This window comes from Gobio gobio, assembly GCF_949357685.1.
Source record: "Gobio gobio genome assembly, chromosome: 3".
Classification (NCBI taxonomy): Eukaryota; Metazoa; Chordata; class Actinopteri; order Cypriniformes; family Gobionidae; genus Gobio; species Gobio gobio.
Window position 1 is genome coordinate 66,293,693 of NC_137099.1, and position 144,179 is coordinate 66,437,871.

The following is a 144,179-nucleotide window of genomic DNA, read 5'->3' on the forward strand; positions in this document are numbered from 1 at the left end:
TGCCTATAAAAAACCATGAACAGCTCCCTTAGTCAGACTTGACGTCTACAGCAAACAAACAGCAACTTCTCAATAAAGAATCCTGCTGAAGAAAATATCCAAGTCCCCTGGGGCCTCATTTATAAATGTTGAATACGCACAAAAGAAGGCGTACGCAGCTCTCTACGCAATAATTGGTATTTATAAAAAGCAAACTTGACTGGAAAATGTGCGGTCCTTCATGCAAGCTCTGACCCAGGCGTACGCACAAAAACGGGTGAAATGAGAAATGGCGACACCGTCGGCAGATGGAAGAAACACGTAAAAGTGTGTGAAAATGTAGAGCATTGTGTAAAAGAAATGGCAATACTGCCTCTCATAAATAACATGAAGACTTCACAAAGCAAGTCTCCGGTGTCCCCTTTCCCCCACCCGTGGCACTCTGGCGATGAAGCGCTAGACGCTTTTTTGCCTTGACTTTAATGTCCGACCATTTCTTTTTTATTTCGGCCATGGTCCGAGGTTGTGGGGCTACAGCATTTACGGCGTCTGCAACCTTTTGCCACTCAAGTGCCTTTTTGGCATTAGTAATGCCCACACTGCACAGCAAAACCCCCAGTGTTAAATTAACACTACTCAGTGTACATATGTGTCCACACTACAGGGTGTTAAAAGTAACACTTAAGAAGTGTTAAAGTTAATGAGATAATTAAGTGATTAATTAAGTTATGATTGACCATTAGTGATGAGAAACACAAGAACTACAACTGACTTCAGCCACAGCTTTAGATGAAATCAACTGAAGATAAAAGAAGACATTAAATCTCTGAAGATCTCAGCAGAGGAGGATTAAACAACTCCACAAACAACATTACCAGCTTCACACATTACTAACCAGACTGACTTTATTTCTGTCAGACGACTACAGAAGCTCTTACTGAGGTTTAGATGTTGATGATTTTTTGAAAATAATTGTTTTGTTTGACGCCACCATTATGGTGATCAGTGTTGCTTTAGTTGGGGTCTTGACCCTTGACTTGTCAGCACTTTCTCTCTGGCTGCTGTAACTGTTTGTTGCAGTGAGAACAGCAAGAGAAAATTGATGATGACAAGTTGATGACAGAGGATGTTGGCTTGTTGTTGGTGATACAGTTGTTATCATATACTGGCCTTATTTGCAGATATCCTGAGAGTCATTGATTATAGTAGCATTGTGAGTCTACAGCAGGTAGTGATGTGTCGTTCATGAACGATTCTTTAATTTTGAACGAATCTTTAATATGACTCGGGACTACCGAGTTGTCTCAGAGAGTGATTCGTTCATTTTGTGTTGACCGCGCATTAGAGGTGTGCGATACCGCTAGATTTGGTATCGATCCGATACCAAGTAAATACAGGGCCAGTATCGCCGTTACCAATATCGATACTTTTTAATAATTAAGGTGGATGCGTCTTCAACCTAAATCTAAATGAATTTTCATGACTTTTAATTACTTTTTGTGATTTGCATTTTGGGTTATTAATCAGTACTACAAAAGCTTTTGTTCAGAAACAACTTTTGGTTACTTCTGTTTTATTTAAATAAACAAAGTTACAAAATGATTACTTCACAAATATAAAAAATGTAAAAACAAATTCTCTTTTCAAGTAGCATGTTAACAAAAAATGTTTCTCCTCTTTAGTGCACTTCTTTTCAGGATTTCTTTCTTAAATAAACAAAGTCACAAAGTTTTACATACAACGCTCCTCTTTCTCTCTGCTGCCATTCTCCGCCTCTGACTGACTACTGTTACGCCCGTTTCACACATACTCCGTTTGCAGTGCGTATGCGGTGCGTATTTTTTTCCGTCCCCATGTTAACGGATTACAGCTTTCACACTGCGCGCGGATGCTGTCCGTCAGTCCGTTCCAGGTGCGGTGCGTCTGCAGCAGTCCGGCGATCGTTTCCGTACCGAGTCTATTTTTTGCTGTGCTGCACTGCGGAATTAAAGTGACAGCACATTGTTCGCTTTAAAATAAACATGTACTGACACGAAAATCTAGTAATTTTACCACAGATGTATGTAATTTAAAATATACCTACTCTGTTTCAAAGTCAACACATGGCTTTTTTTTTCTCGGGTAAAGCAAGGAAACGACACCTTACCTGGCATTTAGGTTAAAAAAATTGAAATAAGGAAGAGCACGTACATTCCTGGAGGTGGAAAAACCAAGGTCTGTATGACCTGCTTTTAAAAGGATTTAAAAACGAAAGAGAAGACGAGAGTCGGCTGTTTCTATTGTAAGTTTCTAATTTAAAATGTTTATAGGCTATAAGTTATATTTCAATGTTTTGCCACTTGTGTGAGCTAAAGTATAGGCTATATAAAGTTATATAGGCTATATAAATATAAAGTAATGAATTGAATAAAACGTTGTTTAAATGTACTACGTTAAAACGTGACATCTATGAAAGTGTAAACAAAGAGAATTGCAATTCTGACAAGCCATGTTCAGTAACAACTTTTGGATTTGAAATGAAAATAATAATGAATAAATGCTGTGTTTGTGGTATACAACCGCGGATCAGTTGCGCGCTGCAAACGCAGCATATATGAAAGCACAACAGCGCGTGCTGCTCCTGCACCGCATACGCACCGCAACACGCACCGCAAACGCACTGCAGACGGAGTTTGTGTGAAACGGGCGTTAGAAATGCGTGGCTGAGCGGCGCGCGCGCCTGACTGCTGGTGGTAGCGCTAGTGGTGAGTCACGTGACGGTACAACACAGGAGAGGGGGAGGAGAGCAGTGTCGAGCACGAGCAGCACTCTTGAGAGCTTGCTCTGCTCTGTGACAGCAGCAGCATTTTGACAAACACGGACAGGTCGCAAAACGAGAGAAACTGAAACTTAAGTATCGATATTTTCACGTTGGTATCAATCAATACCGATACCAACGTTGGTATCGATATTATCGATATTAGTATCGATCTGCCCACCTCTACCGCGCATGCGCATTACGCTGAATCTGTACTGGAAAGAACAAAAATGATTAGTTCATCTTTCGAGTCTCAAGTCTCGAGTTCGGGTTTGAGTCTTTCGTTCTTCCTGTCAGTCCCATAGACTCTATGCTGTCAGTAGCGGAAACAGAAAAGATTCGTTCTTTCGAGTTCGGGTTTGAGTCTTTCGTTCTTCCTGTCAGTCCCGTAGAGTCTATGCTGTCAGTAACGGAAACAGAAAAGATTAGTTCTTACGAGTCTTTCGGGTTTGACGTTTGAGTCATTCCACGTGACTTGTCACCGTATTGAACACTAGTTCACAACCTTTTTACTAACAAGCACGTAGTTATTTTTTTTTTTTTTTTTTTTTTTAATATATATAATTCTCAGTTAATATCAGACATAAACAAATATGGGAAATATATTGACTATTCAAGTCTAACATCACAAATTCAAGTCAATTAGACTATTACTCGTTTTGAATCAACTGTATTTTATTTTTCTCTATTGAGTTATATATTTTTTTTTTGTTCTTGTGTTATTAATGAATAAAAATCAGTTAAAAAATTTTACCTAAACCTTGTAACATAGCTTATAGGCCTTATATATATAAAAAAAAAAAAAAAAAAAAAAAAAACTACGTGCTTGTTAGTGAAAAGGTAGATAACTAGTGTTCAAGACGAGAAGTCACACGTGACAAAAGAACGAATGGCTCAACGTCAAACCCGAAAGACTCGAAAGAACTAATCTTTTCTGTTTCCGCTACTGACAGCATAGACTCTATGGGACTGACAGGAAGAACGAAAGACTCAAACCCTAACTCGAAAGAACGAATCTTTTCTGTTTCCGCTACTGACAGCATAGAGTCTATGGGACTGACAGGAAGAACGAAAGACTCAAACCCGAACTCGAGACTCGAAAGATGAACTAATCATTCTGTTCCCGGACCTGTGTCACATGGCCCGGCCCAGCCCCAGATCAGAGTCAGACACAGACGAGTCGACAACTAACATCTCGAGGAGTTCGAAGACACGAGAGGCGGAGAACAAACGTGATAAATATGAAGTTGCAAAAGAAAGAATGTCTTGGATCAGGAGGTGAGGTGAACTAACAGAGTTAGACTGCAATAGCCTGAACCAACAACTAATCAATTAATTAAACGTTTCAGTTTCTTATCATTTGGCTTTGGTTGCAGTACCCTATAGTTTAGTTTTATTTAGTTTTACAAATGTAATCAACATTTTCATAAGTACTAGATGGGTTGGGCTATTTAACATGTCATTTTAATTATATTTTTCTGAAATGAACGAAATGACTCGAAATGACTCGAAAAAAGATTCGTTCATTTTGCTGAACGATAGAGGTGGGCAGATCGATACTAATATCGATAATATCGATACCAACGTTGGTATCGGTATTGATCGATACCAACGTGAAAATATCGATACTTAAGTTTCAGTTTCTCTCGTTTTGCGACCTGGCCGTGTTTGTCAAAATGCTGCTGCTGTCGTCGAGCAGAGGAAGCTCTCAACAGTGCTGCTCGTGCTCGACACTGCTCTCCTCCCCCTCTCCTGTGTTGTACCGTCACGTGACTCACCACTAGCGCTACCACCAGCAGTCAGCCGCGCATTTCTAACAGCAGTCAGTCAGAGGCGGAGAATGGCAACAGAGAGAAAGAGGAGCGTTGTATGTAAAACTGTGTGACTTTGTTTATTTAAGAAAAAAATCCTGAAAAGAAGTGCACTAAAGAGGAGAAACATTTTTTGTTAACATGCTACTTGAAAAGAGATTTTGTTTTTACATTTTTTATATTTGTGAAGTAATCATTTTGTAACTTTGTTTATTTAAATAAAACAGAAGTAACCAAAAGTTGTTTCTGAACAAAAGCTTTTGTAGTACTGATTAATAACCCAAAATGCAAATCACAAAAACAAATTAAAAGTCATGAAAATTCATTTAGATTTAGGTTGAAGATGCATCCACCTTAATTATTAAAAAGTATCGATATTGGTATCGGTATCGGCGATACTGGCCCTGTATTTACTTGGTATCGGATCGATACCAAATCTAGCGGTATCGCACACCTCTACTGAACAAGACTCAAAGATCCGAGTCAGTAAAATGATCTGAACTTCCCACTACTAACAGCAGGAGATCCAGCAGCATTTTCATCAGATAAACTGATCAATGTTTAAAACATGTACATAAGTCTTGTTTTCCGGTTTAATAACACATCACACAATAAGCACTTCTAACTCCTGCAAGATTTACTCACACACAGACATCAAGAATCAGCCTATGAATCTCAACAATGGTGACATGCTTCATGCCGCAATGCATTCTGGGTGCATCATGCAAAACTCATCCATGGCTCCCAGAATGCATTGCGGCATGAAGCATGTCACCATTGTTGAGATTCATAGGCTGATTCTTTATGTCTGTGTGTGAGTTAATCTTGCAGGAGTTAGAAGTGATTAGTGTAGAATCTGCTTTAAAACCTATTCAGCTTTACTGATTAAAACCAATCTGGATCTTTCCTGGAATCACAGTAAAAACAGAGTTAATCAGTGATTTAAATCACTATACAATGATCATATTCTTATCACTAAGCAGCCGACAGCATCTGATTGTGTTTACTCTAGCTTTTCTTGCCATTGCAAACTCAGTTACAGCAGCCAGAGAAACACTAACATTAAAATGTCATCAAACTGCTCAACTAAAGAAAACACTGATCACAATGATGGTTGAAAAAAAGTTTCAACACAAAATCAACAAAAATGTAATTCTCACTTCTGTAGACGTCTGACAGAAATAAAGTCAGTCTGGTTAGTAATGTGTGAAGCTGGTAATGCTGTTTGTGGAGTTGTTTAATCCTCCTCTGCTGAGATCTTCAGAGATTTAATGTCTTCTTTTATCTTCAGTTGATTTCATCTAAAGCTGTGGCTGAAGTCAATTGTAGTTCTTGTGTTTCTCATCACTAATGGTCAATCATAACTTAATTATTCACTTAATTATCTCATTAACTTTAACACTTCTTAAGTGTTACTTTTAACACCCTGTAGTGTGGACACATATGTACACTGAGGAGTGTTAATTTAACACTGGGGATTTTGCTGTGTGGGCCCTCCAAACAACATTTTTCTCCCCTTTTCCACCTCGCCAACGATAACTTCTACTTCACATTGAGTGAAGTTAAATTTTTTTTAAATTTCCTCTCTGTATTTGCCATGATTTCGCAATCGATGAATATTAACTTGTGGGCATTTCAAAGACTATTTATGGGCAACTATGGGCGTGACATGAAGCCGCAAAAGCTGCGCTACATTTAGAATTGATTGTGATTTATTAAATGAAAACTGCGTAGGATGTGCGTGCGCACGGTTTAATAAATCCAAATATTTCTGTGCGTACGCACGTCCTACACAGCAAAATCCCCAGTGTTAAATTAACACTCCTCAGTGTACATATGTGTCCACACTACAGGGTGTTTAAAGTAACACTTAAGAAGTGTTAAAGTTAATGAGATAATTAAGTGATTAATTAAGTGATGATTGACCATTAGTGATGAGAAACACAAGAACTACAACTGACTTCAGCCACAGCTTTAGATGAAATCAACTGAAGATAAAAGAAGACATTAAATCTCTGAAGATCTCAGCAGAGGAGGATTCAACAACTCCACAAACAACATTACCAGCTTCACACATTACTAACCAGACTGACTTTATTTCTGTCAGACGTCTACAGAAGTGAGAATTACATTTTTGTTGATTTTTTGTTGAAACTTTTTTTCAACCATCATTGTGATCAGTGTTTTCTTTAGTTGGGCAGTTTGATGACATTTTAATGTTAGTGTTTCTCTGGCTGCTGTAACTGTGTTTGCAATGGCAAGAAAAGCCAGAGTAAACACAATCAGATGCTGTTGACTGCTCAGTGATAAGAATATGATCATTGTATAGTGATTTAAATCACTGATTAACTTTGTTTTTACTGTGATTCCAGGAAAGGTTCAGATTGGTTTGAATCAGTAAAGATGAGTAGGTTTTAAAGCAGATTCTACACTAATCACTTCTAACTCCTGCGAGTTTAACTCACACACAGACATCAAGAATCAGCCTATGAATCTCAACAATGGTGACATGCTTCATGCCTCAATGCATTCTGGGAGCCATGGATGAGTTTTGCATGGTGCACCCAGAATGCATTGTGGCATGAAGCATGTCACCATTGTTGAGATTCATAGGCTGATTCTTGATGTCTGTGTGTGAGAATAATTTGCAGGAGTTAAAAGTGCTTATTGTGTGTTGTGTTAGTAAACCGGAAAACAAGACTGTACACATGCTAAACATTGATCAGTTTATCTGATGAAAACACTGCTGGATCTTCTGCTGTAGAGTCACAATGCTACTATAATCAATGACTTTCAGGTGATCAGAAAATAAGGCACCAAATGATAATAACAACTGTATCACCAACAACAAGCCAACATCATCTGTCATCAACTTTGTCATCATCAATTTTCTCTTGCTGTTCTCACTGTAACAAACAATTACAGCAGCCAGAGAGAAAAATTACTAACAAGTCAAGGGTCAAGAACCCAACTAAAGCAACACTAATCACCATAATGGTGGCGTCAAACAAAACTATTATTTTCAATAAATCATCAACATCTAAACCTCAGTAAGAGCTTCTGTAGACGTCTGACAGAAATAAAGTCAGTCTGGTTAGTAATGTGTGAAGCTGGTAATGCTGTTTGTGGAGTTGTTTAATCCTCCTCTGCTGAGATCTTCAGAGATTTAATGTCTTCTTTTATCTTCAGTGGATTGCATCTAAAGCTCTGGCTGAAGTCAGTTGATGTTCTTGTGTTTCTCATCACTAATGGTCAATCATCACTTAATTAATCACTTAATTATCTCATTAACTTTAACACTTCTTAAGTGTTACTTTTAACACCCTGTAGTGTGGACACATATGCACACTGAGGCCTAGTCCACACGTACACGGGTATTTTTATAACCAGAGTTTTTCCTCCTCCGTTTTAAAAAACAATCGCGTCCACACAAGCACAGTTTTAAAAAAATCTCCGTCCACATGAAAACGCAAAACCGCGCTATGATTGGCTGCTTGATTTCCACATGGGTCCCATCCACGGCACCGATGCACTGAGGGATGCCATGGGCTCAGTGAAACCCTTCTACAAGTTTACTTTGGAATCAGTGACACTGACAACTGTAGGGGCAGGGCTCAAGTGGACTGAAGCTTCACGCACTTGCCTTACTATGTTGTATTTTTGTATTCTGGCGCCTCTGTTCTGCAATACAATGAGATAACTGCGCATGTATCTGTATGTAATAAGCGCTGTTAGCAGAGTTATTAAAAGTTACGTCCACCATTGCATAGACTCCACTCATGTATAAACAAAAGCGATAACGGCGCACAATCTGATGTCAAACAAAGGAGAGAACTGCGCACATTTCGACTTAACAAGCCGAAATCTCCGGTTTCACCGTCTACACGACAACGCTGTAACTGGAGTTTCTAAAAAACTTCACCCTGGCCGGAGTTTTCAAAAAAGTCCGGTTTCAGTAACCGGATACTGCGTTTGCGTGTGGACGAACAGCCAAACCGCGTAGAAAAAGCTGCGGTTTTGAAAATACCCGTGTTCGTGTGGACAGGGCCTGAGTAGTGTTAATTTAACACTGGGGATTTTGCTGTGTATGTTTCATCCGTACGCCACTTCTGACGCAAATCCTACACAAAGTTTTATAAATGAGGTCCCAGTCTTCTTTGAGGAGGAAAAGAGTTCACAACACATGCTGCACTGCATGCTGGGTACCTTCATAATACATATGCAATATAGAAATACAGTATGATATTCAGAGAGTGCAGTTAGATAGGAGAAATCCTACTGTGAAATTACTGTGAAAGTCATGCAATTATTAACATGGAATATACTGTCATTTCACAGTAACATTTTTAACAGTGCAAAAATGTTAGTGTGTAAGTCATGTCTTTTAAATACACTGTAAAAACTTACAGTTGTATGTACTAAAAAAAAAATGAGTTCACTGCACTCAAATATTACCGAATGTTGTGTGGACACAATGACTGAAACATAACTCAAACTGAATGAGTTATAGAACATTTCTAGTTCTCAGCATGATAAGTGTATAATAATTGTATTGTTAAGTGATTAAATAAGTGATAATTGCGTATTGGTGGTGACACCTTATGATGGTAATGAGCAGAATCACTGAAGGAAAGAGAAACAGAAGAACTACAACTGACTTCAGCCACAGCTTTAGATGAAATCAACTGAAGATAAAAGAAGACATTAAATCTCTGAAGATCTCAGCGGAGGAGGATTAAACAACTCCACAAACAGCATTACCAGCTTCACACATTATTAACCAGACTAACTTTATTTCTGTAATTTCTGATATATTGAAAATAATAGTTTTGTTTGAGTTCACCATGATGGTGTTCAGTGTTTGCTTTTGTTGGGATCTTGACCCTTGACAAAACATGCCTTGCTCTGGCTGCATTAACTGTGTTTACGAAACACATTTGTTATGGTAAGAAAAGCCCAGAGAAAATGTGGTCAGCTGGTGTTGGTTGTTTTGTGCTGATGATGTTATCGTTATGAACAAACACAGCAAAAGTAAAAGCAAATAGTAAGAATCAAAGAAAATTAGTCAATTCAGATGCATAATTTATTCATGCTGCAATGCATGCTGGGACCCATGAGGGAGTTTTGATTGGTGGTTTCCAGCATGCACTGCAGCAAGAAGCTTTTCATTGATTGTCACCATTGTTGAGATTCATATGCAGATTCTTGATGTCTGTGTGTGTCTAAGTAATGCCATAGATCATAACCTTATGAGCACTACGTGATTTCAAAATTTTGCATATTATTCAATTACTACAACTGTGCTGGATCTCGTGCTGCTGAATCACGTAGGCACCATTATGAATAATACAAATATCAAGAACACAATACCGTTATTATGCTGCGTTCACACCAAACGCGAATTGAGCGTCAGGCGCGAGTGATTTCAATGTTAAGTCAATGGAAAGGCGCGTTGACGCGCGTCTGGAGGTCCCGCGGCGCGGAAGGCGCGTTACGCGCGGCGCGAAGGACGCGAATCCGCTTCATTCGCGCGTCCAGTTCGCGCGAATGGCGCGAATTGGACGCGAATTGAGCGTCTTGCGCGATACGCGCGTTACACGCGAATGGTGCTTTTGTGCATTCACGCGTTTGAAGCGAATTCGCGTCTGACGCCCGAGTTGAAAAATTTGAACTTTGGCGTCAATTCGCGCCGCGTTAACCAATCAGGAGCCTGCTCGCTGCTGTCACGTGGTAAAGTGACGTGTATGAGAAACCCTGCATAAATTAAAAACAGTACTATTGTGTCACAAAATGTAGTTTTAAGACGTTTTCAGGTGGGAATTCAGTTGTTTAAAGCTCAAATCTGTTGTTTATTTATAAAGAGAGCGCCTATTTTAAAAAAATAATCTTGTGTTTTTGGAGTTGTGAGATCCAGGCGATCACCGGGCAATCACTGCTCATAACCCCGGCGAAGGCAGCCTTTCCTCGGCCAGTCTTTCTGGCGTCTGCCGCTGGCTCTGATGTCCTGTAGTGGTTCGTTTTGTGTAGATCTAACGGCCGAGCTTTGCTCTCATGAATCTATAATTTGTTGTCTGCCAAATCGTTTTGACTGAGGGCAAAGAGAAGTTTAATAACTTTATATTTTTAGGATATTTAAATATACATGTACTGAAGATGATGTAGGAGTTGCCTGGACCACATTTGTGTGGCTATTAATGCTTAATATATATGTTTAATGAAAATGAAAAGAGGCAGAGTGGTGTTTTATGACATATTTCTCCTGGAGTGCCTTGAACGCGCGTCAATTTCGCTTCAAACGCTCGATTTCTACGCGCGTCCAATTCTCTGCTGACGCGCGAATGCATTCAAAATGTACGCGCGTGAAACTAGACGCGGTAGACGCGATTTTGACGCTCAATTCGCGTTTGGTGTGAACGCAGCATTACCAGAGCATGAGACTCTGAATGAGATCAGTGACTTAAGCCACTACATGATGATTATACCATTCCTGTATAGCCAACATCACCTAATCACATTTTCTATTGGCATTCCTTAATATATTAAATGTGCTTTCTAAACACACAGTCACAGCAGCCAGTAAAAGAAAAAAAAACTAATGTTAAATGTTTACGGGTCAAGAGCCCAACTAAAGAAAAGACTAATCTCCATCATGGTGACTTAAATTAAACTATTATTTTCATTAAAACAGAAATGACAGAAATAAAGTCAGTCTGGTTAGTAATGTGTGAGGCTGGTAGTGCTGTTTGTGGAGTTGTTTAATCCTCCTCTGCTGAGATCTTCAGAGATTTAATGTCTTCTTTTATCTTCTGTTATTTCATCTTTCAAGCTGTGGCTTAAGTCAGTTGTACTTCTTGTGTTTCTCTTTCCTTCTGTGATTCTGCTCATTATCATCAGGTGTTCATAATTAATGCTCAATCATCACTTAATTAATCACTTAATTACTCAACTGCAACATATTTTAAGAATCATTTAAAATAATGTCTATTAGTGAACTCAACTGAAACGAGCTTAGAGTACTCATAACTGTTGGTTTTTAAACTCCTCAAATGTAATGAGTTTGCTTAACTCATTGGATTTGACTTTGTGTGTGCTATTGTGAGCTATATGTGAGGCGACGACCTGCTTTCAGATAAAGGAATTAGTTAAATACCATCTGGAAATCACACAGGTCAGAGAACAAAACAGCAACACGCCACTAAAATACTCACATGAGGAAGATTAAAAATTAATCACTAGAGCTATATATCATAGAGTTATGAAACAGTTATTGTTCTTGGCAGTCACAGTTACAGAAAATACTGCTTAAAATCATGCTAAGGACAGATTGTATATGACAGAAACAATGACAAACAATGAAGCAGTAATTCAATCATTCTCATTTTACATCTGAGCCGCAGTTGGAGAATAGACTCTCTGTATTAATAACTTACATGTTTTAGTTTAACTTATTTGAGAAATATAAGCCAGTCAGGGTTTGCCCCTATTCTTCTGTAGTTCTGTGCTGTTGATTTATAACTTTAATCATTGAGTGTCAACTTAAAGTGAGAAAACTATAGGAAAGTTTTTTAAACATATACAAATGCAGAGGTTACCTATACAATGTTGCACTTTGCTTCCTTTAAGTTGTATAAGTAAACAGTTTAGTACAGTCTGTACAAGACATGGGTTATTTTGGCCATGAATAATAGAAAAACATTGTTTTTGTATGTGGTAATATAAGGGAATCCAGTGAAGCAGGATAAATGAGTATTGTTTGTTTGTACAAACTGTTGAATTGATTATTGACGGCCTATAAAATGAAGTGAAATTACCTGTTGTAATGAGCGCTGAATTACAGCAGAGGGCAGCACAACATCATTATACTGTTCCATCCATATAAATATATATACTCAGATCAGGCATAACATTAACATTAACTTCTTAATATCGTGTTGGTCCCCCTTTTGCTGCCAAAACGAGTTGGGTATAAACGGAGGTGGGAGCAAAGGATTCACAAACAGAAACAGTTTTAATTGCTTTCTGATTGCGGGAATGAAGGATAGTATTGATATATGTCTGCATTTCTTTTTCAAGAACCAAAAACAAAGGTTGGGTTTTATTGTACTTACATTTATGTATATGGAATTTAGCAAAAATTAAATTTAAATGTATAATATAGGATTCTTTCCTTTTACTTGAGGGGATATTATATTTTATATATATATATATCATCCAGGTGGATGCTGCACATTGGTGGTGGTTGAGGAGATTCCCCCCTTCTATGTAAAAGCGCTTTGAGTGAGTGCCTAGAAAAGCGCTATATAAATGTAATTAACTACTATATTATTAAAACCCTGCCATACTCATTCACTGCGGCACTCGGCATCAATGACGCTTGTGAAATCCCTTAGCCTGGATGCCAGCCGAATTTAGCCCCGCCCACAATTTTTTTTGCTCGGGCAATTCGGTCTGGACTCGCTCCATAGAGGAGTAATTATGCCCGAACAGAAACTGTTCGGACCAATGAAATTGTCAGGGCGGGCTTTAGACGATGATGGACAGATGATAAACAGTAACGTAATCATCTACGTCATCGAAGGCTCTTGGGTTGAATTTGCTCTTATCCTAAACGGAGAACTTGTTCGTATATGCATTCACCTTCACTATTTCTCTCAGAAACGATGATCGTGTTGGTAAGTAGGCCACTCTGTGTATCCTTAAATAATTTTATTACTGGCAAAGATCGTTTACACTCATCTTTTTCTTGTAACGTTACTTAATCCAGCGTGCGTGCAGACAGGGTTTCCAAGTGTTTTTGCAATGTCGTGCACAATTGCTACTCAAAACTATAGCCCAAAACAGTAACTTTCCGGGGTGTTCTCCGGAAAAAAATGGCGTTTGGTTGGCAAAATATGTTATTTTGGCAAGGTTGCCTGCTAAAATTCGCATTCCTGGGTTTATATAATCACATAATTGGGGTCGCTTCAACCCGCGGACATGGAGAAAAACCATAGATCGTAAAAAAAGAAAAACACGGACTTGGTAACACAGTGCAGTTGAGTTCTGTTGACATTTGACAACTAACATTACGCGTCGCTCCGTTGCTCTGATTGGTTGTGGGTCTATCCAATTGAGGTCTTTCCTGGCTCGGTTGAAACACGCCCCATAATCAAAGCTCAATGGAGCGGTACCAGACTCAAATTCTGACTAGAATTGAGTATGGCCACGCCAGGCTAGAAATCCCTCCTACTCGCGGCATAAGCTCGATTGGATTGAGATCTGGGGAATTTGGAGGCCAAGTCAACGCCTCAAACTCGTTGTTGTGCTTCTCAAAGCATTCCTGAAGCATTTGTGCTTTGTGGCGGCGCATTATCTGCTGAAAGAGCTACAGCCACCAGGGAATACAGTTTCCATGAAAGGCTGGACATGGGCTCAACAATGCTTAGGTAGGTGGTGTGTGTCAAAGTCACATCCACATGGATGGAGGACCCAAGGTTTCCCAGCAGAACATTGCCCAAAGCATCACTGCCTCCACCACCACGTCTCCTTCCCATAGTGCACCTGGTGCCATGTGTTCCCCAGGTAAGTCACGCGCACACATCCATCCATCCATCCACGTGATGTACTCAGTGACATCATCCCCACCCCTCTGGTCTTTCTTCAATGGAGGTAAAAAAAACATCTTCAGCAAGTTCACTAAGTATCTACGCTTATATTTCCTAATTTCCATCATATTGTTTGTAGTTGGATGTTGTCAAGCTTAGCATGTCCACTCCGTCATCGTAAAATATTAATTCTAGGGCTGTCAAAAGATTAATCGCGATTAATCGCATCCAAAATAAAAGTTTGTTTTTACATAATATATGTGTGTGTACTCTATATGTGTGTTAATTATTATTTATATATAAATACACACACAAGCATGTATATATTTAAGAAAAAAATATTATTTTTATAAATAAAACATTTATATTTATATATATTATAGATTATATAAATGTATATACAGTATATACATGCAAATATTTCTTAAATATATACATGAATGTGTGTGTATTTATATATAAATAATAATTAACAGAGTACACACACATATATTATGTAAACACAAACTTATATTTTGGATGTGATTAATTGCGATTAATCTTTTGACAGCCCTAATTAATTCATATAAAAACTTTTCAAAAATTCAAAATATATATTTTAAACAGAACACAGTCAGCATCAACAATAACCAAAATATAGCAAAAAATGTTCATGGTCCACCCTGTCACCAAGCCTTCCATGACAGAGAGGACATGTGCGTAGTTTTTGCCACATTCTGATCGTGTTTTCACTAGGGCTGTCGATTTAACACGTATGGGAAAAAACACATTGAAATGATTAATGCATTCAACGCACCCCTGGCCCAGTCCTGTACACCATCTGTGTTACTAGCCTGACGTTGTCATACTCAATTCTAGTCAGAATATGAGTCTGGTCCTGCTCTGTTGGGCTGTGATTATGGGGCGTGTTTCCACCGAATCAGGAAAGACCTCAATTGGATAGACCTACAACCAATCAGAGCAACGGAGCGACGCATAACGTTAGTTGTCAAATGTCAACAGAACTCAACTGCCCTCTGTTGCCAAGTCCGCGGGTTGAAGCGACCCCAAATATGTTATATATAGACCCAGGAATGTGAATCTTAGCAGGCAAACCTTCCAAAATAACACATATTCTACCCCCCCAAACGCGATTTTTTTTCCGGAGAACCCCCCCGAGAAGCTATTGAGCTAGTTTTGAGTAGCGATTGGGTGGATTTTGTTGTAAAAACTTGGCAACCCTGTCTGCACGCACACTGGAATAAGTAACGTTAGAAGAAAAAGACGAGTGTAAACGATCTTTTGCCGGTGTTGTAAAAAAAGAATTTAAGGATACACAGAGTACTTACCAACACGATCATCACTTCTGAGAGAAATAGTAAAGGTGAACGCATATACGAACAAGTTCTCCGTTTAGGACATTCAACCCAAGCGCTCTTTGGTGACGTGGATGATTACGTTACTGTTGATCATCTGTCCATCATCGTCTAAAGCCTGCCCTGACAATTTGATTGGTCCGAACAGTTTCTGTTCAGGCATAATTACTTCTCTACGGATCAAGTCCAGACCGAACTGCCCAAGCTCAAATGTTGTGGGCTAAGTTCGTCTGGCATCCAGGCTAAAACATTACAATATGTTTCTTGCTGTTCTTGTTGTTTCTCTGATGTTCCCGTTCTCTTCACCCATTAAAGCCTTTGTCCACCTGTCATCTTCATCTTTTATGAAAATAAGCAGTGTGCAAACCCTTTTGTGTAATTTCTTTATAAATAAATGAGGCCAGTTAGTATTGTTTGAAAAAATATTTGTTTTTAGATGTTACTATCACATATTTTATAGGGAAACAAATAAGTTGCTGTAATTTCATTATTATCAAAAGACTTTTCCCATGAACTGAAATGCGTTGTTGAGAAAGGGACCAAATAACTTTCTGAAAATCTACATTTTATAATCACTATATGCAATGAAAATGTATTTACGCTATACTTTCTATTTGTCCATGGCAGGTTGGACATATTTTGTGGTTTGCTCGTATATTGTCTGCTTGCAGTTAATTTATAAAAAGTGCTGGAGCTTGTGTAGCCAAGTCAACAGGGGGCGCTGCTGTGCCTATTTGTAGAAGGGACGCTTGGCCTTTAAATACAGCACTTCCTTTGAAGGCTTGTAGTGCCTGAATTGTTTGGAGTGCAGGTGGTTGTTGGTCCCTTGAAGAACAAGTTGTGGTTGGTCTCTTTTAATGAAAGTTATGACTTTGAGTAGATTTTTAGTGCTTGTTTATGGTGTTTGCCATGTTGATGTGATGCTAACTTTGAAGCAAACAGCACAGGATAATTCCAGCTGTAATTTAATTTTTGTCTCACCCAGTTGATTTTTAGATGTGTGCTGTAAATATCCTTGTGCTGAATAACGATTGTAGTTTACGATTGTATTAAAATCGAATGAAATGATTAGCAGCAAACCTTGTGTATGTACCAAGACAAATGATTCTCTTTTTTAGAGAAGTGTACTTTAAACTCCCTCACATGTTTGAGTCGGATGAGCAGTGGATACTGAAAACAGCGTTTCAGACGCCTGTGGCACACAACAAAGGTATTCCTTTCATGTAATGCTAGGATAGCTGGGACATTTCAACATGTGTTTCTTGTATTGCAATGTATATGGATGAGGGTTTCTATTTTAAATTGTTATATGATTTAATGTTAGTAGTTTGTGTATTCTCTGTGTTATTTGTTTAGGGAAAACAATCCGTTTTTTATGAATGATTTTGTTTCATGGGTTGACTTATTGTGTATTTTTGGTTTATTTATTGTCTTTTCTTTTCTAGAGTTCAGTCCTGTGCGGTTGATCATTGTTTTCCCTACGTTTTTTAATATTTTAAGGTAACATATCACCTGTTTAGTTTTGTATTTTCTTTGTATTGTTTGGTGGGCCCAGTATTAGTCTATTGTGTTTTTTTTAACCTGGTTTATTTTGTGTTTTTGCAGCTAGGCCATTTTAGCTTGGAGTAACTAAGAGAGGAGATACTCACTTCCACCTAGACAAGTGTGGTGTGGAAATGGTGTGTGGTTGAGTTTGTGTATTAGTGTGGTGTATAGGAAATTGTATTTCCTTTTGGGGTTGATCATTTATTTATTTAGTTTTGTGGGTGTTTCTTTTGAAGTGTTATGTCACACACTCAAGTTACTGTTACCGTGTAACATCTAGGCCAGCTTTTGAGTGAAACAAAATGAGACCAGAATTCATGTATTTAATTAAGATGTTATGTTTATAGTAATTCAGTATATTAATTGAATCGAATAGCCGTGCAGGGAAACTTTTAAGTGATCCGGGATCTCCTACCCAAATAAAATCGGAGTGGCGTAGTCAAGAGCAGTTTAAAACAAATAAACATTACTTAGACCCATTACACTTGACCAATATGCATTTCTAACATCCCTAATCCAACAAATATGAAGTTAAATGAGAAAAATCTCAGCTTTTGATTTTTGAAATTGTGAAGACTTAAAGGTACTTTATGGTGATATTGACAGATCTACAGGGAGTGCAGAATTATTAGGCACGTTGATTTTCTGATCATATTTTTTTTCCAGGCACATTTGACCAATTCCAAACCACAGTAATCCTAATAACTACTATTGATTTAGTATTTAATAATGTATAAGTGATATATAATTGTTCATGAAGGCTGGAAATGAAAAACACCTTATATTCAGGTGTGCAGAATTATTAGGCATGTTTTCTGTTACAGATAAATTGAGCCAAAAAAGAGATTTAACTCCGACTGAAAAGTCAAAAAGTATTAAATGCCCATGAGAAGGATGCAATACTAATGCAATACTAGACATTGCAGTTAAGGCGTGACCATTGGACCGTGAAATGCTCGTTGGGTCAGCAGGATCTGACAAAAACAGGTGGTGAAGAAAAGACACCTGTTAACTGCAAAAGAATGAAGAATTAAGGTGAAGAATTAAGGGTGAAACCATCAGGAACCCTTTAGTCTCCAGCGCCACCATTTTCCAGAGCTGCAACCTACCTGGAGTCTCCAGAAGTGCAAGGTGTCAGGATCTCAGAGACTTCAGTTAGGTAAAGAATTCTAAAAAATGACCCCCACTAGATAAGAATCACAAGCTGAAGTGTTGTAAAATACATGAAGAAGTGTTGCGAATACAGAAGACTGTTTTTTTTTTTTATAGGTTGAGAGTGACTCTTGAAGGACCAGCACCACATCCTCTAGTACCACTGTTTGAAGAATTCATCTTCCAGAATCTGGCAGTACGTTTTGGGAGTTCATTTTAGTCCATCCTGAAGTCCGTTTTGCAGAGATGGACTAAAAATGAACTCCCAAAACGTACTGCCAGATTCTGGAAGATGAATTCTTCAAACAGTGGTACTAGAGGATGTGGTGCTGGTCCTTCAAGAGTCACTCTCAACCTATCTGTCCATAAAGCCTATTAAAAAAAACCTTCATGTATTTTACAACACTTCAGCTTGTGATTCTTATCTAGTGGGGGTCATTTTTTAGGATTCTTTACCTAACTGAAGTCTCTGAGATCCTGACACCTTCACTTCTGGAGACTCCAGGTAGGTTGCAGCTTTGGAAAATGGTGGCGCTGGAGACTAAAGGGTTCCTGATGGTTTCACCCTTAATTCTTCACCTTAATTCTTCATTCTTTTGCAGTTAACAGGTGTCTTTTCTTCACCACCTGTTTTTGTCAGATCCTGCTGACCCAACGAGCATTTCACTGTCCAATGGTCATGCCTTAAACTGCAATGTCTAGTATTGCATCCTTCTCATGGGCATTTAATACTTTTTGACTTTTCAGTCGGAGTTAAATCTCTTTTTGAATATAAGGTGATTTTTCATTTCCAGCCTTCATGAACAATTATATATCACTAATACATTATTAAATACTAAATCAATAGTAGTTATTAGGATTACTGTGGTTTGGAATTGGTCAAATGTGCCTGGAAAAAAAATATGATCAGAAAATCAACGTGCCTAATAATTCTGCACTCCCTGTATGTATACACATCTATGATTCTATTGCTGCGTTCCAGATGAGGCTGGGTGTGGGAAAATCCCAAATGAAATGTCTCACTTCAGTGAGTTCACAGGACACGTTGACTACATGATGTCGCCATGACTCAACGAGAGCATATCGTGTTTTAATGTACATTATGGCAAAAATAAAACAACATAATCACTTTGAAAACAGTGACAAAAAGCAAAAACGAAGGTATTACATAAACTTAATGTCTAATGTTAAAAGGGTCATATAATGCCATTTTTGTACAAGTTAATATGATTTTTTTGGTGTCTAAATGAAAAGTTTGTGATAAACTTTTAATTAAAAATTCTCATTAGTATTGTAAGAAAACACTAATTTTACCTGGTCAAAAAGAGCTCTGTTTTCAGCAAGTCATATCAGTGCATGTGACTTTAAATGATAATGAGCTTTGCTCACCCCGCCCCTCTGCTCTGTAGGGTTCGAAACCACACACGTGGAGTGTTGCCTTGACAACAGTTGAGGGTATGTTTTGGAGAAAGAATGACAGCAGGAGTCTCTGAGGACACATCTGAGCAACCTTATCAATTTGAACCGGAGTCGGACCTGGAACAAGATGACGACCCTAACGAAGTTCGACAATTAAGGCTTGAACAGGACGTTTCTGAATGGTTGGTTAACGTAATATCACTTTGATCTATCTTTGTACTGGCAGAGTAGCGTAGTGAGATACGAATGCTATGTGTTTACTGATGTATACGTTAGTTCATTGTTAACTTTATCACCAGCGTACACAGTTTGTAATAACACATTAACCATAACGTGTTGTGCATTATAAACGTGGGATTATGAATTATATTGAGAACGTCATACATAGAAAGCATGTCGTAATGTAACTTACCCTGCCTGTAAATTTTAGCCGCATTCATCGTGAAGCGTGCAAAGATTAATATAAAGGTTAATAAAATGTTACACTCACTTCTTCTGAAGGTGCAGCAGGAACATGAATAGTTGGTAGTGATCCTTTTTGCAGGAGCAGCTTCTTAGCAAAACCTGCTTTATACTGACCCTGGTTTATAAAGCAGTCTGCTGAGAAATGATTCATGCACACATGAAAGCATTGCTGTTGATCGGGGTGAATATTCCCTTTGAAAACAACTCCGCCACTGCGTCTTCAGCGGTTCGGATTTGGGAACAACAAAATGACTGCTGTGTTCGTTATTACACCCAAGAACAGAACACCACAATCGCTTGGGGCACTTTCACACCTACCTTGTTTGATCTGGATTTTCAGACTTTTCAGTTTGGTCCGAATAAAAATTACAGGTGTGAAACCTCCCCCGTACCAAGGTCCGGACCAAACAGACGAAATTTGGTCCGACAAAAAGAGGTCATCTCGGTCCGGAAAACATCGAAAGCATTTTCTGTATGGTTCGTACTTTCAGACCATTTACAGGAAGTTCCTGTTTGTTTAAATATTATAATGTTATTTAAAAATTTAATCTAGGCTACATTGATTATGAAAAGTGAAAAGATGAGCAATATGTCAGTAGACAGAAGGTCAGAAATTATTTTGAAATAAATTTTGTATAATTTTGCTTAGAAAGCGTTTCTTTAATGTGAATTTTGTTTTGTATAAATTGTATCTTAATTTTAATCAACATTTCATCAAAGAATTGCCTGGATTTAATAAATAAGAAGCAAATAGTCTATAGCAGACAATAATTGGGAGCGATCACATGCTTTGCACATAAACTGGAGCGGGTCTCAAATAAACCAAAACTCAGCAGCTACTTGTCTCACAAACATGAGAAATATGTGTATATAAAGCTTGAAATGTCCACTTTTAAACGTAAACGAAAAGAAAATAGTCAAGCAATGCGCACTGCTCAATAGTGGCAACAATATGCGTCCGTTCATTCACTCTTGTCAAAGACGCTGACGTCAGACGCATGTCCGTTTACAAACCAATCAATGTCCAGATGCCGCCCACATAGATGAAGACGAGTGGACGCAAGTGTGTCATGTAAAGTTCTTTAGTGCGCTCACATAATTGCAATGTGAAACCAAACCAAAACTAACCGAATGTATAAAATGTATCAACATGAACTTTGGTTCGGACCTTGGTGCGGATTTTCAGGTGTGAAAACGCCCTTAGACGCCATTCTGCTCAAGCGTATCAACAATGTAAATATAATGTAAACAATGTGAACAACAATGTAAACAAAAAAAAAACTATGATGACAGCTCGCTCAGGGCGGGTCTTTGTTGAAACGCTGCTGTCAATTAACAATCGTGGGAGGGGTGTACACCGTGTGACATCACGTGGTCAGACGGCTTGATTTGAGACGGGGGAAAACGTATAAGGAGATTTAAAAAAAAAAAAAACATTGGATGGATTTTTAGCATTATAGGATTGTTGTGTACAGGCACTGCCAACACACATTTCCGTACAATCAACTTGTAAAAGTGCATGTTCCATTATATGACCCCTTTAAAGCTTGTTTTTACATATATGTTCATTGACTGGACCGTGTCAACTAGACTCTCCATCACGACATCCAGTGACACTGATCCTCAACAAACCCGTCTCTGGCGTGATGACTCCGGTCTTCAACCGGATGGAACTGAACAAATATTCAGAATATTCCAATCTAATGACTTCTGACTTGTAATGTTTGCCTGAACCAATCCCACACTGTTTGTTTGTTGGCCAGAGGAGAACTGAGCGACTGAGCCTGGGTTCTCCCAAGGTTTATTTCTCCATTCTGTCACTGATGGAGTTTGGGTTCCTTGTTCCTTGTCCACCTCTGTTGCCTTTGGTTTTGGCTTGCTCAGTTGGGGACACTAAGGCCCAATCCCAATACTATTGTATACCCCTTGCCCCTTGAAACAGAGTGCCAAGGCGTAGGGGTGAAAATATTCCCCAAAGAAATGGGACCCCCCCTACTATACCATTACACGTCATCATACCCCGTTTCTTTTATTAGTGTCCTGTGACATTTAACCAGTATGAACAGCAATGAAGTGCGTAGGCTATATCTAACAAAAATCAGGCGCGAGCACGTTTAACAAATTACTCACTCCCAACAGAGTTTAGCGCAGTATTTGGACTTAATAAAATGGAGATCGTTTTCAGTTCAAAAACATATGAGCCAGAGTTTCCTAAGATGATACAGAATGATACAGCTTTTCCATCGGGCCAAACTGTTCTCTTTGTTTATTAACCAGTCCATTCCGTGCTGATCCGAGCCGCCCGGTACAGATATGGTTTCGTTTTCTACTGTGGTGCTGCGATAATGTTCATACATTATTATACGTCAAGTCAGTCGTTGCCTTTTGTAACGCAAGAGTTTACAGGCGATATTTATTGTAAATATTGACTGCGTTATGAAGAATGACCAGATATATATTTACTAACTATTAATAACTATTATTAATATGTGTTCAATCACCCAAATAGTGTGTTCAGCAAGCTACGGAGAAACTGGCATCCAGGGGTAGGGGAAAGAGATGGGCTAAGGGGTAGAAATGGGATTGGGCCTAAATATTCAACTACATTACTGATCCGCCCGCATTGACACTATATGAGAACTGAAATGAGCTGATATCATCACCGTTTTCTCCAGAGCGGCTGTACAGCCGAATCAGAATCTGTTGCGTTATTTTCCTGTTTAACACTGTGAAGCTGCTTTGAAACAATGAGCGCTATGTAAATAAAGTTGACTTGACTTGAAAGCAGAACTTGCCAACATCTTGGAAGTGACGTCAAATGACGCGTCTGTCTGAGGTCGGGGTTGATCGATGTTCACAGGTCGAATGTCCGACTTTGAGTGGCGTTCTAGACGTTATTTCCAAGAAAGAGATGGGGGGGGGGGGAATCGGAGTTGTCGGGAATGTAGCATTGCAATTTTATTTTTAAGAGCAGCGTGGCCATTTCTAACTTCTCATTCGCTTCCAGTTATTTTAGCTCTACAAAGATATCATGGCATAATCATAAACACATTGGTGTGTAACGCAAATAGCCGCACTTTGTTATTCTTCTAGTTATTTACCAATAGTGGCTAATGTGAATCAAATGTCTCGCACATTGAAAGAAAATGGTGGTTCCCGTTGGAAAAAAACTTGTTTTATGTTGACCAAACAACTCAGATTCTCAGAAAGAAACAGGAGAGATCCGTTTATCTATCTTTTTTAATAGATATGGATACATGAGAACACCAAATCAGAAATCCTTCTTAAATGGTTGCGAGATTGTGGACAATTTGATTTCCTCTGAAAGCAGAAGTGAAATGATGTGTGATCCACAAATGGGTCTTAAATTACGTGCAAATGACAAACACTAAGAGCCTTATTCTCTTAGATCACAGGGTGCGTCTCAATCCATTTCTAGGTCTTTTTAGGTAATTAATCCTCCTCTGCTGAGATCTTCAGAGATTTAATATCTTTTATCTTCAGTTGATTTCATCTAAGGCTGTGGCTGAAGTCTTTCTTCTATCTTTTGGGTGATGGTGGTGATGAAGAAAAATGTCACGTCCCATAGAATATAGAATATTTTACCCAAAAGTTGAGCCATTGGGTATGTAATTTGCAAACTTTGCACAAGAGAAACGCCGGTGAAGGAGTCTCAAATTACTGTCAAAGTGAAAGCAAAATATTTTGTCATCAGATGCAGCATTAATCCTCGATGTGGTGATGTTATGAAATTTCTGTATCGCAACACTTACCGCCCTGTTGCAGATGGGTGGAACCGTTATAGAGAATAAGGAAGAGAGACGTGAGAAAGTCAGACAGAGGATGTGTGCACTTCTAATGATAGTGACTTACATCGCATTCAAGGAACACATTTGATCAGTTCTTGCTTTCACTGGATTGAGATCGGATCTGGTTTTTCTCTGGATGTCTGTGAGACTGAAGTCAATCAGGAATGAGGGCTGCCATCATCATCTTCATCTTCATCACTCTCTGCCTGATCTCAGGTCAGTTCTGTGCTGGTCAGGCTGGGTCAAATAATATATGACATGATCTAGATTGATAATATATAATAACCCAGAGCAAATTAACTTGTGTTTGGCAGGTCAGGTGCTTTGTTTCAGTGTGTTTGGATGCACTGGAGGGAGTTTAATGTTCAAGTGCATGTACAAGAACCAGAGCGAGACTGATAAACAGCATAAAGGGAAGTATTTCTGCAGAGATGAGAGCTGTAAGACAGGCATCAGTACTGAGATTCAGAACCGCTGGGTTTATAACGAGAGATTGGCTCTGTATGATGATGAAAACAGCAGATTCTTCACAGTGTTTATCAGCAACCTCAGCAGAGAGGATGATGGGAAATATACATGTGGAAACAGTCAGACATGGAGTCGTGATGTTGAGCTAGTGGTGAACAACGGTACGTGTGAGACTTTATAACTCACTGGAATAATTATTTGTTATAGTGCTTTTAAAAGAGCACTACGGAAGATTTTGAGTAAAAATCTACAAAAATGAATTACTGAGCACATAAACGTTCAAAAAAGTTTCCATTCCTCACACTGATCCACAACGGTCAGCATTTTCAGGAGATATTTCTAGTACAATGTACATTTTTCTGTCAGTATGTTTTGATGTTGATGACACATCTGCTCTGATCACAGGCAACTATAAATATACCTAAAAACAACCAGAGCACACCTAAAATAATAAATGCAAGGAACAATATATTTTATTTCAAACAGAGATACCAAAGTTCATGACTTAAATAATAGTAATATTTATTTTAAAGCTGCAGTCTGTAAGTTTTGCCTCTTGGTCGCCATCTCTGTTTGAAACATGCAACTGCAGTTACTTGTTGAATTATCATCTTTACGTGAGTTGTGCTCCGGCGGCTCCTCAGCGCAGATGAATCTAATGTTTTGAGGAGTATGTCACCGCACCGGTGTGGATCCTGTTCTTCAGAATTAAAGATACTACATCTTGGAAGTACAACTAAAATAATCACCAGAAAATGTCATCTGAACAAGTAATGTCTGCCACTTTTGATCTGACCGACTAAATAAATAGAGTTCTACAATAAATCTAATGGTGATTAAATCTAACGATCGCAAAGTTAACACATAAATGCCAAACCGTGCAAATTATTGTTATACTTTGTTCTCAAATCGTTAATGTTAACAACATCAACACTGCATGACTACGTGTATTTAGTGTGTATTAGTGTAATCTAATTAGCATTGTCTACCCAATAAACCATAAAAAAAATTTACCTGTCCAGTCTAAAAAAGCAACCTCCGCGTCCATTTTAAACCAGTTCAAAACATAGCATCATTCACGCCATCTTTTTAAAAGACCTGCCAAAATGTGTATTATTGTTTTCACAAGGGCCCTGGTAGCATAGTCCCTTTTTTACTACTGGTGATTCACCAGTTGTCGATAAGGATGGTTGTCTTTACCGTTCTTGATTACAATCCGCCATCAAAATGGCAAGCTTAATTATTACAGCTGCTTTAAAAGAGTCTTATATGATCCACCACCCGCAGACTCCTTCATGTATACAGACGTGACGCAAAGGCAAACACGTATTTCCCGTGGAAACCTACCAGTACTACTCAAAGTAAAAAAAAATACATTATTATAAGCTTACCGTTGTGAATCGGGCTACAGTAAGGAGATACAGTAGTATTGAACACTGGCTTGTTATGTACTTGCTCAATAATTGCACTCAAAATAAAAAAAAGAGGCCGTCACTGGGGTGGGACCCTTAATGGCACATTTTTGTGCCACTAAGTCAGAGGTAGGCAAGTTCGGTCCTAGAGAGCTGATGTCCTGCAGAGTTTAGCTCCAACCCTATTCAAACACACCTGAACAAGCTCATCAAGGTCTTCAAAAGGCTACAGGCAGGTGAGTGTTTCTTTCAGGGTTGGAGGACAGGGGCTCTCTAGGACTGAACTTGTCTACTCCTGCTCTAAGTAGAGGAACACAATGGTATAATTGTATTGGTAAAACCAATTGTGTACCTTTTAAAGTTACCGTTATATGTTTTGTTCACCAAGGAAGAAAATTGTACCTCTACTGTACCTTTTATTCTAAGAGTGTGACTTTGGATCATGTTTTTTTTTTTTTAAGTAATGGACCGCAGCTTTAAGATTTCATGTGACAAGGTTTTGCTGAAATCATTTTCAGAGCCTCATTGTGGGACGTTTGCTGTCCAGGACGAGTATATTGGACAAACAATCAAGGTCCACTGTGAATATGATCATAAGTTTAAAACACACACCAAAGTCTTCTACAGACTGAACAAAGATCCTGTCCATGTGATGAACAGCTCAGGATCATCAGTGGAGAAGTTAATTCTGTCTGACAGTGATAAAGATGATTTTACTGTGACCATTAGAGACATTTCTGCAGCGGACAATGGAGTTTATTTATGTGGAGTGGAGAGATACAGATCAGATGATCGACCTTCAGAAACATCAATTACTCACATGACCTTCTTTAAAGAGATTCATCTGAATGTTTACAGTGAGTTTAGTTTCTTTTTAATTCAAGAATCCTTACAGATCTAAATAAGAAATGTAAATCCCTCCTGAGTTTTAATAATGTAATGAATGTTGTTTTGCAGGTCAAATGACTTCTGTCCAGGTTCAGGCCTACTCCAGTAAATCAGTCTTCATCACCTGTACATTTCCACAAGAATTCAAAGGAAATGAGAAATTCATCCAGAAAGATTCTCAACAGAAGATCCTGGTTAATAGACAGAATCAATGGGAGTATCGTGGTAATATGCACATGTTTGATGATTCCAGTGAAGGACTTTTGAAGGTTTTTCTCACTGATTTAACCACGGCTGATGAAGGGACGTACAGGTGTGGAGTGAATAGCAATGACAATGGTCTGTTCACTGAGGTCAAACTGACAGTCAATTCAGGTAAAGTGAGGAGCGAAGAGCATCCTGGACACTTACAATTATATATAACAAAAACAAAAATGTTGCGTTTATAATTTTATTCAGTGTGTATATATATATATATATATATATATATATATATATATATATATATATATATTTATATTTATATTTATATTTATATTTATATTTATATTTATATTTATATTTATATTTATATTTATATTTATATATATATATATATATATATATATATATATATATATATATATATATATATATATATATATATATATACACATATATATATATATATATATATACACATATATATACACATATATATATATATATATATATATATATATATATATATATATATATATATATATATATATATATACATATATATATATATATACATATATACATATATACATATATATACATATATACGTATATATGTATATATAATTATATATTACACATACACTGAATAAAATTATAAACGCAACATTTTTGTTTTTGCCCCCATTTATCATGAGCTGAACTCACAGATCTAAGACTTTTTCTATGTACACAATAGGCCCATTTCTCTCAAATATTGTTCACAAATCTGTGTAAATCTGTGTTAGTGAGCACTTCTCCTTTGCAAAGATAATACTCTATTGGGGGGTCCCGGGGGTCCAAAAAAAAGTAAATATCTGGTGTGACCACCATTTGCCTCATCAGTGCAACACATCAACTTCACATAGAGTTGATCAGGTTGGAACTGGAACATGCTGTCGTATACGCCGATCCAGAGCATCCCAAACATGCTCACTGAGTGACATGTCCGGTGAATATGCTGGGCATGCAAGAACTGGGATGTTTTCAGCTTCCAGGAATTGTGTACAGATCTGTACACAAATCCTGGAAGCTGAAAACATCCCAGTTTTCAGCTTTGACCTTGAGTTTGGGATGCTCTGGATCAACGTATACGACAGCTAGTTCCAATATCCAGCAACTTCACACAGCCATTAAAGAGGAGTGGACCAACATTCCACACACAACATTGGACACACATTCACAGAAGCCAAAAGAGGAAGACACTTAATAAGAGTAAAGAGCCCAACTAATGGAAACACTGATCACTGTCATGGTGACTTCAGATGAAACACATTATCGTTAAACCTCTGTTAATTCTCAATAAGAGCTTCTGTAGTCGTCTGACAGAAATAAAGTCAGTCTGGTTAGTAATGTGTCAGCTGGTAATGCTGTTTGTGGAGTTGTTTAATCCTCCTCTGCTGAGATCTTCAGAGATTTAATGTCTTCTTTTATCTTCAGTTGATTTCATCTATGGCTGTGGCTGAAGTCAGTTGTAGTTCTTGTCTTTCTGCTCGTCTCTTTTTCTGTTCTCTTCTCTCTTCAGTGATTCTGCTTGTTAACAGGTTTATTAAGGCTGAGCTGACTCCATGTCTAATATACACAGATTTTGTGGCTCAGATAAGGTCTCAGTTCTGGTTTATTTCTTTGCTCTTGGCTGACCAGTGGCATTGCTCTGGCCTGCTTGTGGCCCAGATCTGGCAAACAGGAGTGGTCCACTCAAGGGCCGTCATTCCACGCAGCATGTGGGCTAGATCAGTATGCCACAAGTGCCAGATCTGGGCCGACACAATGTTGCTATCTGGGATATATATGATATTACATGTTTTTCATTTTTTGTGTGAATAGATGATAATTTTCGAGCATTAAGCTACACATCTGCTATTATTGGTGAAAGTGTGAAACTCACCTGCGATTTCCCTGAGAAACACAACGAGACCTTCAAACACTTCTGCAAAGTGAACAAGAAGAAGATATGTGAAGGCATCAGTTCATCAGAGAAGAAGCGCTTTGAGTTTTCTGTCAGTTCAGCAGGAGTTTTTACAGTGAACATCAGAGACGTGAGCCTGAGAGATGCTGGAGTTTACTGGTGTGGAGCAGAAACCAGACACACACATCTGACTTCTGTCTCTCTCACCAATCAACACAAACTCACACCAACTAGTACGTACAGTCACCATACATCAAATAACAGACGCATAGATTACAGCATATAAACACTTAAAGGGATAGATAGTTCACCCAAAAATGAAAATTCTGTCATCATTTACTTACCCTTGAGTTGTTTTAAACCTGTATGAGTTTCTTTGTTCTGCTGAACACAAAAGAAGATATTTTTTGAAGAATGTTTGTAACAAAGCAGATAGAGCAACCATTGACTACCATAGTATTTTTTTCCCTACTATGGTAGTCAATGGTTGCTCTATCTGCTTGGCTACAAACATTCTTTAAAATATCTTCTTTTGTGTTCAGCAGAACATAGAAACTCATACAGGTTTGAAACAACTTGAGGGTGAGTAAATTATGACAGAATTTTAATTTTACTGAACTATCCCTTTAACCCTTTCTTTGACTGTTATTGCCTCCAGTGGTGGGACGTGAAGGAGGTTCGTCTGAGATCAGATGCCCTTATGATGAGAAATATTCAACAGAAGTAAAGCATCTTTGCAAAGGAATGTGTTTCGCTCCAAATGCCCAAAAAATTATTCAATCAGATGAAGCCCACGTTAATAAACCAAAGATTTCAGTAACGGATGAGACTGAACTCAATGTCTTCACTGTGACCTTGAGTGACCTGAGAGCAGAGGATGCTGGGATATACTGGTGTGCAGTGAAACATGCGTTTAACCTTCCCACTGAGCTCATAATCGTCATGAAAGATGGTGAGGGTGTTTTCTGGGAACATCTCAGTGTTTCTGATCATTCTGTTATCATATTTAATGTTCTTCTCTCCAGTGATCACTCGTGAAGCGTCTGTCGGAGGATCGGCGTCCATCAGCTGTAAGTCCGTCAGGAATCTCTCGAGTCTCCAGAGGTCGTTCTGTAGAGGAGATCAGCCGAATATCTGTGTCCGAGACGGAGTTCGTGTTTCATCGTATATGAGAACAAATAGCCGATTCTCTCTGACTGACCAAACCTCAGCTGGAGTTTTCACAGTGAACATCAACAATCTGACAGAAGAGGATTCTGGGAAATACTGGTGCGCAGAGGAGAGTTCTGGGTCGTTCGTATTCACTGAAGTTCATCTGAATGTGACTGAAGGTAACAAACACAGTTACAGCAGCCAGAGAAAAACGAATGTTAAGTTCAAGTCAAACTGATTAAATAAATCAAACACTGATCAAACGAAACATTTCCAACAAAACATCAACATCTAAACCACAGTTAATTCTCAATAAGAACTTCTTTAACCCTCTGAACCCTGAGCTGTTTTCTGGGCCCTGAATGCACTTTAAGAAAAGTCTGTAAAAATACTGTAGGAATTGAGGTTTAAATGAAATGTCTGTAAACCAGAGGTGGACAAAGTACACAACTCTATTACTTGAGTAAAAGTAAAAGTACTACTGGTCAAATATTACTCGGTTACAAGTGAAAGCTCTAAAAACAGATTTTTACTTAAGTAAAAGTACAGAAGTATTTGTTTTTAAAAGTACTTAAGTATCAAAAGTAAAAAAAAATTTTTTGTCAATGCATTATTTTATTATTATTGCATTGTTGTATAAATGCACATTATGCCACCATGGTGGTTTAAGCCAGTCAGTGATGCTCCATCCGATATGCTAGCATACAACTACCTTAAACTAATTTCAATACTTGTATAAAAGTTACAAAGCTCTTTACAAAGCTGCTGTCACTTTAAGGCCAAATGCAGGGATCCAATAAATGCAGGGATCCAATACACTGATACACATCCGATGTTCTCCCAACTGTTTACTCTTCTCTTTCTCCCGTTTACATTTTTGAGCATTTTATGAGACATGCGTCAAGTGTATGCCAACTAAACTAATCTTTAATCTTTTCAGAAAACTGAAACATACTTTTTAAGTATGGCCATGGGTGCACACACTGCGCAGAGGAACCGCCTTCTTCCATTTTGCTATAAACTGATATTTTTGGGAAACTTCACATGACCCTACAAGAGTGATTACTGATAGGCTGTCTGCAAAAAAACAACAACAAAAAACCTTTTAAAGACGAAAAAAATCATTCACAATCATTGACTTTCAAAGCTGCTACAGAAACGACTTTCGACTTTGAGGACCTTGATAGAAATGTAGTGGAGTAAAAAGTATGATATTTGTCTTTCAAATGTAGTGAAGTTAAAGTCAAAGTTTCCCGAAAAAAATAATACTCAAGTAAAGTACAGATACAAGTAAATTGTACTTAAGTACAGTACTCAAGTAAATGTACTTAGTTACTGTCCACCTCTGCTGTAAACTTAATGGATAGTGTTCTGGCAGAAAATTACAGCACCTTTTTCAGTGTCCTACAGCTTTTTTTATTACAGTGTGATCATTTTTGTATGTACTGTCTCTTTAAAGCAACATGCTGTGGTAAAGTCTGATGAACAGAGTCATTTTCACACCAGCTGAACCACAGACAGCAGGAAGCAACAAAAACCCTTGTGTTTAACTAAAACTATCTGCTGCTTTTGTGTTTTAGTTTTTAGTTTAGTACGGTGCAGATAAGGTTTCTATTAACCATTTTTACTGAGGACATGCTGTTGAACATTCATCTGACATCCCACCCTGGAACAACACATTTCTGGGAGAGTGATTGTCTCAAGAAGGCAGGACTTATTCTGCCATATTGTGCATTGCACTTTCTCCCATTAGTAATATGTCTTGGCATATCTAAAGACTTTGGCTCTTGTCCATACAATGGAAACACATCATTGATCTAAACTCAAATCGTTATGCATGGAAAAGCTCTTCAGTACACTGTAAAATTCAACAGTTGTTCCAACTAATACTTTTTAGTTAACTTAATGTCCTAACTTAACTGTAAAAATCTAGAAATCTGTACTCACATACTATGCCTTTACTCAGAAAACCAAGTTTGGATTAATTGATTGGTTTGAATGCCATTTTGTTGCGGGGCAATCCTTAATGGACCTTTCACTCCCCAGTCAACACGTGAGCTCATGCGATGATCACAGTGACATCACACCTTTCTCATACAGTGACACTCTCAGTGAGTGATCTGTAAACTCATTATGAACTCAAAATGTTGAGCAGGTTGAGAGGAGGTGGTTCAAATATCGGTCACCGGGGGGACATTCTACTTCCTGTTTCTCAACACTATCTCAGTGATATCACAGTGGTCTTCATTTCAAATCTGTGGATGATATTAATAAATTCTAAAACCTGTGGTATTGAGGAGGGCGCTGGTTATTCACTCCCCCCACCGACAATTACTGCCGGACCTGAGATTCAAACCCACAACCTACCGGTTACAAGTCCGACTCTCTAACCATTAGGCCACGACTGCCTCCAAGCAAGCTAAAAATCATATTCCCGGGACCTTATGTGAATTATTGTAACAAAACAGATCATAAAATAGATATAGCTGGCACAACAGGTGCAATATAGCTACAGTTAGCATCAAGCTACATAACACAATTTAACAGATTAAGATTTCACTCAAAACTCACTTTAGACCACCATCGAGTGTTTGTATTACCTTCCAGTCGCAATCTAATGTGGATTTCATTCATATGATGATATATTTAACATTTTATATGGAGCTAATTACTACACCTGCTTAGCATTTATAATGTAAACATCCATTATTGATATATAAATAGCCGGAATCGCATTAAATCACACACAAAACATATGCCATAGTTATCTGTGTTTATTAGCTTCTTATTTCACGTGTAGAAATGTAGAATTGGTTCGTTCTTCACAGAGACAGGATGAGGAAGTAAACACACAAAAGAGCGTCATGCAGGAGGGCAGTATTGAGTCACGTAAGGTGATTGAGCTCCAGACATCGAATGAATGTGCAATGACTCATATCTGACACAGGAAGTGGAGAGAGAGAGAGCTGTGAACACTCTTTCAGCTCTTCAGATCAGTGGGAAATGAATAGAAATGCTATTATTACAGATGGATTATTTTTCACTCCTCACATAAATTAGTTATTTTTTAGTCACTAGAACTCTCGTGGAAGTGAACTATACTAATTAAACATTTGTCAGCACAACATACTATTCCAATTTCACTTTAGTTCTCTTTGAGGCAATCGTTTGCATGCTTTAAGTAAGTCTAACTCCATAAGTCTTCCATCCATTTTTATCTCCATAAGTCTTCCATCCATTTTTCCTCTATTCCCTCCCTATTCTAGCTAATGCTACTCTAAGCAATGTCCAGACCTTAGTATTTCAGGCACTTTTTGTGATTATTCGCCTCTTCATGACAGATTGCTTCATGCATTCCTCAGTTGTATGTCGCTTTGGATAAAAGCGTCTGCTAACTGAATAAATGTAAATGTAAACTAATTAGATTTTACAGTGTTTCTCTGTGACAATCCCTTTGTGTGATTTCTTGACAGGATTTGTTGCTCTTTTTAATTTAACCAATACACTCTATGATTGTGTGTTTTCAGAAACAAAGTCACCTAACACTGAAGGAGAAATATCCCAGGATAAAGAAAAGTCCGGTAAGATCCGTTTCTCATTTTGAACACAAAGTGATCTTCTGAAATAAAGTGTTTGATATACAGAATGTGTGTGAATGCTTGTAGATCTCTTTGTGTGATTTCAGGCTTTCCTGTGATAGTTGCTGTTTCTGTGGGTTTGATCCTGCTGGCTGTGTGTTTAGTGCTCGTGTTGCTCAAAATAAAATATAACCGCAAACAAGGTGAGACACACACACACACACACACACACACACACACACACACACACACACACACACACACACACTACTGCACGTTTAGTAAATCTGAGTTGGTCGCCCTCTGCTGTTCAGAAATACACATACAGTTAAAATCATCCCTCATTTTTTCAATCTGAGATGTTGCTCTTGTTCACACAGGCATCATTTCATCATCAGACAGAAGAAGAGAGGCAGGAGATCATGAAGTGGTGAGTTTCAGAACTGATCTGTTCTTCATATTGGAGAATTTAGTGTGCTCTACATTCCAACAGAGGCGGCTTTTGCAAATCAGAGCCCCTGTCCCCTTAAACAGACAAGACAAATATTAAAATACGTTTGGAGTACGAACGTTTGGTCTTTCCTTAAAGACTTAAGATTCCAGCATCGATATCTGAACAATGCTTTACAATAAAAAAAAGTGACAGTGACAGTAATCAGATCACACACCTATTCGGTAGCACCTGCTTCCATTTATTTATGACAGGATCAAAACAACTCCAATAAAGTCCAAAGGCATACACATTTAGAACAATATTGATAAAACCTCATGTTTCCATCATACTTCTTTAGAAAGAGTGAGTATTTCTGTTAATTGTCCATGAAGTGATGCGACCTGTGGAGATTTGAGCGATCTCTACTGTCTCTCTATACTGTTATCCCTTCAGCCAGAGCAACAGAGGGAGCTCACGAGCAGAAAACAGGAGTTATGAGTTACACCAGTTAAGCGGAGGGGATGCATTAGTGCAGGGGTCTCCACACTGATTAGCTGGTTCAGGTGTGTTTATTTGAAGTTGGAGCTAAACTCTGCAGGACAGCGGCCCTCCAGGACCGAGTGTGGAGATCCCTGCATTAGTGAATGCATTAGTCCGGTCTCAACAAAGGCACAGGGAAGACCAATGATGAACATGACACCAAATAAATACTCGATTATGAGCATATATGAAGTTCTTTAAGCAGTATTTTTCATAAACATATGTGTATTTATTATCACAGCGGTTAGCATTCGTAGCATTTAGCGTCACATATAAATATATTTCTGCCTCATACGGTGATCAGAATACCCATCGGATTACAAGGAGGTTCTTTCAAACACTCGCTGGTGTCTGAAAGTGAGTTTTGAGCTGAAAATTGTTCAAATGTCTTAAATGTTGAGCAGGTAGCCTGATCTAATATGATGGGAAAGAGCAGCGGTGTTGACCATCTCCTGACTCTGTTCATCACCGCTCCTCAAGCCCCAGTTGGCCCGCTTTGGTCATAACTCAACAAATATTTAATTGCTACAATAGTAATTTCTCACTAGAAATAACATCAAAAGTGGAAGAGTTTGGTCAAAAATTTACATTTACACTCAACATATATGTATATATACTTAGCTCTGCACAGTGTGTGAAATCAATAGGCGTCACATTTGTAATAGAGCTGATGTTCGCAAAAACAGCACTCTATATCCTTAGTTATCGGCTGTTTTAAATATTAATAACAAATCTTGAATTTTGTGAGCATTTTATTAATTTTGGTGGTATTCTGTTCCAAGTTAATTTCCGGCCCTGGTGTGTGTGTGGTGTGATGGCGGGGGCCGGGGCTCTTCGAGCACAAGTGGAGACCCCTACTGTTGGGAAACAGCAAAGGCCGCTACTGTCTCAGAACTAACACTTCATGGGAGATTTTGCTTCTTACAGGCTCAAGGAGAGATTCAAGACTCAGATCCTGCATCAACTCCTCTCGATTCGACAGTCCAGTTACCCACAAACCCCTCTGACGGGCTCCTGTACGCGTCTGTCAGTTTCCAGAAGCATGAAGAGTCTCTCAGCGACGCTACAGCCGTCTTCAGTAAAGACGAGATTCACTCTGATTACGCATCTGTCAAACACAGCAGCACGCCAAACTAATATTACCATTGGGATTGTTGTTTATTCACAGCTAGAATCGTGTCAGTCTCTGAGAATAATGACAGAGCCACCATCATTGAGTTTCACTGAACAGGTTATTGAGCAGTCGGCGACACCTACAGGTCACTAATGGGAAAGAAGCTGAAATGTGTCTATCAATGACTGAAGGAAATAGTCTTCTATTGACAAATTTTCACATGACCCGTTTTAAAATGCTAAACTGAAATGTGAACTGAAGAAAAAACTTTATTCTTTACAAAAACAAATCTATAGTCTTTAATTTTTGTAAGCATCAGTTCAAGAAAATATTCATAATAACAGAGTTTATCATTATAAATGTACTTGTTATACATGTCAGTGTGTTTTATTGGGATGTGAAATCTATCATGCAGAGCAAAATAAACCTCATTTACAAGCCTCATTCACCATGTTTTAAATGTGAAACTCAAGTGAAGTGCCTGAAAGGCAGTAATAGACATTTAATTTAAAGTAATCCGACATTTAAAGTAATCCGACTTTTTAACAAAAATAATTAACTAATTTCATTATAAATTGGCAATACTGAGCAGCAGAACACACTTTAATCTACAAAAGAACAAGTGAAAACACTGTGCTACAGTTCCTGATGTTTAAGATGGTGTTTGTGTTCTGCTTTGAATGAATAATATATGTGTGTATGTAATGGACAGCTGGTGTTGACAGAGAATGCTCATTTTTAATGGAGGACAAAACCTGCAAAAACAAATAAATACGCAAATAAATAAATAAACCCACACAATTCTACATAAATAAATATATAAATACTTAAATAATTAATAAAATAAAATAAAATAAAAAATAAAATAAAAAAGTCAAAGGAAATGCTAAACTGAAAGTCTTTTTCTTTTAACTGTTTATTCTTTTTTTTTTTGCTAATGCTAATGAGGTGTCAATCAAACATCAGCCAATGGTGGCATACAGACCGCCTTCTGATGTTTGATTGACACCTCCTCTTTAGCATGTTAAGGGGACAAGGGGATATAAACACAGATTATTTCCTCGCACATTTAATTATTTATTTATATATATATTTATGCAGTGGTATAGTAATATGTGGTGCAGTAATATGTGGATTATGCATTTATTTGCACATTTATTTGTTTATCTATTTATTTATCTTTAGTTTTGTGGGTTTATTTCTATATTTGTTTATTACTGTGCATATTTTTTTATTATTGTTTTTGCAGGGTTCCGTCCAAACATTGTAACCAATTTAGGAAATATCAAGTGTGCAAATGACCATATTTACAGAATATTGATTGTTTTTTAAAGGGGGGTGGGGGAAATGCTTTCATGCATAGCAAGATTTTTACACTGTTAAAGACTTGGATTCCCATGCTAAACAAGTAAAAAAAAACTTTGCATGGACAAAGTAAAAAAAAAAAAGTTGCGCGTTTGATGGAGTATTTCTGTGCCAAAAATACTCCTTCCGGTTTGTCATAAGTTTCGGAAAGTTTTTTTTTGAGTATGGGCCAAAGAGACGTCAACAAGGGTGGAATGTCCTTGTACGGGCCGTACGGGCTCTTCTGAAATTAAAATATTCATAGGTGAATAAAATAAAACAAAAAAATATATATAGTATAACCCGTATCTGGAGTGGAAGAAAATGGAGAGTCAAATTTACGTTAAAAATATTTGTCAGGTAACTGTGCATTTAAACATTACCCTTACAGACAAATCTTCCTGGACTGAAGCACCAGGGCTATCTCAGATCTATCCGTCAGAGCAGATCTAAACGGATCGTCCTCACGCTGGAGGGATTTCGATTTATCAACCTCTTCCACCTAGACAGCCTTAACAAAATAATAAAAAAATAAAAATGAAAAGTATAATTAAAAATAAAAACAGGGTTAAATTGAAAATTAAACTGCAAGCAGTTCGGACGAAGCACAGTGCTCATTCAGTAAATGCACAGCTAAATGCACAGATGTGTTCTGAGTCTGGATTTGAAAGTGGCTACTCATGGGGCACATCTGATCTGTTCTGGAAGCTGGTTCAGCTACGGCTGGCATAATAGCTAAAAGCAGACTCTCCTTGCTTTGAGTGAACCCTTGGTATTTCTAACTGACTTGATCCTGATGATCTGAGTGATCTGTTGGGTTTGTATTCTATCAGCATATCTGCAATGTATTGAGGTCCTAGGCCATTGAGTGATTTATATACCAGTAACAGTACTTTAAAATCTATTCTAAATGTAACTGGAAGCCAGTGTAAAGACCTGAGGACTGGTGTGATATGGTCATATGTTTTGGTTCTGCTGGTTCTGTATGAGCTGCAGCTGTCTAATGGTCTTTTTGGGAAGGTGAGGAGACCATTACAATAGTCCACCCTGCTGGTGATAAAAGCATGAACGAGTTTCTCTAAGGCTTGTCTGGAAACAAAGCATCTAATTCTTGATATATTTTTGAGATGATAGTAAGATATATTTTCGAGATGATAGTAAGCTGGTTTAGTTATTGCCTTGACATGACTACTGAAACTCAGGTCTGACTCCAGAATCACATCAAGATTCCTGACTTGATCTTTAGTTGTTTTACCCTCAGCTTCAAGGTATGCGTTCACCTTGAGAATTTCACATTTGTTTCCAAATGCAATAAGTTCGGTTTTGTCTTTGTTTAACTGAAGAAAGTTTTGGCACATCCAGTTGTTAAATTCATCAAAGCATTTGCACAGGGAGTCAATGGGGCTGTAGTCATTAGGTGATAGGGCTAAGTAGATCTGGGTGTCGTCTGCATAGCTGTGGGAAGCAATTTGGTTCTCTCTCATTATTTAGCTCAGTGGGAGCATGTACATGTTGAATAGGAGTGGTGCAAGAATTGACCCTTGTGGGACTCCGCATGTCATGGATGTCCACTCAGACTTATGGTCACCTATACTCACATAATAACCTCTCCCTTCTAAGTATGACCTGAACCATTTAAGGACCATCCCAGAAAGCCGATCCAGTTTTCCAGCCTGTCAAGAAGTGTGTTGGGGTCAACAGTGTCGAATTCAGCACTGAGGTCAAGTAGTACCAGCACTGATAATTTACCTGTATCAGTATTTAAAGCTACATTATGTAATTTTTCTGTCCACTAGAGGTCGCCTGTTCAAAACAAAGGCGTAGTTTGATGACGCCATGTTTGAGCGCAGAATCTTGGGACATGTGGTCTTCACCTCACAGCCGGTGGAAAGAGTCAGGATAGGACTCGGGCAGAAATCATGTTCATTGATGTGATTATTAACATTACTGTAGTGAAGCAGAGCAGCACCGAGTGTTGTGGAGCTGAGCAAGGCCGCTGGAGCGATTGAAGAGCGGGACTTTTATTATGGCATAGTCGCCGGGGGGACTTTTATTATGACACGGTCGTCAGCGCCACTTCCTCTTTTCCAGTCATGAGTATGAGGTAACGCAACTCTGTTTATCGTTTAAGATATATCTGAGTGTGTTGATGATGTTATGACATTACTCTGCCGTTCTCTCGGCAGCTGCTATGACACTTGTTCACACTGCAGTGAGAGTACAGCGTTTCTGCTAAATAAAACTGGTAACCGAGGGTGACGCAGATATGACGCAATCGACAGGCGACTCCCTCACACGCATAGCTCACACGTCCCGGTTCCTTGGTTAAAACAGCAATTTCTCACGATTTACAAATAGTTGGAAACATTTGGGATATTCAAAGTATTCAACTGAACAAAATATATAACACTGGCCTAGTGGTTTTTGGATATTTTACTGCAAAAAATCTTACATAGTTCATCTTTAAGTGAATATAATTTATTATCTTTATGAGCGCTGTCTCTGTGCTGTGATGTGGTCGGAAACCAGATTGAAAATTTTCAAAGTATCCGTTTGAGCTTAAGAATTTGTTCAGCTGATTGAAAACAACTTTTTCAATGATCTTGCCTATGAAGGGGAGATTTGAGATTGATCTGTAGTTGCTCAGTATGGAGTTATCCAGATTTCTCTTTTTCAGGAGAGGCTTTACTACTGCGGTTTTAAGGGAGTTTGGAAAAGTCCCAGAAAGAAGTGAGGAGTTTACCACTTCTAGGAGATCTGCTTCTAAACAGTTAAACACACTTTTGAAAAAAGAAGTGGGGAGTGTGTCAAGGGCGCAGGTTGATGTTTTAAGGTGCTGTACCGTATCTTATAAAATTTTACAGTTGATTTCTTCAAAATAAAACATAATGACTAATTTCTGAAATTGTGACGAGTCTGTCTGACCTCAGCATAGCATGAAGATATACTGATTGCCTTTCTGATATTATTGATCTTCTCAGAAAAAAAGGAGGAAAACTCATTGCATTTGCTGTCTGAGAGCAATTCACTGGGGATGTGACTCGGGGGGTTTGTTAGTCTCTCGACAGTAGCAAAAAGAGTGCGCGTGTTGTTTATGTTTCTGTTTATAATATTTGAGAAGAAGGTCTGTCTAGCTTTGCCTAGTTCCACATTGAAATCATCAAGGCTGTCTTTATAGATGTTATAATGGACTACAAGTTTTGTCTTTCGCCACATGCGTTCAGATTTTCTGCATTGTCTTTTCATTAATTGCACTGCCGTTGAGTTTCTCCAAGGTGCTTTAGGTTAACCATTCTTTTTCCTGACTTTCTCAGGAGCAATCTCATCAATTACATGTTTTATTTTTGAGTTAAAGGAGTCAAGGAGAAAATCAACAGAGTCTGCAGATATGCTTGGTGTTAGAGATATAGCCTTCATAAACAGCACACTAGTGTTCTCATTTAAGCATCTCTTTTTGACAGAGACAGATCTAGTTTCAATGGCAGGAGAGATTGATATATCAAAGAAAATACAGAAATGATCAGTGCTACATCCTTAATAACTATTGATGAAATATTTAGACCCTTACTGATAAGTAAATCTAGAGTGTGTCCACGATCATGTGTGATCAAAAGTGTTAAGAACAGTCATGAGATCTTTTGTTGTACATGATTCAGCATTGTAAAATCTTAAAATCCCTAGCAATAGCAAAGCAGTCAACCTCAGAGGAGATTGTTGATAACAGCTCAGTAAAGTCATCAATAAAGGCTGGAGAGTATTTTGGAGGCCTGTAAACAATGATAAGCAGGATGTGTGGAGCACCTTTTAACACAATACCCAGATATTCGAAAGACGGATAATCACAAATGACACTTGCTTACACTGATAGACATCTTTAAATAGAACAGCTACACCTCCTTTAGGGAGGCTTTAGGGAAGCCGACTGCGCTGCAGTCACAGGACTTCACGAAATCAACAATGTCACCAAAGAAGTGTGTTTTTGGTTGTCAGGGCAAGACAACCCTGTACAGCTTTCCAAAGAACCCAGCATTAATGGGACATTGGATGGAGTTTGTTTTTCCGGAGCAGCAACGGAGTTGTGCAAGTGTTTTTGTTTGTTCCCTGAATTTCGGCGACGATGGTTTATGAACAAGCCCCGGTTCAACTCCGGATTTGTAGCTTGTCTAATGCTGAAAGATGGAGCAGTCCCAGCGATTAAGGTTCACGGTCATATTTTGGAAGCAGGCGGTGAGTAAAACTGCTTCAAATGTCTTTGTGTTGTTGGCTATCGACTCGTTCATTCAAATGCGCACTAGTATGACGTGCAAAACTGTTCCGCTTGCTACTGCTAACATTAAATCGCATACAATAGTCCATAAACCAAATCATGTCCTCATAAACCACGAGTAAACACACACAAATGTTGTAAAACTCGCGCATGACAAGCTGTTAAGCAAGTATATAAGTTACAGTTACTGTACACACCATAGAGACGTCCTGCTGTAGTCGTCGTTGCTGCTTCTCCTGTTCAATTTCAGCCTCTAGATCTGATTCTGGATCATATATGTATGGCTAAATCTGATTGATCTCCATGGTTTATTTGGGATAAAGTTTTTTTTCCCACATTTAAGGATGTCACAGCTTTCAGATGCTCTCAACGCAATAGCTGCACGCGCTCTTGAGTCTTTAGCTCCGCCCACACAATACGCCTCCAGCCGCTCTGTTTTTTTTTCGGAAAAACTCGGTACAGCCTATCTTTCTTTTATAAATATAATAAAACTAAAGACTTTTCAGAGATATGAAGGATGCAATACTACTCTATAAGTACTCAAGATTGACATGAGATTGACAATCAGTTTCAGTCAATCTCATTGATGATGAACACCTGATGCTAATGAGCAGAATCACTGAAGGAAAGAGAAACACAAGAACTACAACTGATTTCAGCCATAGCTTTAGATGAAATCAACTGAAGATAAAAGAAGACATTAAATCTCTGAAGATCTCAGCAGAGGAGGATTCAACAACTCCACAAACGGCATTACCAGCTGACACATTACTAACCAGACTGACTTTATTTCTGTCATGATTTATTGAAAATGTTTAATTTGGCGATCCATTATGGTGATCAGTGTTTGCTTTATTTGGGCTCTTGACTTTTGTAAAAAAAAAAAAACATTCAGCAATTTCAAGTGTTTTCACTCAGACCAACATGTCTGCTTTAAAGCTACACTGTGTAACTTTTTTAGTTTATTCTTAGCAAAAAACACATAGTTCATTAAAAAATATATGTGCTCATTAATATATATTTACTTCTTTCAAGTAATAAAGTATTCTCGTAAGTTTATAATATGTCAATGAAAACACATACAGGTGAGGGGTTCGAATGCGGGTCGCCATGTTGCCCCTCCATCTTGAAAGTACATTAGCCAAAGAGGGACATACCCGTAAATTCAAGCTTCGCCTTTCGCGTTTTAACACTCAATGGCACCGTGTCGAATGTGGACGAGGTCGAACTGGAAGCCATGTTCATCTTGGACTAAATCGGCCACGGTAGGAATCAGTATTGAGAGGAACAGAAACTAATATTCACTGGATGGTCATATAACTTTTCACCGCTAGATGGGGGAAAATATCACACAGTGTAGCTTTAATGATCAAATGGCTGTGTTAAAGTGGTTTAAACAATTGCTTTTTCTGTAACTGGACTTTTTTTACGTTCCCTGAACCAACACGAAATTGTCCAAAATGTCTTGGTGAAGCATTAAGAATTCCTCTCACTGGAACTAAGGGGCCAAGCCCAACCCCTAAAAAACACCACATAATCCCCCCTTCACCAAACTTTACACTTGGCACAATGCAGTCAGGCAAGTCCTGTTCTCCTGGCACCGCCAAACCCAGACTCGTCCATGGGATTGTAAGACAGAGAAGCGTGATTGGTCACTCCAGAGAACACGTCTCCACTGCTCTAGAGTCCAGTGGCGGCACGCTTTACCCCACTGCATCCCACGCTTTGCATTGCACTTGGTGATGTAAGGCTTGGATGAGCTGCTCGGCCATGGAAACCCATTCCATGAAGCTCTCTATGCACTGTGGCCATGACGTGATTGAACACCTGAATTCAATGATTTGGAGGGGTGTCCCATGCATACACTGATCAGGCATAAAATTATGACCACTGACAGGTGAATAACACTGATTATCTCTTCATCACAGCAACTGTTAGTGGGTGGGATATATAAGGCAGCAAGTGAACATTTTGTCCTTGTTGATGTGTGGACTCCAAGGAAGGAACAGTGGAGAACCGGCCAAAGGGTCATGGGCGGCCAAGGCTCATTGATGCATGTGGGGAGCGAAGGCTGGCCTCTGTGGTCCGATCAAACAGACGAGCTACTGGAGCTCAAACTGCAAAGTTAATGCTGATTCTGATAGAAAGGTGTCAGAATGCAATGGCCTTAAACCCTCAATGTGTGTCAAGAGAAAGTGGTTGATTTTGATTTCCTCTGAAAGCAGAAGTGAAGTAATGTGGGGTCCACAGAGAGATTGTAGTAAATTAGATGCAAAGGACAAACACTACGCCTGGTTTCACAGACAAGGCCTCAGACTGAAAGCAACTTGCTCTGATATATCTTCAAATATGTCAGCGACATTGTTTTGTCACAAGGCACACCAGTAATTTCTAAGGCATGTTTATAAAAGTCTTAAAGCTACTTAAACGTCCTAATTTAACCAAGGCCTAATCGTGGCGTAATCTAAGCCCTGTCAGTAAAACCAGGCCTATAAGTGCCTGGTAATCTCTTAGATCAGAGATTGCGTCTCAATCCATTTTTAGCTCTTTCAGAACAACCAAAGCACATAAGATTCTCACAGTGCGACGATGTGCTCTCTTACCAGAAATGTTGGCATTTTTTAAGATGATTGACCTCTAATAAAACAGTTTTTCATGATGAATGCAGGAAGTCTTTACACCCTTCAGTCACTCTTTCTGCATATGTGTTTATATTAATATACTGATGTGTCATCTGCCTTCTGTGTATACAGTTTGTTTCTCTGCATGTCTTTCACACATTCTGCATCTCAACACTTGCCGCCCTGTTGCAGATGGGTGGAACCGTTATAGAGAATAAGGAAGAGAGAAGTGAGAAAGTCAGACAGAGGATATGTGCACTTCTAATGATAGTGACTTACATCGCATTCAAGGAACACATTTGATCAGTTCTTGCTTTCACTGGATTGAGATCGGATCTGGTTTTTCTCTGGATGTCTGTGAGACTGAAGTCGATCTGGAATGAGGGCTGCCATCATCATCTTCATCTTCATCACTCTCTGCCTGATCTCAGGTCAGTTCTGTGCTGGTCAGGCTGGGTCAAATAATATATGACGTGATCTAGATTAATAATATATAATAACCCAGAGCAAATGAACTTGTGTTTGGCAGGTCAGGTGCTTTGTTTCAGTGTGTTTGGATGCACTGGAGGGAGTTTAATGTTCAAATGCATGTACAATAACCAGAGCGAGACTGATAAACAGCATAAAGGGAAGTATTTCTGCAGAGATGAGAGCTGTAAGACAGGCATCAGTACTGAGATTCAGAACCGCTGGGATTATAACGGGAGATTGGCTCTGTATGATGATGAAAACAGCAGATTCTTCACAGTGTTTATCAGCAACCTCAGCAGAGAGGATGATGGGAAATATACATGTGGAAACAGTCAGACATGGAGTCGTGATGTTGAGCTAGTGGTGAACAACGGTACGTGTGAGACTTTATAACTCACTGCAGTAATTATTTATTACAGTGCTATTAAAGGAGCACTACGGAAGATTTTGAGTAAAAATTTACAAAAATTAACTTCTGAACAAGTATATAAAGCAATGTTTAAAACAGTTCCCAATGCCTTGCACTGATCCACAACGGTCAGCTTATAATACTAATAATTCATAATTTGAGCTGTCAGGTTGGACAATGCAGGGGAAATGTCAGTTTTATGTGTTTATGTCATTCATCTTTGCATGTACATGTCAGAATAAATGTAACACTTGTTCAGATGACTCTTTCAGATGTACATTTTTATGTCAGTATTTTTAGACATAGGATTTCACATATATACCTAAAAACAACCACATAAAAAACTGCAAAGAACATGACATAATATGTTTCAAACAGAGATGGCGACAGAGTTCATTACTAGGATTAGTTCACTTCAAAATTAAACTTTCCTGATAATTTCACCTCACCCTCATCTCATGTTCATGTCTTTCTTTCTTCACACAGCAAAATCCCCAGTGTTAAATTAACACTCCTCAGTGTACATATGTGTCCACACTACAGGGTGTTAAAAGTAACACTTAAGAAGTGTTAAAGTTAATGAGATAATTAAGTGATTCATTAAGTCATGATTGACCATTAGTGATGAGAAACACAAGAACTACAATTGACTTCAGCCACAGTTTTAGATGAAATCAACTGAAGATAAAAGAAGACATTAAATATCTGAAGATCTCAGCAGAGGAGGATTAAACAACTCCACAAACAGCATTACCAGCTTCACACATTACTAACCAGACTGACTTTATTTCTGTCAGATGTCTACAGAAGCTCTTATTGAGAATTACTTTCTTGTTTATTTTGTGTTGAAACTGTTTTAATGTCACCATCATGGTGATCAGTGTTTTCTTTAGTTGGGCAGTTTGATGACATTTTAATGTTAGTGTTTCTCTGGCTGCTGTAACTGAGTTTGCAATGGCAAGAAAAGCTAGAGTAAACACAATCAGATGCTGTTGACTGCTCAGTGATAAGAATATGATCATTGTATAGTGATTTAAATCACTGATTAACTTTGTTTTTACTGTGATTCCAGGAAAGATCCAGATCGGTTTTAATCAATAAAGCTGAATATGTTTTTAGGCAGATTGTACACAAATCACTTCTAACTCCTGCGAGAGTAACTCACACTTAGACATAAAGAATCAGCCTATGAATCTCAACAATGGTGACATGCTTTATGCCGCAATGCATTCTGGGAGCCATGGATGAGTTTTGCATGATGCATCCAGAATGCATTGCGGCATGAAGCATGTCACCATTGTTGAGATTCATAGGCTGATTCTTGATCTCTGTGTGTGAGTTAATCTCGCAGGAGTTAGAAGTGCTTATTGTGTGATGTGTTATTAAACCGGAAAACAAGACTTATGTACATGTTTTAAACATTGATCAGTTTCTCTGATGAAAACGCTGCTGGATCTCCTGCTGTAGAGTCACAATGCTACTATAATCAATGACTCTCAGGAGATCAGCAAATAAGGCACCATATGATGATAACAACTGTATCACCAACAACAAGCCAACAACAAGCCAACATCATCTGTCATCAACTTGTCATCATCAATTTTCTCTTGCTGTTCTCACTGTAACAATCAGTTACAGCAGCCAGAGAGAAAAAATACTAACAAGTCAAGGGTCAAGAGCCCAACTAAAGCAACACTGATCACCATAATGGTGGCGTCAAACAAAACTATTATTTTCAATAAATCATCAACATCTGAATCTCAGTAAGAGCTTCTGTAGACGTCTGACAGAAATAAAGTCAGTCTGGTTAGTATTATGTGAAGCTGGTAATGTTGTTTGTGGAGTTGTTTAATCCTCCTTTGCTGAGATTTTCAGAGATTTAATGTCTTCTTTTATCTTCAGTGGATTTCATCTAAAGCTGTGGCTGAAGTCAGTTGTAGTTCTTGTGTTTCTCATCACTAATGGTCAATCATAACTTAATTAATCACTTAATTATCTCATTAACTTTAACACTTCTTAAGTGTTACTTTTAACACCCTGTAGTGTGGACACATATGTACACTGAGGAGTGTTAATTTAACACTGGGGATTTTGCTGTGCAGTGGAAAAGAAATGAAGTTTTTTGAGGAAAACATTCCAGGATTTTTCTGCACATAATGGACTTTAATGGGAACCAACGGTTGAAGGTCTAAATCAATGCAGTTTCAGAGGAAGGGCTTCAGAGACTCTGACCGATCCCAGATGAGGAATAGGGGCTGATCTAGACAAACCATCGGCCACATTTTCAAGAATTTTTTTTTTTTACCTAAATTGCTCATCTTGCTCTTCGACGGCCATGGATTACGCACTCATGTGGGAAAAGTCACGCTAGACATAGGTGTAAGTGCGACTGAATGTGAATGTGCGAGGACCAATACAAACGCCCTTTAATAAAAAAGGTTAAACAACGATGTCAGACAATTTTGAAGTTGGAGATATTTTTGGTAAAGGGCGTTTGTATCAGTCTTCACACGTTCTCTTGGGGCGGTACTTCCGCCTACGTCTAGCGTGAGCTTTCTTATGTGATTACGCAATCCATGGATGTGTCGCAGAGCAGCGCAAGATGGGCAATTTAGGTTAAAAATATATAAATGTTTATTTTTTGTTGAAAATATGGCCGATGGTTTGTCTAGATCAGACCCTATTCCTCGTCTGGGATCAGAGTCTCTGAAGCTCTTCCTCTGAAACTGCATTGATTTGGACCTTCAACCATTGGTTCCCATTGAAATCCATTATGTGCAGAAAAATCCTGAATGTTTTCCTCAATAACTTAATTTCTATTCCACTGAAGAAAGAAACACATGAACATCTTGGATAAGATGGGGGTGAGGAAATTATTAGGACATTTTCATTTTGAAGTGAACCAATCCTTTATTAATACAAATAATATTTTAAGATTTCATGTCACAAGATTTTGTTGAAATCATTTTCAGAGCCTCATTGTGGGACGTCTGTTATCCAGGACGAGTATATTGGACAAACGATCACTGTCCACTGTGAATATGATCATAAGTTTAAAACACACACCAAAGTCTTCTACAGAATGAACGAAGATCCTGTCCATGTGATGAACAGCTCAAGATCATCAGGATCATCACAATCATCAGGATCATCACAATCATCAGGATCATCTGGGGAGAAGTTCATTCTGTCTGACAGTGATAAAGATGATTTTACTGTGACCATTAGAGACATTTCTGCAGCGGACGGTGGAGTTTATTTATGTGGAGTGGAGAGAGACAGATCAGATGATCGACCTTCAGAAACATCAATTACTCACATGACCTTCTTTAAAGAGATTCAACTGAATGTTTATAGTGAGTTTAGTTTCTTTTTAATTCAAGAATCCTTACAGATCTAAATAAGAAATGTAAATCCCTCCTGAGTTTTAATAATGTAATGAATGTTGTTTTGCAGGTCAAATGACTTCTGTCCAGGTTCAGGCCTACTCCAGTAAATCAGTCTTCATCACCTGTACATTTCCACAAGAATTCAAAGGAAACAAGAAATTCATCCAGAAAGATTCTCAACAGAAGATCCTGGTTAATAGACAGAATCAATGGGATGATCGTGATAATCTGCACATGTTTGATGATTCCAGTGAAGGACTTTTGAAGGTTTTTCTCAGTGATTTAACCGCGAATGATGAAGCGACGTACAGGTGTGGAGTGAATATCAATGACAATGATCTGTTCACTGAGGTCAAACTGACAGTAAATCCAGGTAAAGTGAGGAGTGAAGAGCATCCTGGACACTTAACATATGTATATATTTGATATGACATGTTTTTCATTGTTTTGTGAATAGGTGATCATTTTCGAGCATTAAGCTACACATCTGCTATTATTGGTGAAAGTGTGAAACTCACCTGTGATTTCCCTGAGAAACACAACGAGACCTTCAAACACTTCTGCAAAGAGAACAAGAAGAAGATGTGTGAAGGCATCAGTTCATCAGAGGAAAAGCGCTTTGAGTTTTCTGTCAGTTCAGCAGGAGTTTTTACAGTGAACATCAGAGACGTGAGCCTGAGAGATGCTGGAGTTTACTGGTGTGGAGCAGAAACCAGACACACACATCTGACTTCTGTCTCTCTCACCAATCGACACAAACTCACTCCAACTAGTACGTACAGTCACCATACATCAAATAACAGACGCATATATTACAGCATATAAACACTTTCCCTTTCTTTGACTGTTAGTGCCTCCAGTGGTGGGACGTGAAGGAGGTTCGTCTGAGATCAGATGCCCTTATGATGAGAAATATTCAACAGAAGTAAAGCATCTTTGCAAAGGAAAGTGTTTCACTACAGATGCCCAAAAAATAATCCAATCAGATGAAGCCCACGTTAATAAACCAAAGATTTCAGTAACGGATGAGACTGAACTCAATGTCTTCACTGTGACCTTGAGTGACCTGAGAGCAGAGGATGCTGGGATATACTGGTGTGCAGTGAAAGATGCGTTTAACCTTCCCACTGAGCTCATGATCGTCATGAAAGATGGTGAGGGTGTTTTCTGGGATCATCTCAGTGTTTCTGATCATTCTGTTATCATATTTAATGTTCTTCTCTCCAGTGATCACTCGTGAAGCGTCTGTCGGAGGATCGGCGTCCATCAGCTGTAAGTCCGTCAGGAATCTCTCGAGTCTCCAGAGGTCGTTCTGTAGAGGAGATCAGCCGAATATCTGTGTCCGAGACGGAGTTCGTGTTTCATCGAGTATGAGAACAAATGGCCGATTCTCTCTGACTGACCAAACATCAGCTGGAGTTTTCACTGTGAACATCAACAATCTGACAGAAGAGGATTCTGGGAAATACTGGTGCGCAGAGGAGAGTTCTGGGTCGTTCATATTCACTGAAGTTCATCTGAATGTGATCGGAGGTAAAAGACTCTTTCATTAACACAACAGTTTCATTCATGCAATGAAAGCAATCGGGGTCCAATGCTGTTCAGTGACCAATCTTCTTCGAAAATAAAAATTGTGCAGAAAAAATAGTTCAAAACCGATTTGAACAACATGAGGGCGAGTAAATGATGACAGAATGCACTTTAAGAAAAGTCTGTAAAAATACTTTTAATATGAAGGAATTTTCCATATGAATGTTTTAGGGTTAAAGGAAATGCCTGTAAACTTAACAGAATTCTGGCAGAAAATTACAGCACCTTTTTCAGTTTTCTACAGCTTTTTTTATTACAGTGTGATCAGTTTTGTATGTACTGTCTCTTTAAAGCAACATGCTGTGGTAAAGTCTGATGAACAGGGTCATTTTCAAACCAGCTGAACCACAGACAGCAGGAAGCAACAAAAACCCTTGTGTTTAACTAAAACTATCTGCTGCTTTTGTGTTTTAGTCTAGTATGGTGCAGAAAGAAAGTGTTCACACATTTCCATTCCATACAAAGAACATACAAATTGGATCTAAACTTACTTTTTTTGCTGGCACATATTCAAACTTGGCACACTTGAATATCATTTAACTTGAATATCTTTAACTTCTTAAATGATATATTTGTCTGTTCGTTTCTCAGTATCATAAAGCTTAAATCTTTTAGAAATTACATAACTAATGAACTTGCAACATTGACACTGTTATTGAATGAATGGATTTAAATAATGGATATCCAAGATCTTTTTCTTCAGTAGAAGAGTAAAGAAACAGTAGCATTTTGACATTCATTTACAAAACATAATTTTGGGGGCTTGAAAATGCAAACTTTTGAAAATGGGATTCAAAGTGCAAGTTTTCAACAGCAGATGGCACTGTGTGCTTTTAGAAACAGTATTGGCTCTGCTCGCTTACACTTCCTTACACACACACCACTTGAAACTTCAATAAATAATCATTCATAAAGTTCAAAAGGTTGACACGAATTACAAGGTTGTTTGCAGTGAGCCGTTTACATTAATCTCAGTGGCGGCTCCAGAGATTTTCTGTTGCAGATGCTCAACACTTAAGAGAAGGTGCTTTGAATTTTGCAGCGTCATTATGGCATTATGGAGTCGCATTGGACCACCCTGGTATAAATTAATGCGTACACGCCCGCATTAACTATATTCATTCCGCAACTATAGGCATATATATATATATATATATATATATATATATATATATATATATATATATATATATATATATATATATATATATATATATATATATATATATATATATATATATATATAAATAATAGGCCTAAGTATTCAACTCAAGGGCTATAGATACAACATACATAAGCCTGCCAAAGTAAACCTCTGAAAATATAATTTCACACAATTATGTCACAGTCGAGCCCTGAATACAACGGAGCAGCAAACAGCAGCAACAGAAGGCAACAGACAGACGCTTCGGCCTAAAATGCTCAGATCACGAAATCACACAGCCAGTTACCAACACACTAGTCTAATGATGAACCAGCAATGTTCCTATTGTTGGAGCATCATATATGTAACTATGAAGAGCCAAGATTTGTGCTTCAACCACCAAATTAATAAAATTTTTAACAGCCAACAGAGGGGGAAATCAAGCACTTACCATATATGTCTTCACAACAAAACAATACGTGTCTCAAAAAACTGAAAAAAAGCTGACATTATGTACACAGTCCACTAACACTAAATTCAGCCGGTGTGCATGCATGGCAATGTAAATAGATGGCTTGCGGCACCTCCTTTCTGAATTTTTCCTGCACACCATTATTACATCCTGACATCACAGATGCTCCGTCGTAGCATTGACCAACACACTAGCTTGAAAGAGATCTTATGACATTAAGACGAGTGTCAGATGTACAGCAGTGTATCGATGCTGGTATACGTCTTAATCTCACCTTGTTTCTCTATGACATTCCCTTTGTGTGATTTCTTGACAGAATTTGTTTCTCTATTTGGTTTAACCAATACACTCTATGATTGTGTATTTTCAGAAACGATGTCACCCAACACTGAAACAGAAATATCCCAGGATAAAGAAAACTCTGGTAAGATCCAACAGATCTGTTGCTCAGTTTGAGTTGAGAGAGATCTTATGACATTAAGATGTGCATCAGATGTACAGCATGTGTATGAGCGCTTGTACATGATGTCTTAGTCTCACCTCTTTCTCTGTGACAATCCCTTTGTGTGATTTCTTGAGAGAATTTGTTTTTCTAATTGGTTTAACCAATACAACGATTTTGTATTTTCAGAAACGACGTCACCTGACACTGAAGAGGAAACATCCCAGGATAAAGAAAAGTCTGGTAAGACCAGTTGCTCAGTTTGTGTTGAAAGAGATCTTATGACATTAAGATGAGTGTCAGATGTACAGCATGTGTATGAGCTCTTGTACATCAAAATCAAATCAAAATTACAGGTGTGAAACCTCCCCAGTACCAAGGTCCGGACCAAACAGACAAAATTTGGTCTGACAAAAAGAGGTCATCTCGGTCTGTATCAAACTGAACAAAGGTTCGGTTCGCTTCTAGTGTGAAAGCATTTTCTGTATGGTTCAGACTTTCAGACCATTTACAGGAAGTTCCAGTTTATTTTTAAATATTATAATGCTATTTTTAAATTTCATCTAGGCTACATTGATTATAAAAGTGAAAAGATGCGCAATCTGTCAGAAGACCGAAGGTCAGAAATGATTTTGAAAGAAATTTTGTATGATTTTGCGTAGAAAGCCTTTCTTTAATGTGAATTTTGTTTTGTATAAATTGTATCTTAATTTTAATCAACATTTCATCAGATAATTGCCTGAATTTAATAAATAAGAAGCAAATAGTCTATAGCAGACAATAATAGCGGGAGCGATCACATGCTTTGCACATGAACTGGAGCGCGTCTCAAATAAACCAGGCTACTTGTTTCACAAACATGAGAAATATGTGTATACACAGTAAAATCCCCAGAGTTAAATTAACACTGCTCAGAGAACATTTGGTCCCACTCTACAGAGTGTTAAAGTAACACTGAATCAGTGTTAAAGTTAATGAGATAATTGAGAGATTAATTAAGTGATGATTGGCCATTAGTGATGAAAACCTGATGATAATGAGTAGAATCACTGAAGGAAAGAGAAAAAGAAAAACACAAGAACTACGACTGACTATAAAAAAGACATTAAATCTCTGAAGATCTCAGCAGAGGAGGATTAAACAACTCCACAAACAGCATTACCAGCTTCACACACTACTAACCAGACTGACTTTATTTCTGTCAGACGTCTCTTATTGAGAATTAACAAATGTTTTGTTTGATTTTGTTGTGAAAATTGTTAGTTTTTATGTGACCATCATGGTGATCAGTGTTTTCTTTAGTTGGGCAGTTTGATGACTTTTTAACATTAGTGTTTCTCTGGCTGCTGTAACTGAGTTTGCTATAGCAAGAAAAGCAAGAGTAAACACAATCAGATGCTGTCGGCTGCTCGATGATGAGAATATGATCATTGTATAATGATTTAATTCATTGATTTTATGACTGAGTATGAGCAATATACTATTCACTTTTTTTATTGTGATTTTAGAAAAGATCCAACACTGTTTTAATCAGAAAAGCTGAATAAGTTTTGCAACCGATTGTACACTAATCGTTTCTAACTCCTGCGAGATGAACTCACACACAGACATCAAGAATCTGCCTATGAATCTCAACAATGGTGACATGCTTCATGCCACAATGCATTCTGGGAGCCATAGATGAGTTTTGCGTGATGCACCCAGAATGCATTGTGGCATGAAGCATGTCACCATTGTTGAGATTCATAGGCAGATTCTTGATCTCTGTGTGTGAGTAAAACTTGCAGGAGTTAGAAGTGTTTATTGTGTTATGTGTTATTAAACCGCAGTACAAATTTTACGTAAAAATTTTTTGATAATTGTTTAGTTTCTCTGATGATAACATTGCTGGATCTTCTGCCCTAGAATCACAATGCTCCTATAATCACAATGCTCCTATAATCAATGACTTTCAGGGGATCAGCAAATAAGGCACTATATGATGATAACAACTGTATCATAAACAACAAGCGTCAAGATTTTCTTGCCATTTTCACCGTAACGAACAGTTACAGCAGCCAGAGAAAAACTTATGTTAGCAACTCAAGGGTCAAGAGCCCAATTAAAGCAAACACTAATCACAATAATGGTAACTTCAAACAACTTTAATTTTCAATAAAACATCAACATCTAAACCTCAATAAGAGCTTCTGTAGTCATCTGACAGAAATAAAGTCAGTCTGGTTAGTAATGTGTGAAGCTGGTAATGCTGATTGTGGAGTTGTTTAATCCTCCTCTAATGAGATCTTCAGAGATTGAATGTCTTTTTAATAGTCAGTCGTAGTTCTTGTGTTTTTCTTTTTCTCTTTCCTTCAGTGATTCTACTCATTATCATCAGGTGTTCACCACTAATGGTCAATTATCACTTAATTAATCTCTTAATTATCTCATTAACTTTAACACTGATTCAGTGTTACTTTAACACTCTGTAGAGTGGGACCAAATGTTCTCTGAGCAGTGTTAATTTAACTCTGGGGATTTTACTGTGTATAAAGCTTGAAATGTCCACTTTTAAACGTAACGAAAAGAAAATAGTCAAGCAATGCACACTGTTCAATAGTGGCAAAGATATGCATCCGCTCATTCATTCTTGTCAAAGACGCTGACGTCAGACGCATGTCCGTTTACAAACCAATCAATGTCCAGATGCAGCCCACATAGATGATGACGAGTGGACGCAAGTGTGTCATGTAAAGTTCTTTAGTCCGCTCGCATAATTGCAATGTGAAACCAAACCAAAACTAACCGTATGTATAAAATGTATCAAAACATGAACTTCGGTTTGGACCTTGGTGCGGACTTTCAGGTGTGAAAACGGCCTTAGTCTCACCTCTTTCTCTGTGACAATCCCTTTGTGTGATTGACAAGGTAAGTGAAGATCCAAACACACACGTTATTTGGGAACACAGGGCAGAGAATGGGGTGAAGCCAAAGCACTTCCCACTGAGCCAAGTTATGTCCAAAAGACGTCTTTTCAACGTCTTTGCCACTAGAGGCGTACGTTGAAAAGACGTCCACTGAGGAGCCAGAATGAAAGTTTTTATGACGTCTGTTTTTGACGTGTTCTGCACGTCCGATATAGACGTTCATGGAACCTCAAGGTTAAAAACTAGTAATGTGCTCATTGTGGACATATTTCCCATTTGTAATTGCAAAGCAACTCACAGACAGTGTGTGTTTGTCCAGAAATCATGAAAATAGAAACTTCGCTCACACCTTTAGACACTTTAGACAACTTAGCATCTGTAATTCACACATCTTTGGATCGTGAGAGAATCGTGGGATTCAATCCAGGATCTTCTTGCTGTGAGGAGACGGTGTTTCCCACTGAGACACTGGTGCTGCCCTAAATCACAGACATAAGACACACTTTGACTATTTCTGTCAGACGTCTACAGAAGCTCTTACTGAGAATTAACAGAGGTTTAGATGTTGATGTTTATGTTTCATTTGAAGTCACCATTGTGGTGGGAAGCGTTTGCTTTAGTTGGGCTCTTGGTCCCTGTACTTAAGTTAGCTTTTCTTTGTCTGCTGCAACTGTGTGTGTGAAACACAATAGTTGTGGCTGAGAAAGCAAAGACAAAGCGACATCAGGTGTTGTCAGCTCCTTGTTGATGACTAAACTTTTGGAAAGTGATCATTTGATGTTTTTATTTTAAGGTTTGTGTGCTTGTGAATGTAACATACTGGCACCAATAGCATCAAAATGATCACTTGTCCTGAGGGATGATAAAACGGTATGTGCACACAATGTTTTGAGCAAATAGTTCATATGGTCACACATAGAAATCAAGATTTTGCATATGATTCACAAAAACGGTGACAATCAAGCATGAGTTTTGTACTATGAAGCTACCCATCATGCATTGCAGCATGAAGGTTTTTTGTTTTGATTGTCACCGTTGTTGTGAAGCATAGGCAAAATCTTGATGTCTGTGTGTGACTATATGAAATATTTGCTCAAAACATTGTGTGCACATACCGTTTTATCATCCTTCAAGACAAGTTATCATTTTGATGCTATTGGTGCCAGTACTGTTTTCGCAAGCTTATAGTGGAAATAATAAAATATTAAAAAGAAACAACACACGCAAAACTCACAAGCTCAACATCAGATGCTTGCTATCTGATGATTTAGTCATCAACTTTCTCAGCCACAACTATTGTGTTTCTCACACACAGTTACAGCAGCCAAAGGAAAGCTAACTTAAGTACAGGGACCAAGAGCCCAACTAAAGCAAACGCTTCCCACCACAATGGTGACTTCAAATTAAACAAACATCAACATCTAAACCTCTGTTAATTCTCAGTAAGAGCTTCTGTAGACGTCTGACAGAAATAGTCAAAGTGTGTCTTATGTCTGTGATTAAGGGCAGCACCAGTGTCTCAGTGGGAAACACTGTCTCCTCACAGCAAGAAGATCCTGGATTGAATCCCACGATTCTCACACGATCCAAAGATGTGTGAATTACAGATGCTAAGTTGTCTAAAGTGTCCAAAGGTGTGAGCTAAGTTTCTTTTATTTTCATGATTTCTGGACAAACACACACTGTCTGTGAGTTGCTTTGCAATTACAAATGGAAAATATGTCCACAATGAGCACATTTGAACTAGTTTTTAACCTTGAGGTTCCATGAACGTCTATATCGGACGTGCAGAACACGTCAAAAACAGACGTCATAAAAACTTTCATTCTGGCTCCTCAGTGGACGTCTTTTCAACGTACGCCTCTAGTGGCAAAGACGTTGAAAAGACGTCTTTTGGACATAACTTTGCTCTGTGTGTTGTAACACGTTGAGAGATGGTGGATGAATAACAGTCTTGATGGATGTCTTACAGAGGAGTGATGGAGATGGTGAACTGGATACCTCAGCAGCCGGGATGGAAGGTGAGTAACAAAAGCCAGAAAGATAAGCTGGGAAAATCAAGGAAATCAGGTAAGTGAGTCTTTCCTAGTTCAAGGCCAGACAAGGACTGAAGGTGAGCTGTGTGAACATATAGTGTGCTACAGGTGAGGGGATTGATGACAGGTGCGGGTGATCAGAACTCTGGTGATTGTGATCCCTGTGTGGTGGAAGAGAGAGGGCCTGGCTGATCTGTGATATAACCCCGCCTCTCCAGGGTCCGCTCTAGCAGACCATGGACCCAGATATTACGGTGGCCGGCCACGAGGTCGAGGAGCAGGCAGATGAGGATGACGCTGATGAAATTCCGTAAGGAGAGTAGGATCGAGGATGTCATCTTTAGGTACCCACAACCTCTCTTCGGGACCATACCCTTCCCAGTCCACCAGATTTTTCAAGCGGCCACCTTGACGTCGGGAGTCCAGGATTTCTCGGACGGTGTAGATGGGATCAGCTTCTATTTGAGGTGTGGGGAGCATGTCATCAGGGCCAGACTCTGTGGAGGGAGCACAAAGAGGTGGGTAGTGAGGTTTCAACAAGGACACATGGGACACGTGGTGAATTCTGTAGTGAGGAGGTAGCAGGAGTTTATAGGTGACTGGAATGATTTGTCTTTTGACCTGGAAGGGACTGATGTTTCGTGGCCTCAACTTCCGATAGGGCAGGCAAAGACAGATGTCTGGAGCCAGACGAGTGGTCCTGGATGGCAAAGATGGCGCCGCCGTGCTCGGTCGCCGTTCAGGTCGCTCCGCTAAGACTTTGCTTTTATTTATTATTCTACTCTCTTTTACTCTCTATTTTTTCCAACGGATCATCTGCTTTGATCTGTTACGACAGCAAAACACTTCTGGAAATTGGTTACCGCTACACTGACCTGTTTCAGGACACTTTCTCCAATCTTCCATCTGAGATTCGCCGGGACGCCGAGTTGAACAATGGCCACTCGAGTCGACGGCGTAGATTCAAAAAACACCGCGGGAAACGCGCTGGGATCCGCAACAGACTGAGAAAAAGAGCATTCAGTCCTCCTCTCCCGAGCATTTTGCTCGCAAATGTCCAATCCTTGGAGAATAAGATGGACGATCTTAGAGCCAGGATAAGTTTTCAACGGGACATGAGAGACTGCAACATCTATTGTCTGTCCGAAACATGGCTCACGCCAGCGGTCCCGGATACAGCCGTAACGCCGTCCGAGAACTTCTCTGTTTTTCGGATGGACAGAACAGCCGAGGCCGGGAAATCTAAAGGCGGTGGAGTGTGTTTCATGATAAACAAGAAATGGTGCGATCCTAGGAACATCTCCATTCTTTCGCGATCCTGCTCGCCTCACTTGGAACATTTAACTCTCATGTGCCGGCCTTTCTACCTGCCGAGGGAGTTTTCCTCGATCATCACCACTGCCGTTTATATTCCACCACAAGCAGACACGGGGCTGGCTTTATTTGCCCTCCATGATGTGACCAGCGGCTTCATAAACAAACACCCCGACGCTGCTTGCATCGTCGCGGGTGATTTTAACAAAGCAAACCTAAAGAAAGTATTGCCAAACTTTCACCAGCATGTCTCCTGTCCCACACGAGGAGCAAACACACTGGATCATTGCTACTCTCCGTTTAAGAACGCCTACAAAGCTCGTTCACAGCCAGCTTTTGGCAAATCGGACCATGCCGCCATTTTCCTCACACCGGAATATAAACAAAGGCTCGTTCAAGAGCCCCCGGTGAGGAGGGAAGTCAAACGCTGGTCATCCCATTCAGAGATCACGCTACAGGCAGCTCTTGATGACGTCGACTGGGACATGTTCCGCGCGAGTTCTGAAGACGTCAGCGAGTTCACAGAAGTGGCGCTCTGCTTTATCAATACACTGACAGAGCAAGCCACACAAACAATAACTATAACGTCCTTCCCTAATCAGAAACCGTGGGTGGACAGTTCAATTCGCACTGCAGTAAACTCGCGCACCACCGCTTACAATGCCGGTCTCCTAACGGGGGATATGAGGGAGTACAAAGCTTCTTGTTACGCCCTCCGGCGCGCCGTTAAAGCCGCAAAACTCCGCTATAAAGACCGAGTGGAATCTCATTTCCAACTCAACGACTCCCGGCGGATGTGGCAGGGACTGAGAACCATCTGTGCTTTTGGAACTAAATCCTCTGCAGAGGTGAGAGCTGATCCGTTACTGGTGAACGAGTTAAACTCTTTCTACGCTCGCTTTGATGGTAATCGCGGCAGCGCGACTCCGGCGAGTGACGCGTCAGAGAGAGTCCCTCAGAGCAGCAACGGTCACGTGATCTCTGTCTCGGAGGACGAGGTTCGGAGGGCACTCAAACGTGTGGATGTCAGGAAAGCTGCTGGGCCGGATGGTATTTCAGGTCGTGTTCTGCGGTCCTGTGCTGATCAGCTCGCAGGGCTCTTTACATCCATATTCAACGAGTCCCTTGCTACATCTGTTGTCCCCACCTCCTTCAAACGATCCTCCATCATCCCTGTACCTAAGATCAGTAAACCCTCTTGCCTAAATGACTATCGTCCAGTGGCTCTCACATCTTTAGTCATGAAGGTCTTTGAGAGACTCATTAAAAACAACATTTGCTCCTCCATTCCTGACACTTTGGACCCTCTTCAGTTTGCCTATCGTCCCAATAGATCGACTGAAGATGCCATCTCTCACGTCCTTCACTCCTGCCTCACTCACATCGACAGCAAAAGTGGGAACTATGTCAGGCTGCTATTTATTGACTATAGCTCAGCCTTTAACACCATAGTTCCCATTAAGCTAACACACAAACTCCTGGATCTAGGCCTGAATTCTTCTCTCTGCCTCTGGATTGAAGATTTCCTCACTGGCAGACCCCAGGCGGTGAGAGTAGGCCAGTTCACCTCCACCTCCATCACCCTGAGTGTTGGAGCTCCACAGGGCTGTGTGCTGAGTCCCCTGCTCTACTCTCTCTACACCCATGACTGTTTGTCCACACACAGCTCCACCTCTATCATCAAGTTTGCTGATGATACTGTTGTCCTGGGTCTCATCTCCAACAACAATGAGACGGCATACTTGGACGAAGTGGAGCAACTGACATCATGGTGCCAGGACAACTGTCTCTCTCTGAATGTTAACAAGACCAAAGAACTGATTGTGGACTTCAGGAAGAGACAGCATCGGTCATACTCCCCTCTCATGATCAGCGGGACACCGGTAGAGAGAGTGAGCAGCTTCAAATACCTGGGTGTGAACATCTCCGAGGATCTGACCTGGACTACACACATCCAGACACAGGTGAAAAAAGCCAGGCAAAGACTGTACCACCTGCGCCAGCTGAGGAAATTCAGGGTTTCACCAGCCATCCTGAAAACTTTCTATCGAGGGGCGATAGAAAGTGTCCTGACTCAGTGCATCACAGCGTGGTACGGGAACAGCACCAGTCACGACTGCAAAGCCCTGCAAAGAGTGGTGCGCTTATCCGAGCGCATCTCAGGCTCAGCTCTCCCGTCTCTGCAGGACATCTACACCAAACGCTGCAGAGGTAGAGCTACTAAAATCATCAGAGACATTAATCACCCTGCAAACTCTCACTTCACCCTTCTGCCATCTGGTAAGCGCTTCCGTAGCCTGATGGCAAAGACTGAAAGACTCAGGAGGAGTTTCTTCCCCCAGGCCATCAGACTCCTGAACTCAGTCACGTGACTCACTTCACCCACGCACACACATAAACATACGGTCTTTTAACATTAACATCCACATACTGCAATTGCACTGCACTTTACGTCCCTATTGTTACTGCGTAACAACCTGTAATAAACCTTGCACATTATACTTCTTTATATATACATATTATATATTTTATGTTAACCACTTATTTTTAAGTCTACAGTTTATCTCACTTATCATATCCACATATTTTTTATATTTTTATTTTTATCTTATTTCCTATTTTTATCTTTTACTTGATTTATTTATAATTCTACTTATGTTAATACTTTTTATTCTAATTTTATTCTATTTCTATTTAATTTCTTGTAACTGTTATTTGCACTGTCCATGGAGCGGACCTGTTTACATTTCACTGCCAGTTGTATATTGTGTATATAACTGTGTATGTGACAAATAAAAAAATCTTGGATGGTAAGTAGGCATCTCTCCATATCGTACATCTGTGAACTGCCTTGTCCTGGATGGTAAGTAGGCGTCTCTCCTCGTCATACATCTGCAAAGTGCCTTATCCCATACCCTCTCACTCTCCTGGAACCAGTGGTTGATGGTAGGCATCTCAGATGGTTCGCCTGACCAGGGAAACAGAGGGGGTTGGAAACCTACACAGCAAAATCATCAAATTAACACTGCTGGTGTTTATATGAGTCCACTATGAGGCCACACTCAGAGTGTTAAAAGGTAACACTGAATTAGTGTTGAAGTTAATGAGATAATTAAGTGATGATTGAGCATTAGTGATGAACACCTGATGATAATAGAAACAACTCCACAAACAGCATTACCAGCTTCACACATTACTAACCAGATTGACTTTATTTCTGTCAGATGCCTACAGAAGCTCTTATTGAGAATCAACAGAGGTTTAGATTTTGATGTTTTATTGAAAATAATTGATTTGTTTGAAGTCACCGTTATGGTGATTAGTGTTTGATTTAGTTGGGCTCTTGACTTTTCAAAGTTAGAGTTTCTCTGGCTGCTGTAATTATTTGTTATGTTGAAAACAGCAAGAGAAAGTTGATGATTTTGAATTGATGATACAGTTGTTATATAGTATCATATAGTGGCCTTACTTGCTGATCTCCAGAGACTCATTGATTCTTAATCAGAGGAGATCCAACAGTGTTTTCATTAGATAAACTGAATGGTTTTTAAAGCATGTACTTTGATTTTTTTCTCCGTTTTAATAACACAACACACAATAAGCACTTCTGACCCCTACGAGCTTTACTCACACACAGACATCAAGAATAAGTCTATGAATCTCAACAATGGTGACAAGCTTCATGCCGCAACGCATTCTGGGTGCATTATGCAAAACTCATCCATGGCTCCCAGAATGCCTTGCGGCATGAAGTATGTCACCATTGTTGAGATTCATAATCTGATTCTTTATGTCTGTGTGTGAGTAAAACTTGCAGGAGGTCAAAGTGCTTAGTATACAATCTTTTTCAAACTTATTCAGCTTTTCTGATTAAAGCTGTTACGACCACATTAGGGGTCATATTGTGTGGGTTTGGTTCTTCTCTGTTTTTCTTGTCTCATTGGTTGGCGTTAGAGTGAGTGACGTCATGATGACTGAAAGTTTACACCTGTGCTAGAGCTGATGCCGGCAGATTAAAGCAGCTCCCTTCAGTCGGAAAGGGCGCTCTCCCCTCGTGCCATTTTTGTCGTCATTCCAGTTATTGTTTTGTTTCCGTTTTGGTCTTTTCTCTTACTTTAATGTTCTTACTTTAAATAAATGTTATTCCTTTTTGCATATCACGCAACGTGTCATCTCCTTCTTTGTCGCGGCTTGCGAGCTGGCCGTGACAAAGCTGTGCTGGATTTCTTCTAGAATAACAATAAAACAAAGTTAATAGTATATTGCTCATACTCAGTCATAAGAGCTGTGAACTAAGCCACTACACAATTATCATATTCTTATCATTAAACAGCCAACAGTATCTGATTGTGTTTACTCTTGCTTTTCTTGATATAGCAAACGCAGATACAGCAGTCTGAGAAACACTAACATTAAAAAGTCATCAAACTGCCCAAATAAAGAAAACACTGATCACTATGATGGTGACAAAGACAAACTCTATTAATTCTCAATAAGAGCTTCTGCAGTCGTCTGACAGACAAACAGTCAATCTAGTTAGTAATGTGTGAAGCTGGTAATGCTGTTTGTGGAGTTGTTTAATCCTCCTCTGCTGAGATCTTCAGAGACGTAATGTCTTCTTTTATTTTCTGTTGATTTCATCTAAGGCTGTGGCTGAAGTCACTTGTAGTTCTTGTGTTTCTCTGTCCTTCAGTGATTAAGCTCATTATAATCAGGTGTTCATCACTAATGCCCAATTATCCCTTATTATCTCATTAACTTCAACACTGATTCAATGTAACCTTTTAACACTGTGAGTGTGGACTCATATAAACACCAGCAGTGTTCATTTAACACTGAGGGCTTTGCTGTGTAGGATGCATTGGAAAGGAGTGAGACTGATAGTAGACTGTCATAGGGAATTTTGAGCATATTCGGCCCAGGCAATGAACTGGTTCCAGGTGTCCTGGTGGCGCTGACAGAAGGTTCGGAGGTAGCGGTTAATCACCTTCCTCTTTGTTTGCCCATTTGGTTGGGGATGGTAGCCAGACGTCAAACTGCAATCACACCTAGGAGCGAAAAGAAAGCCTTCCAAACACGTGAGATAATTTGGGGTCGCAAAGTTGACATGCCAGGACGAACCGCTTGATGTCTTTTGCCATGCCAGGCCACCAGTACCACAGTTGTAGGAGCGAGAGGGTTTGAGTGGTCCCCAGGTGGCCAGTACCCACAGATGAATGAGCTGACTCAATGAGAGGGATGCAATGATTCCATGGGACAAAAAGATGGTCAGTGGGACACCGCGCCGGAGCAGGTTCTTAACAAGATTCTTTGAGTAACTGGCTGTCCAAATCCCAATGAATGGGACTGACAAAGAGAATGGAGGGAAGCACTGGCTCAGGAGCTTCATTGGAGTCTGAGGGAGCAGGAAGTCTTGATAGAGCATCAGCACACACATTCTTGGAACCAGGACGATAGGAGATACTGAATTGGAAACGATTGCAGAATAATGCCCACCTGGCTTGTCGAGGATTCAATCTATTTGCTTCTTTGAGATATTGCAAGTTCTTATCATCGGTAAGGACCACAAAAGGTTGACGAGCTCCCTTCAGCCAGTGCCTCCATTCCTCGAGAGCAAGTTTGATGGCGAGTAACTCTATTCCCGATGTTGTAGTTTTGCTCCGCCGGGGACAATTTCTTGGAAAAGAAGGCACATGGAAGAGGTTTGACTTCTCCTGCTGCTGAGATAATACTGTCACTACTCCTGTCATGGACACATCAACTTCCACCAGGAAGGCCTTGTCAGGATCAGGATGGCACAGGAGTGGAGCAGTAGTGAAGGCATCTTTCAGGGCTTGCATTGCTTTGTCGGTCTCGAGGTCAGCCTCCTCTATGTACTCTTCCATGTCCTTCTGTTCGGGTACACATCTGCGGGGTACTGACTCACCCGGTTCCAGATCGATGGCACAGTCTCATGGTCGTTGTGGTGGTAACCTTGAGGCTTGTTTTGGGCAGAAGATGTCGAAGTAGGACTCATAACAGGCGGAAATCTTGATAGACTGCTTTTCTAGAGGGCTTTCAATAGAAGTGGTATTTACTGGATTTGTCACAGATTGTGGATGTGGAGGTCGAGGAAGTCGAGGAAAACGAGAATGGAAGCTGTTGGGACCCCCTTTTAAGACGTATCCATTGTGCCACAAAAACTTATGGTGAAGTTGAATAAGCCATGGAAGCCCTAGGATGATCCCAACAGCAGAGGAGCAAAGGGGGTCCCAACAGCAGAGGATCCCTCCAGAACCAGAGGAGCAAACATTTTCTCATTAAGGCAGCCAACTCGCAGGGTTACAGGCTTTACTTGACGTTTCACATTCCCTCGATTCAAATTTCTTCCAGATTTAACCTTGTACGGAGTCGTAGAACGGGTCGTCTGGAGCTGGAGTTACCTGCAGAGGTCGCTGGAAATGAAATTGCCGGCTGACCCAGAGTTGATGAGGGCAGTGACTTTAACGTAAAGTTCAGCAGCAATCACTGTTACAGTTGTGGACAGAGGAGATGATGTAACTGCTTTATTCATTATTGAACTCACCAAGAGACAAGGAGGACGAATGGAACAAGTGCCAATATAATGGCCACTTGCCCCACAATATAAACAGGTTGTGGGTCAGCCGGCATGTTCTTTCTGCAGGGGACAGGCGGGTGTTATCCACTTGCATGGCTTCTGGTTCTGGAGGCGGCAATCTCTCTGGCTGGAGTGGATGGTTGGAGGACTGCAACATAGGATTTTCTTCATAACAGCTTTGAGCTCTTCGTGCCACATGGATAGACTGTTGGATGAATTTCTCTAAACCAATAACATCATCATAAATTTCCAGTTGAAGATGAAGCGCTGGATTTAAACATTGGCCATAGGTGGTAATTAACGCTCTCTCATTCCATCCACTCGCAGCAGCAAGAGTTCTAAACTTTAGCGCATAATCTGTAATCGAGCTCATACCTTGTCGGAGATGATACAGCTGTTCGCTGACTGAAGAATCTCCTGCGGTTCAGCCAAACGCCTACTTAATGTGTGCAACGAAACTTTTAAGAGACATGGTGGCCGGTCCAGCTTGAAACCAGATCGTTTCAGACCATTGAAGGGCTTGACCAGATAGATGAGAAATTATAAAGGATATCTTTGATCATTCGGTGGTAAATAGCTGAGGCTGCGCTTCCAGTGCGAGGGAAAATTGTTAGAGGAATCCGTTGCAGTCCTCCTCCAGACCAGAGAAGGGTGCAGGCTTGACTATGGGACTGGCAACACAGACACGTGAAGTAGTGACTGTTGTGAAAAGTGATGGTAGTGCCCGGTGCTGTCCTGGGCTCTGTTAACTCTCTCCAGAGAGTTTTAGCACACAGTTAAATCCCCAGTGTTAAATTAACACTGCTCAGAGCACATATGGTCCCACTCTACAGAGTGTTAAAGTAACACTGAATCAGTGTTAAAGTTAATGAGATAATTAAGAGATTAATTAAGTGATGATTGACCATTAGTGGTGACACCTGATGATAATGAGCAGAATCACTGAAGAAAAGAGAAAAAGAAAAACACAAGAACTACAACTGACTATTAAAAAGACATTAAATCTCTGAAGATCTCAGCAGAGGAGGATTAAACAACTCCACAATCAGCATTACCAGCTTCACATACTAACCAGATTTACTTTATGTCTGTTATACGTATACAGAAGCTCTTATTGAGGTTTAGATGTTGATGTTTTACTGAAAATAATAGTTTTGTTTGAAGTCACCATCAAGGTGATTAGTGTTTACTTTAGTTGGGCTCTTGACCCTTGAATTGCTAACATTGTTTTTCTCTGTCTGCTGTAGCTGTTCATTACGATGAAAACGGCAAGCGAAACTTGATCTTTGCCGGGTATTATGCAGTTATTGTCATCATACAATGGCCTTATTTGCTGATCTCCTGAGAGTCATTGATTATAGTAGCCTTCTGAGTCTAGAGCATAAGATCCAGCAGTGTTTTCATCAGAAAAACTAAACAATTATCAAAAAATGTGTACATACATTTTGTACGCTAGTTAAATAACACATTACACAATAAGCACTTCTAACTCCTGTGAGTGTTATTCACACACAGACATTAAGAATCTGCCTATGAATCTCAACAATGGTGACATGCTTCATGCCGCAATGCATTCTGGGTGCATTAAGCAAAACTCATATATGGCTCCAAGAATGCATGAAGCATGTCACCAATGTTGAGATTCATAGGCTGATTCTTGATGTCTGTGAGTGAGTTGATCTTGAAGGACTTAGAAGTGTTTAGTGGACAATCTATTTCAAAACTTACTCTTTTACTTTTCAAACTGTGCTGGCACTTTTATAGAATCACAATAAAAAAAGTTAATAGTATATAATTCATACTCAGTTATAAGATCTATTAATTAAATCACTAAACAATGATCATATTCTTAACACTGAGTAGCCGACAGCATCTGATTGTGTTTATTCTTGCTTTTCTTGCCATAACAAACTCAGTTACAGCAGCCAGAGAAACACTAATTAAAAAGACATCAAACGGCCCAACTAAAGAAAACACTGATCACCATGATGGTCACATTAAAAACTAACGATTTTCAAAACAAAATCAAACAAAAAATCTGTTAATTCTCAATAAGAGCTTCTGTAGACGTCTGACATAAATAAAGTCAGTCTGGTTAGTAATGTGTGAAGCTGGTAATGCTGTTTGTGGAGTTGTTTAATCCTCCTCTGCTGAGATCTTCAGAGATTTAATGTCTTCTTTTATCTTCAGTTGATTTCATCTAAAAACTGAGATTTAATGTCTTTTTTATAGTCAGTCATAGTTCTTGTGTTTTTCTCTTTTCTTCTGTGATTTTGCTCATTTTCATCAGGTGTCATCACTAATGGCCAATCATCACTTAATTAATCTCTTAATTATCTCATTAACTTTAACACTGATTCAGTGTTACTTTAACACTCTGTAGAGTGGGACCGTATGTGCTCTGAGCAGTGTTAATTTAACACTGGGGATTTTACTGTGCAGGTTTCTGAAACTGATCGCGGTGATCTGGATCCATATACGGTTTAGGTCTGGCCTTTCTCTCAGGATATACCAACAGGCCAAGCTTAGTGAAGATTAGTGATGGGCAGACCGAGGCTTCGTGAAGCACTGAAGCAGTTGAAGCAAATGTGTCATATTGTTTCGAAGCTTCGAATCAATCTGACACCCGTCTCTACGGCGCCATCTAGTGGTCATTTCCATGTGTTGATCTGAAATACCTTGACAATGATCCATGTAAAAAAAAATTGTTTTTAACATCTGTTTGACAACTACATGATCTTGGTTTTGTAACCTGTAGCCTCGTCATTGTAAAGAACTATATATATTTTGTTTGTTATACAAAATGAACATTAATAAAATAAATAAAGCCACAATGTGTCACATTTGTCACAAAACATTTTTATTCAAAAATATGAATTGCTCTGCTGTTGAAGGACTCAGTTGACTTCTTTTTTTACAAATAATTTCTCCAGCCTTTGAAAAAATCCTCTCACAAGGGACATTGTTGCTGGCATGCACAAATATTTTTGGATGATGTAAATACATGGATGATGTATTGTTGCAGAAGGCTAGCTGCCTATCACAATACACACATCTCACTTTATTTGGTGCTTCCAAATGGAAATGCTCCCACACCACAGATGTACGGCATCTTTTGCGTGCAGCCTCCATTTTTATATATTCTATTAATATATCTATATATCACCTATGAATCTATATCTATATAATTCTATATATCTAACTTATGCTGTGCTACACAGCAAAATCCCCAGTGTTAAATTAACACTCCTCAGTGTACATATGTGTCCACACTACAGGGTGTTAAAAGTAACACTTAAGAAGTGTTAAAGTTAATGAGATAATTAAGTGATTAATTAAGTGATGATTGACCATTAGTGATGAGAAACAAGAACTACAGCTGACTTCAGTCACAGAATCAACTGAAGATAAAAGAAGACATTAAATCTCTGAAGATCTCAGCAGAGGAGGATTAAACAACTCCACAATCAGCATTACCAGCTTCACACATTACTAACCAGACTGACTTTATTTCTGTCAGATGACTACAGAAGCGAGAATTACATTTTTGTTGATTTTTGTTGCCTCCCTTGAGGACGGGTTCCTTAAACAGGATGCCCGACTAGCCTGCGTAGCTTGACTGTCAAGTAGTAGGCCTCCATTAGGCCTCCTTGAGAAAACAAGGGTAACCTCAGCAGGCGGTATTGCTGTCAGGTAGTAGGCCTCACTAAGGCCTCCCTGAGGACGGAGTCCCGAGCCTGGATGCTTGGGTTTCCAGTATGGCTTGCGGTTAGGTAGTAGGCCTCTATAGGCCTCCCTGGAATACCCGCTATCAAGTAGTAGGCCCACAGGGCCTCCTTGAAGTTGAAGTTCCTGAGCTAGGCACTTTGATTACCAGTTCTCTGTGAGAACTTGTGGTAGTTGGGCCTATAGCTGGAGGTTACTCGCCAGGCAGGCTCAGCTGCTCCCCTCAATGAGGGTCGTCTATGAGTGCTCAGCCGCCTGAGCCTGGTCAGACGGTCGTAGGCCTCTCATGAGGCCTCCCTGTTAGATCAGTCATTAGGCCCTTTCGGCCTCCCTACTGCTTTGAAACACAAGCACCTGGTAGATCCTTGATTTGAGCAGGCAGACTCCCCTCGATAGCAAGGGTTGAAAAGCACTACGCTGAGTGTTGCTCTCTTGGATAACCCGTCTCTGAGTTCCGGGCTAAGTAAGACTGCCTGTGTTTCAGTCCCTTAGCTTGGACGCCCTTTGGGCACCATCCAGAGGCTCTGTTTTGAACAGACAGGGTTGGCTAAACCGAAGTGTCCATAACACTTAGGGCACCAGGTCAGGCCTCCCTGGTGGCACTCGGGAGAACTTTTTCCCGAGTAGTGACTGGCTGGGGTTCCTTCGGGTCCCCTAGCCACATTCCCTTGAAGGGACCCCTTCATTGGAAGTAGTGGTCCCGGGCCTTGGAGCTGTCTGGATGGAACTTCACGCAGTGCGTTAGGGTTCCGTTTAGTTGTATAGCTTGGGCTATGACCGTAGGGAGTGCTGTCACTGTCAGCCCAGGACCTGAGGGGGAGTCGCTCAGGTTTTTCTATGAATTACTTGAGTTGACAGTTGTCACTGCCAATGGGCAGACACTCCCCTCAGCATGGCGGCGTTGGTATATCGTTCCCCATAGCGTCAGCTAGACGCAGCGAGAGTTCCCTTTCGAAAGGGAACGTCTAAGGTTACGTATGTAACCTCTGTTCCCTGAGAACAGGGAACGAGCGCTGCGTCGCGTTGCCATGCTTCAGGGCCTATCTGCCATACAGTCCCTTCAGACGAGAAGATGTGTATGTGTTGGCACGGCGCCCTTTTATACTTCCGGGTCGCACGTTGATGACGTCATGGGCTGACGTCGGTCAAAGACTTTGCCGTGATTCGATAGTAGCTTCAGACACCAGTCACGCCGAGGGCGTTCCCCATAGCGTCAGCTAGACGCAGCGCTCGTTCCCTGTTCTCAGGGAACAGAGGTTACATACGTAACCTTAGACGGTTTATACCATAGACCGTAAAAAAATATACAGATATGTGACTGTGTGGCTTGTTCCCGCCCCCTTTAATCAACGCAGTTTCGGAAGGCGCCACCTGATGAAACACTTCGAAGCTTCATTTAGCCGTAGTCACGTGACATGGGTGTTTCGAATCACAGTTCGGAGCAGTGTTTCAAAACATCTGCGCTTCGGGATCTCGGCAAAGCCCCGAAACGTCAGTTTCGCGTCTGCCATCCCTAGTGAAGATCCAAACACACTGATATGTGACAATTGTCTTCTGTAGCTGCTTGACAGCAGAAATTATTACTGTGAGCTGCTATTTATTTTGATGGTTCATTTAACACATACGGTTGACTATAAGTAACGTTGCAGCTACATGTAACTCTCATTAGAGTGTTAGTAGACTGCTAGGGTTAGGGTTAGAATAAGTTGACATGTATTTGCAAAGTTACTTATAGTCAACAAAATGCCTAAAGGGACCATGAAAATAAAGTGTAACCCATAACATTTGTGTTCCAAAGAGTAAATAATGACAGAATATGTTCCTCTAATAATTTTGACCATCGGCACTCTATGATTGTGTATTTTCAGAAACAACGTCACACGACACTAGAACAGAAACAACCCAGGATAAACAGACCAGTTGCTCAGTTTGAGATGAGAGAGATCTTATGACATTAAGACGACTGTCAGATGTACAGCATGTGTATGAGCGCTTGTACATGATGTCTTTAGTCTCACCTCTTTCTCTGTGACAAAATTTGTTTCTCTAATTGGTTTAACCAATACACTCTATGATTGTGTATTTTCAGAAACAACGTCACCTGACACTGCAAGAGAAATAACCCAGGATAAAGAAAAGTCTGGTAAGATCCGTTTCTCATTTTGAACACTAAGTGATCTTCTGAAATAAAGTTTTTGATGTACAGAATGTGTGTGAATGCTTGTAGATGTGATTTCAGGCTTTCCTGTGATAGTTGCTGTTTCTGTGGGTTTGATCCTGCTGGCTGTGTGTTTAGTGCTCGTGTTGCTCAAAATGAAATATAACCGCAAACAAGGTGACACCACACACACACACACACACACACACACACACACACACACACACACGTTTATTGAATCTGAGTTGTCGCCATGTGCTGTTCAGAAATACACATACCCACTGAGCAAAGTTATGTCCAAAAGAGTTATTTTCAATGTCTTTGCCGTACGTTGAAAAGACGTCCACTGAGGAGCCAGAATGAAAGTTTTTATGACGTCTGTTTTTGACGTGTTCTGCACGTCCGATATAGACGTTCATGGAACCTCAAGGTTAAAAACTAGTTCAAATGTGCTCATTGTGGACATATTTTCCATTTGTAATTGCAAAGCAACTCACAGACGGTGTGTGTTTGTCCAGAAATCATGAAAATAAAAGAAACTTAGCTCACACCTTTAGACACTTTAGACAACTTAGCATCTGTAATTCACACATCTTTGGATCGTGAGAGAATCGTGGGATTCAATCCAGGATCTTCTTGCTGTGAGGAGACAGTGTTTCCCACTGAGACACTGGTGCTGCCCTTAATCACAGACATAAGACACACTTTGACTATTTCTGTCAGACGTCTACAGAAGCTCTTACTGAGAATTAACAGAGCTTTAGATGTTGATGTTTATGGTTAATTTGAAGTCACCATTGTGGTGGGAAACGTTTGCTTTAGTTGGGCTCTTGGTCCCTGTAATTGTGTTGCTTTTCTTTGGATGTTATAACTGTGTGTGTGAAGCACAATAGTTGTGGCTGAGAAAGCAAAGATAAAGTGACTTCAAGTGTTGTCAGCATCTTGTTGATGACTTATTCATCAGAAGTCTAGAGTCTGATATTGTGCTTTTGTGTTCTAGTTTGGCAAATAATCCTTTCTTTATAGCCACTGTAACCTTGTGAATCCACTGTATCTGGACCAGTAGCAATAAACTGATCATTTTATCCTGAAAGATGATAAAACAGAATGTGCACATTGTTTTGAGCAAATATTTCACATAGTCACACACAGACATCAAGATTATGCATATGATTCACAACAACGGTGACAATAAAAACAAAAAAAGCTTCATGCTGCAATGCATGATGGGTAGCTTCATAGTACTAAACTCATGCTTGATTGTCACCGTTGTTGTGAAGCATAGGCATAATCTTGATGTCCGTGTGTGACTGTGAAATATTTTATCAAAACGTTGTTTGCACATACTGTTTTATCATCTTTCAGGATAAATTATGATTTTAATGCTTTTGATACCAAAACAATAGATTCACAAGGTTATAGTAGTTTTAAACAAATGACTATTGTTCCAGACAAGCACACAAAACTTAAAACACAACATTAACTGCTTGCTATCTGATGATTTAGTCATCAACAAGGAGCTGACAACACCTAATGTCACTTTATCTTTGCTTTCTCAGCCACAACTGTTTCACACACACAGTTACAGCAGCTAAAGAAAAGATAACAAAAATACGGGGACCAAGAGCCCAACTAAAGTAAACGCTTCCCACCACAATGGGTTGTGAAACATAATCAAATGAAACATAAACATCAACATCTAAACCTCTGTTAATTCTCAGTAAGAGCTTCTGTAGACGTCTGACAGAAATAGTCAAAGTGTGTCTTATGTCTGTGATTAAGGGCAGCACCAGTGTCTCAGTGGGAAACACTGTCTCCTCACAGCAAGAAGATCCTGGATTGAATCCCACGATTCTCTCACGATCCAAAGATGTGTGAATTACAGATGCTAAGTTGTCTAAAGTGTCTAAAGGTGTGAGCGAAGTTTCTTTTATTTTCATGATTTCTGGACAAACACACACTGTCTGTGAGTTGATTTGCAATTACAAATGGAAAATATGTCCACAATGAGCATGTAGCAACAATGACCCGATTCAATCAGATTTTGGGCCGAATACATCACCGGATGAGGCTTCTACACACCAACTTGTGACTCTCCTAATCAAATCAGACATAGACAATGGGGTGTGTGTGTAAGAGATATCGAAGTTAATGAACAACCACGATGTCTGCCAGATTGTCTGAGTCTAAAGAATGGACCATCGAATTGTTCCGCCTAAAGGCATTCACATGACTTTACTCCGCAAACACACATACACGGAGAGCGCTGAAAGAAGACAATTCTTGCACAACACGTGTTACTTAAAACATGGGACTTAAAGAACTGTCTTAATGATGTTCAAATATATATAATCCGTTGATTTCATGTCTTTATACAATGTATTAGAATAACTAGGATGTTTACTGTTGCCAATCAAAACCTGTATGCCAGTAACTGTGATAATCTTGTATATCTGGACGCGCAAATCGCAGAATGACCGTTCTTAGTATCTCTGTTATCGCAAAATTATGACTAGGCCAAATTTGGTTCAAAAATCAGATTTTGATGCATAATTTCAGAAATACCAGCTTTCTAAAGAAAAGAGGCTTAGAATTTCCACCCTATTGATTAACTCAGAGGAGGGGGGTTCAGAGAACAATGGAACAATCGCGCCTTCTCGAGAAGATCTCTCCACGGACGTGATACGATCTTTCCATAAGTCGGGCTCGGCCAGTCCATCTATAAATGCAGAAGTTATCATTAACTCCTTGCGCTCTGCCACTACGAGGAAAAGACGACCCTGGCCTTCGGCCCCTCCCCTTGAGAGAAGGACCCCTTTGGCACCAAGCCAAAAGAGAGAGACGGACCTGCAACTTCTGGAGCGACTTTCCTGAACTTCACAGAAATTCTCCGGACTCACCTCCTTAGCGAACTTCCACGACGATTCGAACTCAGACACGTACACGAGAAAGCCTAATGCAAGTATTATATTTCACCTTTAACTGCTTGTACGAGGTTGTCTTAATTAATCCTGATTCACAAAATCATAAATGTCTGAAGGGTTTTGGTGAAGTGATTGAACTGTCTGTCTGTCTGTCTGTCTGTCTCTCTCTCTCTCTCTCTCTCTCTCTCTCTCTCTCTCTCTCTCTCTCTCTCTCTCTCTCTCTCTCTCTCTCTCTCTCTCTCATCTCTCTTTCCATCATTCTTTTCCCTTTGATTTTATTCGTTAAGTTTGATTTTTCCTTGTTTGTACCATATCGTTTGTTTCTCCTATATATATGCATATTTACCCCCGTGTGATTCGTAGCTTTGTATTCTATAGTGTTTTATTAAAACTCAATAATTGCATTAAACTGAATCCTTATTGTTTTGCTCACAAATCTCGAAGTCACTGAAGCGTAAGATCTAAGCTACCCATTTAAGCTTGATTTTCATGTATTACTACTTCAGTAATACAAATTGTGCAAACATAAGAGATATTATTTGTCCTGATCAAACAGATCAATGTTTCTTAAGGTTTGTAAGATTGATAATTGATGAAGAAATCAATTTGGATAAAGGTTACTTTTAAATGATTAAAGGTTCCGTTATACGTTAATTTTTCTGTACAACAAGCTAATAATATTCATAAACTCATGAATATTCATACCATTTGAATTAATTATTCCCCAAAACTTATTGTTGTTACAGTGGTGGAGAATGCGGGCAGTTTCAAACTTTGTTTTTGTGAGCAATATTAATATTCATATTCATGTGTAATTTTTGGGTATTAATATTATGCACGCGCGTTTTCGTTCGTTTCTTTGAACTGTGAGACAAATCGCGCAAGCGAACTCACTCACAAAGGCACGACGCCGAGCTCAGTTTAAAGCATATTAACAGATGCTAATTTGGCAATATTAAATGTCCTGCAGAGATAAAGAAATCTCTGTTCAGTCCGTACATGAGTAATATTGTTTTGTCCCGCTTGACTTGAACGACGAAATCTTCTTTCAAGCGGAAGATTGAAATAGGGCGAGCCTCCCCTATTCAATAATAGGCCTAATATAATATTAAATCGTTAAAGATAAACGATAAAACTCCTGGTTTCGCGTTGGGGTAGCTACCCAAAGCAAAAAGACCTAACACATGATTCATAAATGCTGACTGACCGTCAGCCAGTTTGATAAATGTCTATTGGAGTTCTTTTAAATGTGAAGCAAAGCAGATGTTAATTCCTGTAGCCACATGTTTCTTGTGCCATTATAGCACAAAAGGGCCCGCCGTGGTCTAAAAGTCATTGTGTGTTAATTCTGGGTGCGGCCATTATATGATTTTTTGTCTTCAACCCCCACGAGCGTGTGTTGCAACTCCGCGTGCTAGACGTCGAGGGCGCGAGCTCACAGCTCTCGAATTACACTTCTTCATAACTTTATCCCGAGCGAGCGCAACAACGCCATCTCGTGGGTATTTTCGGATAGTTCTACTCTCCGCTAGTAATTTTGTCTTGACAGACTTAATTTTCCTTCCTAAGTTGAGCATGTGAATTGTTAATGATTACTGTTAGGAACGTTTTCATTTATGCAATTTTACTAAGCATTAGGCAGCAACCAGGGTTCTTAAAGTTACTGACAGTCCGCGTGGAAGAACGCCACCGTGTGGCCGTACCCTGCTAAGTCAGCTTACAGCTCTCTCTCTCTTTTCCACTTTCTTCCAATTCTGCCTGAAGTGCTTATTCCTGTTTCCCTTGCTGATTATTAATTTTTTTTTTGGTTATTAATGATACTCCAACTTAGCATTAAATTGTTATAGGATATTATTTGGACTTGCTTTCTTTTATTTACATTCTCCCTACAGGCTTATTTAAATTTAAATTTTAAACTTGTTTTGAATTTAATTTGAATTAAGTTTGGCTTGTTTAATTTTAATTTTAATTTTCTATTTAATTTTATTTTATTAATATTTTTTTTTTATTAGTTACATTTTTTTTTTTTAATTTTCTTCCTCTCATTTGGGTTAGGTTCATTTTGATAGTTACCAACATTATCAAAATTGCCTTTTGTTTTATCATTAGTTGATAGAAACCTTTGCCTTTTTCTAAATCACTCTCGATATAGGATTTTGCATTTCCTTTTCGCCTGCAACCATAAATCACTTGATCCGGTAAACAATAGAGTCTTAATTAATTTTGAGTTCGCCTGTTTACCCTCTTTTGTGTATTTATTGTAAGGCTCACAAGCATCTGTGGTGAACTGAGAATCGTCTCAACGTGGTCTCCACGAGCAAGGTTGTCCAACCGACGTGACCTGCACCGGCTGTGTGTGAATCTCGGTTTCTTTTACCTCTGTCCGCCGTTGCGGCACGCAGTGGCGACATCAGCAATCTGACACTCCAAAGCCAGTCAACCAGTTCAGCTGACACACACAAGGCAATGTCTGGTGCCCGTACCCAAACCATGGCTTAATAGGGAGCCACTCTTGAAAAAGAGGGTTCTGGGGAGCGTGCCAACTTTGCTGTGCTGGTTGGCGGTTGACGGGTGGGTGCTGTCAGGTCGTGTTTAAAGTCTAAACTGTTTGAGTGGGCGTAACGCGACAGAGTAACAAGGACCGAGGACACGGCAGTTGGGTGTTTGGGAACGCCCGGAAGGCCGACTGCGCCACTGGTTTCCACCTGAGCGACCTCAAATCGCCCCGGATAAACTAAAGGTGATAAAATCCACATTATAAGCCAAATATTAGATACTCCCCGAGTATAGCCTAAACGTTTGGCCCACCTTTCCTCTCTAAGCCGCACCCTTTTCCTAGGTTTCCTACCCCGATAGCCACACATGCTGTAGGCCCTATCAGAAACTCTTACGAAAGGTAGCAGGCTTAACCCCTTTTGTGCTTCTCTAACACTCCCAGCGTTCGCGCTTATTCTCCTTGTTATTGCAGACCAATTCATTTTGTGTTTGTTTTCACTGTGCTCTTTCCTACCTTCACTGTCCGGACTGTCGTAATCTTGTTTCTTTCAGTTCACCAAGAGACCCCAAGGAAAGCAAATTAATAGAGTGACAACCAAGCAGCCGGCGTCACCAGGTGACCCACAGGGCTACCGTCTGTCAAAGCCTCTATTTCAGGCCGATCCAAAAATTGGCCCGCCTAATTGCCTAACTGTCTAACTGTCTACATCAGTTAGCCAAAATTCTTGTCGACGGCATAGTCCGTACAAGAGCTCGTAAACCTTAGAACAAACTTGCAATGGCCTCTTTGTGTGTGTGTGCTGTGTTAATCTCGCCCACAGTGAACCAGTATGTCCCGTTCATCCAGTCCCGCTGTCCCTTGGGATCGCCTAGCGGTATGGTTGGAAGCAATGACGAGCACTGTTCCGTCGGAGGACACCAGTGAGACCGCAGAGAGCAGTCGGAGAAAGACACCAGGGAAGAACTCAACCAACAGCTCCGGCGAGGCGAAGCTCTCCTAGAGAGAGCCAACACTGCGCTCAAAGACAGAGATGCTAAAGCCAAAGCCTCCGAAAACCACTTGCAGGCTGCCCGAGCCGAGATCAATGAGCTGGTCCAGCAAAGACATGACCTCAAAGATGAACTTGACCTTGTTCACAGAGAACTGAAACATTCCTATAAACTGCAAAGTGACCGGGAAGGGGGAACGCACCACACAAAGTTTCCCCCGACCAGCTGGTCCGCACCTTTCAGCCAAGAACCAAGAGCTGGAAAGGGGGGTGACAGCCCACTGCTCAGACTGTCACCTGCTAGCCTCCCCGAACCCCCGCCAGCAGCGGAGGAAGGGACGCCCTTCCAGGAAGTCAGGGTCAGCAGCCACGTAGCTCATAAGGACCTCTACAAGCTGGCCAGAAATATCCCTACTTTCAGCCCAGACCCTGCAGGAGGACACGATGTTTATGCCTATTTGCAAGACATAGACTTTCACCTGCAGACTGTCGCTAACGCGAGCACTTGGGACAGATTGTGCCTACTCAAACTCACGTCTAACCGGGACGTGCGTAGCTTTCTAGACCGCCAACCAGAGACTGTCAAAGCGGACTACGGCCAGCTACGACGAGCTTTAATTCGTGAATACTCTGATCCAGAATCAGTCCAGGGGCTCATCGCTGCTGTGGACCTCAGGCAAGGTCGACTTGAAACCCCACAGAACTTTTATAATCGACTGCGACATACCTACTTCGGCGCACGAAACGAACCAGGTATGGAGGAGGACCTCAGCTTCAGAACCCTGTTCCTCCGAAACCTCCACCCCACGATTAATCACCATCTGGGAGTTCTGGTTTGTCCACGCAGCATGTCCACCCAACAGTTAAGAGACTTAGCTCACAAGGCTTACACCAAGCAAAAAGCTATTTCTGAAAAGACTGTAAAACACCCAACCATTTGCCCTGTCTCTGAGCATCGCCCAGAGCTGACCCTAGAGGGCACCCAACAGAACCACAGTTACGGACCCGTCAACAGAGAGTCTACACCGTTCCAAGCCAGCAGAGGGCAGCATGATCGTGGTAATGCCCATCCAAGGTACCAGAACGATCGCTCCGGCCTCGCCCCCTCCACAACCAAAAGGGGAGGGGCACATGGGAAGCCGGCCGGCAACCCAGAAGGAGCCGAACCTTCTCTCCCAGAACGCCAAGCCCAGAAAACCGACGGAGGGACCACTCTCGACGTGGCACTGGTAAGCGCGGATCTGAGCCCACGGCTAACAAGAAAAGTACGGTCGAGTCCGAAGCTGCAGAACTGCTGAAGGTACTGAAGGAGTTTCTACAAAAGAAACCCCGCAAGACAGACAAGAAGGATGAACCAGACACCGCATGACTGAACCGGACGCCTGAAATCAACCTTCCTGACCTTTCTGCAACTGAACCTAACACCCAGAACAATGTTTCCCAACCACAGACTCTCGAACTAACTGTTGCACCCCCACACGTCAGCAACACCCACTCACTCCAGCTGACGGCAACACTTCCTGACCGAGACAGTGTCACTCCGCACACCAAGGTACATGAAAGTGCTGTCCTGGTTATCTGCACTCACAGTGAGACACAAGAGACATATCCCGACTGCCTACCGATCAACACACAGGCCCCAACACCCAGACTCTTGGGGAACCTGATCGAGAAGGGAATGGCTCGAAAACTCTACCTAACCATCACCTTGGAAAAGGAACTGAGGCTCGAAGCCCTGGTTGACACCGGCTCTGACCTAACGTTGATATCCGTTCAACTGTTTGACAAACTCAAATTTGAAGCACAGAGACAGAATCGCACTCTTAACCTTCACACGTGTAAGCTGAATGTGCAGTCGTACAGCCAAGACGACATCCAGCTCAAAACCATAGCTCCCATTCACCTGACAGTTGGGCCTATGAGTCTTGTACATCCTGTCTATGTGTCACCTATGAACACTTATCCGTTTCTCATCGGCAAAGACCTGCTGGACCGTTTCGAACCTTTACTTGACTTCAAACAGCTGAAATTCTGGGCACAAGTGCGAGAACCTCTTCCCCTCCAGACACACAGGTCTTCTGAGCAAGACTGTCAGGTCACAGAGGTCACGGCAACCCCAACAGAACCAGACTGTCAAGTCACAAAGGTCACGGGAACTCCTGCAGCCAGCCGTGAGAACACAGTCTCAGACCCAGAGCAAACTTCAAGTTCGCTACTCTGCACATTTCAGCTCACCATAGACTCTGATACCTACAGCCCCAAGGTCATGACTGACCTGCAGCTGAATGATATCACCACAACGAACACTATTCTAGCATTATGGGCAGACAACTCAGCCATTAGCCTCTCACTGTTCAATGCACTCAGGGAACACGCACCAGACCCGCCTTATGCCAGCAAGCGCACCCGTTTCCCTTTGAACTCACACCCCTCCTCTATGGTGTCCGCCAGAGGAATCTGTGCGCTGCGCTTGACATGGAATCATCGGTGCCTGACCCATTACTTCCTGGTCCTTCCGGACCCGCCCCACGATGTTTACATCGGAGCAGACATTTTGGTTCGCCTCCGGGCTCATGTGGACACGTTTAACGAAGTGGTATGGGCCCCATTGACTTTACAGCCACATGTTTCCATCAGCCATGACAACCTCATGTCAGGACAGACCATCCCTGAGGTCTGCACCCTAGTCAACGAACAGGGAACGGTGGTACCAGCATACACCAAAGGGGTCGCTGTTCGGCTCAACATGCGATGTGGTCAAACCTTAAACCACACGCTGGGTTTCTTCCAACCCTCACCTGAATGTGTGGAACTCGGACTCACACTTGAAGCCACACCCCTCACTGAAGTGTCATCTCGTGTAGTCTACATCCTCTTCAACAACTGCACAGCAACTGACATCAACATTCCCAAGGCCTACCGGCTGGGATGGCTAGTGAGCCATGACTTTCATGACTTTGAACTTGTACTACCCATCATTGGGCCCATTCCACCTGCACTGATACCCGAAGGGAGCACAGATAACACACTGTTCACCGCACCCTTCAAATTCATTGCCATCACGTCTGTCATGCCAATGACCAAAGACCAGGTGTGCCGAACGGAGCTGACTGAGGACAGTCACCTCACAGTATACACAGTCTCCCACCAGCCTGTCGGTGAGACTGATGACCCTGCCACACCTCCCAAGACCAACCTGACTGATGACACACATACGGAGGAACCGTACCCAGGTTTTGAGTCTCAAGTGCAGCAAATTCTACGAGACGCTGACGCGCTCCAGAGCGAGACAGACCGTCAAAGACTCAAACAAGTCCTTTATAAGTTCAAAGAATCCTTTGCCAAAGACTCTTTAGACTGCGGTCTCACCAACCTCCACACGGTGCGCATCCCAACGCACCCGGATGCGCCTCCCACTTTTGTCAAGCAATACAAGATTCCCATCGCCTCACACGAACCAGTGCAGGAGATCATCGAATCCATGCTTGAAAAAGGTGTCATCCATCCTTGCAACAGTACCTTTTCAAGCCCCTTGTGGCCTGTGCTGAAACCCAGCGGAGCCTGGAGACCCACGGTCGACTATCGGAAATTGAATCAACAGGTACCGTTGTCAAGATGGCCTATGACCCAACTAGAACAAGAAATACCCCGAATCAGGGGAGCCACAATCTTCTCTACACTTGATGTGGCCTCAGGATTCTGGACCATTCCAGTGCACCCAGAAGACCAACACAAGCTAGCATTCACATTCGGCAACCGACAATACACCTTCAACAGGTGTCCGTTCGGCTATGCCAACTCACCAGCTGAGTTCAACATCTTTCTGAACAAAGCCTGCCCAGACGCCAGAGTAAGAGGCAATCTGATCTATGTAGACGATGTTCTCATGAAGAGCACAATGGTGGCCGACCACCTGAATGAAATAGACTATGTTTTGAACCAACTGTCCGCAGCCGGTGCCAAGATCGCCCTCCACAAAGGACAGTGGTGCCGGACCAAGGTCAACTACGTGGGCCTGCTCATCGGATCCCAAGGCATTGAACCTCAGTCAAACCGTATTCATGCCATTCAAAACATCAAGCCTCCTACAAACGTCTCTGAGCTGCGCAGTTTTCTAGGGGAATGCAATTACTCTCGACAGTTCATCGAAAACTACTCAGACATTGCTAGACCTCTAACAGCCCTGCTGAAGAAAGACTGTCCCTTCGTCTGGTCAGACACTCAAGAATACGCCATGACGGCACTAAAAAGACATTTATGCACAGCTCCATGCCTTGCTTACCCCGATCCACAGAAGGAATTCTACCTGGAAGCCGGGTTTTCCGACCAATGTCTCAGTGCTGGCCTATATCAACGACATGACCAAGACAAAAAGGTGGTCGCATATGCCAGCAAAACGCTTCTCCCACCAGAGTGCAAGTTCTCTGACTGTGAAAAAGCTCTGTTCTGCACGGTGTGGGCCATTCAGCGATTCTCCAACTACATTGGGGCACAGAAAGTTATCATTGAGACTTGCCACCAGCCCGTAATGTTCCTCAACAGCCAACGCATCCGAGATGGCGTTGTCACTAATTCACGTATAGCCACGTGGTTAATGGCCCTCCAGGGACGCAATGTTGAGGCACGGTACGCACAAAATCACAAGTCTGCACTGGGCAATGGCCTGGCTGCATGCCAAAACTGCTCTGATAACACGCCTGCTGCTGCAGCGGATGCACAAGAACCCCAACAACAACAACTGACCTGTCACAGATACTTTGAACCGAATGCGTGCCAGGGCATGCCCACGGCCTACGTCGATGGTTGCTCCTACAACCACGACGGCGTCCTAAAGGCAGGTGCAGGAGTGCTGTGGGTGAACGATCAGCCGTGCACACCACAACACTTCAAGTTGGGCCCCCAGTCATCGCAATATGCAGAGATAGCAGCTATTCTCATAGCCCTACAGATCGCATCAGCCAATGACATCAGAGAACTGCTCATCTGCTCAGACTCTAACTATGCCAGACTCAGTTTCGTGTGCCACCTTCCAAGCTGGAAACAGAATGGTTTCAAGACCGCTAACAACAAGCCAGTCAAACACCAACACCTGTTCCAGGAATGTGACAACATCACAAGAACACATGACCTGACAGTGTACTGGAAGAAGGTAAAAGCACACTCGAAGCTACCAGGTCTCGACAAAGACTTGAATGACCAAACAGACGCCCTCGCCAAGACGGGCGCACTACAAGGTGACATGTGGGTACCCCCAAACCCCACATCCAGCCCCAACATTGCAGTGCTAACCCTTAGCAAGCGACCGGCACCGGCTACAATGCCCGCCTCGCAGCCGCTATTGCTAACTCCGCAGATTTCCAACAACGACATCGCGGATATGCAAGCCTCTGACACTGCAATAAAGACAATTCTTGACCACCTCTCTGACCCCTCCTGCCACCCTATCACTGACTCTGAGCTCACTGATGACTCAAGCCTCAAACATCTACATAACTCCAGACACATGTTGCGTATACAGGACAACATTCTGTGGTTTGCGCCCGATGACAGCACAACGCCACGGCTTGTGGTGCCACGGTCGCAAAGGGGGGTCATGCTAATGTACGCCCACGACACACCATGTGCTGGACACCACGGCACCAGAGCCACGTATGACACACTGAAACAGGTGGCATATTGGCCCGGGATGCAACAAGATGTGGCAGAGTATGTCAGAGAATGCCTGGTTTGCTGCCAGTTCCAACCAGCAAACCCGAACCACAGAGCCCCACTGCAACGCAGAGGGATCACGTTCCCGTGGTCAGACCTACAAATCGACTGGGTGGGACCCCTGCCCAGGTCCGCAAGAGGCAACAAGTACTTCCTCACGGTGGTGTGCCAGTTTACCAAATGGGTAGAATGCCTGCCAGCACCCAATGACACCGCCCAAACCACAGCATACCTCCTGATGAACCACATCTTCTCCCGGTTTGGATTGCCACTGAAAGTCAACTCAGACAGAGGCACCCATTTCACGGCCGAGTTTATGCAACAGATCTGGAAATGCCTAGGAGTACGGGCTAGACTTCACATCAGCCACCATCCAATCTCGTCCGGCCAGGTCGAGAGATCGAACCGAACGGTGGTCGCCATGTTGAAAAAGTATGTGTCTGCTAACCAGAAAGACTGGGATTTGAAACTCCCCCTCGTTCTGATGGCTCTCAGAGCTACCCCGCAGGAATCGACAAGGGTGTCCCCCTTCGAGCTCATGACTGGGCGGCAGATGACTCTGCCACTTCACTTGCTGTACCAACCCGAAGACTCCAATCTTGTCACCGCGTACACCACATTCCAGTACCTCGAGGAGCTCCATAGACACTTAAAAGCAACCTTCGCGTTTGCCCAGCAACACCTGCAGAAAAGCGCTGAAGGTCAGAAAGCATATTACGACCGGAAAGCATCACACCAGGAACTGGATGTGGGCGACAAGGTCTTGTATTACAGCTTCAACCCGCCACCTTTGACAGGCCCCCGGCGGCTGTCGAAGAAATTTCTGCCTCACGGGACGGGACCCCATGAGATTATGAACAAACTCTCCCCAGTAGCGTACCAAATCCAGTTAAACCGGGGATCCAGAGAACCAGTTCTCAAATGGGTCCACCGGAACCAGATTAAGAGACATGGGGCCACTAGCATAGAAAGACAGGGAGGGGCCAATGCAAGCTAAAACTCAACCGCCGTCACCGAAGCGAAAAGACTGTCCCATCCAACCCGGGACAAACCTTGCTGACCTGTTCCTTTTCTCTCTCCCCTGCTCCTCCCTACCTCTCTCACTCTCCTGCCTGTAATAGGATGCGGCTGTGGATCATCCTCCTGTGCCTCCTGTCAACCAGAGGCCAGCCGCCACCCGACCTCATCACACCAGGCCCCGCCTCGGGCATTGTATTGAGAGAACAACCGGGGCTCCTGATCACCAATTGCCGGACGCACACCCAGAAAGTGTACGTTCGACTCGACCCTCGCAACGTCTACAGAGCACACTACCCCAAAGCAGTAGCCCAGTACAGCTGGGCCGGTGCCCGATGGACAGAAGACTCTCTCCTCCATGCCGAGGCCGATGTCAAGCACATGCTCAACCAACTGGAGAAGATGACAGTCACCCAAGCGGAGTTAGGCGGACACAACCGCCGCTCCAAACGGTTCCTGGGAGCGTTGCTCGGACCCGCCGCCGCCGTTGGAACTCTGTTTAACATTGGCATGTCCAGTGTCAACGCAGTAAACATAGCCACGATAAGACGGCATGTGGCTGAAATTCAGACGGAACTCCCACAGCTAAAAGAGCAACTCACCACACAGAGTGCAGCTTTACAAACCGTCGGCCAGACATTAAGAGGAACGGTGGTAATTCTGAACACCCACAGTGTCCTGTTGAACCAGACTGTGAACTCCATGAAACAGCTGTTTACAGTCTTCCAGAATGACTTTGCTCAAACGCAGCTGGTAACAGCCTTAATGACTGACATGCTACGGGAAATAAGCTCCTCCATCGACAGCTTAGCCATGGGTAGAATACCACCATACCTCATACCCTTAAGCCTGGTGCAAAGTGTGCTGGCGTCTGCTATCAACACACCCGCCGACCCTCTGCAGGTACACCTGGCCTACTCTCTGGGTAGCGCCATTCCCCTTTATGTGGACCCCGAACAGAAGGAGATGGGTTTCCTTCTTAACTTACCCATCATCGAGCCGAGCCGAATCTACCGACTCAAAGACATTGTCAATGTGGGCTTTTGGAAGGGTAACACACACCTTAAGGTGCGCACTCCTGAGGTGGTCGCCTACCACGACAGCGATACACAGCTGTACTTAGCCCCAAACCTGCACATGTGTACCCTGACTAAAGACATTCACTACCTCTGCCCTAGCAAGCCCTTCCTCAGAGACAACACCGAAGGAATCTGCGGACTACAACCGATGATCAGCAACACCCGCTGCCCTACCGATGCCACGCCTCGTACCCAAGTCACCGAGACGCAGGCAGAGATCGTAGGTGACAGGTGGCTCGTCAACACTCCGGTGCGTACCGCTATGCTGATCTACGACCAGCATGACACCGCCACCCGCATCAACTTGCTAGACCAGAGCATGTGGATCCAAGTACCACGAGGGGCCATCCTCCACCTGGACGATTTGGCTTTGTACCATCTCCCAAGTGAAGAGTATCAGTCAGAGCTAGAAATCCCAGCCTTTTTCAAGGACCACGACTTCACCCTAGCTCCAGAACTAGAACGGTGGATTGAAAAAGGGGGGCCTCAGCTCATTGACATTGCTCCCCTCGACACAGCCCTCCAAGCATTGTCTCGATTGCCTATCCTGAGTACCTCACCTGTTGTCCAAACCTGGACCGCCGCTGACACTGCGCTATGTATCTCCATGATCATCGGCAATACCCTAACCCTGGGCATAGCCTTTCTCCTGTTCAGGAAGTTCAACGAGATGAAAACCTCTACAGCCAAACTCACGACAGCTGTGTCTGGAGGTCTCCGATGGAAACCCCGGAGGGAGGGTACCATGCCAGAAGCAGATGCGAACCTCATCGAGCTGGCTCCTCAGCCATAACGAACACCTGCTACCCAACCGTCCCAAATCACCTGCCATCCGACCATTGTGATGGGGGTTGTCCGATAATGACCACAGGACATCATCCGACAAAAAGGGGGATAACTGTAGCAACAATGACCCGATTCAATCAGATTTTGGGCCGAATACATCACCGGATGAGGCTTCTACACACCAACTTGTGACTCTCCTAATCAAATCAGACATAGACAATGGGGTGTGTGTGTAAGAGATATCGAAGTTAATGAACAACCACGATGTCCGCCAGATTGTCTGAGTCTAAAGAATGGACCATCGAATTGTTCCGCCTAAAGGCATTCACATGACTTTACTCCGCAAACACACATACACGGAGAGCGCTGAAAGAAGACAATTCTTGCACAACACGTGTTACTTAAAACATGGGACTTAAAGAACTGTCTTAATGATGTTCAAATATATATAATCCGTTGATTTCATGTCTTTATACAATGTATTAGAATAACTAGGATGTTTACTGTTGCCAATCAAAACCTGTATGCCAGTAACTGTGATAATCTTGTATATCTGGACGCGCAAATCGCAGAATGACCGTTCTTAGTATCTCTGTTATCGCAAAATTATGACTAGGCCAAATTTGGTTCAAAAATCAGATTTTGATGCATAATTTCAGAAATACCAGCTTTCTAAAGAAAAGAGGCTTAGAATTTCCACCCTATTGATTAACTCAGAGGAGGGGGGTTCAGAGAACAATGGAACAATCGCGCCTTCTCGAGAAGATCTCTCCACGGACGTGATTGGATCTTTCCATAAGTCGGGCTCGGCCAGTCCATCTATAAATGCAGAAGTTATCATTAACTCCTTGCGCTCTGCCACTACGAGGAAAAGACGACCCTGGCCTTCGGCCCCTCCCCTTGAGAGAAGGACCCCTTTGGCACCAAGCCAAAAGAGAGAGACGGACCTGCAACTTCTGGAGCGACTTTCCTGAACTTCACAGAAATTCTCCGGACTCACCTCCTTAGCGAACTTCCACGACGATTCGAACTCAGACACGTACACGAGAAAGCCTAATGCAAGTATTATATTTCACCTTTAACTGCTTGTACGAGGTTGTCTTAATTAATCCTGATTCACAAAATCATAAATGTCTGAAGGGTTTTGGTGAAGTGATTGAACTGTCTGTCTGTCTCTCTCTCTCTCTCTCTCTCTCTCTCTCTCTCTCTCTCTCTCTCTCTCTCTCTCTCTCTCTCTCTCTCTCTCTCTCTCTCTCTCTCTCTCTCTCATCTCTCTCTCCCTCGTGGATTCTCTCTTTCCATCATTCTTTTCCCTTTGATTTTATTCGTTAAGTTTGATTTTTCCTTGTTTGTACCATATCGTTTGTTTCTCCTATATATATGCATATTTACCCCCGTGTGATTCGTAGCTTTGTATTCTATAGTGTTTTATTAAAACTCAATAATTGCATTAAACTGAATCCTTATTGTTTTGCTCACAAATCTCGAAGTCACTGAAGCGTAAGATCTAAGCTACCCATTTAAGCTTGATTTTCATGTATTACTACTTCAGTAATACAAATTGTGCAAACATAAGAGATATTATTTGTCCTGATCAAACAGATCAATGTTTCTTAAGGTTTGTAAGATTGATAATTGATGAAGAAATCAATTTGGATAAAGGTTACTTTTAAATGATTAAAGGTTCCGTTATACGTTAATTTTTCTGTACAACAAGCTAATAATATTCATAAACTCATGAATATTCATACCATTTGAATTAATTATTCCCCAAAACTTATTGTTGTTACAAGCACATTACTAGTTTTTAACCTTGAGGTTCCATGAACGTCTATATCGGACGGGCAGAACACGTCAAAAACAGACGTCATAAAAACTTTCATTCTGGCTCCTCAGTGGACGTCTTTTCAACATAGGCCTCTAGGGGCAAAGACATTGAAAAGACGTCTTTTGGACATAACTTTGCTCAGTGGGTACAGTTAAAATCATCTCTCATTTTCTCAGTCTGAGATGTTGCTCTTGTTCACACAGGCATCATTTCATCATCAGACAGCAGAAGAGAGGCAGGAGATCATGAAGTGGTGAGTTTCAGGACTGATCTGTGCTTCATATTGGAGATAAAGTGGTCATGTGTGCTGTACATTTGAACGGAGACTTTGCTTCTTACAGGCTCAAGAAGAGATTCAAAACTCAGATCCTGCATCAATTCCTCTCTATTCAACAGTACAGTTACCCACAACTCCCTCTGATTCACAGAATCCACTCTACTCAACAGTACAGTTACCCACAACCCCCTCTGATTCACAGAATCCACTCTACTCGACAGTACAGTTACCCACAACCCTCTCTGATTCACAGAATCCACTCTACTCAACAGTACAGTTACCCACAACCCTCTCTGATTCACAGAATCCACTCTACTCAACAGTAGTTACCCACAACCCCCTCTGATTCACAGAATCCACTCTACACGACAGTACAGTTACCCACAACCCCCTCTGATTCACAGAATCCACTCTACTCGACAGTACAGTTACCCACAACCCCCTCTGATTCACAGAATCCACTCTACTCGACAGTAAAGTTACCCACAACCCCCTCTGATTCACAGAATCCACTCTACTCGACAGTAAAGTTACCCACAACCCCCTCTGATTCACAGAATCCACTCTACTCGACAGTAGTTACCCACAACCCCCTCTGATTCACAGAATCCACTCTACTCGACAGTACAGTTACCCACAACCCCCTCTGATTCACAGAATCCACTCTACTCGACAGTACAGTTACCCACAACCCCCTCTGATTCACAGAATCCACTCTACTCGACAGTACAGTTACCCACAACCCCCTCTGATTCACAGAATCCACTCTACTCGACAGTACAGTTACCCACAACCCCCTCTGATTCACAGAATCCACTCTACTCGACAGTACAGTTACCCACAACCCTCTCTGATTCACAGAATCCACTCTACTCAACAGTACAGTTACCCACAACCCTCTCTGATTCACAGAATCCACTCTACTCAACAGTAGTTACCCACAACCCCCTCTGATTCACAAAATCCACTCTACTCGACAGTACAGTTACCCACAACCCCCTCTGATTCACAGAATCCACTCTACTCGACAGTAAAGTTACCCACAACCCCCTCTGATTCACAGAATCCACTCTACTCGACAGTAGTTACCCACAAACCCCTCTGATTCACAGAATCCCCTCTACTCGACAGTATAGTTACCCACAACCCCCTCTGATTCACAGAATCCACTCTACTCAACAGTAGTTACCCACAACCCCCTCTGATTCACAGAATCCACTCTACTCGACAGTACAGTTACCCACAACCCCCTCTGATTCACAGAATCCACTCTACTCGACAGTACAGTTACCCACAACCCCCTCTGATTCACAGAATCTACTCTACTCAACAGTACAGTTACCCACAACCCCCTCTGATTCACAGAATCCACTCTACTCGACAGTACAGTTACCCACAACCCCCTCTGATTCACAGAATCTACTCTACTCAACAGTACAGTTACCCACAACCCCCTCTGATTCACAGAATCCACTCTACTCGACAGTACAGTTACCCACAACCCCCTCTGATTCACAGAATCTACTCTACTCAACAGTACAGTTACCCACAACCCCCTCTGATTCACAGAATCTACTCGACAGTACAGTTACTCACAACCCCCTCTTATTCACAGAATCCACTCTACTCGACAGTATAGTTACCCACAACCCCCTCTGATTCACAGAATCCACTCTACTCAACAGTAGTTACCCACAACCCCCTCTGATTCACAGAATCCACTCTACTCGACAGTACAGTTACCCACAACCCCCTCTGATTCACAGAATCCACTCTACTCGACAGTACAGTTACCCACAACCCCCTCTGATTCACAGAATCCACTCTACTCGACAGTACATTTACCCACAACCCCCTCTGATTCACAGAATCCCCTCTACTTGACAGTAGTTACACAGTAAAATCCCCAGAGTTAAATTAACACTGCTCAGAGAACATTTGGTCCCACTCTACAGAGTGTTAAAGTAACACTGAATCAGTGTTAAAGTTAATGAGATAATTAAGAGATTAATTAAGTGATAATTGACCATTAGTGGTGAACACCTGATGATAATGAGTAGAATCACTGAAGGAAAGAGAAAAAGAAAAACACAAGAACTACGACTGACTATTAAAAAGACATTCAATCTCTGAAGATCTCAGCAGAGGAGGATTAAACAACTCCACAAACAGCATTACCAGCTTCACACATTACTAACCAGACAGACTTTATTTCTATCAGATGACTACAGAAGCTCTTATTGAGGTTTAGATGTTGATGTTTTATTGAAAATTAAAGTTGTTTGAAGTTACCATTATTGTGATTAGTGTTTGCTTTAATTGGGCTCTTGACCCTTGAGTTGCTAACATAAGTTTTTCTCTGGCTGTTGTAACTGTTCGTTACGGTGAAAATGGCAAGAAAATCTTGACGCTTGTTGTTTATGATACAGTTGTTATCATCATATAGTGCAGGGGTGTCCAAACTCGGCCCTGGAGGGCCACTGTCCTGCAGAGTTTAGCTCCAGCTTGCCTCAACACTCCTGTCTGGAAGTTTCTAGTATGCCTAAGACCTTGATTAGCGGGTTCAGGTGTGTTTCATTGGGGTTGGAGCTAAACTCTGCAGGACAGTGGCCCTCCAGGAGCAGGATTGGACACCCCTGATATAGTGCCTTATTTGCTGATCCCCTGAAAGTCATTGATTATAGGAGCATTTTGATTCTAGGGCAGAAGATCCGGCAATGTTATCATCAGAGAAACTAAACAATTATCAAAAAACGTAAGATTTGTACTGCGGTTTAATAACACATCACACAATAAGCACTTCTAACTCCTGCGAGTTTTACTCACACACAGACATCAAGAATCTGCCTATGAATCTCAACAATGGTGACATGCTTCATGCCACAATGCATTCTGGGTGCATCACGCAAAACTCATCTATGGCTCCCAGAATGCATTGTGGCATGAAGCATGTCACCATTGTTGAGATTCATAGGCTGATTCTTGATGTCTGTGTGTGAGTTCATCTCGCAGGAGTTAGAAACGATTAGTGTACAATCGGTTGCAAAACTTATTCAGCTTTTCTGATTAAAACAGTGTTGGATCTTTTCTAAAATCACAATAAAAAAAGTGAATAGTATATTGCTCATACTCAGTCATAAAATCAATGAATTAAATCATTATACAATGATCATATTCTCATCATCGAGCAGCCGACAGCATCTGATTGTGTTTACTCTTGCTATAGCAAACTCAGTTACAGCAGCCAGAGAAACACTAATGTTAAAAAGTCATCAAACTGCCCAACTAAAGAAAACACTGATCACCATGATGGTCACATTAAAAACTAACAATTTTCACAACAAAATCAAACAAAACATTTGTTAATTCTCAATAAGAGACGTCTGACAGAAATAAAGTCAGTCTGGTTAGTAATGTGTGAAGCTGGTAATGCTGTTTGTGGAGTTGTTTAATCCTCCTCTGCTGAGATCTTCAGAGATTTAATGTCTTTTTTATAGTCAGTCGTAGTTCTTGTGTTTTTCTTATTCTCTTTCCTTCAGTGATTCTACTCATTATCATCAGGTTTTCATCACTAATGGCCAATCATCACTTAATTAATCTCTCAATTATCTCATTAACTTTAACACTGATTCAGTGTTACTTTAACACTCTGTAGAGTGGGACCAAATGTTCTCTGAGCAGTGTTAATTTAACTCTGGGGATTTTACTGTGTACCCACAACCCCCTCTGATTCACAGAATCCACTCTACTCAACAGTACAATTACCCACAACTCCCTCTGATTCACAGAATCCTCTCTACTCGACAGTACAGTTACCCACAACCCCCTCTGATTCACAAAATCCACTCTACTCGACAGTAGTTACCCACAACCCCCTCTGATTCACAGAATCCACTCTACTCGACAGCACAGTTACCCACAACCCCCTCTGATTCACAGAATCCACTCTACTCGACAGGACAGTTACCCACAACCCCCTCTGATTCACAGAATCCACTCTACTCGACAGTATAGTTACCCACAACCCCCTCTGATTCACAGAATCCACTCTACTCGACAGTATAGTTACCCACAACCCCCTCTGATTCACAGAATCCACTCTACTCGACAGTACAGTTACCCACAACACCCTCTGATTCACAGAATCCACTCTACTCGACAGTACAGTTACCCACAACCCCCTCTGATTCACAGAATCCACTCTACTCGACAGTACAGTTACCCACAACCCCCTCTGATTCACAGAATCCACTCTACTCGACAGTAAAGTTACCCACAACCCCCTCTGATTCACAGAATCCACTCTACTCGACAGTATAGTTACCCACAAACCTCTCTGAGCTCCTTTATGAGTCTGTCAGTTAACAGAAGCATGAAGAGTTCAGTAAGGATGAGATTCACTCTGATTATGCATATATCAATCACAGCATTGCGCCATTGCGCTAATAACCATTGCATTTTTGTTTATTTTATACAAAACTAGAGTCATGTCAGTCAATAATGATTGAGCCACTAGCAAAAATCATTGTTTCATTGAGCAGTTTGTGACACCCTGGTAGGGTTATTAATAGGGCTGGGCGATATATATCGTGAGATTGTTATGCGCTTCTCATCAGTAAAGCCGGTTAATTGATTAGTAGTAAATCGCCTTCACCTGCTTTCAGATGGAGCGGCATTTACTACAAAGCTAAAACTCCAGTGTTAAATTAAGAAAGAAGTTAGAGAAGTTAATGAGATAATTAAGTGATTAATTTAGTGATGATTGAGCATTATTGAAGACACCTGATGTTAACAAGCAGAATCTCTGAAGGAGAAAATCTCAAATTGTAAGCCACCGTTATGGGGATGGGTGTGTGCATTAGTTGGGCTCTTGACCCTTATATTATTAACTTTAGATTTTGTTTGTCTGCTGCTATTGATTTATAACAGTCAACTTAACAAAGAAAAGTGTGATCTGATAATGTTGGATATGTTTTGACATAATCATGTTGTGATTAGAAAAATGAAACTTTTTGAGATAGTTTGGTTTTACATTGTTAGCAGCAGTGTTGTGATTTTACAGCAGGTGATTATCATTTTTTCTTATAATCCAAAATATGTAATAATATTGTTTTGATCAAAAGACTTTCAAATAAATTAATTTAGAAACACAGACATCAATAATCTGCATGTGAGTCTCAACAATGGTGACAATAATAAAGCATGTTGCAGTGGCTACCACCAATCACAACTCATTAATGGCTCCCATCATGCATTGCGGTATGAATAAATTATGATCTGACTTGTCTATGTAATTTACTTTTCCTAATTGAATATTCTGCTCGTCACCATTGTTGAGATGCATAGACTGAATCTTGACGTCTGTGTGTGCCTAAAAGAAAGACTTTTTTTAAAAAACAACTTTTAAGAAATCCTTTATATTATATCTAAAATTTTGTGTATTTATGCAGAATCACAGTTAATAAACAGCAACATAAAATTAAAAACACAGCTTAAATGATGATTGTCATAGTATAACTAAAAGATCACTTTTTATCTTTGTTCTTCTGGCAGTTATAACTCAGATACAGCAGCCAGACAAAATCTAAAGTTAATAATATAAGGGTCAAGAGCCCAACTAAAGCAAACACCCATCCCCATTACGGTGGCTTACAATTTGAGATTTTCTCCTTCAGAGATTCTGCTTGTTATCATCAGGTGTCTTCAATAATGATCAATCATCACTAAATTAATCACTTAATTATCTCATTACCTTCAACACTCTTGAGTGGACTCATATACACTCCCAGGAGTGTTAATTTAACACTGGAGTTTTTGCTGTGTACAAAGAGCCGTAGTTAACTGACAAGCTGAGCCATATCGCATTAATTATCGCTGGCGATACGTCCTCGATATTAATGCGATATGGCTCAGCTTGTCAGTTAACTACGGCTCTTTGTAGTAAATGCCGCTCCATCTGAAAGCAGGTGAAGGCGATTTACTACTAATCAATTAACCGGCTTTACTGATGAGATGCGCATAACAATCTCAAGATATATATCGCCCAGCCCTAGTTATTAATTATTTAATATGACTTTAAACCATTCAACAAGTCACTGTTTTCTGTGTTGCAGACACATCTGCAGCACATTCTCTTCCACGTCTTTTTGCACTTGAACGGATAAATAGATTCAAAAATATGTTAAAATATCATTGTAAACAATCGGTTATGTCTTAAGTGAACATAAACAGTTGAGAAAGAAAACACGTGTATTGGATCCATGCAGCTCTTAAAGGGACAGCAGCCTTACATTCCTGCTGCCGTCTATAATGACGTTAATCAAACAACAAAGAGAAGATTCACTCGCTGTTCTTGACTGAATAACTTTTGTAACTATATTTGTAATGTATATGATATTCATAAAGTGCAGTGTTATTTTACATTTATTACAGTTTCTGTACCTGAATACCTGAAAATCTTAAAACGGTTTATTTCAATCGTATCTTTGTTCAGTTGTATTAATTTGTGCGATTGCTAAGTTTGTTTGTTCTTTTTTAATAACAGAGTGTTTACTTTTCTTTAATAATGCTTGGAATTTATATTAGTTAAGCTAGTTGTTTTTGCTATGGTATTTTTACATCTTTTTCTTTAGCCTGTTGATTTTTTTTCATGGCATTCAGCTACAAATAAATATTTTGCAAGAAGACTAAAAAATGTGAATGATATCTAAGTTTTTTTTTAAATGTTTACCTTATTGGAATCAAAATTAGGAATCAATAAGCAGCAGCTTGGAGGAAGAGCAATGAAATATCTGTATAGAAAGTTTATCATTACAAATGTACTTAAGGTGATACATATCAGTGTTTTATTGGGAAACTAACAAAAAAATAACGAATTATATTGTAACTTGTCAATACTGAGCAGTATTGGACACTGTGCTACTGTTTCTAGTAAATTATAATAATGATCGGGCTTGTGTTCTGCTTTGAATTAATAATATATGTTTGCATTATTCCCATGTATCATTTTCAATAAAAGTATCTGCTGAATAAATTTATATTTATGCAATCCTGCAGCTGTTTTCTTCTATCATTCTGGAATCCAGATTTAAAGGTGCATTGGTGTGACTTTTCTCTGTGTTGGTTTGATGATTACCTGTTTTAAATTCTGCTGCACTTAAAGATTGGAACCAACTGTAGACAATTCAACACTCTCAGAAAATAAAGTACATAATTGTACATTTTTGTACCTCTAAGTCAGGGGTAGGCAAGTTCGGTCCTAGAGAGCTGATGTCCTGCAGAGTTTAGGTCCAACCCTACTAAGCCACCACAGTATAAAACTCATAACTCCCAGCATGCATTGCAGCATTAAGTATGTCACCATGTCTTCGTTTGATTTGAACAGATTATGTGTTTCGTTAACACTGTAACAAAAAATACAAACTAAAGTCAAACTGCCCAACTAATGGAAACATTATAAAATATAAAATATTTTAAATAAAACCAACATCTAAACCTCTGTTAATTCTCAATAAGAGCTTCTGTCTTTCAGGGTTGGAGTCAAACTCTGCAGGACAGCGACTCACTAAGACTAAACTTGCCTGCCAATTGTGAATAGGGGTAGGGGTAATTGTACCCTAAGGACCAATTGTGTACCTTTTTTTTCTGAGAGTGAACAGTGCATTGGTTTAAGGGTATCCGTGGTTGATACCCTTGTTTGATCATCGAACACTAACCCCCACTTCCCTGTAAGTAGAACGCGGAAGCAGGAAATGAAAAGGCTACATTTAACACAACAAACCTGATACGGCACCTCAAAAACAAACACCCGACACAGTACAGCGAGTTTACCCAGGCAACCCAGCCGAAGACGAGTCAGCTCACGCTGCAGGAGAGTTTGAAGAGGAGAGAAAAAATACCCTGTGACAGCGCGAAGGCATAGGACATCTCAGCCAAGATGGCACAAATGATCGCAATGAGTGACCTGCCATTCGCCTTTGTAGAGAACCCTGGATTTCTTATGCTTATGGAGCACGTAGAACCTCGATTTGAAATGCCGTCTTACCACTATTTCACCGATAAAGCTCTGCCAGCCATTTATAAGAAGATTTCTGACAAACTACTTCTGTTATCAGATGTACCCCATGTTTCGTTCACCACAGACATCTGGAGATCGTCCATAGTTCCCATGTCTCTACTAAGCCTTACCGCAGAATGGATTGACTCAAGTTTTGTTTTACGCCATGCGACCCTACATGTCCAGGAATTTCGTGGATCGCACAACGCAGAGTGCATCCAGCAATCGATGGAAAAGATGCTAAACAACTGGGGAATTGACAAGCAACGGGTCCACGTAATTTTGCGTGACAACGCGGCAAATATGAAGAAAGCTATGAGGGATATGGGGGTGCCAAGTGTGGGCTTTGTCGCCCATTCCTGTCAACTCTGTGTGCATGAGGGCCTGCTGTCTCAGCGCAGCGTAACAGAGACCCTGGCCAACGCAAGGAAGATTGTAGGCCATTTTAAACACTCCCCGTTAGCCTACTCTCGACTAGAAGACATACAGATGGACCTAAATACTGATATCAAGCCTACAGCAAGATGTACAGGTGAGATTCCTCTCGTAACATTCTTTAGTGTATTTCTATTTTATTATTATTTCCCATACACTTGATTTAGTAAGCCACTGCTCTGCACCTAATTTGCACAAAAATAAAGTGAATCATGTTCTCTCATGTGCAGACACGATGGAACAGAAGCCTCTACATGCTGCAGAGCCTACTGCAACAAAAACGTGCTCTTAGTGTCTTTGCAGCTGAGTGCACTCTACCAGTAACACTGACAGCTCACCAGTGGGAGCTGAGGAATAAGACTGCTGATGTGCTATCCCCCTTTGAAGAGCTGACCAGGGATGTGAGCAGGGAGACTGCAACTGCAGCTGATGTGATCCCTGCCATAACAGGTCATTTGTGTTTTTATTTATTACTTTATACTGTAACATTTATTGATGTTGTTTAAAACAAACTATAATCCCATGCATTCATTAAGTCATTCATTCACTCATTAGTCCTCAGACGAGTTCTGTCTTGGGAGGATGATGATGACCAGGGAATAAAAACAATGAAGAGGACTCTGCTGGATCTACTCTTCTACAGGGAGTGCAGAATTATTAGGCACGTTGATTTTCTGATCATATTTTTTTTCCAGGCACATTTGACCAATTCCAAACCACAGTAATCCTAATAACTACTATTGATTTAGTATTTAATAATGTATAAGTGATATATAATTGTTCATGAAGGCTGGAAATGAAAAACACCTTATAATCAGGTGTGCAGAATTATTAGGCATGTTTTCTTTTACAGATAAATTGAGCCAAAAAAGAGATCTAACTCAGACTGAAAAGTCAAAAAGTATTAAATGCCCATGAGAAGGATGCAATACTAATGCAATACTAGACATTGCAGTTAAGGCGTGACCATTGGACAGTGAAATGCTCGTTGGGTCAGCAGGATCTGACAAAAACAGGTGGTGAAGAAAAGACACCTGTTAACTGCAAAAGAATTAAGAATTAAGGTGAAGAATTAAGGGTGAAACAAGTATAGTACAATTAAAATGCACCTTTTGTACATCATGTTTATATAAAGCCATCACCAGACACCAGTATTAAGCCAATTTATTTTTTACTTCCTTTATAATTTCGTTTTGGGTAATTTAGTTCTAAGGTTAGATTTTTTTATTGTTTATTAATTGAGTACATGTGTAGGCAGTTGCCTAACTGAAGAGCTATGCTATGTGGTATCTCTTCTTGTCTTATTGTTTTGAATTGTGTGTTACTTTTATCGGTTTCTAGCTTTTTCACAAAATCAGCCAACCTGTTGCTTGCAAAGGAACACCTTGTCCAGCAGGTGGCAAAGACAGAGGGGAGGAGGGCTGTCAGTGCAGTGCCAGAGGAAAATGAGGCTGCAGCAGAGCCAGTGAGCAAGGCACCACATCATGAAGCATGTAGCATCATGGACATCGCCTTTGAGGAAATCTCACAAAGAGAGGCAGTCACAGGGATGGTCCGTGAGTACCACATCAGCAGAAACTCAAGTGCAGACCTACCTCTCAGAAAAAAACACCCCTAAGAAATGCGACCCACTTCAGTACTGGAAAGAACATGCTAATCAGTTTCCCTTTATGGCTGCTGTTGCAACCCAGTATCTCTGTAGACAGTGAGAGACTTTTTAGTGCCGTTGCAAACGTCCTTGATGAGAACAGAAACAGGCTCAAACCTGACAAGGTAGAGATGTTAGTTTTCATTAAGAAAAACATACATTTCCTTCTGTGAAACTTACTACTGTGATGACAGTAAGAGTTAGGAGTGCAGTTCCTAAAAGCACATTACTGGCTTTGCAAACACTTTGGCACTTTATTTTTTTTTTTTTGTTTACATGCCTGCCGGGTATTTTAAGTTGAGGTGCTATTTGTTTTTATATTAGACTTTTTTTATATTTACTGTTGCACTAAAGTCCAAAAGTGAAGAATTTATGTTATTTATTACTTGATTGTTCAAGCTACCAGAGTTGTTGAATGTTAAAATAAGGTGAATTAAATAAAAATAAGGAACATCCTGGATCTGTTTTTTCGCTCTTCTTTATTCTTTTTTTATGTATTATAGAAGTATCGGATCGGGACTCGGTATCGGTAGACACTCAAAATCAAATGACTCGTACTCGGACTCGGGGGCAAAAAAACCTGATCGGTACATCCCTAATAATGATCACCAACATTTTCAATAAAACATCAACATCTAAACCTCTGTTAGTTCTCAATAAGGTCTAGTCCACACGTACACAGGTATTTTTATAACCATTTTAAAAAACAATCGCATCCACAAGAAAACGCAAAACCACGCTATGATTGGCTGCCTGATTTCCACATGGGTCCCATCCACAGCACCGATGCTCTAAGGCAGGGGTGTCCAAAGTCGGTCCTGGAGGGCCACTGTCCTGCAGAGTTTAGTTCCAACTTGCCTCAACACCTGTCTGGAAGTTTCTCATGTGCCTAATAAGACCTTGATTAGCTTGTACAGGTGTGTTTAATTGGGGTTGGAGCTAAACTCTGCAGGACAGTGGCCCTCCAGGAGCAGGATTGGACACCCCTGCTCTAAGGGATGCCATGGGCTCTGGTGAAACCCTTCTACAAGTTTACTTTGGACTGACAAAATGTAAAATGTGTACCTTGATTGCAATGTAAGTCGCTTTGGATAAAAGCGTCTGCCAAATGCATAAATGTAAATGTAAATGCCTCAGTGACCGGTAACTGTACACAGGGGCAGGGCCCAAGTGGACTGAAGCTTCACACACTTGCCTTACTATTAGGGCTGGGCGATATATATCGTGAGATTGTTATGCGCATCTCATCAGTAAAGCCGGTTAATTGATTAGTAGTAAATCGCCTTCACCTGCTTTCAGATGGAGCGGCATTTACTACAAAGAGCCGTAGTTAACTGACAAGCTGAGCCATATCGCATTAATATTGTGGACGTATCGCCAGCGATAATTAATGCGATATGGCTCAGCTTGTCAGTTAACTACGGCTCTTTGTACACAGCAAAAACTCCAGTGTTAAATTAACACTCCTGGGAGTGTATATGAGTCCACTCAAGAGTGTTGAAGGTAATGAGATAATTAAGTGATTAATTTAGTGATGATTGATCATTATTGAAGACACCTGATGATAACAAGCAGAATCTCTGAAGGAGAAAATCTCAAATTGTAAGCCACCGTTATGGGGATGAGTGTTTGCTTTAGTTGGCCTCTTGACCCTTATGTTATTCACTTTAGATTTTGTCTGGCTGCTGTATCTGAGTTATAACTGCCAGAAGAACAAAGATAAAAAGGGATCTGTTGGTTATATTATGACAATCATCATTTGAACTATGTTTTTGATTTATGTTGTTGTTTACAGCATAACTTTGATTATGCATAAATATACAAAATTTTAGATATAATATAAAGGATTTCTTAAAAGTTGTTTTTTAAAAAAAAGTCTTTCTTTTAGGCACACACAGAGATCAAGATTCAGTCTATGCATCTCAACAATGGTGACGAGCAGAATATTCAATTAGGAAAAGTAAATTACATAGACAATTCAGATCATAATTTATTCATACCGCAATGCATGATGGGAGCCATTAATGAGTTGTGATTGGTGGTAGCCACTGCAACATGCTTTATTATTGTCACCATTGTTGAGACTCACAGGCTGATTATTGATGTCTGTGTTTCTAAATTAATTTATTTTAAAGTCTTTTGATCAGAACAATGTTTATTAAATATTTTGGATTATAAGAAAAAATGAAAATCATCTGCTGTAATAACACAATGCTTCTGCTAACAATGTAAAACCAAACTATCTCAAAAAGTTTCATTTTTCTGATCACAGCATGATCATGTCAAAACATAGCCAACACTATCAGATCACACTTTTCTTTGTTAAGTTGACTGTTATAAATCAATAACAGCAGACAAACAAAATCTAAAGTTAATAATATAAGGGTCAAGAGCCCAACTAAAGCAAACACCCATCCCCATAACGGTGGCTTACAATTTGAGATTTTCTCCTTCAGAGATTCTGCTTGTTAACATCAGGTGTCTTCAATAATGCTCAATCATCACTAAATTAATCACTTAATTACCTCATTAACTTCTCTAACTTCATTCTTAATTTAACACTGGAGTTTTAGATTTGTAGTCATCTGAAAGCAGGTGAAGCCGATTTACTACTAATCAAGGAACCGGCTTTACTGATGAGAAGCGCATAACAATCTCACGATATATATCGCCCAGCCCTACTTACTATGTTGTATTATTGCATTCTGACGCCTCTGTTCTGCAATACAATGTTTGCAAAGTTTGCAGGTGTGAATACAATGAGATAACATGTATCTGTATACATGTGATAAGCGCTGTTAGCAGAGTTATTCAAAGCTACGTCCGCCATGGCATAGACTCCACTCATGTAAATAAAAGCGATAACGGCGCACAATCTGACGTCAAACAAAGGAGAGAACGCCGCACACTAGGACTTAACAAGCCGAAATCTCCGGTTTCACCGTCCACACGACAACGCTGCAACCGGAGTTTCTAAAAATCTTCACCCTGGCCGGAGTTTTCAAAAAAGTCCGGATTCAGTAACCGGATGTGGACGAACAGCCAAACCGCGTAGAAAAAGCTGCGGTTGTGAATATACCCGTGTTCGTGTGGACAGAGCCTGAGAGCTTCTATAGATGTCTTTCAGGGTTGGAGTCAAACTCTGCAGGACAGTGACTCTCTACGACTGAATTTGCCTACCCCTGCTCTAAGTAGAGGAACACAATGGTATAATTGTACCATAAGGACCAATTGTGTACCTTTAAAGGTACAGTTATACGTTTTGTTCCCCAAGGAACCTCCACTGTACCTTTTTTTTCTGAGAGTGTAGGCCAGACTCGGTCAAACAAAAATAAGGCTTAGAATGGAAACGTTAGAAAACACCTTTTCCTCATCAAAGGCCTCATTTGGGACAAAATGTTGAGATAAAACTCAATCATCGGCTTCTCTACAACACACGCTCTTAAAGGAATTGTTCGCCCAAAAGTGAAAATGTCCTGATTATTTACTCACCCAAGGCCATCCTAGATGACTTTATTGCCTCAACTGAAGAGAAATTAAGGTTTTGGAGAATAACAATCCAGGATTTTTCTCCATGCATATGAATTGAACAAATGCATATTTATGGGGCTCCAAAATGACCCAGCCGACTAGCCAAACAGGCAGTCTAATAGTGCTTTAATAGTGGACTAATCATTGCGGGTTTCATCACTCCAGTCTGTGACTTGCAAAATAAACGTCTGCGTTTAGCTTTAAAGGGTCTTCAAAGACGGAATTATATAAAAATTTATTTTGTATTCCGATTCTGACAAAAGAAAGGCACGACAAAACATTTTTCTCTCATTCTGTGGATTTTAATGCAAAAGTATTTGTAGTACATAAAGCAATCATACAAATTCCATTAGGAAAATACAGGGGGGGGGGGGGGGGATATTGGTTATTTTTCAGCCATGTATTTGTTTTCTTTAAAGCAAGATATAAGAAGAAAACAAAATCATATTAATAAAACCCATCAATTAGACAAAGATCAGAAGAAATTGATATTACACTTGACATTTCTGCCCCCCTCACTTCTGAAATGATGCACCCCTGACTAGTTATAATTCATTAAAAAAAGATGTAAGCTGTAAGAATCAACTTGATGGAGCAGAGTTAATACAATCAACTAAAGGAAAAAAAACACTTGAAAAACCTCTTGCCTTGATCTCATCTTTCAACTCAAGAAGCCAAAGCTTTCTTTGTAGAAAGTTGTACAGCAAAACAGAGCCAGTGATAGAAGCATGGCAGCTTTTACCCAACAGTGGCCTGTAGGTGTCGTCAGCTGCTTTTAATAAAATATAAAACTGCAAGAGCGATATCTAACAGCAGATATTAAGGGAAGAGCATGTAATGGCATCAGTGATTTTCTTCAGGCTGTAATAATATTAATTTGGCATGATGCTGTAAATGACGGTGGTGTAATCCGAGTGATTCTCCTTGTTACAGGCGGGGATTGCTGGAGTCGATCCACTGCCTGTGTGAACAGAAGCAGAGAAGATGTGAGGTTAAACCGTGTGTATTTCTGAACAGCAGAGGGAGACAAACTCAGATCTACTAAACATACAGCATCATGTGTGTCTCTTACCATGTTTACACATGTTTTTCACAGAAATTTGCCACAAAAAAGTCTGAAATCACACAAAGAGATTGTCAAGATGAGCACATGACAGTCATACACATTCTGTACATCAAACGCTTTATTTCATAAGATCACTTCATGTTATGTGACGCTGTATGATAATGTGTGACAAAACAACGGACACAAATCTATCATTAAAATCACTTGTGCATATTCATACCGGGCACATGCTTGATATCATCGCTAACAAGACCTTCACACACACTCACACACACTCGAATCTATCTGCAGTAAAACACACCTGTAAATAGAAACGTTTTCTTTCTGCACCGTACTAAACTAAAACACAAAAGCAGCAGATAGTTTTAGTTAAACACAAGGGTTTTTGTTGCTTCCTGCTGTCTGTGGTTCAGCTGGTGTGAAAATGACCCTGTTCATCAGACTTTACCACAGCATGTTGCTTTAAAGAGACAGTACATACAAAAAGGATCACACTGTAGTGAAAAAATCTAATCTTTTACCTTCAGTCACATGTAGATGAACTTCAGTGAATATGAACGACCCAGAACTCTCCTCTGCGCACCAGTATTTCCCAGAATCCTCTTCTGTCAGATTGTTGATGTTCACAGTGAAAACTCCAGCTGAGGTTTGGTCAGTCAGAGAGAATCGGCCATTTGTTCTCATACTCGATGAAACACGAACTCCGTCTCGGACACAGATATTCGGCTGATCTCCTCTACAGAACGACCTCTGGAGACTCGAGAGATTCCTGACGGACTTACAGCTGATGGACGCCGATCCTCTGACAGACGCTTCACGAGTGATCACTGGAGAGAAGAACATTAAATATGATAACAGAATGATCAGAAACACTGAGATGATCCCAGAAAACACCCTCACCATCTTTCATGACGATCATGAGCTCAGTGGGAAGGTTAAACGCATCTTTCACTGCACACCAGTATATCCCAGCATCCTCTGCTCTCAGGTCACTCAAGGTCACAGTGAAGACATTGAGTTCAGTCTCATCCGTTACTGAAATCCTAGTTTTTTTAACGTGGTCTTCATCTGATTGGATTATTTTTTGGGCATTTGTAGTGAAACACTTTCCTTTGCAAAGATGCTTTGTTTCTGTTGAATATTTCTCATCATAAGGGCATCTGATCTCAGACGAACCTCCTTCACGTCCCACCACTGGAGGCAATAACAGTCAAAGAAAGGGAAAGTGTTTATATGCTGTAATATATGCGTCTGTTATTTGATGTATGGTGACTGTACGTACTAGTTGGTGTGAGTCTGTGTCGATTGGTGAGAGAGACAGAAGTCAGATGTGTGTGTCTGGTTTCTGCTCCACACCAGTAATCTCCAGCATCTCTCAGGCTCACGTCTCTGATGTTCACTGTAAAAACTCCTGCTGAACTGACAGAAAACTCAAAGCGCTTCTCCTCTGATGAACTGATGCCTTCACACATCTTCTTCTTGTTCTCTTTGCAGAAGTGTTTGAAGGTCTCGTTGTGTTTCTCAGGGAAATCGCAGGTGAGTTTCACACTTTCACCAATAATAGCAGATGTGTTGCTTGATGCTCGAAAATGATCACCTATTCACAAAACAATGAAAAACATGTCATGTCAAATATATACATATGTTAAGTGTCCAGGAGGCTCTTCGCTCCTCACTTTACCTGAATTTACTGTCAGTTTGACCTCAGTGAACAGATCATCGTCATTGATATTCACTCCACACCTGTACGTCCCTTCATCAGCCGTGGTTAAATCAGTGAGAAAAACCTTCAAAAGTCCTTCACTGGAATCATCAAACATGTGCAGATTATCACGATACTCCCATTGATTCTGTCTATTAACCAGGATCTTCTGTTGAGAATCTTTCTGGATGAATTTCTTGTTTCCTTTGAATTCTTGTGGAAATGTACAGGTGATGAAGACTGATTTACTGGAGTAGGCCTGAACCTGGACAGAAGTCATTTGACCTGCAAAACAACATTCATTACATTATTAAAACTCAGGAGGGATTTACATATTTTATTTAGATCTGCAAGGATTCTTAAATTAAAAAGAAACTAAACTCACTATAAACATTCAGATGAATTTCTTTAAAGAAGGTCATGTGAGTAACTGATGTTTCTGAAGGTCGATCATCTGATCCGTCTCTCTCCACTCCACATAAATAAACTCCATCGTCCGCTGCAGAAATGTCTCTAATGGTCACAGTAAAATCATCTTTATCACTGTCAGACAGAATGAACTTCTCCTCAGATGATCTTGATGATCTTGAGCTGTTCATCACATGGACAGGATCTCCGTTCATTCTGTAGAAGATTTTGGTGTGTGTTTTAAACTTATGATCATATTCACAGCGGACAGTGATTGTTTGTCCAATATACTCGTCCTGGATAGCAGACGTCCCACAATGAGGCTCTGAAAATGATTTCAACAAAACCTTGGTCACATGAAATCTTAAAATATTATTTGTATTATTAAAAGTGCACTTGGGAACTTTGGTCTCTCTATCGCCATCTCTGTTTGAAACATACAATGTCCTTGCAGGGATTTTTTAGGTTTCTGTACAGTTGCCTGTGTGTAAGTAGCCATAGTAACTTAGCAATCTCTAGCTATAGTGACAGATTTTACATTATATAGATATTAGGGGTGCATCAGTTCAAATTACTCACGGTTCGGTTTTTATCACGTTTTAGTTTGACGGTTTCGGTATGGTTTGATATGTGATATGTTCAGGGAAATTAAGACATTTGTCAAATAAAAATAAACAAAAAATTATTACAAATAATCAAACTACAAGCAACAGCGCAAATACATGCAATAGAACAAAGGTGCATATGAAATAAACAGTGCTTTTCAGGTTACAGAAACTGAATAATCTAATATAAAATATATTATAATCTTCACTGTATAAGTTAAATAAAGATGAATAATAACTGAAGTTACACAATCTACTGAGTCAAGAGCAGTGAGTGATTTCTGTGTCATTCGTTGTTTAATTAACATTAAAAACACAGACATAATGCACAGATTCAGTACACACTGTTACACATGAACACACGTCTTTAAGACGGACAAGCTGACATTTTTTTGTGTGTATTTGTCTGTTCAAGCACAAGACTTGAAAGATAACGCAATATTTGCATGCTATCTGCAACGCACCGTGCGCTTCATGAGTGTACACACACACACACACACACACACACACACAAATATTCGCTCAGCGCACGCATCTCTTCAGCATTTAGCTCTTCAATGTTTGCAAGGCTTAAATGAGTATGTTTATCGCTTGGTAGCTCGATTCGGCTTAGCTCCACATGGGCCTGTGTTATTTATCTATTTCATGTCATGCGTGAATCGATGGGCGGGGCTCCAGAATTAGGCGTTGGTCTTCCTCGGTTAAGGCGGTGTTTCACTGCTCTCTGACTCACAGATGAATCGTTTTCTGGGCCTGGTGTCAATAAAAGCTTTTCTTTGACTAACAAGGAAGTTTTCAGCTCTTAAACATGCAGGATGTTCTTATATTACGATGATCTTTCATATATCAAAAGCTCAAGGGAAAGTTAATTTCTCAAGGTTTGGGTTAATCAACTGAGAATTCAGGCAATATGTGATGGTAAGTTAACTTTGCTTTCTAGAATACACCAGATCTGTCATTTTTCATCAAGACATATTAACAGGAAAATGTACATCCTACAAGGCATATACAAAAAGACATCTGAACAAGTTAGTTACATATAACAGCCAGGCCTTGTTTTCTTCTTTTTATGGAAGAGATATGAACATGCAAAGATGAAAACTGACATTTTCCCCACATAATCTGACCCAACAACTCAAATTATAAGTCATTTTTATAAGATGACCGTTGTGAATCAGTGTAAAGCATGGAAACGGTTTTAAACATTGATTTACGCACTTGCTCTTTCATTCATTTTTACTCAAAATCTTCCGTAGTGCTCCTTTAATAGCACTGTAATAAATAATTACTGCAGTGAGTTATAAAGTCTCACACGTACCGTTGTTCACCACTAGCTCAACATCATGACTCCATATCTGACTGTTTCCACATGTATATTTCCCATCATCCTCTCTGCTGAGGTTGCTGATAAACACTGTGAAGAATCTGCTGTTTTCATCATCAAACAGAGACAATCTCCCGTTATGAACCCAGCGGTTCTGAGTCTCAGTACTGATGCCTGTCTTACAGCTCTCATCTCTGCAGAAATACTTCCCTTTATGCTGTTTATCAGTCTCTCTCTGGTTCTTGTACGGGCACTTGAACATTAAACTCCCTCCAGTGCATCCAAACACACTGAAACAAAGCACCTGACCTGCCAAACACAAGTTCATTTGCTCTGGGTTATTATATATTATCAATCTAGATCATATCATATACTATTTGACCCAGCCTGACCAGCACAGAACTGACCTGAGATCAGGCAGAGAGTGATGAAGATGAAGATGAAGATGGCAGACCTCATTCCTGATTGACTTCAGTCTCACAGACATCCAGAGAAAAAACAGATCCGATCTCAATCCAGTGAAAGCAAGAACTGATCAAATGTGTTCCTTGAATGCAATGTAAGTCACTATCATTAGAAGTGCACACATCCTCTGTCAGTCTTTCTCACGTCTCTCTTCGTTATTCTCTATAACGGCTCCACCCATCTGCAACAGGGCGGTAAGTGTTGCGATACAGAATGTGTGAAAGACATGCAGAGAAACATAAGCAGTCAAACACACACAATGCAGAAGACACGTCAACCATATCTTCTCTTGCTATAACAAATGTGCTTTATAAACTCAAAGTTAACTATAGGCTTGCATGCCATGGCTGAACCGCCTCAAAAAAAGGCTTGGAAACCACAACGATTTCTAGACAGCTATAATGTCCACACTCTAAATAATGCTGGGTTGTTTTTTAACCCAAAATGCTGGTTTGAGACTGTTGGGTTATTTATGTTGGTTTATTTGATCACATTTTCAACATCATTGGGTAGTTCAAATTTCCATTTGTTGGGTTAAACCTGCTGGGTCGCAACGCTTGGTTGATTCTACCCTGTGCTTGGTTGTTTCACGAGCTTCGTGCCTTGATGTTTAAATTCGCTCCCAAACTGTCATTTTGAAAGGACAAAGCAAGGGGCAAAGCCACTGGTTGCAGATGTATTAAGGTAAATTCATATGTTTTCATTAAGAATCATTTTAAGTAGCATAATTATAGGTATAGTTTTTTTTTTTTTCGCTTACAGCTTACATGATATACGTTAACTTAGACGACAAAAGTTTTACCTCAGAATCCGATGACATATATTGACTCACATAGTCATGTTTAGGTATGTGATATGTGAGATGATAGATTAATACAGTTTGTGATTATTTATTACACTGAACCATGATCCCTTCCGGAAATTAACCATGGTTTTATGTAGGGATGACACAAGTACCGTTACTTCGGTCGGTACCAAGTCCGTACTGAAATTTAAAAAATATGACGATAGCCTACCAGCATTTCTGTAGTACCGACTCAGTGTTTATCTAAGCGCAGGGCTCCAGACTGTAGCCGAATATATACGAGTGTCTGTGAATATTAAACTGCAAAATACTATTTAACTATTACTCCTGCATGTTCTGCGTCTCTATCACGTGACACTCGCTCGTTGTCTTTGTAGTCTGTCTCTGCCGTGTCACTATATGAGGACACGAACACATAAACCGTCACTTCATGAGAATTTACTGTTTCATTTGAGAAAATTGAGAGTCATATCATGAACACAGACACTCAAAGGTCACGGCAACCCATCAAAATAAAAGTTTGATTTAAAGTAAAGAAATTGACAGAATATATTAGGCTTGTAGTTGTCATTGTTGCCAATTTTAACACATTTGTGTGTTGTACCAGTTGACAAGCATTAAAACTTATTATTTTAACAGTCTAAACATGTATTCTTCATTTGTTCTTTCATGATTGTCTAGTTTTACAGTAGCACAGGACAAATTATAAGAATAACCCAGCAAGAATAACCCAGAATAGCAAATCCATTAGGCTAACAGTAAAAATTGACTACATTTTGGGTTTTCTCAACAGCCCAGCCTGCTGGGTTAAAATGCCACTGGGTTAATTTAACCCAGCATGTGTTCTGTCCAATATTTACCCAGCACTGGGTTGCCAATTGGGTTGTTTTTAACCCAGCCATTTTTAGAGTGCAGGCTACCTCATCACGTGTTCTGCACCGTGTGCAAGACAGACATCCACATCAGTCACCAAGGGGCGACAGGTAACACAGTCCCACACAAATACTCCCCACCCCCCGAAACATAATGATATTAAAAATAAAAGGATGATAAGAAAAAAAAAATTCATAGTGTCAATAGGCTAGCCTATCACACCCGCCATCCTTCCTATTAGTTGGGGGCAGTTAGAAAAGTGGTGGAATGGCTAGAAATCTAGAAGGTTTTAGACAGGCCAGGAGCTGATTAACGTATGGTAAAGGTAACAGTTAGGCTATTTTTTTGCCTAATTGAATTGAGAAGCAAACCCCCCACAAAAACGTAACTAAGTCCCCCGACTCATCCCGGTCCACTGCATCTTCATCCACGCGGGATCAGTTTGTGGCGCCGCATCAGATGTAGAAAGCATTGCTTTCATTTGAGGGTGCTTAACTCACACCAGGTGTAGACACAGCATGGGCGGATCTACAGGGGGGCAAGGGGGGGCAGGTGCCCCCCCACTCTAGAGCCTTGCCCCCCCAGCTGCCCCCCTAACTTTGATGATCCAAAAACTGTACTTGTAAAAACAACCCGCCAGTATGTCCAATACATTTACCAAAAGTAAACCATTTAATTTTTCATTTTAAATGTATTAAAATTAAAATACATAAAATACCCCTCCCCCCGCCCCTCAAATACTTAGCTACGTCCCTGATTCAAACGTGCAGAGCGGCGTTCGCTCAGTCTGGCTCACACACACAGCGAGTCTTCTGCGGTGCGGTGGCCCTACACACCGACTGGAGAGACTGAGCTGCCCCAGAGCCCCTGAAGGTGAAGTGAGTTTCCCCAGGTGTAGTTTAAACACACTTTTAACTTAAAATTACATTTGTAATGAATGTATTGTATGCTAAAGACCGCAGCAAAAACAGCGAGTCTATTACGTTTGCCAAAATCAGCGGTTGTGATTCGTAAGAGCACTCTTCCCTTTGATTAGCCTAATTTTGATTTTAGTAAAGACAAGAACAGCTTAATAAAAAATATAAAAATATTGTATCCATAACTGCCAAATCTCACGCATTCACCGTGAGACACGCGCAATTGACACTTTACACGCTCTCACGCACAGAAAAATCGCGAAGCAAAGAGGACACGGAGACTGACAGACAAGACAGAGCAGGTTACTTATGATATAAAAAAAAAATCTCAGCTCTCAGATTCTGTCACTTTTATTACGAAATTCAAACAATAAATGCCGTTTTGGCGCTTGTTAATGTTACGTGACAGATCCCTAGCTGCACGTGGACCGATCATCTCTACTAGCTAAATAAACACGAATGAACAATGTTGAAAGAAACAGTAGCCTAAAACTTACCTAAATGTATATTCATCATACATAATATCGACCAATCAATCTAACAAAGGGGTCAGTAAAACAACTGGAGAACAATTATGGCACATAACATTTACCTCAGGAAAGCCATTTAATGATTATGATTTAATGATTTAGCCATTTAGGCTATAGCACATTAGTTGGCTAGAAATGTGCTATAGTCGAGAGTATTTTGCTAAATATGTGTAGTGTACCATATTACATATTACATATTTATTATATTTTTATTTATATAATTAAATAAAGTTGTTATTATAATAAAAAAAACGCATTATATGTAATTTGAGTTATTTTTAACCTTAAATAACACTGCCAGCTGATAGAGCTCTCTGTATGTTTACAGCATTAGGTGAGTTGTTTTTTCTTGAGATTAGGTACATCTTGTGTGCCTAATATTTATCCAAATGAGTCAATATTAAATCAAATCACAATAATTCAATTGAATTGAAATAACAAAAAAGTGTAGCTTACCAGAAATTGTACCATGTAAACACTGTAACATGTTGAGAAACACATAACGCTGTTTTTGAAACATTTTGCTGCAAAGCACAACAACAGTCGCCTTAAGCTTTCCTAAAAAAGATGGGTGATCATGGGTCATTTCATTTGTGGACTGTAATTATAAGTTTTTAATTATAATAAGAACTTGAGTATTGTCCACTGTTGTATATTTGCAGTCCACTGCAGCTTGGACACAATTATGGTACTTTTTTATATTTTCATTTTGCTTTTTATACTGTTTTGTTTTGTTTGAACACTGGGCTTATTCCTGTTGTGAATTAAAAACCTTTGTAGTGTGTAAGGGCATGATTAAACAATAAGTACTGTAGTTTAAAAGTGGTTTTGTGTTTGTTTTGTTAAAGCAATTCACATATAGTGATTTCCATGTACCGTCTACCCCTGCCACCCTGCCAAGACCTCTTCCACCCCTTTGCCCCCCCATGTAAAATTTTCTAGATCCGCCACTGAGACACAGTGAAAGTTACCTGATTGTGACAGATGGCTGAATTCACAAGACACATTATAAATTAGCATTATAGTATGCCATAGCCTACAGTATCAAAAAAGACCAAAGCCCTCTGATGCAGGGATGATGAAAAAGGGTTAGTTCAATAAATTAACAGTTTATCTAATTGCACAGTATTAAGATACTAGTAATGTTTGTCGCAAATGAATGGCAGTTATTTTTACCTTAAACTTTTATTTGTTTTGTAATCATACATTTTTTTTCAAGGTTGGCAGGCCTACTGTACCTTTATTTTCTGAGAGGGCACTTTGGCAGGAGTTTTCAAAAAAGTTTGGTTTCAGTGACTGGATACTGCGTACTTGTACCTTTTTTTTTTTCTTTTTTTTTTGGAGAGTGTATCAGCTGTAAAAAAATCTGAAATGATCTGACTTCAGCCCCACGGACAGCAGCTGTCAATCAAACTTCAGCATCACTGATAACAGTTTAATAACACAAACTGGACAAAGAGTGAAATGCTTTGACTTGTTTTAATGTTTCATCTTAAACTTTGGTTGTAAAACTGTATCTACTAACACAACCTACATAATTTACTAAAACCAAGCAGGAACCTCCCCCAGTTTATATTGAAGCTGCAATTGATCGACTGGCCGCTAGGGACAGGCTCCAGAAGGAGCAGAATCTCATTGAGCTCCATGTTAAAATGCCCAACTTTACAGCAGAAGAACACATGTTTACAGTCTGGCACAAATTGTGGTTTTGGTCTACACAGCTAATTTTGCCCTTCATGACAACTGTGAGGGGGTGAATTTTTTTTTATAACTTTATAACTATATTATATATTATCCACAAGTTTCCTACGCCCCATGAAGCCTTGTGCCAAAAGTGGGAGCGTCTTCCGGTTCGATGTAAACAAGTGGGACATTATGCATTTCCATCGTAGTTTATGCGCACGTTTTCGTATCGGACAGAAAATGTATTCGACTCAAATGAGCGCATACGCTTAATGCGCATCTTGACGTTTCCATTCAGCATTTTTTGATGCGATGTCTCAAAATCTGCATAAAAAATAGGTGGATGGAAACATAGCTTATTGACATTCAGCAGTTGACAGTCATTCAAGCTGTCCAAATTTGCTAACGATGTGGGAACACAACCTCAACGAACTTTCAAAAAGAGTGAAGCAACAGTAACTTTACCCTCCGCGGTAGTTGGTTGGGAGGATGACATGAAGAAGTGGCCTCGTATCACGTATGGTAGCATTTTTAGCTATTTTCTAGATTCAGTAGCCTGTGATGGTAAGGCGATGAGCAATTTGAAAAGCTCAGAGGTGTATCAGTATCTGTCGGAAACTATCTAAAAGCGGACATTGAGCCGAGCCTGAGCCGACACGTATCCCATCACAAGGCATGGGTGCTAGCATCAGTGACAGGTGAAGTACAGACCGCGCGTTGTTCATGTATTGAGCCAGCAGCCATATCACCCTGTAGCCCAAGACTGGTTTCCCACTGAAGCTAGGCAGGGCTGAGCCTGGTCAGTACCTGGATGGGAGACCAACTGGGTAAAACTAGGCTTCTGCTGGAAGAGGTGTGGCCAGCAGGGGGCGCTCACCCTGTGGTCTGTGTGGGTCCTAACACTCCAGTGTAGTGATGGGAACACTATACTGTAACAAGCACCGTCCTTCGGATGAGATAAACCGAGGTCCAGACTCTCTGTGGTCATTACAAATCCCAGGATGTCCTTTGATAAAGAGTAGGGGTGTAACCCCGGCATCCTGACCAAATTTGCCCATAGTCTGTCCATCATGGCCTCTAATCATCCCCCTATCCTGATTGGCTTCGTCACTCTGTCTCCTCTCCACCAATCAGCTGGTGTGTGGTGGGCGTTCTGGCACAATATGGCTGCCGTCACATCATTCAGGTGGTGCTGCACATTGGTGGTGGTTGAGGAGATTCCCCCCTTCCATGTAAAGTGCTTTGAGTGCCTAGAAAAGCGCTATATAAAATGTAACAGATTGTATTGCAGGGTCAGAATGCTGTTGTAGTCATGCAGTCTGTCTGTTAGTCATCATGTCACCTCAGCTCCAGCCACGTACCGCCTCTTTGCCCATTTTCATATATACGGGAATGACCCAGCTTGACCCTACTTCAACTGCTCTTCAGAATCCTATCGGTGAAGTCACGGACACTACGTCCATATTTTTTTACAGTCATTCGCTGTGTCCCAATGTGAAGGCTGCACCTCTGAAGGCCACATTTGAAGTGTGTTTGAAGTAACGAAAACGTCCTGTAGTGGTGGCATTTCCAGGTCCCTGCCCTGAACCTGGCAATATGTTTCATTTCCCAATTTTAACTTGCATAAATGCATTTCTCAACCATTCTCTCAAGAAGAGGAATCAGTCTGTCAGTTCTCTCCCTGCTCTTTCTTTCTTTCTTTTTTCTGCACTTTCTTTAAATACAAATTAGGTCTGTGCGGGGCTGTTTTTTCATCCCGCTCCCGCTCTATGATCTATTCCGCTCTTTCCCGTTCGCGCTTAAAATTCACTCCGTGCTCACCCTCGAATGATTTTATTCCCGACCCAACGGATCCCGCTAAATTTAGATTTAGTTTCCAGAATCTCTCATTTAAATGTCCCCTATAGAAAGACTGTGGATAGCAAAAGGCTGGATGTTATTCTCTCTAAACTCGGGGCCGGGACGCACAGAACAAATTTTCGATATATTCTTTTTTTAAACGTAGGCCTATAAATTATTGATATTTTGTAATGCAAGTTATTTGTAAATGTAACAAGTAATTGCTGTCCAAAATGTTCTATAGCCAATATTTATTTTGTGTAATTTAATGTAATTTATTTGTAAATTAACCAAAGTAATAGCCTACACATTGTTTATTTTGGTTGTGCAACTTGAAATGTAAAGGCTAAATAAGAGAAGTGATTGTTCTGTACATTGTTTATTTTTGTAATGCAAGTTATAATTTGTACATTAAACAAATTCATCTTTATTTTTTCCTAAATTAAAATGTGTCAATTAAAATAAATTGGTAGTATATACACATTACTTAAAGTACTTTTACAACTTTTTATACAATATAACTTAAGTTTAATACCAGAAAAAAGGAAATTTAAATTAACAGCTAAAACAGAAGAACACATTTGTTTGTACGCTTTAATTGAGCTGATGGAGAGACACTGGTGCTGCTGGACCGGATGGGCTGTTGTCACACACCTGCTATTGGCCATTTAACGCCGCTCGGTTCAGTGTTGCCAAGTCTGTAATTGGGCTACTTTTACACTGTTGCTCTGCGTTGTTTGTAGCCTATAGTCCACAGGGTTAAGTTGTCTTTACTTTAGCAATATTTATACCGCCCACCCCTCACGTTTTGGCGCGTTTTGGCCATGATTAACAATTGGAGGGGTTTTGTTGTGCAGACCTGGCAACCCTGTCCCTCGGTTCAGCCTTCGTGCACTTCGAAGTGCGCAGCCTTCACTTTGGGACACAGCTTAAAACCAAGAAATTTAACAGGCATTAACACATATTTGCCACTGGATGGAGCCAGAGGTTTCAATACAATTTGTGTTTACAGTCTCAGCCAAGTTGAAGTTCTTAAGGAATATTTTCACAGAATATGTATTAGTTTAATGCCTTTGTAGTCTGTACTTCAATTATTCATTCCCTAAATTAATTTCACAAATTGTCCCTTTATTTATTTGTTAGAAAATGTATATAAAATGATATAGGCATACTGTTGATTTTTAATGTCTAATATACTCATTTATATAATGTACAATTTATCATAGTCGTTTGGAAATGTATAACAGTTCACACTGTTGATTGAATTTGTAAAGATACGAGAGATTCACGAGCCTCGTGCGCTTTGTGGTATTTTTTCAGTTTTTTGAATACATAAAACAGCTTTGATTGGAAATTGTTGTGCTTTTTGCAAAATAAAGAAAACAAACATGATGTGCGATCTGCAGCCTCACTGTCAAAGACGTTCATTCAGATAGTCTTCAGAAAATGAACTCTAGCTTAGTGAATACTTGTCTCACAAACATGTTTCTTACCCTGTTTAACAGTGAGGTTGACTTTAGTGGTGATGTGAGATCCACACCAGTATATCCCAGAATCCTCTTCTCTCAGATCAGTGATGTTTACAGTAAAGACTCCAGTAGATGCTTCATCACTGAAAGACAATCGATCATCTCTGATCGTCTCCAGTGAAACTCCATCCTTCACACACATGGAGGGTTCATGTGCTTTGCAGAAGCATTTCTGATGTTCCTCCTGATGTTTGCACTGGATTGACATGTCGTCTCCTTCATACTTAGTCAAGTTCAGCTCTGGAAATGATGAGAAATATAAGAACATCAATTCACAGCCATAGTTTGACATATTCAGATGAACAAACCTTCCTCACCCTCGTTCATGATGACGATCAGATGAGTGTAAAGATAATTCACGTCTCTCTCTAATGTCACTGCACACCAGTATTTCCCAGCATCCTCTGCTGTCAGTCCAGTGATGGTCCCAGTGAAGACACTTGCAGTGACGTCATCATTCAGAGTCAATCTGTCAGTCTTGGTCTCTTTCTCTTCTCTCACAGTCTCATTGAGAGTATTTCTATCTCTAGTGGAGCACTTCCCCTTACAGAGAGACTTTGACTATTGTTTACATTAAAAAAACTTTTATAAAGGCTTTATTTATGATCAGGAATTTTACTACAACGAGACTTTGACGTTAAAATGACTGACCTTCATCCACATTTAAAGTTATATCTATACCCCAGTTGATAAGAAAAACCAATCCAGTATCCTCCAGCGTCATGTTCGTTCAGTTCTCTGGTGTAGATCATGAGGTTTCCCAATGTGAATTTTCCATCATTGATCCATTTATCATGTTATGTATCATTCATTATACTTCTCCACATTTAAGAAAGCATTTAGTATTTGCACTGAACCAAAACTTCTGTAAATCAACCAGAAGACTTGCTCCAGAATATCCAGTGACGCTAAAGCATCTCACTGCACCTGCCAATCAGATTGATACTGTGATCAGAAACCTCATGAACAGAAAACAGCATCATTACTGCAGTGATGAAAGAGAAAAGCTCTGACCTGAGATCAGGTAGAAAGTGAAGAAGATGAGGAGGATCTTCATTGTGAGTTGAGTTCAGTCTTTTTTCTGCTGAATCTCTCTGTCTCTACATCTGTCTGCTTTAGTTCCTTCCTCTTTCTTCAGCTCTTTATCAGTAATGAGCAGCTTTACTGGCCCCTCCCACCATCAGCACTGACTGAATATTACATTAATCACACTGAAAGAGCGCCACCTAGAGGAGGTTACAGTGTGTGCTACTGAGAGCTCACACATGCCTCATCTTCTCTATATAAGGACACATTGGAGGTCGCGCTGAAGATGGCGGACTGAGCAGTCGACCTTTTTCTGTTCCATTAATGTGTCCCGAATTAATTAATAACTGATGCTTCTATACTCCATTCACTGGTTGTAATTATCTGTTCAATATACCCAGCACTGATTCTCTCAAGGTGGATAACGTTTTCTTGATGAAGTCGCTGGTTTAAAGTTCAGATGGAAGTACACAGCTACGCGATGGACATCGATGTCTCAAGCAAAAGAGAGAGAGGTAACTCGGATCCACCCACCCCGATAAAATCTCAGGCAGGGAAATAGTCAAAAATGTCATCTGTAATTGACCCATCCGCCGATGTACCTAACACTGCTATCCTTGAAGTGATCAAAGCACTTACTGTTAAAGTTGACGAGCAGCACGAAGACATTAGTGCGCAACTAAAACAGCACAGCGCCATGATCACCAGCGTAGCAAAGGCTGTGCAGATTCAGGCCGAAGAGTTGAAAGAATGTAGAGAAAAAGTGAACATGATGGAAAAGCAAGTAGACATGCTCGCTAAAGAAAACAGTGATCTGAAAAGTCGTGTCTTAGACCAGGAGAGATATAAGAGAACATGCTGCCTCCACATCAACCATGCTCTGATAATCACGATCAGTTAAACTACAAATGATCAGGGTGGACAAGCAGACTTTGGCATTTCAAATGATCATCAGAGATGCAAATAAAGCCAAATAGTAACATTTTAATTGAGAGAAACTTTTAAGTTTGTATAGATGTTTATTAAAATGTTTTCACACTTAAAAATTAAAATTTATTACCATATTATAAAACTCATGGCTCCCAGCATGCATTGCAGCATTAAGTATGTCCCCATTGTTGAGATTCATATGCTGATTCTTGATATCTGTGTGCATCAAAACGTTTTCTCTCTAGAATGTACTTAAAAACCAGAATTCAGAATGCCTGATCTGTGGCAAGTAAGTATTTTTGGTGAATATTATTTATTAACATTTTTAGTCAGTTATAGTGATGTGTCGTTCATGAACGATTCGTTCATTTTGAACAAATCTTTAATATGACTCGGGACTACCGAGTTGTCTCAGAGAGTGATTCGTTCATTTTGTGTTGACCGCGCATGCGCATTACGCTGAATCTGTACTGGAAACAACAAAAATTATTAGTTCATCTTTCGAGTCTCGAGTTCGGGTTTGAGTCTTTTGTTCTTCCTGTCAGTCCCATAGAGTCTATGCGCTGTCAGTAGCGGAAACAGAAAAGATTAGTTCTTACGAGTCTTTCGGGTTTGACGTTTGAGTCATTCGTTCTTTTGCCACGTGACTTGTCACTGTATTGAACACTAGTTCACAACCTTTTTACTAACAAGCACATAGTTATTTTTTTTATTTTATTTATATTTTTTATATATATCATTCTCAGGTAATATCAGACATAAACAAATATGGGAAATATATTGACTATTCAAGTCTAACATCACAAATTCAAGTCAATTAGACTATTACTCGTTTTGAATCAACTGTATTTTATTTTTCTCTATTGACTTGTTATATTGATGATTATAATAATGATTTTGTCCTTGTGTTGTTAATGAATAAAAATCAGTTTAAAAATGTTACCTAAACCTTTGTAACATAGCTTATAGGCCTATAGCACCTATACAAAAACATATTACACACACACACACACACACACACACACACACACACACATACATATATATATATATAATGTATGTGTGTGTGTGTGTGTGTGTGTGTGTGTGTGTGTGTGTGTGTGTGTGTGTGTTTGTGCTATATGATTCAAAATGAGTAATAGTCTAATTGACTTGAATTTGTGATGTTAGACTTAGTCAATATATTTCCCATATTTGTTTATGTCTGATATAAACTGAGAATTGTATATATATAAAATAAAAATAAAATAAAAAAATAACTACGTGCTTGTTATAAAAAGGTTGTGAACTAGTGCGACAAGTCACGTGGCAAAAGAACGAATGACTCAAACGTCAAACCCGAAAGACTCGTAAGAACTAATCTTTTCTGTTTCCGTTACTGACAGCATAGACTCTATGGGACTGACAGGAAGAACGAAAGACTCAAACCCGAACTCGAGACTCGAAAGATGAACTAATCATTCTGTTCCCGGACCTGTGTCACATGGCTCGGCCCCAGATCAGAGTCAGACACAGACGAGTCGACAACTAACATCTCGAGGAGTTCGAAGACACGAGAGGCGGAGAACAAACGTGATAAATATGAAGTTGCAAAAGAAAGAATGTCTCGGATCAGGAGGTGAGGTGAACTAACAGAGTTAGACTGCAATAGCCTGACCCAACAACTAATCAATTAATTAAACGTTTCAGTTTCTTATCATTTGGCTTTGGTTGCAGTACCCTATAGTTTATTTTTATTTAGTTTTACAAATGTAATCAACATTTTCATAAGTACTAGATGGGTTGGGCTATTTAACATGTCATTTTAATTATATTTTTCTGAAATTAACGAAATGACTCGAAAAAAGATTAGTTCATTTTGCTGAACGAGACTCAAAGATCCGAGTCAGTAAAATGATCCGAACTTCCCACTACTAGTCAGTTGAGTTTCGTCAAACATTTCTCTTCATGATCATTTTTGTTTATGTTTTCTTTTGATTTGAACAAATTATCAGTTTTGTTAACACTGTAACAAAAATCACAAACTAAAGCCAAGAGTCTTTCCAAATAAAGGAAACACTGATCACCATGATGGTGACCAAATATTTTCAATAAAACATCAACATCTAAATCTCTGTTAATTCTCAATAAGAGCTTCTATAGATGTCTTTCAGGGTTGGAGCCAAACTCTGCAGGACAGTGACTCTCTAGGACTGAACTTGCTCTACTCCTGCTCTAAGTAGAGGAGAACAATGGTATAATTGTACCCTAAGGACCAATTGTGTACCTTTAAAGTTACAGTTATACGTTTTGTTACCCAAGGTACCTCTGCTGTACCCTTTTTTCTAAGAGTGTACGTTTGCGTGTGTATTCGCAGCCTTTTGTTTTGTGCACATGTAAGTTGTAATATTGTGTTTATTTTGTGTAGGCCTATCTATATCTGATTTCTCATTTAGGAGGCATTTGGTTAAGAATTAACGCGGTAGTAAAGTGTGGCCGTGTTCAGTTTCAGCCCATGCAGCTCAAACAGCAACACACAACTAATAATGACTATGATTGGGACAGTCATATTACATTAATGAGAACACGATTTAATAAATCGGTGAGAATCCATTGGGTTTAGTTGCTGTGTTCAGCGCTGTTCCAGGAAGAGCGTCCACACATTCTGAATAACAGATCTTGAGGACACGTTGTATTTGATTATTAAATAAATAATTTAATTAAGTGATCAGTCACATCAACTCATTTTACAATTCTACTAGCCCTTTATTTAGGCTTAAAACCCTTCTCGTTCATTGGGTAAGAAACATGGCATTTTGATGTTGGTCATCTGAAGTCCTGCAGGAGTTGAGTCGTCTCTTCACAGGTGTTGGTCACCTGAAGTCCTGCAGGAGTTGAGTCGTCTCTTCACAGGTGTTGGTCATCTGAAGTCCTGCAGGAGTTGAGTCGTCTCTTCACAGGTGTTGGTCATCTGAAGTCCTGCAGGAGTTGAGTCGTCTCTTCACAGGTGTTGGTCATCTGAAGTCCTGCAGGAGTTGAGTCGTCTCTTCACAGGTGTTGGTCATCTGAAGTCCTCCAGGAGTTGAGTCGTCTCTTCACAGGTGATGGTCATCTGAAGTCCTGCAGGAGTTGAGTCTTCTTCACAGGTGTTGGTCATCTGAAGTCCTCGCAGGAGTTGAGTCGTCTCTTCACAGGTGTTGGTCATCTGAAGTCCTGAAGGAGTTGAGTCATCTCTTCACAGGTGTTGGTCATCTGAAGTCCTGCAGGAGTTGAGTCGTCTCTTCACAGGTGTTGGTCATCTGAAGTCCTCGCTGGAGTTGAGTCGTCTCTTCACAGGTGTTGGTCATCTGAAGTCCTCCAGGAGTTGAGTCGTCTCTTCACAGGTGTTGGTCATCTGAAGTCCTCGCTGGAGTTGAGTCGTCTCTTCACAGGTGTTGGTCATCTGAAGTCCTCGCTGGAGTTGAGTCGTCTCTTCACAGGTGTTGGTCATCTGAAGTCCTCCAGGAGTTGAGTCGTCTCTTCACAGGTGTTGGTCATCTGAAGTCCTCCAGGAGTTGAGTCGTCTCTTCACAGGTGTTGGTCATCTGAAGTCCTCGCAGGAGTTGAGTCGTCTCTTCACAGGTGTTGGTCATCTGAAGTCCTGAAGGAGTTGAGTCATCTCTTCACAGGTGTTGGTCATCTGAAGTCCTGCAGGAGTTGAGTCGTCTCTTCACAGGTGTTGGTCATCTGAAGTCCTCCAGGAGTTGAGTCGTCTCTTCACAGGTGTTGGTCATCTGAAGTCCTCGCTGGAGTTGAGTCGTCTCTTCACAGGTGTTGGTCATCTGAAGTCCTCCAGGAGTTGAGTCGTCTCTTCACAGGTGTTGGTCATCTGAAGTCCTCCAGGAGTTGAGTCGTCTCTTCACAGGTGTTAGTCATCTGAAGTCCTCCAGGAGTTGAGTCGTCTTCACAGGTGTTGGTCATCTGAAGTCCTCGCAGGAGTTGAGTCGTCTCTTCACAGGTGTTGGTCATCTGAAGTCCTGAAGGAGTTGAGTCATCTCTTCACAGGTGTTGGTCATCTGAAGTCCTGCAGGAGTTGAGTCGTCTCTTCACAGGTGTTGGTCATCTGAAGTCCTCGCTGGAGTTGAGTCGTCTCTTCACAGGTGTTGGTCATCTGAAGTCCTCCAGGAGTTGAGTCGTCTCTTCACAGGTGTTGGTCATCTGAAGTCCTCCAGGAGTTGAGTCGTCTCTTCACAGGTGTTGGTCATCTGAAGTCCTCCAGGAGTTGAGTCGTCTCTTCACAGGTGTTGGTCATCTGAAGTCCTCCAGGAGTTGAGTCGTCTCTTCACAGGTGTTGGTCATCTGAAGTCCTCCAGGAGTTGAGTCGTCTCTTCACAGGTGTTGGTCATCTGAAGTCTTCATGGAGGCTGGATCCAGACTGGAGCAGACGGACTCTCAGGCGTCCCGAAATAAAACAGAACAGAAAAATAATGAGCGTAGCTGCTGTTCAAAGCATTAGACAAAGACAATCATGTGAACTGATATAACTGGAGCACAAGGCTATGAGATGCTTCATGTGAATGCCTGGCTAAAGAGATGCGTCAAAGATTGCTACAAAGCTCAACCTGTGACTTCAAAGCAGAGTCCTGCACGGGTCTGATTTTGAAAACCCGCACCCGCAGTGCTTAAACCCGCATCCGACCCGTTTTCCGACAACAGCACTAATTAAAATCCGCACCCGACCCGACCCGCTTAAAATAGAACCGACACCCGACCCGCACCCGCAATAAAATCAGTTTAGCATATCACATTATTGACACACTTACAAAAATGTTTATTGCCAGCATACAGAAGTTATTACACGACCATTAACACAAGGACAACTTCTGCCGGGAGCTTAACGTGGCTTAATGTACTGTTATTAAGAGACCAAACTCATAAACAGAATACTAATAACGTATACTATGTACAAAAAATCAGATGAGCCCAGAATATGAACGCAATGCGTATAATTACACGTTAAACGTTTTCCTACCATAGAAAACCATTATAAAAAAACACTTAACGTGGCTTAATGTAGGCCTACTAAGACAGTGTTATTAAGAGACCAAACTCAGGAAATATAACACAAATACTGTTCGATAGAACTGCTTGTGCTTGGTTTGTTACCAGTTATCTGCGTGCTTCCTCAGCGATGAAGTTCCACATTTGCGGCTATCTTTTCTTCAACTCATCATAATCCATCTTGACGGCTGCAGTGCAGGCAGAGCGTGCGCGCGGTTGTGATTCTTCTGTGAGAGGCAGATAAACTGATATGGATTTTAAATGATTTTATCAACTTGGAATACAGGCAAGGCATATTTTTGTATTTTTAGGAACACATCTACAATATACATGCATATATTGTTTATATATAGGCCTATATTCGTTTGCACGTGACTGTTTAAAAACCGTGTTTAGACCCGTGTTTCTCCCTTGTCCGACCCGACCCGACCCGCACCACATCTGACACAGTAGGATGTTTTTCACCCGTTTCAGCAATATTCGCGGGTCACCCGTCGGGTACCCGCACCCGTGCAGGACTCTGCTTCAAAGAGCGAAGGCCTTGATGTAAATGAGACCTGCCTTACTCTTACAGCCTGAACGGATGCACTCACTACCAGTTTGACACATCAAATAAAGACTGTATCAATTACATCGTCACACCAGTAGGTGGCGACACATGACTAAAAAACAAATTGAATCCTTCATTCAACCGATTCTTTCAAAAACACTGATTCGTAATGAAACAAGTTTTTATGAGTTAGTGAATAAAACACAGTGTTTCTCAGAGACGCAGCGGTTCAAGAACTCATTAAATAGATTTTTTCACAGAATTTCACACTTTCTGGTGACATTTCATGGCCGTGAGAGAGCACTGAAAACCCTTCAGATCGCATAGTTTAGTGGAAAAAGTCACAGAAACGATCCCTCTCAAGAAATGACACGTGAACATGAACGTAATAGGGAACCATCTAGACGCGGCTCTCTGCGTGCGCTTGAGGTGTATGCGCAGAGAAAACAGCGTGAAAGTTCTTACACATCCTTACCGAAAACAATCTCTCAAAATCTGGGGCTGAAATATTGAAATCATTTATTTGACGTGGCCAGGGTGGGCCAAGCTTCTGATTGGGTGGGCCAGGCCGGGCCTGTTCAAATGGCCGGATGGCAGTGCCTTTTGGGAGTGTTCTTTTTATCTTCTTTTCCTCTCCAGCCTCTCATGTCTCTGTTGCTCCTCATGCTTCCGTCTCCTTTTCTCTCGCCTCGTCTGTCCTGACCCCCGAGCGCTGCAGACGTCATGACTAGGGGGTGTAGAGCACAATCCCGTGAGTAACTCCTGGCCAGCGAGGGGATGGGGAGTGTTGTGGGAGTCGGGGGTTCCCCATAACACTGATCCCCACCCTCCCCCAGAACCGCGAATTATACAGAGAAGTAGGGCTGGGCGATATATCGCATGACATTGATAGGCGCATCTCGTCAGTAAAGCCGGTTCCTTGATTAGTAGTAAATCGCCACCACCTGCTTTCAGATAGAGCGGCATTTACTACACAGAGCCGTAGTTCACTGACAAGCTGAGCCATATCGCATTAATTATCATGGACGTATCGCCTGCGATAATTAATGCGATATGGCTCAGCTTGTCAGTGAACTACGGCTCTGTGTAGTAAATGCCGCTCTATCTGAAAGCAGGTGATGGCGATTTACTACTAATCAAGAAACTGGCTTTACTGACGAGATGCGCCTAACAATGTCATGCGATATATCGCACAGCCCTACCGAGAAGACCCTCCTATCAACGCCCCCAACCCCCACACCACGACTTATACAGAGAAGACCCTCCTATCAACGGCCCCCAACCCACCGAACTGCGAATTATACAGAGAAGACCCTCCTATCAACGGCCCCCAACCCACCGAACTGCGAATTATACAGAGAAGACCCTCCTATCAACAGCCCCCAACCCACCGAACTGCGAATTATACAGAGAAGACCCTCCTATCAATAGCCCCCAACCCTAAACAGCGACGGAACCTCCCCAACAAACCCTCCCCCCTCACCCAGGAACACAAATTACACAGCGACAGAACCCCCCCCAAATGCCAAACCACCCCCCCCTCACGAACGTGACTAACTCCAACAACACCCCCAACCCCCTCGCAAGTCAGGGGTACTCGCGAGACTGCACTCTACACCGCTCCAGTCACCGCATCTGCAGCACCTGTGGGTCAGAACAGACGAGGTGAGAAAAAGGAGACGGAGGCATGAGGAGCGACAGAGAAGAGAGGGGGGAGAGAGGAAAAGAAAAGAGAAAAGAGAGGGGGAAACAGAGGTACTGCCATCCGGGCTCTGGTGGCACTTTTACAATGGTGGTCTTATGAAGACATGACATGTAAAGTGCTATGTGTGGCTTGACTTGATAACTTTCCCTCTCCATCTACGTTGGCTGAAACTGAAGAGCTGAAGAGCTGTTTTAGGACTTTTCTGACTTGTTGTTGTGAGAACGAGCTAGAGCATCTCTTAGCTTTACGGGTTTGCTTTGGGATATTTCCATCGAAACTGAGGCTCAGCTGCGGGGCAGGACCCTCAGTTATACACCTACAAACCAGGGATCATTGGAAATACTCTGCACGGTATCAAGCAGCCATATCCCTCTATTGTTTTTCAGCCGATCAAGAAGATCAACACATGCTGTAAAAGTAATCAGAAGAGAGCTGATTAGTCATGTTTGTCCTCACCTGAGATCTGAAGATCATGTAGCAATCTAATGTGAATAGAGTTTACAAAGCGTTCACCAAAACCATGTGTTTTGAATTGATTTACCATCTAACAGAGTTATCATAGTTGGTTAAATGAAGTCAGTGTGCCACCTACAGGCCTTTTGGGTGAAGTGTAGGTTGGTAAAGAACATGCAAAATGGCCATAACTACATTTCCCTTTTTGATAGAATAATCGTGATTATAATTGAGCAAAATCATTGTGATTATCAGTTTAACCATTATCGTGCAGCCCTAAAGGTTACAATGCATTGGTTGCTGTTATTATGACATGAACATTTAACTGTATCACTGCATTCATCATCATTATTGTTGTTGATCTCACCTTTTGATACACGTCGTATTTTCAAAAACGGCCGCCTGATTATCCTCACGAGTGCCTCCATCACTGTGTACAAGTTCACCACGTGATGTAGTTTAGCCCGCTCTCTTAACCACTTCTCTTCCTTTGCTTCGCCTGCAAGTAATACATTTCCAGTGTTTAGTAAAACATCTTTAATCATCATAAAGTTATAAAGTGACTGGTGTTCAAAAAGCCAACTCACTCTTGATGATGATCTGCGCAAAACTGAAGTCCATGATTTTCAGCTGGAGGGTGTCGGGGTTGATCAAGAACCCATCCAGACTGATCGGGAAATAAACAGCCCGATCCCAGCAGTGATTGAGAGCAGAAATGAGTTGCCGCATGATGTTTTTTGCTTTTTCTTCACTCAGGCGTTTCTTTTTCATTTCTTTATCTCTGATGAAATCTCTCAATGTTACGCAGGGGTGTAGATGCTCCATGACTAAAACGTCCTGCTCGTCCATCGTAAAGCAGTCGTATAACCTAACAATCTGTTCGCAAGTTGGGTGCCTTTGTAGTATCAACATTGCTGCCATCTCTACACTAAAAGGTTTGGTAGACTTAGTCTAAAGAGAAAAGATAGACAAACGGTTAGCTCATTTCAAAATCTCCCAACTCAAGAGTGAGGGAAATTAAAGATGAAAGCAATTAACTTTAAAACTGATGCTTCTAGGCTTGGACTGTCTAATTCAGTCACATCGCAAACTAAATTTAACAAACCAATTCTTAATAGAGAATTTCATAAAGTCTTGTCAACTCACCGATGTCGATGCTTCTCCACGCCTGTCAATAAATCTGATGGTCATCTAAAAAATAAAGAAAATTTTTGCAAAAGTGAGTAAACTGATTCCTGATCTCTTTACATATTGTAAATACTGATGTTTATGGCAGGACTCAAAGGTCTTAGAAGGAAACAAGAGGAAGAAAGTTTGGTTATGCACTCTCAGAAAAAAAGGTATAGTGGAGGTACAATCTTGCTCCTTGGGTACAAAACGTATAACTGTACTTTTAAAAGGTACACAATTGGTCCTTAATGTACAATTATACCATTGTTTTCCTCTACTTAGAGCAGGGGCAGAGCAAATTCAGTCCTAGAGAGTCACTGTCCTGCAGAGTTTGATTCCAACCCTGAAAGACATCTATAGAAGCTCTTAGGCCTCGATCACACAGAACACGTTGCAGCGAGAGGCGTCTTTTTTGAATGGCTTTCTGTTGGCAGTGAGTGTTATGTGCGCTGTTTGTGCGCCCCGGGCGTATCACGTTTTTGAAGGAGCGCTCTGAGCGCATGAAGTTGAAAAAAAAAACCCAACTCTAAACAGAAACGCACCCGACGTCATCACGTTTTTTCCCTATTGTCCAATCGAATGAATGGAGAGGCGGGCTTTCCGTTGTGGTGACGGTTATCTTGATTAGACTGACAGCACAGCTGATTGGGGGGTCGCCTAGAAACATAAAAAAAACTAAACTAAACAAAAAACAGCGCAATTGCTATTTTCTAAATTAAAAAACATCAACCAAAAAAAGGCAGTGCGGTGCGCCTCACGTTTTCAGACCTGAAAAACACATTCTGTCTGATCGGGGCCTAATTGAGAATTAACAGAGGTTTAGATGTTGGTGTTTTATTGGAAATGTTTGGTCACCATTATGGTGTTCAGTGTTTACTTTAGTTGGCCAGTTTGACTCTTGGCTTTTTATGCAACTTTGTGGTGTTTGTTACAGTGTTAACAAAATACATAATCTGCTCAAATCAAAAGAAGCCATAAACAAAAATTGTCATAACATTTTTTTTGACTAAACTCATCACTGACTAAAAATTGTAATAAATAATATTCAACAACAATACTTTCTTGCCACAGATCAAACACAGATATCAAGAGTGAACATATGAATCTCAACAATGGTGACATACTTAATGCTGCAATGCATGCTGGGAGCCATGAGTTTAATACTGTGGTGGCTTAGTAGGGTTGGAGCTAAACTCTGCAGGACCAAACTTACCTACCCCTGACTTAGAGGTACAAAAATGTACCCTTAAGGGAAACACCCCAGTGGCGGCCACTTGGAACTTAAAAGGTACAGTTTTGTACTCTTTTTTTTCTGAGAGTATGGAGAAAGAGCAACATACTTTTTTGCCGTCCATTTTCCTTGTTCCTTCGTAAGCTCCGGGGAAATATGGCAGTTCTTCTCCCACTTCATAAAGAGTGTGAAAGTCTTCAGCTGACAGACTCAATTTATCTCCAATGATGGAGCCGTCTGAAAAACACACAGCAACAACATGTGAACACACAGCATGAGACTGAACACTGATCAGGTGTGGAGCCAGTATAAAACCAGAGACAACAGATTGAAATGGCCATGAATCCAGTGGTGTCGTCTACGTGATCATTCTCAGCACAGGTTTGAGATCAACTAACATGAATCACTAGGACATATGAAACTCAAAACTGCTTTCGTACTTTCGTGCTTTCGTGTTTTCGTAAGCGTCTGAAGCTACTGCTGCCGGGGGTGACACTAGCCGCGTTTCCATTACCCTTCAGATTGCGCAAATTTAAATTGCGAATTGAAAATACGCCCAATGGAAACGTGTCAATTTCGCATGAGGTGGCTTTCCAGGCAATTCAAAAAAGGAAATTTTCGCTAAACTGCAATGGAAACAGTTTTCATTTATGTTGTTAAAACGACATACATTTTCTCCTAATAAGGACAGTGGCGTAACTTTAACCTAGTAATGACGGACCCTGGTGCAGCCACAAATATCATAACTATCTATAAGCCTCCTGTAGTTAAGACATATATTCAAGAAATGTATGATTGAGAGACGCTATTTTCAGCCTTACTCAAAGGCAGAAGAAACCATTACGCACGTCAATCCATTCCAGACGATCTTGGTTTGCTTCTTATTTATTAAATAAACAGGCAAATAGTTGATTAAACATTGATCAAAATTAAAATACAATTTATACAAAACGAAATTCACTTTACAGAAAGACTTTCTAGAAAACAAAACTCAATGAAGTGCTCAAAATCATGTCTGACCCCACTCCATGTCCCCAGACATATGCGCATCTGATTATGTAGCCTTACTCATGCTGCTCACTTTTCATAATCAACAAATGAAATTAAAAAAATTATAATATTTAAACATAGCCTAACTATGAAACTAAATAGGCTACATTTTCTTTAACCCATGGCCTTCTGATGGATTATTTTGCATGCACTCCAAACGCTGTCCTCAATTAAAAAATATAGCTTGTTTATTAAATTAAATTTCAAAAGCATTTCTAAATTCAGTTTATATTTCCAACAAACGAAATACCAAGCCAAAATAACAAAGTGGTAAAAAAAAACTTCAAATTCAAATTCAAACATTTCGCTCTTCTCTGTATGTGGCAGCAATGCGTCACCATAACCTGGTGTACGTAAAAGTGGATCATTTGTTACAGATGACGCGGTATGTTTGGACAGAAGACGAGACAGAGTTCTTTATTAAACTCATAAAAGACAATAGTATAGAAAATGCCTCAATTTATCAACACCTCATATATGCCGCTCAAACACGCCGACATGTCCTTAAAAAAAATGGCGTGCGGTGGCTGGGATATACATAAACCTAACAACATACGTGGCATAATTTTTGGAATGACTTATACACGAGAGGAAATTAATAAGTTTTAGTCACATAACATCAGTTAATGGAAACGCAATGCGCAATATTTTTTTAGCGACTTTTAGAAAATATCGCAAAAGTTTTTGCGCAAATCTGTAATGGAAACGTGGCTACCGCAGAAGATGATACGAACTAGGGATGGCTCAAAACCAGAATTCTGGCTTCGGGTGACGAAAATCTCTGCCCACGTCTTTTCAAACCGTGACAATTTGAACGTGCAAGCGATTTTATAGCATTTCGTAATATACGGGATGGGAGCTCTTAAAGAGAGTTGTGCTCATACCAACACACACACAAGCCAAAGGAGCTCGCATATTCCAAATTAAGTGCTTTTCCTTAGTCAAATACACACAAACTGATGTCAAAAATGTCCATCTTTAGTGAGTAGTCACAGGCCATTTCCACACCAAGTGAAGTTTTAGTAACTAATTTCGGGAGGAGCACGTCCAGATAATTAAACCTAATTAAACACATGTGGAGCACATCAAGCCAATCGATTTAATCAACAATAAGAGGTGTATATATACAACATATTTACCTTCTTTCGTTGACCGTTTTTATTTTTAGCATCCCTCCACCACCCCATCTCCTCACTTTGATTTAATAAACTCTCATTAGACGTCAACACAATCCATAATAAAATACAGTCTAGTTCTAGACTATCTTATCATGGGGGGGATACTCTGGGTTCGGGCCAGTTCCGGGCAATACGCATAATCTTTACTCCATTTCATTTGATGTAAGTGTGAACTCGTGAATATGTTTTCGTTTGAAAACGTATATTTTTCTCTCCGTTTTGGCCTTCCATCCACGTAGCTTTTTGAAAACGCTCTCCAAAGCGGATACATTTGAAGTGTGGACTGTGAAGACAGAGGTATTTGAAAACAATGACGCATTAACCCTAAAACAATGATAAAACAATGAATAGTAAGTTCTGTTGTCATATTCAATTACTTTAACTGTTTTTTGCCATGGTATTTTTTTTAGGTATTTTAGTCTGGTATCGTATTAAAGTCATAACTTTGGTATCGTGACAACACTATTCTATATAAAAAGTATTTGCTGATATTCTGGTGTTGGTTTACAGCTGGTGATGTTGGTTTACAAATTTGTACCTTTTTACTCTGTTAGTTTTGCATTTTGTCAAGGGCTTGTTTACATTTATACTTTTTTTATAGTACACTACTGAAGGCCAACGTCGCAAGTCAAAATAAATGTTTTTAAGTAAAATTGTTGAAAATTATTGTCAATAGCCTAATAGATTAATTAGTTGGTTGATTAATCGATAAATTAGTCGATAGATTAGTCGTTAGTGGCAGCCCTAATGTTTATACCGCTATTATGTGCCATGTATAAAATGTTATTTCACACACTCTACATATCACAGTCCGGCAAAGATGACACAAGATGTACTCGCAATGGCTGTCCTGTGGCAAAACATGAGCGGTTGTGTTTTTGACCAAACATATAATGGTGAGCGTGACCTGGACGCATCAGTGAAAGGGCAGATACTGCTTAATAAAATGATCCTGCCGGAAGAATTGTGTGATAACCTGATTATGTCTTGTTCTGTCTCATCTCGGTGAGCTTTTATGAGGTGTAACGCATGCTCAGTGAGGCGAATTTACCGACGTTTGTGTGGACAAGAAACTTTTAGTGTGGACGGAGAGCGTTTTAAAATGAAGATGCCGTTTTCAAATGTATCCGGATTAATGTAGACGTAGCCACACAAACACAGCCGGTTATGTCTTTCGTGAATGTAAATAGTGCAATAGTCTGTGTGCAAATATGATGAAATCGAAACATCACTGGTTGAAACCAACGCTGGAGATTTCGTTATATTTAAACGAGACGATCTTATGCATGTGTGTTGATCAGGGTTAAGAGAAAAAAGATGGTTTGATTTCACCTGTCGATCTCTTCATGTCTTGTACACGTCAGGAATGGCGAGCGAGCGATGCTTAGCGAGGTTTGATGGTTCTTCAGCAGTTTTAGAAGCAAAGTAATGCCAAATGTCACGTCTACTCCTCTCTTTATTAATTCGTTTTGGACGTGTTGAGTGAGATTCAACTGCTGTATTCAATTTGTTCTGTGTTGCCACATTTGCCGGTTTCAGTCAGTTTGGCTAGCGCACGCAGGGTTTTTCGACTTTTAGTCGACTAAAACTTGACTAAGATACCTTGAGTTGTCTTTTGACTAAAACTAGACTAAAATGACGAGACTTTTAGTCGACTAAAACTTGACTAGCAAAAAAAGATATATGAATGACTAAATATGACTAAAACTAACAAGGACATTTGGCACAAGACTAAATTAAAAATAGGTGACAAAATGAACACTACTGTGTTGCCACATTTGCCGGTTTCAGTCAGTTTGGCTAGCGCCACCTAGCGGTGAACTTCAGAACAGCAGCATATCCCGAGCAAAATCATGAAATCGTACCGTTTTAAATAAAATATACACCGGTACTTTCCCAGTACCGGTATACCGCGCATCCCTAATACGAACATTAACGTTCCAGAAACTACATGAGCCGATGCTATCCTACGCCGTACACAAACGAGCCTGATGCTATTGTAACGTAGCATATGTTGTTATCATTAACGCAACAGCAGGGGTTTTGTTGGTATATTGAATTGTCTGAAGAACTAGCTAACTTCACTAACGTATTATAATGAATGCAGGAGAAGAGGGGAGATAACGTGTGTGTGTGTGTGTGTGTGTGTACAGTAGCAAACAGAATACAGTGGTAATAACTGGAGACTCACTGTCTGTCGGATCGATCACTGGCTCGAGTGGCTCCGGCGGGTTCACCCAAGGACACACTTTAGATACGAGCGTATGGGCCGCACGTCTTACAGCCGTCCAATCAAAGCGTTTCCTCACTTTCGTGTCTCTTTCTGCAAGCAAAAGAATATTGGTCAGAAACATGTGTCTCATCAGCACAGAAGGCAGGATATATCGGTACACTAGAAAGGTGTCGGCTTCCACTGCTTACGCTCACTAGACACTGGAAACTCACATATACACACACAGCGCATGACAAAGAAAGCAACAGAAACATGAGAGAATAAAGCGTGTCGTGGGACCTGAAGCACTTGCCTCTCACACAACATGCGGTCGCAACTTCAGTTCTCTTTCACCCATTATTGGCTTTGAGTGCTCAAAGATACAAATTAGTGCTGGGAATTGCAAAAAAAAGTAACTAGTTAATCAAAAAATGTTCTGTAATTAATCGCAAGTTTTTAATATTTTGATATTGTAATAATTTCAGTTACTCTCCAAATTAATGTAGAAACAATTTAAAGACAGCATATTTTAAATATGTGTTGTAATGGCATCTTTTTATGAATGAAGGCCAGTATCACTGATGCTAATGTCTCTATGAAACATTAATGACGTTACATTACAGTATAACTGAAAACTCCCAATTACAACATTTATTAGGCTTTAAAAAACAACTTTTAATTTAAGTGAACTTAAAACAATCTTTACATAAACCCATTATAATAAATGTTATTTTTACCCATGGCCTTCCCTGTTAGACAGAAATGTAATAGTTATCAAACACCTTTCTTAACTGCATAAATAATAAATTAAATGTATTATTATTATTATTTTTTTTGTAATTTCATGCAAAAGACTAAAGTCTGTTTGTGTGTCGAGTGTGTGTGTGTGTGTGTGTCTGTGTGTCAGAGTGTCCCTCGATTAGCTGACATGAGACGCAGCCACACTGACACACACACACACACACACACACACACACACACACACACACAGACAGGACACTGACACACACACACGCACACACACACACACACACACACACACACACACAGGACATTGACATACAGCTCGTTCTCTTGTGTCTTGTTGTGCTTGGAAGCATTTACATAAATAGAAGCGTGATGATCATTTAACGCTCTGCAAATGTGTTAAGCTGAAAAAATTAACGTTAACATGTTCATTTGCCCAGCCCTAATAAAAATGCATGTCACACAGTCGGGTGTGTCTTTAGTGAACGTATACAGTTTTTAAAAACACAAGATCTATACTGTAATTATACAATTACACTTAAAACATAAATATATTAAATTACTCGTATCATGAAATGAGTTTTTGGTCATCCAAACCGCTTCAGAATTGTGAAAGGTCAGTGAATGTGAACATGATTGATAATAATAATAATGTTCTGAACTATTTTCGTTTGTGAAAGAGCAAAAACAGGCAAACACAAGTCGCTTAATATTAACTTGTTTAAAATCAATATCACATTTGTTGTGCTGATACCTGGAGAAAACGCCACTCTTCGTGTGATATTTATGAACTGTATTAAATTATATATTAGAGTAAATCACGCAGTAAAAGTGTCTAATCTACAAGACTACATCTCATAGTCAGTGTGTGCACGCGTGTGCACAAAAACAGGAAAACACAAGTCGCTTAATACAACTTACAACACATAAATCATTAGCATAGCACTTATTAATAACATTAACAAATCATTTATACATGGCTGACCGTTATTATAAAGGCTGTGTCTCAATCTGTTCCCGAGCTCGTGAATCAGTGTACATTTATAACACTCACACTTTGTTTTATATCACTTTTGCATCAAATTCCCAAAAAACCAAGTGACCGCTGCGGTGAGGGCGTTTCTAATACAGCATCTGTGTGTGAGTGATGGTCAAAATGAACATCTTTCTCTCTTTTCACTGCCGTTATCAATCTCACGCTATTTTTCCCTCTTTTTGAAAGTTGTGAAATCACTATTGTGGCGTTTTTCTGTTGCTATTTGAGCAAACGGGGACACACAAAACACATATTTAACGTTTTCTCTCATTCACCGCTATAAAAGTTAACCCAGCTATGACGACTTCTGCTTTCTGAGAAACCCGGAAATGTGAAAAGGGTTTATTACTGTATTTATGAACTGATATCTTTAACACATTAATGTTATTAAAGCACATCATGATGAACACTTACATAAGCCTAAGCCGTGAATAAATGATAAGTGTTTTCTAGATTGTAGCGGTCTAACGATGCTGAAATATAATAAAAGAATGTCTTCGGTTTATATCGTTTATATGCAGAACACGTCAAAAACAGACGTCATAAAAACTTTCATTCTGGCTCCTCAGTGGACGTCTTTTCAACGTACGCCTCTAGGGGCAAAGACATTGAAAAGACGTCTTTTGGACATAACTTTGCTCAGTGGAATCTTTTCTAACTGATCGGAAAATTACGATCAAAACTCAAAAAAATTCCATTGACGGAATGTTCAGATGAGCCAAGAATGTTCAAACTCCAATTGACAAAAATTCAAATCTAAACACTGAAGCCCATTAGACTCAAAGAAGCTGCCATTCTATGAACTACTATTTCTAATCCACTGAGACTCAAACTTCCATTCTAATATTTCTAATCTATCTAACATGGTAAACTATGGTAAATCATGGTAAACTATGGTAAATCATGCTAGAATCATGGTAAACTATGGTAAATCATACTAGAATCATGGTAAACTATGGTAAATCATACTAGAATCATGGTAAACTATGGTAAATCATGGTAAACTATGGTAAATCATGCTAGAATCATGGTAAACTATGGTAAATCATGCTAGAATCATGGTAAACTATGGTAAATCATGCTAGAATCATGGTAAACTATGGTAAATCATGCTAGAATCATGGTAAACTATGGTAAATCATCTGCATTGAGTTCAAAACTATCAAACTTTAATTTTTAAACTACTTTAAACTTCAAACCTTTAAACTTTAAACCTTAAATCTTTAAATAAACTTTTTTTCAACATTTCTGGTCTATGCTTTTTCAAGCCAGCTTCAAAGTTTGTTTACAAACTTTACTCATTTGTTCGTGTCATCAGTACCTGTTGGTTTCTGCGCGTCTGCTGGGCTCACAGGTAACCGCTCAAACGCGTCCGCGAGCACTTGACTTCTGCTGTTCTCCATCTCAAGACTCTCTGCTGGTATAATTATAGACTGCGTTTGTAAACTGAATGTTGCAGTGTGTGTGTGTGTGTGTGTGTAAACCGCGAGCGAGAACTGAACACCAACTAAACTCTATAAGCCTGTCCGCCTGTGTCGTCACTATTAGAACTGGCGCCTGTGTCGTCACATGACCAGTCGAGCTGCGAACAATAACAAACGCGTCTAAAGAGACACGAATGAGACCTGGGGCTGCATAAACTTAGCCATTATGTTAAGACAGTGCCTTAAGATCTAGTATGAGCAGTGTTGGGAATAACGGCGTTATAGATAAACGGCGTTACTAACGGAATTACTTTTTTCAGTAATGAGTAATCAAACCAATTACTGTTTCTTCCATTACAACGCCATTAGTGTTACTGAGGAAAAAATGCGGCGTTACTATAATTGAGCTCACTGAAGCGGTTTTCATCCGAACAGGCTCTCTGTCAGTCGGACCTGCAACGTGTGTGTGTGTGTGTGTGAGCGCGCGCACCAGCCATGCGTGTTGGGGGTTGGGTGGGTGGTATAACTGATGATGATTGGAGGGTGGGGGACAAGGTTAAGGTTGAGGTTGATAGGTTGAGTTCACACACACACACACACACACACACACACACGTGCACAGTCAGAGCGATGGCAAGTCCAACGACTTCAAAGGTAGCTTTCGCAAACTGGAAATATAAGCGCTACTTTTCCCTCGTTGAGGTGAAAGGTAAGAATGTTTATGTAACGTTAACGTGTTGATCGTATAATTAGATGTGCAAATGCAAAACGTGCCTTAATATGTGTAGTGTTTTTTTATATTTAAGTGTTGATTATTATATCTAAAAATAAATAGCAACTAAATGTAATGGTTTGGGCTCTGCACGATCCCAGACGAAGAATAGGGTCTTATCCAGACTTTTTAACCACACTGTAAAAATTTTTTTTTTTAAATTTTACGGAAAATAACAAATTATTTGTACTCAAAACTCTGTAAAATTACAAACAATATCTGTATATTAACAGTATTATGACACGGAATATAACAGCAATTCACATTTTTTATACAGTATTTTTTTTCTATATTCTTTAATTACATACAGATGTATGTTAAATAAATCACAATATTAATCTGTAATTAAGTAACAAAACTGTTAAATGATAAACGGCTGAATGACTGCACTTTAGCAATTGATGTCATGTTTTCAATAAATTGTAAAGCAACATATTGTATTCATGTTTTTACTGTAAATGCAAGTGCATGATGGGAAATGTCTATTTCTTATAGTAAAATGTTTTATTCACAAATGCAACATTTTGAAAACTGCACCCCAGTTTAATATATTTAGAAAAGAGCTAACCCTGTATACTGATGCCTTAAAAATTATAAGAACATATAAAGCCAGAAAATTACTTGCTTTGTTTAATCAATATAGCTTTATCACCAATTTGACTTAATCCCCTACTGTGTTGTTGTTTTTTTGTTTTTTTTTGTTAATTTAATTTTCTTTTGTTTTCTTATTTTGTTTTGTTGTGACATTATGTATTACAATTTGTTATTTCTTAGTCTGTGAAGATTTATAATTTAAATTATGTTGGCCTGTTATGTTATTGTTCATATGCAAAACATATTATATATATATATATATATATGGACAAATTATACAGGTTTGGAACAACTTGAGGGTGAGTAAATGATGACAGAGTTTTAATTTTTGGGTGAACTATCCCGTTAATATTCAACAATATTATTGATCTGACTGTACTGATGTTGTTGCATTGAGTTTAAAGTGCTATAGAAATAAAGGAGACTTGTGTCATTTATAAATCAATACAAACAGAAATCAAATCAAAACAGAACAGAAGATAATATATCATATATGTGCTGTATCAACTTACAATACAACTACTGCTTTCAACAACAACAACAAAAAAGCTGTAAGTTAAAGTTTACATGTTAAAGAAATTTAACATGAACTCACATGCCTCTAGATGGAGCCAGAGGTTTTATTAACACTTCTGATTGTTTTTCATTTTTATTTTGATAAATCTTCAAGTAACAACAATTAGAAAGTTGAATTTAACAATTAAAAGAACAACTTACTTGGTACGAGGGACAGAGTAAACAGATAATACATAAAATAATTAAAAAATTATTATTATTTACACACACACACAAAAAAAAACTTTACTTTCGTTATGTCTCAGGTGGGGGGATAGAAATCTCTCATCTAAACATTGTATCTCTATTCCCCGGTGAGTTTAAAATCTTATTTAATATCTGGAATGTTTCAATTGCTTTTTTATTTATTTTAAATTTACATAGAGAATCTGCAAAACTTTTTTAATTCAGAGCAAAATACAATAAAATTTGGTTTCGAAGCTGTAAATTTAGACTTGTGGATATGGCCTTTTCCAGGCATGCACATTATCTAAAGGAACAGATCCAGTGTTAGCACTGCATGAAAAGTGGGATTTTCGACCCCGTAAACGCCTATACTCCTGGATATCTCCCTAATTTTCTGCAGTTTTCGACAATTTAGAGGCAGCGAACGTCGCGTTCGTCTGTGCCACAAATTGTCGTAAACGAACCATGACGTAGGTGGAGAGCCCCCCGCTGAGAGACCGCGCGGAGGTGCGACGCCTCTAATTAGCATATGAATAGCAGCGAAACCAGAGAGTCAACAGCCAGACTTGAATTTACTCACTCACTATTGGCTGAAGCCACTACATTTAAACAAGAAAAATCCCTCGTGATTGGTTGGCAGATCACTGCAAACCAATCATTATTGGTCACCCTGGCTCATTATAAATGTAAACCTCAATAATGATAATAAATATATAATTTATGTTGTAATTTATGTTTTGTATTAATGTTATTGTGCTATGAACTACACTATTCATACCATCAAGGAATATATGGGAAAATTTGCCCGGACTGTGCCGTTTATTCAAAGAAAGAGCTTCATTTATAAACACACAGCTGTTTATTCAAAGAAAGAGCTTTATTGTCAACTATGTACAGTGCAGCAGTAATGTCTCTTATGTTGTCCTCCAAAAACGTCAAAAAGAAGCGCCTAACACATTCGGGAAACACAGGCGTATATGGCGGTGGCCGCACAATCCATCCAGACACCCCGTAAACAATGCCGTCTTCCTCATCAGATATGAGTTCAATGGTCGCGCACTTCCAAACGTCCACCTCATCCAGCACACTCTCGCTTCCAGCAACTGTAATACAATCCATAAAGACAATAAGCAACCTGAAAAATACTCACATTGACAAAAAACGGATCTAATATAATAAATCTTACCCTTTTTCTTCTTGATCGACTCCGAGCTAAACTTCGCAGTTTCCGCCTGCGATGTAAGTTCAGGTTGTTTGTATCTGAAGCTCCGGCGTGTCAATTCATAATACGTCTTACAGGCAGCTGGAAAACAATTACATGAGACTGGTATTAATAAAAACAGTCCCGGTAAAGTTAAACAAGGAATGAGAAAAACATTAGACGTTATACTTACACACAATTTCGTCGTGATCAGCGGTTAAATCTGGACTCGCGGAAATCTCTCCAAGCAGATGAGAGCTCACGGCTTCGTTATGAGGCGAGGATAGTCTGTGAAAACAAAATGTGCAGTTTTAAGCTCGGATCTATTAACGCATCCATTTCCTTATACAGCTGAATAAAAGCATATTCTTTAAATCGTAACTTTACATTACCCATGCTCTGGTTCATAGCGCCTGCAGTTTGCCTCAGAGTTGAGAAGACGCCTGAAAGATTAATCGAAAAAGTTGTCCGCGTCCATGCAGAGGAGTTGAAGGGGAGACGGCGTCCTGTCATTGTTGATCACGAAAAAGCAAAGCCGCAAAAACACAGGAAATGTTTAAAAAAAAGAGTCCAAAACACGTCTGTTTAAAACTCGTCTTCAAGTTTTGTACGCGTCATGGCCATGACCTGGCACGTGATTGGACTAGGGCGAGAAGTTCGTCGGGCTCCTCCAATCACATGCGAGGTCATTGTTTTAAGGATGTTTTCCAGAATTAATGAAAACTCTGTATTAATACATTTTCCTGGACAGAATGGAAAATGTATTTAGTACCACATGCATGTACAGACTACAGTTCTCTGTTCCCCCCCCTTAATTGTTAAGCCCACCGGCAACTATAGTTGCCAGTGTATAGTTGTCATTTTCCTTCTGTAAGTATTTTTCTAGATATTATCCATGTTTTATATCTTAATGACACACAAGCAGACAACCAAATAAAGGATTTCAAGAAAAAAAAAAATTATTAACTTCCTTCCTGTCACATGAGACTGCCAACTTCCTACCCCTACTTCCAGGGAGCACAACGAAGGCAAACCCTCCCAAAGAAAGGATATTTTCATGTTACTAATAAGTATTTTTTGTTGACATCAACATAATCATGAAGGTCTCTAGAATCCTCCAAACATAACAAATCTTACAACAGATCTATAGTTTTTAGTATACTTAGTCAAACATAATAAATTTGATTATGAATACAGATTGATCTGTTGAAAGCAGTTATTTTGAGTTAGATGCTAAATGTTCTCCTCTTATACATATTTGACATTGAAGGGGTGCATAGGCTACAACATATTTGCCCACCGGCAACTATAGATGCCACAGATTCAAATACGATTTTCAAGAAAAAATACAAAAACCTGGGGAAAATAAATGCAGGACATGCCATTCAGAAAAAAAATGGGCACAAATGAGTTAAGTATTTATAAAAACTATACAAACAAAAATGCTCCTATAGTTACTCCAAGACTTAAAAAGCTAATTATGACTTAAATGATACACTCTAATAAATTGCACATACAAAAATGTTACAAAGAACGTTGGAGGATATTTAACAAATTATGACTCAAACTATGGATGAACAAACAAAAAGGCTTTTATACACAGTAAAATCCCCAGAGTTAAATTAACACTGCTCAGAGAACATTTGGTCCCACTCTACAGAGTGTTAAAGTAACACTGAATCAGTGTTAAAGTTAATGAGATAATTAAGAGATTAATTAAGTGATAATTGACCATTAGTGGTGAACACCTGATGATAATGAGTAGAATCACTGAAGGAAAGAGAAAAAGAAAAACACAAGAACTACGACTGACTATTAAAAAGACATTCAATCTCTGAAGATCTCAGCAGAGGAGGATTAAACAACTCCACAAACAGCATTACCAGCTTCACACATTACTAACCAGACTGACTTTATTTCTATCAGATGACTACAGAAGCTCTTATTGAGGTTTAGATGTTGATGTTTTATTGAAAATTAAAGTTGTTTGAAGTTACCATTATTGTGATTAGTGTTTGCTTTAATTGGGCTCTTGACCCTTGAGTTGCTAACATAAGTTTTTCTCTGGCTGCTGTAACTGTTCGTTACGGTGAAAATGGCAAGAAAATCTTGACGCCTGTTGTTTATGATACAGTTGTTATCATCATATAGTGCCTTATTTGCTGATCCCCTGAAAGTCATTGATTATAGGAGCATTGTGATTCTAGGGCAGAAGATCCAGCAATGTTATCATCAGAGAAACTAAACAATTATCAAAAAAAAATTACGTAAGATTTGTATTGCGGTTTAATAACACATCACACAATAAGCACTTCTAACTCCTGCGAGTTTTACTCACACACAGAGATCAAGAATCTGCCTATGAATCTCAACAATGGTGACATGCTTCATGCCACAATGCATTCTGGGTGCATCATGCAAAACTCATCTATGGCTCCCAGAATGCATTGTGGCATGAAGCATGTCACCATTGTTGAGATTCATAGGAAGATTCTTGATGTCTGTGTGTGAGTTCATCTCGCAGGAGTTAGAAACGATTAGTGTACAATCGGTTGCAAAACTTATTCAGCTTTTCTGATTAAAACAGTGTTGGATCTTTTCTAAAATCACAATAAAAAAAGTGAATAGTATATTGCTCATACTCAGTCATAAAATCAATGAATTAAATCATTATACAATGATCATATTCTCATCATCGAGCAGCCGACAGCATCTGATTGTGTTTACTCTTGCTTTTCTTGCTATAGCAAACTCAGTTACAGCAGCCAGAGAAACACTAATGTTAAAAAGTCATCAAACTGCCCAACTAAAGAAAACACTGATCACCATGATGGTCACATTAAAAACTAACAATTTTCACAACAAAATCAAACAAAACATTTGTTAATTCTCAATAAGAGACGTCTGACAGAAATAAAGTCAGTCTGGTTAGTAATGTGTGAAGCTGGTAATGCTGTTTGTGGAGTTGTTTAATCCTCCTCTGCTGAGATCTTCAGAGATTTAATGTCTTTTTTATAGTCAGTCGTAGTTCTTGTGTTTTTCTTTTTCTCTTTCCTTCAGTGATTCTACTCATTATCATCAGGTTTTCATCACTAATGGCCAATCATCACTTAATTAATCTCTCAATTATCTCATTAACTTTAACACTGATTCAGTGTTACTTTAACACTCTGTAGAGTGGGACCAAATGTTCTCTGAGCAGTGTTAATTTAACTCTGGGGATTTTACTGTGTAGTCACTCCAACACTTAATCAAGAAAATTAAGACTTGAAGGATCAACTGCAATAAATTGTTCATACACAAATTCTAGAAAGAATGTTCAAGGATATTTACCAAAATATTAACTCCATAAACTGTGCAAAAACACTCTTAAGCACCTGTAAAGACAATTAAGCAAATGATGACCCATAAACTGGATTAACTTTACCCTCTACAAACAAAAGTGCTATTATTGATACACTGTACTTACCACTACAAAATTAAAATATATAAGTTCTTGTAGCTCTATCCCTATCTTAAATAATAAAAGATGAACAGTTGTTTCTGGTATTTCTATTCACCTTCAAAATTGACGCAGCATTAAAATTTGGCTCGCCTGGATTTCCTTATTGTCAGTGAAATGCGTAGTAATATGTAGATAACTAGCTAGCTAGTGATAGCTTAGTGACAGCAATAAAACGTCCAATGCCGTCCAATATTAGTTGATAATATCGATAATACGAAGTAAATTTATTTCGTTTGACAGCTTTATGGATGAGATGAGAAGACTTACCTCTATACTGGGCTTTCTTGCCTTTCTCTTTTTCCGTCCCTGTGCACTCGAGGGTTTAGACCGGTTCATTTTTGAAGAACGCGCCAGTGATTGCCTGACCTAACGTCTGAACGCCTGTGCTCGACAATACTCACCATCAATTCAATCTAATAATCAGGTTAAGTAATTAAACGTGTGGCTGAGGGGGCGCCCAATGATGATCATGTTTAATAAACAGTATGTTTTATTTCGCTTGTTTTAATTCTATGCTTAATGGGAAGTAAGTTTAAGGGCGCCACAAGAGGGCGCCTGGCTGCGCCCCCAACACATTTGTCGCCCTAGGCAACCGCCTAGCTCGCCTATAGCAAACGCCGGCCCTGCTCACAAATTTGATGGGATTAGGATTGATTGTCTTGATATAGTCAGTTTATGACAGTTTACAAAGAAGGGAGTCTAACAACAAACTGATTTTAAGAAATATATTAAATTAACAAGAAAATGAAACAAAAGAATGTTAAGAGGTGAATAAAATAAAAAAATGTTGATGTATTTTGGCTGTGTGCGTGTGTGTGTGTGTGTGTGTGTGTGTGAGTGCGTGTGATTGTGTGTGTGTGTGTGTGTGTGTGTGATTGTGTGTGTGTGTGTGTGTGTGTGTGTGTGTGTGTGTGTGTGTGTGTGTGTGTGTGTGTGTGTGTGTGTGTGTGTGTGTGTGTGTGTGTGTGTGTGTGTGTGTGTGTGTGTGAGAGAGAGAGAGATAGAGAATCACAAGAGTCCGGAAATCAGTCCACAGAGGTGCTTATTTTATCCGTATATTCTTCAACCTCATTGAGGTTTCAGACCACCGGCTCCAGAAAAACCTATTATATTTATTTTCACTTTATTTAAGTTAATGGGTGTGGCAAAAGTGCTTCAATTACATATAGGCATAACACCGTAACGTTTTATTTTGTGTGTATTTTTTTTTTACATAACAATGGTTATTGCTAATGACATACAGAGTAATTAATCTACTCTGTTAGCCCGGACAAGTTGAATCTACTTAAAAAATTGGAGCAAACTGGTTGCCCTAAAAATGTGACAAAAACTAAAACGAGTACATTTAACTTAAAATGTTTTAGTTTAATAAATTCAGAACCTAGATAAAACTCCCCCTGCTGCTACTCTGATTTGCATTTGTGTAGCTCACAGCATGTTCATTTACATGATAAAGCCTCCCCTAGAATTAAGGGGAGGGGGGGTCATGGGGGGATAACTGCCAAGCAAGACCCACGTCAATTTACGACAATTTACGGCAGTTTTCGGTGTTGCCTGCAAATTGCCGTGCACAGTCGTAAACCTGAAGTTTCACGGCAATCTACAGTGCCACATACTGACGAAAATCCCACTTTTCATGCAGTGTCTTTCTTTTCCCCTTGTATGGTGGAAAGCAGTTGCTTCAGGTCATTTTTGGATTTTTTTTGATGGCCTGACTTCTTGACTTGACTCTCCAGACACCTGAGATGAACTTCCTTCTTCATTGCCCATTTTCCTCACTTCATCCAGGAAACGTTTCTTCACATCATCCTTAAGAGAAACAAAGCTGTTCTTGAATCTTGGATCAAGGTAAGTTGCAGTGTTGAAAAGAAGCTGCAGCTGCAGGTCATCATAGCGATGCTGAAGATAATCATTTATCTTTTCCTTCATTTTGGCTAATGCAGAGTCACTTTGTTCATGACTGAGACATTCAAATATCTTCCAGAGTAATGGCAAGACTGAGGACAGGGTGGTATGTTTTTCACCACTAAGTGCATCAGTAAAAGGACTGATACCCCTTTTCCACCAAGGCAGTGCTAGAGCTAGATCGGAGCCAGAGCCTAGTTTCAAATCGGTTCTTTGTGTTTCCACACCCAAAGCCCCAGCTCCGAGCCAGGAGAAGTGGTTCTTAAGTAGCACCAAAACATTGCTGGGCTAGAACAGGGCTAGAAGTAAGAACCAATTACGTCAGGCGCTGGGGGCGGAGTCAACAAGACGAACACAAACTTGAGATCCGCCATTATTGAAATAGCAGCTAATGGAGCTAACAGCTGCTGCTCGTTTGTAATCTCCGTCTATACAAATGACGGCGAACTGCGTGAATGCGTTGGATTCGCTGTTTTTTCGTTGTATTTGATGCCGATGTAGGATCGTAAAGCCATGTGAATCAATAGTAACGCAACGTTTGCATTGTTGATGGAAGGCTTGTTCGCAGCGGTGCTGTGCAGACCGATCGCCGTATGTTTCCCGCTGCCCAGGGTTGCCCGGTTTTCACAACAAAACCTGCCCCATTTGCTACTCAAAACAAGCCCAATCGCG

General features: G+C 40.2%; 3 protein-coding genes across 3 annotated transcripts; 2 read left to right on the forward strand and 1 right to left on the reverse strand.

Moving 5' to 3' along the window:
- The first annotated feature begins 23,908 nt into the window (after positions 1-23,908).
- LOC307124457 (polymeric immunoglobulin receptor-like) lies at positions 23,909-36,094 on the forward strand. Its single transcript, XM_079813663.1, has 11 exons — positions 23,909-24,132; positions 24,231-24,545; positions 26,315-26,653; positions 26,754-27,059; positions 28,752-29,066; positions 29,492-29,785; positions 29,859-30,164; positions 33,513-33,566; positions 33,671-33,766; positions 33,944-33,993; positions 35,464-36,094. Exons 1-11 carry the CDS (start codon positions 24,081-24,083, stop codon positions 35,671-35,673), a joined length of 2,337 nt encoding a protein of 778 aa, XP_079669789.1. The 5' UTR covers positions 23,909-24,080; the 3' UTR covers positions 35,674-36,094.
- A 7,995-nt stretch (positions 36,095-44,089) lies between these two features.
- On the forward strand, positions 44,090-88,241 carry LOC307124244 (polymeric immunoglobulin receptor-like; the record flags this gene model as incomplete). The annotated part of the gene is made up of 14 exons (XM_079813291.1): positions 44,090-44,313; positions 44,412-44,726; positions 47,735-48,118; positions 48,219-48,524; positions 48,609-48,923; positions 49,003-49,305; positions 49,379-49,684; positions 51,728-51,781; positions 51,989-52,042; positions 70,469-70,522; positions 70,619-70,714; positions 87,569-87,618; positions 87,707-87,862; positions 87,996-88,241. The coding sequence occupies exons 1-14, from the start codon at positions 44,262-44,264 to the stop codon at positions 88,239-88,241; spliced, it is 2,691 nt and encodes an 896-aa protein (XP_079669417.1). The 5' UTR covers positions 44,090-44,261.
- A 13,356-nt stretch (positions 88,242-101,597) lies between these two features.
- LOC307123205 (polymeric immunoglobulin receptor-like) lies at positions 101,598-107,048 on the reverse strand. Its single transcript, XM_079811654.1, has 9 exons — positions 106,825-107,048; positions 106,412-106,726; positions 104,466-104,813; positions 104,060-104,365; positions 103,661-103,975; positions 103,279-103,572; positions 102,900-103,205; positions 102,385-102,427; positions 101,598-102,273 (listed from the first exon to the last, which is right to left on the reverse strand). The coding sequence occupies exons 1-8, from the start codon at positions 106,874-106,876 to the stop codon at positions 102,390-102,392; spliced, it is 1,974 nt and encodes a 657-aa protein (XP_079667780.1). The 5' UTR covers positions 106,877-107,048; the 3' UTR covers positions 101,598-102,273; positions 102,385-102,389.
- Between the last annotated feature and the right edge of the window lie 37,131 nt (positions 107,049-144,179).

Bases quoted from the DNA above. Each gene is read 5' to 3' on its own strand.
- LOC307124457 (XM_079813663.1), top strand. From the start codon at position 24,081: ATGAGGGCTGCCATCATCATCTTCATCTTCATCACTCTCTGCCTGATC. The intron at 24,133-24,230 runs GTCAGTTCTGTG...TGTGTTTGGCAG, and splicing joins CACTCTCTGCCTGATCTCAG to GTCAGGTGCTTTGTTTCAGT. The intron at 33,767-33,943 runs GTGAGACACACA...TTGTTCACACAG, and splicing joins AAAATATAACCGCAAACAAG to GCATCATTTCATCATCAGAC.
- LOC307123205 (XM_079811654.1), bottom strand. From the start codon at position 106,876: ATGAGGTCTGCCATCTTCATCTTCATCTTCATCACTCTCTGCCTGATC. The intron at 103,976-104,059 runs GTAAAGTGAGGA...TTTTGTGAATAG, and splicing joins CAAACTGACAGTAAATTCAG to GTGATCATTTTCGAGCATCA. The intron at 103,206-103,278 runs GTGAGGGTGTTT...TCTTCTCTCCAG, and splicing joins CATGATCGTCATGAAAGATG to TGATCACTCGTGAAGCGTCT.